Source organism: Panicum virgatum, chromosome 3K (genome assembly GCF_016808335.1).
Source record: "Panicum virgatum strain AP13 chromosome 3K, P.virgatum_v5, whole genome shotgun sequence".
Taxonomy (NCBI): domain Eukaryota; kingdom Viridiplantae; phylum Streptophyta; class Magnoliopsida; order Poales; family Poaceae; genus Panicum; species Panicum virgatum.
This window is the reverse complement of record NC_053138.1, coordinates 1348455-1465034: the sequence shown is the minus strand read 5'-3', so window position 1 is coordinate 1465034 and position 116580 is coordinate 1348455. Positions and strand designations below refer to the sequence as shown.

Below are 116580 nucleotides of genomic sequence, written 5' to 3'. Positions count from 1 at the left end.
GCTCCACCCCCCCCTCTCTCTGCTCCCGGGCACCACCACAGCCTCTCCCGAGCGTCGCCCGCACGGACCCCCTTCCTCTCTCGCCCGGCTCGCCACCACGCCGTCCCGTGCTCACGCCTTCCCCTCGGGCCGCACGCAAGCCCGACCCCGAGCGCCGCTCGCCACGCGCGCGCTCACCCCGCCCGCCCGTGCGCGCGCGCACACAAACGCGGCGCGCCGCGCCACGGCGTCGCCCGACCGCCTCCACGCGCGCACGACCACGCGCCGAGCTCCACCACGGCCTGCCCTGCCCCGCTCCCCCTCGTGCGCGCGCCCACGCTCGGCCCCAGCTCGCTTCGCGCACACGCCGCGACGCGACACGCCACCGGCCGACAGCCGTTGACGCCGCACGGCGCCGGCGACCCCGGAACAGCGTCGCCTGCGCGTGGTCGCCGCCTCCTCGACGCGTCACGTCCTGCCTCGCCGCGCACGCCATCGTCTGTACACGTACGACGCCGGTGACCCAAGCACAGCGCTGCCGTTGACGCCGCCGCCGCCCTGCTCCCCGTTCCACCGCCTCACTTGCCCTATAAAGGGGACCCCCGCGTCGCCCTCAAGCTTCACATCCCCAACCCGCAAACACCACCGCCGCCGCTTCCCTAACCTCCTAGCGCCACCGCCCGCCATAGCCGCCTTGCACTCGGAGCCGGCCACCGCGGAGCTCCTCCCCTCGCTGCGCCCCAGCCCGAACTAAGGTGGGGATGGGGTTCATGCCGCTCTCCTCTCCGTTTTCCCCTAGCCCCGGCCGCCATTGGATCCCCGCAGCGCCGCCGCCGCGCACGCCGGCCGCAGACCGCCGCTGGCTGCCATGGCGCCGCCATTGCGAGCCCCTCCTCTGAAATTGGGGAAGGGAATCGTATCCCAGCACCGCCCGGCCTGTTTTCCCCCTCCTCCCGTCCACCACCGCGGCCCAGGGTCGCCGGCCAGGCGCCGCCGAGCGCCGCCGCCCCAATTTTTTCCCCCTCCCCTGTTTCTTGCGGCGTGAGGAGGACGAAGACAGGGCGTTTTGCCCTTAAACCCCTCCATTCTTTTATATTCATTAAAGAATTCCTCCACCCTTTGGCATTTATGCAAAAACAACCCTACCCTTCACCTTATTCCCAAAACAAACCCCCCTCCACCTTATAAACTTAATTACAAATAAAACCCTGACCCTTTTAGATTAACCCAAGAAACTTTTAAAATATAAACCAAGCCCCTGCTTACTTAATCCTAATTACAATTAGGTCCCTGGACCCCTGTTTAGGGCCTAAACGTTCCCTTGACCTATCAGTTTATGTGCCAAACGACCCCAGATTAACCTAAAATTTTACCAGGCCTCTCGTAATCCAGTTTTGGCCCTACCATTCAGAAACCATTCGAAAATAATACTCTATGCTCTATATTTCATGTGTTCCCGTTTCGAGCTCGACGACAAATCTTTATTTTCTGTGTTTTGATTGAGTGCCTGTTTGTGTGCGCTGTAGACCACGGAGTGAACGAAGGAGAACCCGTTGGCGAGCAGTGCTGTGAGCAGGAGAACGAGGACCCGTTCCGCGACCCCGAGCCCGAAGGACAGGACTTCCCCGAAGGCTTTGAAGACGGCAAGTTCAATCCCATCCTTTGATGCATGTTTCTGTCCTAGTTTTTATAAACACAACCCAATGGCCTGTTTTATAAATTGCATATGTTTTGCTTGCATGAAAACACGGTTGGATAGCCACCCCTTGATTTGTGATGACCATTCCTTGACCACCTAGATTAATGTCTGATTTTGCTTGGACGTTAATCGATATTAGAACGCTCAGGACTTTACTCATAATATGCTTTATTTTATAAAGAAAATGTGTGCGTGTGGGAAGGGATAAAATGTGGATTTTTGAAAGATGAGTATGGGCGAGATGGACGGCATTTCTGTGTGAATTGCCGATTGGTGTGCTTATGCCTGTGTGGCAGGGCAAAGAAGGGAGTTATCCATCTTGTCGCATTTAAGGACCGAGTTGGTGTGTCATCTCACCTAACTCCACTATCGTGCAAACCACTCGACCGTTGTATGGGCAACGGCGTAGCATAAATCCCACTAGTTGGTGTGATAGCCATCAGGAGAGCTGAGAGCAACGGGTGACTAAGGAAAAAGGGATAAGCCCAGAGCGACTTATGCCCGGTTGTACCTAAGTGAACGGTCAATGACCCCTTGGTGCATCCCGTGATGGCTAATCAGGCTTAGCTATGGTGGGTAATGGCTATGTTGGGATCTACACCGACACGACGGTGTTCGAGTTGTGGTATCCTACTTGTGGGTAAAGTTGCACACCTCTGCAGAGTAAAGAATCTATTCGAATAGTCCGTGCCCACGGTATTGGGTGAGTTATGGTGTGGTCACATAACTAGTGTTTCTTTGGGATGGGCTGGTGTGAGTTGTTTTGGAATTGTGTCCGGCAGTTGTGCCGTGTGCTACGACGGACGGGGAGTCCGGTAGCAGTTTAAAATTTGAAACTCCGTGTTACCCCAGAAACTGATTTTCAAAAAGGCTTTCCTTAAAATAAACCCCTGCATAAAATATCGTGTTTCTGCAAATTAAACCGTAACCTTATCCTTGATTTACCTATGCATATTATTCTGTTGTAACCCCCTCCGTGGGTGTGGTTGAGCTTGCTGAGTACGTTTGTACTCACCCCACTCTTACTTTTTACAGAAGAAGATCCAGACTTCGTTCCAGACGACGCCGGGTAGGGTTATCGTTCTACACCCAACCTTGCCTGTGGTGCCGGCCCAGTTGAGATGCCTCCGCTGTCGCAGTACTCTGAGCCTGTGGTAGACCCTATGTGGTTTGCAGTCTGGTGCTATGTCGTAGCTTGGTTAGTTATTATCATCATCTGTATCGAGTGTCCGCCAAGGTTTGTAAGGTTTTGAACCATCTGATGTAATAAATGTGGCATCAGCCTCCTGGGACTGATGTTTTGTATCACATTTAAGTCTTCTCTTATGAGGGGACGCTTCACCAACCTAGTACAACACGCATTGAAGTCGACTTAATCCCAACCCCAATCCCAGCCCATGCCCGTGTGCGCCTCGTCCAGTAGATGGTGTAGTGCTAGCCTCGCCGTCGGTCGGGCCACCGTCGGTGGGAATGGCATGCCACGGCGCCGCGCCGGCCTCACTGGTGGCGCCGCGCGGTGTCAAAAGACAGGAGTCGCGGACAGTCCATCTAGGAGGGCCGGACAGTCCGCAGGTCAGGTTAGAAGTTGTACAGAGACGTTGTTGTTTCTGATGGTTTCACAGAATTGAACTGCGGACGGTCTGCTATTGGAGAGCAGACGGTCCTCTATTGGAGAGCGGACAGTCCACCGTAGAGTTCGAAATTTGTCCAGAGACGATGTTGTCTCTGGTGGGTTTTGCAGGAGTGAACTGTAGACGGTCCGCTATTGGAGAGCGGACAGTCCGCTGTAGAGTCTAGAATTTTGTCCAGAGATGTCGTCGTCTCTGGTGGATTGGCAGAGTGAACTGCGGACGGTCCGCCAAGGAGGGCCGGACGGTCCGCCGTAGAGATGAAAATTTGTCCAGAGGCGCGTCATTGCCTCTGGTGGTTTTGCGGAGTTGAACCGCGGACGGTCCGCTATTTTGGAGCGGACAGTCCACCCTATAGTTTTGAAGTTTGTCCAGAGACGTAGTTGGTTCTGGTGGGTCTACGGAATTGTACTGCGGACGGTCCGCCATTTGGGCGCGGACAGTCCGCAAGACATTGCTTTTTTTTAAAGTATAGTGATTGTATAGTTTGAGTTGCACTCAATTATTTCATATGCATTCGTGTAGCATCTGCAGTTGAGGGCACCGTGTATGAGGTGATTGCGGCATCGCAGGAGCAGCTGGTGCAAGCCCAGGAGGAGAGGCGTGAGAACCCGGCCCAAGGGCCGTCTGACCCTAGCTCTGAGCAGTAGCCCGAAGGCAAGCCCCGGTGCATGTCCTATTATTTTAAATTTATGACACCTATATATGTCTCTATTACTTGCGCATTAGGTTTAGGAATTGTTTGGAACCCTTGTTGCATGATTCTTAGGTTCCCTTGAGTTATACTAGTATGTATAGGACGGTAGAAATGCTATGCTTAATGGTTTTCGATAGAAGTCGAGTGATTTCTTGTCACTCGCGAGATATAGGATATTTAGAAGTTGAGTAATTTCCGGTTACTCGCGAGATATAAGATCTATTCGTATTCCAGTACATGAGTATTGAATTTGATATGGAACAAGTGGAAAATGTATAGGTATTAGCCCCGTCTATGTCGCTTAAGGACCGGTCGTTGTCGGCAGTGCTGATCGGGGATTGAATTGTACTAACCGCATGCCGGGAGTAGTAGGTAGTCGAAACCGGTAAGCTGAGTACTGCTTTGCTTCGAAAGTACAGGAACCCGCACCCAACTCCTGGGGTAGTCGAGTAGTCGCGGAGAAACGGGGTTGCATATGTTTACTTTTGGTGGTCTCATGTTGAGCTCGGCTGACCATATGTCGTTGGGCTGGTTCCTGTAGTTCGAGGCGGGGAGGGAAAAGTTCGGTGCGTGGGGTCTGACGGGGCTTTTGCGTGCCGTGTTGGTTAGGTCCACCTTGCAAGGTTAAATCGAATCGATTCGCCGTGTCTCGCGGTTATGAGGACCTTGATCTCTTTGCTGTATCGTAGTAAAATGTTAGAATGTGAGTTATATATATAATGTTGAACACATTGAATTATTATTGATTGCACCACCATGTTTGCTATAGTTGGCTCATGCAAATATTGGATTAGAGTCAATTTATATAGAATCTGGGGCTAAAATAATGAAAGTAAGGAATTACTTTAGTCGCTTTTTCTACAAAATAAATACCAGCCAAATGCCCTGTATGTCTAGATATATGGGCTAAGATATACCCACTGGTTGGGTAAGTCTTGCTGAGTATTAGTTGCTCAGGGCTTTTGTTGAATTATTATTTCAGGACACATAGACATAGACTTCTGTTCTTGCTGCGTTAAGTTCATCCGTCGGGACGCCGAGGGATGGGAGGTTGTGGAGCCAAATACTTAGTTAGGGGTCTCCTCGGTGTACACTCGTGGTAGATGTAGGCTTTCTTCCTCTATGCGAACATTAGTTTCGGCTTTATAAAGTTTGTAAATTATATATGTATTCAAACTTGGTTTGTAAAAATTTATGGCAGAGTTTTGCGGATATTGCTGTATTTTCAAATTTATGTCGTGCTTATATCATCTGCGCTCACCTTCGTGTGGAACTATTGGTGTTGTTTTGATCGAGAAGTGGGATGAGAAATGACTGTCAAATTAAACCATTAAGTTAATGCGTTTAATGTGTTCAAATGATGGCCATTACGTTTAATTGAGAGTTTTAATTAGACGGTTTCGTCACAAATCGTTTGACGATGTGATCTCACGCCGAGTCCAACAGGTGGGCGTATCGCTAAAGGATACCGCTGATCGGGTACTACTGGGCGGTCACAACATTGTCTGGCTTCAGGCGCGTCACGCTCCTGCTCCAGCCGATCAACGCTCTGTTGGCGACCCCGGTTTTTTTTCCCCTGATTCTGAGTAGACTATCAGTTGTTTCCTGCCAGCTCATGACTGTTGTGATGAGTATTTTTTGGGGCGTGGCAAACTGACTAGAACTGTAGGGGTAGTAGTTTGCACAGCTCTCAAATGTTTGGATGGTGTTAATGGATTTTAATTGATAGTAGGAGTATGTATCTTGTGCTATTTTCTCATTCTGTGCTAGGGTACAACTTGCAATTATGCCAAACGGGGCTCGTTGTTGTCACGGAAAGCTTTATCATGTTTTTTTTTCTTGATGAAACTAAAATTTATTATTCATGTTATCAAAGAAAAGAAAACTTTATTCTCATGATGAAAACTTGAAAATGATAATTTCAGGCTCATTTCTCCATGTTTAAGCGAAATCTCTATCCACGTCATGATGCACGTGCAGCAGTTCTCTTCACTCTGTATGGCGTATGCTTGTATGCTTCGAGTCTTGTTCAAACCTTCAGTCGATGGTGTAGGCGATGTCCCTGAGCGCCTCGGCGTGCTTGTGCCCAGTGGCGGAAGCAGCAGTGGGTCTAGGGGGCTCCAGCCCCCCTAGACCCAAAAACACCATGGAGCCCCCCTTCATTTTGGAGAAGAAAAGATGAGGAAGAAGGAGAGGAAGAAGAGAGAAAAGAAGAAATCAGCCCCCCCTTTAAGAATTTCTGGATTCGCCACTGCTTGTGCCAGTGGCGACACGAAGACGTCCACCCCTCCCGCCGCCTTCCCCAAGCCGGGGATGCCCGTCCAGCGGGGAATGCGCCGGCAGGATCCCGGCGAGCCGCCCGCCGCACCCCAAGTCCAGCCGGTGCAGCTCCAGGTGCAGCCAGCTGTCAGCCACCACGTCCGGCAGCAGCACGTTGTCCTCGTCCCCGAGCACGGGCTCCAGCTCCTCGCCGCCGTGCCCGGGCAGCGCCCCGAAGTCCACGAACGACTGGAAGTACCACCGGAGGTGCGCGGACACGGTCTCGAAGGTGGTGTACTTGTCGTGCGCGCGGGCCTTGAGGTCGCCCGTGAAGCGCAGCAGGAGGTTGGCGATCTCAGAAGGGTGGACGCGGGCAGGGGGCGGCCGCGGGGCCGGAACTCGGCGCCGCGGTGCTCGAACTCGCACCGCGTTGGTGGGGTTGGGCGGGGCGTAGGCGAAGAGGACGATGACGTGGTAGGCCGGCGCGACGAGGTCGAAGATGGTGGGCGGCACCTCCGCCGACGGCTCCGACGGCAGCGGCGGGACGGGATGACGAACGTCCGCTGCACCTGCACGTCCATGTTAAGCGTTTGTCCTTGTGTGATTTGAATCACGGCGCCCTTTTTTCGCAGAGGTGATCGTGCCGATGGATGCTGGTCTATATATAGAAGGAAAGATTCCACTGCACGCACGCCAGTGTCTCAACGTGTGTATATGTGTCTACACTTGCAATCGGTTTGGAGTGTGCATGCATCGTGTCAAGGTCGCCGGCCGTGCATCGATCTGTGGATACTCGTAAATGCGTGTGGGCATGCATGCAAGGAGGCGCAGTGCATGCACGCAATGGCTGACAAGTTGAGAGCTTGGTGTGTGTGAGAGGATGAGCATGCAAGCGTCACCTTGGAGCAGCTGGGCAAAGCAGTCTCATTTGCACGGGGGACAAAAGCAGAGGGCAGGGCACCAACCAACCAACCGCGGCATGGCTACGTTCAGAGGTTGAGCTTGACTGCTTGAGGCTTGAGCAGAGTCAGACTTGTGTTGGACATCATGCATGGCGTCGCTCCACGACCACCACTGACTTGTTGACTCTTCTCCGCCCATCGAGGGCCGCGTACTGCGTGCATGCTCGACGGGCTCCCTGTTGGGCTGGCGCAAACTAACGGACTCCCACCGTTGGTTGAATTGGGCCTAACAGAAGGGCGCACCTCCATCTCCGTCAGTCACGCCGCTCACTACTATCATCTCGGTCAGCCCCGCGCCGCGGCCTTTTTTTTTTCTCTCTCTCGAAAAAAGCATACTCCTATGCAGCAACTCCACCGGTAGGAGCAACTCCGGTGGACCTTCTGTCTAGCTCTCTATTCTAAATTTGAAGGATGATGAGATAAAAACAAATAAGGGAGGTCTCCAAATCTCCTTCCACACCCTAGGCCGGAGCCCTCCATCTGTGGACCCCACTCAACAGGTTTTTTTGCTGGATGGATGGATGGGGGCTGAAATATATAAGCTTTTGCCGGACATGGATGCATTATTTGGAGGCTGTGAGATGGGCCAACCCCTAAAAGCTATACAAGAGTTGTGGTTTGAGGGCCATTGCTGGAGATGCTCAAGCTGCACCTGAAGCGTGAATTTCACTCTTGTTTTGTTTTACCCGATAGAAAGAACATCATCATTAACCATTTGGATGAACATTACAACATCGGGGATGGTTCATTTTCGGAGCCTAAACTTTAGTCTATGTCACATCAAAGAAAATCTTAGTATTTAGAAGTATTAAATAAAAGTTATTTGCAAAACTAACTGCAGAATCCTAGGACTAAACTGCGAGACGAATCTAATGAGCTATATTAGGCTCATTAGATTCGTCTCGCGAATTAGCACTCAACTATCAACAAAATTTAAAAACAGATTTTATTTAATACTCCAAAATGATAAGATTCCTTTTGATGTGATATGGACTTAAAAAATGTCCTTGTAAACAAACAGCACTGTCGGTACCCCAGGACTGGGGTACCCCCTCTTGCTGTGTCTAGGCAAGGATCTTGTAGTTATCATTAACTACATCCAAACAGCCGGACCCCTGCGGTCCGGAGTCCTGTTCTCCCAGCAACGGCCCGGACCGTTCCACAGTTGGGAAAGGTCCGGAGACACCACGTGTCCCGGAAGAGGCAGGAACTCGTGCGCAAGCAGCCGGGGCTCCGGACCTCCCAAGGAGACCGGACCCCCGCAGGGTCCCGGACCCCTCATGGGGTCCCGGACCCCCTGTATAGTAACCGGACCCCTCACTAAGGGAAGAGATCGACGCCCCGCGTCGGGGTGATCCGGAGCCGCCACGTGTCTGCAAGACATGGCCGTTTGGGTTTCCATACCAACGTTCACCCACCATTGCAGTTATTGCGGTAGGTGAACGTCTGCATTGATATGACAGAAGCTGAGGCGTTTCATTGATCAGGGGATACTATTGATCGCGTATTACCAAGGCAGTGGAGCCGCTGGCGCCGCCCATACTGCGTCTGCCAGATGGATACGACGGCTCAGCTTCGCCCATTATGACGCTACATAATAGCCTCAGCAGGCCACGCCGCAAGCTACGCTACTCCAACGGGCGCCTAGTTGACGGGACAAGAAAAGACCCCCCTGAGTCAGGAGAGCAGCAGTGTGCATATCGGAGGAAAGATTCGCTACCACTGTAGCCACAGTCACGTTGGGCCCACCTGTCGGGGCACCAACGTCCTATGTATCCGCTCCCCCTTGATCTATAAAAAGGGGGGCGCCGCTAGAAAACCTCAGGCTGGGCAAGAGCCAAGGCCAGCAGAGGATAGGTTCATACACACCACCAAGAACAATACATCTCCCAGTGGACGTAGGGTATTACGCTCCGGCGGCCCGAACCACTCTAAATCGTGTGTTCTTGAGTCCCTTTCTCAGCGTAGATCCAGTCCCATCGCCTAGTACTTCCCCGAGTACTCCCTCACTGGGAATAGGCGGGTGCGTTCCGCCACCCGGCTGTGGGTACCCCTAGAGCCCCACAACAAGCACCGCATTGCCTGACTTTCACTCTCTAGCTAAAAGTCACCTGGGCTGTGTTTAGTTCCAAAAAACTCCCTCCCAATTCCAAATTTTTCATCACATCGACATCACATCGAAATATTAAATATAGCAAATGACGCATGCATGGAGCATTAAATGTAGGTAAATAAAAAAACTAATTGCATAGTTTTGATGTACACGACGAGAAGAATCTTTTAAGCCTAGTTAGGTCATGGTAGGACAACAATTACCACAAACAAACGAAAAGTGCTACAGTGTCCGATGTAACTTTTCGCATCCTCTTTTCCCTCCATCTAAACACAACCCTGTTAGCTATGTCACACTGCAGGCTGAAATGTGACCTGAGTTCATTCGAATAGTGTGTGGCTGACCAAGCTACCAAAGCCTGGTTTAGTTGCCTCCGTAAATTTTTTGAAATGAAATCTTTTCATATTTGAAGTATTAAACATAGATTAATCACAAAATTAATTTCAAAACTCTTTTGTAAACTACGAGATGAATTTATCAAGACTAATTAATCTATCATTAGCACATAGTTACTGTAGTAGTACTGTAGTAATTTAATGTCTAATCATGGTCTAATTAGACTCATTAGATTTGTCTCGTAATTTACAAGCAAAATATGCAATTAGTTTTTAATTTTGTTTAGATTTAATACTTCATACATGTAAGATTCTTGTTCGATGTGATAGATTTGGGATTTTGATTTTTGCAACTAAGAGGGTGTTTTGGAATAGAGACTTAAAAAAAGTCCCAGGGACTTTTTAGTATTTAGAAATATTAAATAAATGTTAATTATAAAACTAACTGCAGAACCCTGGGGCTAAACTGCGAGACGATCTAATGACGTTTTCTTAATCCATGATTAGCGAATGGTTACTGTAGCATCACTGTAGCAAATTATGAATTAATTAGGCTCATTAGATTCGTCTCGCGAAAAAGCACTCAGCTGTCAAAAAAACATTTGTAAACAGATTTTATTTAATACTATAAAATAGTAAGATTTCTTTTGATGTGATAGAGACTTCTGAAAAAAGTTGGGATCCAAACAGGGCTAAACAAGGCCCAAGACGATCCCTCTGTCCCCTCCATCATCAGAAGGTTCCGACCGAAACATTTCCTATCCTATCCTTATTTGGATTCTTAAAGAAACACCAAGTTGCCGTTCCTTGCCCTGCAATGCAAGGTCCTATCTTGATCGGCAAGCACAAACAACTTGCCATGTGACCACCATCCATGGACATGTCAGCTACACTCTTCAGAATACTTTAGCATCTTCTTCACTTCTTCAGCGTACAAGTCTGGGTTGGATGCTGCAACTTCCCCCTGCGAGATGCAGAGTATATATATATAAGCTAGCAGGCACACTCGTCCCTCTCATACACACAGGTCGACAGCAAAAGATACAAGATACAAAGTCAACGGCAATGGCCGTCCCAGAAATGCAAAGCTCTGCTGCACTCTCCCTGCTGATCCTACTGCTTCCCATACTACTGTACATCTCCTGCCACCTCGCAAGAACTCTGGCCAAGAAGAAACCCACCACGCATGGCCTCAAATCCCACCCTCTCCTCGGCCACCTCCCGGCGTTCCTCAAGAACCGCCACCGCTTCCTCGACTGGTCCACCGAGCTCATCGTCGTCAGCCCCGACCACCGGATGGGCTTCTGGATCCCCGGGATGCGGACGGGCATCGTCACCGCCAACCCCGCCGACGTCGAGCACCTCCTCCGCGCCAACTTCGCCAACTACCCCAAGGGCGACCACGCCACCTCCATGCTCCGGGACTTCCTCGGCCGCGGCCTCTTCAACTCCGACGGCGACCAGTGGCTCTGGCAGCGCAAGAACGCCAGCCTCCAGTTCGCCACACGCTCGCTCCGCAGGTTCGTCGTCGAAGTCGTGCAGGCCGAGGTCGCCAACCGGCTGCTCCCGCTGCTGCGGCGGAGTAACGCTGGCGGCGACGTCCTCGACCTGCAGGACGTGCTCGAACGGTTCGCGTTCGACGCCATCTGCATGGTGGCGTTCGGGCACGACCCGGGCTGCCTCGCCGACGGCGGCACCCTGGCCGAGGCGAGGTCCGACTTCATGCGCACGTTCGGCGAGGCGCAGGACCTCATCGTCGGCCGGTTCCTGGAGCCCATCGAGGTCTCATGGAAGGTCAAGAAGTGGCTCAACGTCGGCACCGAGCGCCGCCTGAAGAAGGCCATCGCCGACGTCCACGCGTTCGCCATGGACATCGTCCGCGCCCGGCGCCGGAGCGCGTCACCGGGCGCCCGGGACGACGACGTCCTGTCGCGGTTCGTGGCGAGCGACGACGGCACCCACAGCGACGACGACGAGGTGCTCCGGGACATCGTGCTCAGCTTCCTCATCGCCGGGCGCGAGACGACGTCGTCGGCGCTGACGTGGTTCTTCTGGCTCGTGTCGTCGCGGCCGGACGTGGTGGCGCGCATCGCCGCCGAGGTCCGCGCGGCGCGCGAGTCCGCCGGCACGCGCGCCGGCGAGCCGTTCGGGTTCGACGCCCTGCGCGGCATGCACTACCTGCACGCCGCGCTCACGGAGTCGATGCGGCTGTACCCGCCGGTGCCGATTGACTCGCAGTCGTGCGCCGCCGACGACACGCTGCCCGACGGCACGCACGTCGGCGGCGGCTGGTCCGTGACCTACAGCGCGTACGCCATGGGGAGGCTCGCGGCGATATGGGGCGACGACTGCGCCGAGTACAGGCCGGAGCGGTGGCTCGGCGAGGACGGCGCGTTCCGACCGGAGAGCCCGTTCCGGTACACGGTGTTCCATGCAGGGCCGAGGATGTGCCTGGGGAAGGAGATGGCGTACGTGCAGATGAAGTCGATCGTTGCGAGCGTGCTCGAAGAGTTTGTGGTCGACGTCAAGGAGGATGCCGCCGGCGGCGTGCCCGAGCACGTGCTCTCCGTGACGCTCAGAATGAAAGGGGGCTTGCCTGTGCAAGTAAGGAGGTGCTGAATGATCAAGAACGTCATCTGTTTCATACTTTCCTGTCTCATTGGGATTTGTAAATAGACTTTGTTATATTTATTTTACTCTTCTTTTTTGAGTTTCATCTCTTGTGACTGTTAGGATAAGTTCAACCAATAAAATGAATGCTTGATTACTTCTTAGGAGAAGTTACAAAGGAACATATTTCTCTCTAGCTGGGAAAGAAAAAGAAAAAAAAACAATGCACACATGTACAACTGAATAATGGCATCAAAATTCCACTGCACTACAGACACAGCCGCAAATGTTGCACATATGGTTAAATCAGCAATAAGTATTCAAGTTCTCAGAAACAGCCAGCACTTCCGAACAGGCCCAGAAGGCCAGAACTGTATAGATCAGTTTAACTGCCTTCTATCAGGTTCTTTTTGTCCCCAATAGACAGTTCTGTATCAAAAGAACTGGATTTGATCAATTGACATGCATGTCTCCTACTTCTAGTTATGATAAGGTGAAGAATAGTCTGTGTAGTGCTTCTCATATTAATATATGGTCAGTTACTCATTATGTTCATCATGGGTGAAGTATTTAGGCTAATGTCCTAAACTGCATGGGTGAAGTATCAACTGTCCTGCATGCCTAGCTCTGAGTGCTATGAGGAAGCAGACCGATTTTCTTACCTGCAGAACAATCCAAGAGTTACCAGTGAGTAGCTTCTAAAGAGAAAACTAAAGCAGGAAGCAGATGGGTCCATACCAAGAGCCTCATAAAATTGCTTGGAATTGGTTCATCAAGGCCCAACAATCTCGACCTTCAACACTTGCATACCTGATTACCTCTGGATCCATCAATCTATGACTTTACATTTCAATGTCTGTCACTATGCAGCAGATGAAAGTTTCTTTAGAACAATCAAACCTATTTACCAATTATAAGAGAGAGGGATTTTATTAATTGATCAGGAACCATAACTGAGAAACTAAGACAAGATTATTTTACCTTCCTAGAACATCTCAACTGGATAATTTGTCATGCTAATAACACTGGTGCTAGTCTTGAAATTCAGTGCTGGAGGAAATTGTCTGTCAGCAATATTGATACCCAGTTGCTGAAGTCAAATTCCAAATAACGGTCACACCTTGTTTCCAAAAGCCAGGCAAACCATAACTTCATGAGTCAAGAACAAACAATTCTCTGATCCGGTTGTTGTATGAACTGAAACTCCTTAGCATATAACTGCAAGACCCTATAGACCTCAAGGCTAACTGACTTAACTACATGCTGATCAAATAATGTCTTGTACCTAAAGATTATCTCGAATTCATCCTGCTGAAATTCATTTGGAAGGACGCCCCTCCAGTTGCTTGGTTTTCCAATAGAACAGAAGCCATAGAGTAGGGAGAGGAAGGTAACAGGGTCTGGGGCATAGCCTTTTTTAGCCATCTCATCTTTCAAGTTCAGTGCCTTCTCAAGCATATTATGTCTACATAGGCTAAAGATAATAGAATTGAGTGCTGAGATCCTTGGGTCCAATCCGTCAGAAACCATTCCCTTGAATGCATCTAAAAGGGCACTCCTGTTATGAACCTTAACAGTGCTATGGGAGGTTAGGTTGATTATACAAGGCATACTGTTTGTGAGCCCATTAACTAGATTGTCGGTACCCTGCAACTGGGGTACCCACTCCTACTGTGCCAAGACTCGCGTAGTTATCCGTAACTACGCCATAAGGAGCTGAGCAGCCGGACCCGTGGGGTCCGACTCCATCTCACCGGACCAACGGTCCCGGACCCGCTTCCCGCTCGGGGACGGGTCCGGTGTCACCACGTGTCCCAGAGGTGGAAATGCTCAGCACCTGTGGCCGCGGACCCGGACCCCCGCAGGTGGGTCCGGGACCTCCACGTGCCATCCGGACTCCCGCAGATAGGTCCGGGACCTCCACATGCCTATCCGGATCCCCGTGAGCTCTCGGCTCAGCTAGCTGCTCAGGAGGGGTCCGGAGCCACCACGTGTCACGCAGACGCGGGCGCGGGCGCAAGCCTTCCGCTGGAAGCTCCCTCACCCACCCGCATTAAGTGTGAGTGGTTGAGGCGGGCTCTGCTGCCGCTGGGCACGGGGCAGCTTTTGTCAGTCCACACTGTGGATCGCCAGTTACCGAGTCGGCTCGTCAGTTACCAAGGCAAACATTAAAGACTCAGCGCCGCGCGCATGGGCGACGAGTCATGATGACCAGCTACTGACTGGAGCAACAGTGCACACTGCTACAGTGGACTGAGTCAGTAGTTCGGCGCTTCATCATGATCTCGACGCGCGGCTGCAGAGGCTAGACTCTACTCTGACAGGACAGCTCAAGACCATCCCTGGTCAGAAGCTACGCACGGAAGCCGACGACAAGATCTCCGGATCTGAGGCATTGAAGGCCAAAGTGTAGTTTATAATACATCGCCGGGTCCACATGTCGGGGCCCCGCTCAGTGTACGTGCTCCCTTTGGACATATAAAAGGAAGAGCACGCCCGCTAGAACAAACATACACATAGGCCAAGGCCGAGACGCTCGAAGGCCAGGCAAAACATACACACAGGCCAAGGCCGAGACGCTCGAAGGCCAGGCAAAACATACACACGGGCCAAGACTCTCACAACACAAGCTCGGTTTCACTCCGAACCACCCTGCTCTCAACCTCTTGAAAGCGCAAGCAATACAACACACAGTGGACGTAGGGTATTACGCTCCGGCGGCCTGAACCACTCTAAACCTGCTGTGTTCATCGCGTTCTTCCACCGAGATTGGGCTAATCCTAACTAACCCCCGAGTACTCGCCCTCTGGGTTTAGGCGGGTGCACTACGCCACCCGGCTGTGGGTTTGCACACCACGACATAGATAATGGAATGTAGCATCATTAGGAGATCAATGATTAAGCAGCATGTTTTCAAAGTAGGCTGCAGCTTGGATTACTTTCTCTTTCTTGAACAGACTACCAATTAGAATTGTGTAGTGTACAACATTGGGAAATAGACCCTCAGACTGCATATTTGCAAATAAATCTTCTGCATTGTCTGTATCGCCTAACTTGCAGTATCCACATATTAGTGATGAGTATGTAACAATATTTGGGCTGCATCTCCGCTTCATCATATCACATGTAAACCTAAGGGCAGCACTTATATTACCTTGTTTAGCATAGCCATCGATAAGTGTAGTATATGTGAACTCATCTGGGGTGCACCCAGCCTTTCTCATGCTGCTCATGCACAGAATTACCTCGCCCATCATTCCAAACTTACAATATCCCTTTATCATAGCATTGTAGACAACTACATCAGGACAGACACCTTTTTGCTCCATGAATTCAAATATTTTCCTCGCATAATCAAGATTCTCACTCCTAATGAAACCGTCAATCAAAGTGGTATACACAAATTTATCGGGCTGGACATTCTGCTCGAGCATCTCTGCAACAAGGTTCTTAGCTGCAGGAAGCATCCGTTTCTTGCATAGACTTATATATGTTAGCATCAGGCATCACCTGTCTCTCTACCATCTTCTCGCAGACCATCAAGGCCTCATTCAGCTGCCCAGCAACAACAAGCCCATGAATTAATGCTCCAAATGTAACCACATCCGGAGTATGCCCTCTTCCCATCATTTCCACAAGCAAATCTGATGCAACCATCACTTCTCCACTGATGCAGAAGCCATGGATCAAAGAAGTATAGCTTAACTGATTCGGTTCCAACTCCCTCCTAATGGCCTCCCTCAAAAGCTGCACAGCCTGTCGAACATCGCCTGCCCGGCAGAATGCTGATATCAAAGTATTGAACGTGACCACATCCGGGTCACACCCACTTGCAAACATTAGCTTCAGAACAGCCATTGCCTGTGATGCTGACTGCCATTTGCACAGTGCATCAATCAGAGTGTTGTAAACCTGAACATTGGGGCACAACCCTTTCACCCTCATTTCCTGAAGTAAGCTCCCAATCTTCTCCAGATCACCTTTTCTCCCAAGCCAGTTGATAATAGCACCATATGTCACCACAGTTGGCAGGAATCCCTTCGTCTCCATATCGCCCAAAAGCAGCAACGCCCACCCAATGTCCCCCCGCCGGCAGTATCCATCGATCAGCACATTGTAGAACACGACGTGAGGAACGCACTCCGCGCCCCACCTCGCCTCAATCAGCTTCCTCCCCTCCAAGCACAGCCCCCGGACCATCACGCAGGTGCTGTAGTTATCCGCGCCGCCGTCCTCGGCGAGCATTTCGTCATACAGCCTCCGGGCGTCCTCCCAGCGCCGGCGCTCCACGAGCAGCCTGAGCAGGCGGTTGCAGTGCCTCGGCTCCGGGAGCGCGCCGTGCAGCTCCCTGGCGCGCGCGCACGTCTCGGCGGCCTTCCCGTCCATCCCGGCGTCGGCGTAGGCGACGGCGAGCGCACCGAGGGTGGCGCGGCGGGGGGCATGGAGCGGAGAGCGGCGTCGAAGCGGCGGGCGCGGGCGAGGAGGCGGAGCAGCGCGGAGTGGGCGAGCGGGGTCGGCGCGTCATGGAGGTGGGCCCGGTACCAGGAGAGGAGCGCGAGGGCGAGGTCGGGGTCGGCGAGGGAGGAGACGGCGGCGGCGAGGCGCGCGTCGGAGAGCGGGGGCGGGCGAGGAGGAGGGTGGAGGCAAAGCGCGGCGAGGCGGCACGAGTTGTTGACGCCCCAGACGCCTGACCTTCATCGTGGCCGTCCAATGGCGAGGCTGCGAGCCCTCACCACATAATCCCACCGTTCACGGGTGGCATACTTGATGCAAGCCCATCTAAAAGATTTGTAAAGCAGAGATCGTCACCAAACTTGGCCCATTGCTAGCACTTCACAGTTGCTAATTAAAATCCAGAAAATCAGTTTGATGCTTCCAACAACATAAAAAGTTCATTTGTACACAAAGAAGTGAGGTCCCACATATCAACGGACGACATGAACGACACTGATAAGTGTTGGGAATCCTACTGTGAGCCGAGCACATTGGATCGCCGTGCCTGCAGATCTCCTCTGTCACGGCCCCATGAGAGATCACAACCACCCGCTCACCTGTTAATGTAACAGGGTTAAAAATATTGGTTGAAATTTTGCGACATACCCAATATCTTGGTTTTATTAGTGGAGTCCAATTTTTTTACCAGCCGAAATTGATTTTTAAATATATTTTTTCATCAAAAAATAAAATAAAAAATCCTGAAATTCCCGATATTTCGTTATCGGCAGGGTCCGATATTTTTTTTACCGGAATTAAAAACCCTGAATGCAAGCTTTGACAGAGTTAGCAGTGCTAATAATGCGCAACTTCACCTCGACTTTTATCTGCTGCAATGAACTCAATATAGAGAGAAACAAGAGGGCGATCTGAACCTCAACATGTGAATCGGTCATCGGTGCTTACCCTTGTGCTTCCCGGCTATTGCCTTCAAGCAGGAAACGCTGCGCTCGGAAAGTTGATCAAGTCTCTTCCCACCGCCCTATCAGAAAGGAGACCGCTAGTTAGTAAAACAATCAACAGGGGAAAGGGCTTCCACAGATTCAGAAGGATGTAAGGTCGCTTTTTGCACAAATTTGCAATAAGCATGTGGCTGTGGCGAAATGGTAGATTTTTCCTAGTGTTTTACTGCAACAAAGACTAAGTACAATTTTGAGAGGAGAATGGAAGTTAGTTACAGGTATTCCTTGGCTTCTGTCACAGGATGAGAAAGCCTTGTAAGCTTCAGTTCTGAACTTCTGATGGCGTCGTCAATCTTCATACCTTGGAACAATCCCAATGTGCCTTCCTCTCAGTGCCCGATCAAGCACCACCTAAAACAAACAGTAGTTCGTTTATTCAGATAAAAATTTAGCACAGACTAATAGTAATTCAAGTTGTTCCAGAATATTCATACTTTAGATACACACCAAGCTGCTGCGATCGTTTGCGCAGTCTGGCAGCACGCTTCAACTTAGAGGAGAAGACCGCAGCTGGCTTGGCTTCTTCTTGCTGCGCCGATCGGACGGCTCAAAACACCGAATTACAATCCCGCAAATTATAGCATTACCATGGCAGCTTGCTGCCTACCAGTTTCTTTCAGCTCCGGATTCATCTGTCGTCCCTGTGGGTCTGGCGGATGGTAGCAGAGTGGTGCAAGAAACATGGCCCCATCTATATCATTGTTTGTGATTTTGGTGATTGAGTGACAATATAATTAATGAGACTAATAAGTTTGTAAGATCACATTTGTAGAAGTTTTTAGGTCCCATGGATATAATTCAAAATGTCCAAACTACCATCAAGACGCAATGTTCAATCCATCGTCGAGATGCCATGTCCAACCCACCATCAAAATGTCAAGTCCAATCCGGCGTAGAGGTGCCAAAGTATAGCAAAAATCTGATGGTTGCCGGATACACCAACGCCCTTGTATCGGTGCATTTGGTCGAGCATACTGAACTAAGTGAGGAAAACTCAGTAGCACCGGTTTAACCGACGGGTCACTTAGAGGCATCGGTGCATTCGACATACCATTGTCCAGAGACGATGTCAAGTGCGCAGCAGCCAGGCCTTCAGCACCGGAAGAATTGATGCCCACCGGAGTAACGCATCGGTGCAATGACGTCAGCAAGAATTGATCAAGTGCAACGGCTACGAGAAGATCTTGTATCACCGGAAGAACCGACGCTTAAGCATCGGTTTAACCGATGGTCCCAGGATTTGTTGCGGCTGTGTCAGAGAAGCCAACGGCTACTTCAGAGCTCGGTGTGACCGGAAGAATTGATGCCCTAGCACCGGAAGTTCCGATGCCTACGCAGAAAAGTGCCCAACAGCTCAAACGGCTACTTCGAGTTTGTTGGCTATATATATGGCATCTCCCGGTCATTTTGGTGTTGCTGGAGTTCCTAGAAGTCTCATACACATCCAAGAACACATCCAAGCCATCCAAGAGTAAATAGATCAAATTCTTAGGCTTAGCACATGCTTTGTGAGTGTTAGTGGTAGGATTAGCTCTTTAGAGAGTGTGAGAGCAAGGTGTTGTGCCTTGTGGCTGGTTCAAGTGTGAACCAACAAAGTATTTCGGGGCACCGTCCTCTTGGAGTATTTGGTGGCTCGCCGGCACGTCATCGACCCTCCGGCTTGGTGTGGAGCGACGACGACAACTTTGTACGGGGGACATGGAGACCCCCTCTCCTTTGTGGGCAAGTTTCTTAGTGGAAAGCGGGATCAAGGTGACCGTGATTGTGTTCACGGAAGAGACTTGATTGCCGGAAGCAATACTCTTCGTGAGTACTTCAACAACGTGGATGTAGGGGCGTCTTTGTGGCAATCCGAACCACGGGATAAATCTTCGTGTCGAGAGTTTGCTTTTTCGCATCCCTCCTTTAAGCTTCTACATTTCATATTGAATTTTTTGTGCCTTTACTTTTATAGAGTAGTATCTTGATAAGATTGGCTATAGGTTGCTAAACTCTTTTGGAATGAGGGTTTAACACTAGAAGAACCATAGTTGCACATCTAGATAGCATATTTTAGATTAAATTTTTGTGCAAACTAGTTGGAGCCATAGATTAAGATTTTTAAAATGCCTAATTCACCCCTCCTCCTCTTAGGTTAGAGCACCCGATCACTTTCAAGTGGATCGAGCTCGAGTTCCCCCTACGATGGTCGACGGCAAGCTTTGGTCCAAGGTCGTCGGAGCTTGTGGTGTGGCCACGGTCGACAGACAATCGGCGATGTCTTTTATCTCGTCCGTTCGGTTGAGTGTCTACTGCGGCTCTTCTTAAATCCTGGTGGTGATGGAGCTCCGGCTAATGTGGGGAAGACGACGAGCCGATGATGGAGTCCGGCGGTGTCCAATGGTGGCTGGTGAAATTGGGCTCCGGAGGATACGAGATATCGATGTTCCTAAAGACTTGATTGTAATTTTTTTTATTTAGGCTGTGTTTGGTTCATTCAAAAAAAAATTCACAAAAGAAATGTATTAAATGAAGTCTATTTGTAAAAATTTTTTACAGATAGGTGCAACTTTGCGAGCCGAATCTAATGAGCCTAATTAATCTATAATTAAATATAGTAATACTATAGTAACCATGCTCTAATCATCCTCTAATCGTACGGTCAAAGGCCTCAATAGCTGCAGTAACTGCCATAGTACCATGATTGTGGAGAGAGTATCGTAATTAGACTTTATGTAATACCTCTAATTACTGGTCAAAGTTGCGAAAAATTTTCGCGAATTTTTTTTCGCGTCCAACCAAACACGGTACAAGGGAGAGTCTGCAAAACAGCTATTTTTTGTATTCTTTCTAAACATATCTGTATTTGTATGGTGCATCAACTTTAATAAAAATATATGTTTTGATAAAAAAAGCGCTCATGCCTCGCTTGTCCCCTTCGTGGCACTCTCCCGATCGCGGCTAGAGTTTCACCGCCGGCACCCCTAACCGGTGGCGGCGGCTGCCCCCTCCGCCCTCTTCCTCCTTTGCACCTGCGCCCCTGGCCGGCGGCTCCCCGGCACCTGCGCCAGCTCCCTTGGCCCTCCTCCTCCCAAGAGATCTGTAAGTGACCCGAATCGATTCCCCCTTTCTCTTAGTGATCAAAATCAATTGGATTCTAGTAGTAATCATTAGATTTATGTTGCAATTGTCCATTTGTGTAGCAACTAGTGGTTGATGTGCCCGAGTGTCTATGGAGACCGAGAACACGCGTATTTGATGAAGTCAGATCGGTACATAAATGTTTAGCACGCTTGATTACTAAACAAAAATGAATGACAAATTGCTTGCTGCATGATTTGTCTGAATTGAATGAAATATTTGTTGGTGTGATGCCAATATGAAGCATCTTAGAAAAATAATTGTATTTAAGATTTCCTTTCTAAATTGATAGTTTGCGTGCAAATTAGTGAAAAAAATGATTTACAATCAATTTGAATATCAACAGTCCCTCGATACTTCAGGGGCATTACAGACATTTCCCGGCAAACCTACGGCTTCAGAGCTATTCCAACAAAGCGGTTTTCAACTTTCTCACAACAGCTTTTTTTCACACTCGCAACCCAACCAACCAAAACCCTTATTCACCAACAAAATAACACCACGTGTTGTACTCGTGCAGAAGAAAATAACATAGAGCGTGGTCCGAAGATGATTGTGCTTAGTGCATCTCCAATACTCATCGCGCCCGTTACACAGAGGCCCCGTCGCCCACAAATGAGTTCTCCCGAATGCCATTTCCATCAAGATGGATGACGTCTCCACACCTCTCGAGGATCCACCGCCCAGTGACGCCGGAGACACGGAAAACGTTCAATGAAGTGTTAGGAATGTTCCTATGAATGGAGCTGTTGGGTGGATAGGTGTGCCTGCACAGCTCCTGTATGGCTGCACTGTGGGAGACCACCACAACCCTCTCCCCTATCCATGCAATAGCAGCATAATTAGCGTAGAACCAAATGCTTGAGAACTGCCATGAGCATGCATCTACAAGCAGCAGGGCAGTGTGACATAAAAAGTTCAGATTTGTTTAACCTATTTCAAATTTTGGTGTAGTGTTGTTAGCTATAAGGAAATTTGGGAGATTGAAAAAGATTAAGAATGAGGCTTGCAGGTTACCGGTGTGTTCTTGGGCAATCTTATTTAAGTAAGAAACACATCGCTCATTTAACTGATTCGGGCTTTCTCCACCACCCTGAACATCAATACAAATGTTGATAAGTTCTTCAGAGTGAAGTTGAGAATTGCATGGGTTTATCGTCGGTGCAAGTAGGCAAGGAAAACTTGTCCTGTTTTCAACATCTTATTCAAAGTTGTTACTAGCAACAACAGGTTCAAAATATTTGTAGAAATATTCACATGGTGTCAATTCAAAATCTTAATAAATATAGACCAGCGGAGCGACCATTATTGTAATTTGTAAGTGAAATGGTTCCATAACATTATAGCAATACTTTAGAAGTTGCCGGTTACAATTTCAATATGGACTAATTAAGCTGTGAATTTACCGGTATTTCTTGATTTCTGCTCTCAGCAATTTTAGAAATGTCAAAGGCTCTGAAAACATCTGGATATTTCTTTACAGCATCATCCCATTTCAAGCCTTGGAGATATCCCATGTGCATTTCTCTCAGTGCCTCATTCAGCTCCAACTGAAAAAAAAAATGAGTAAAGGGACAGAATGCGCAACACACTTATTCAATTTTCGTTCAGAAAAAAGAACAGAATGCACTTACATTTGTTACACCACACACTTTTGCTATAATTTTTGCAGTCTCAGCAGCACGCTTCAAATCAGAAGAGTATATGGCAGCTGGTTTGGCTTCTTTTGACAGCCGATGAGCCACCTTGTCGCCAGATATTTTACCAACAAGAAAAACGTCAATGCTAGACATTGAACTGCAAACAATAATCAGTTCTTAATTGCATTTTGCGCAAATGAAGCATACCACAAGGGCTTGCTGTCTACCAATCTCATTTAGCTCTGGGTCCAATTGTCCCTGTTGAAGAATCTTGATTTCCATCAGTAAAACAATCTATCTTGATTTCCGTCAGTAAAATAATCTTCTTTTCCGTAAAAAAAAAAGACAGCTAATGGAAGAATGGCTACAAGTAGCTCCAAAATCTAGCATTTCCCGTAGTTGATATGAACATATTGCTGCAGTTTAATGCAAAAGATTTGGCATCATTTTCCAGCTTCAGAAAAATCACCCAGCCAATATTCAACATTCAAGAAACAAAAAATCTCACAGACTATATGCATGCCTGATTTACAAGGCCAAGGTAGTATCACTGGATTATCCATTCATCATCTTGTTGGTAAATATGGATGCTAGAGATATTGTTTCCTTATTAGGGACAGAAGTTCGATTAATATTTGAAGGATGGACAACTTGTCTGCAACCAATCATGTGTGCTTGTGCATTCAACAACTTCCCTCTTGTTCGAACTTCGAACAACAGCAGAGACTACAAAATCTAGCAGAACCTGCCATGTGCATTCAAAAAAAAGGACGGTGAAGAGAATCAGGAGGAGGACGACCGACCTGGAGGATGCGGGAGGTGTTCCCGGAGGTCTCCCCGTGCCGCACCACCACCACCTCCGTAAACTCCTCGGCGCCGCTGGGCGCCGACACCAGGGTGGGCGACATGCACGATGGGTGGCGGCAGTGTGACAGACCCATCGAGTTAAAGCGCTTAATTAAGCATAATCGTCATCATTTGAACACATCAGGCGTATTAGCTTAATTAAATATAATTTGACAGCGTATTAGCTTAATTAAATGTAATTTGACAGGCTGTTTCCAACCCACAGGCCGATCGAAACACACCAGAAATCTCAAACGAAGGCGAGCGCAGAAGGTACCAACATGATAAAATCTTACAAAAAATAGTAATTAAAACTAAGACTTTACAAAATAGTTTTAAATTTAAAATTTGCAAAAAAAATGATAGCACGGAAGAGAATCTAACTTACAGAGTATTTTTACTAGAGAATAAATAAAACAAACTAAATAATTCGAGAACTACCGAGACGTGAAGATAAGGCGCCACATCGAGCCCACCGATATGACACCTAGTTAGCTCCTAAATCTGAAATAGGATAAATAACAAATCCTGAGCAACTAATACTCAGCAAGACTTACCCGACCAGTGGGTATAACTTAGCCCACATATCTAGACATGCAAAGCTTTCTGGCTGGTGATTAATTTTGCATAGATTTATAAAACGATTTCACGCTAAAGTATCTCAATTTGCGTAAAATAGGTGAAGCTGTAGCTAAAATAAACCATGCCAAACAGTCCACCAGTTGCAATCCACAAAATCAATGTGATTCTAATTCCAACAACATAAAAAATTCACAACACGTTTATTATTGCCTGCAACATCATCGTGATCCTGTTTATTGTTTAAGATTAAAAGATAGTGACCTGCTAACAAAGAAACACGGGAAGACTAACAGCACGTTTGGTTCCAAGTGTACCAGCACTATGGGAAACTGGTAATTCGCCGTATGCCTAAGAGTTCGCCGTGCGCAAATCATTGGGCACACGGCGAAGAGAGCCTTTGCCGTGGGCCAAATACAAAACACACGGCCAAAATAAAGCACACGACGAAAGAAGACTTCGCCGTGTGCCCTAAGCTCAGCACACGACAAACCGAGAGCTTTGCCGTGTGCAACAGACCGGCACACGGCGAAGAGGGCGCCCGTCACTCGTGCAAATGGAAAATGGCCGGCTGCAAACGGCCGGTCGACGCCATCCACCTTTGCCGTGTGCTCTGCCGGGGCACACGGCAAAGTCTCCCTATTCACCGTGTGCCAAATCCACACACACGGCAAAGAGAGCGCCACGTGGCCCGACGTTCACGGCCGGTCGACGCCGGCATATTTTGCCGTGTGTCCCCGTTAGTCACACGGCGAACAAACCTCTTTGCCATGTGCCACATGGAGGCACACGGCAAAATATACAAGACGCTACGAACTTACTAACAATCGAACGCGTGGCTAAGAGTTTTATAAATTCCATAAAATCGAAACATAGTCTGAAAATTATGAAATTTGTCAAGCGGTCATAATATCATGCAAGGAGGCTATGGTAAAAATTTGATTGCATTTCTCATTTTTTGACAAACGTTGTTTAACAAACTCGAGTTTCTCCGAAAAAGATCTATATAGTTTCTAAGATTGCAGTTACGTCTGTACGCGTAATGATGTTCAAATTATAATTTGTGTTCCAAATTTTTTCTATAGACAATAAACCACATGAAGTAGTTCATGTTCAATTATGGCAATTTTTTGGACTTGTTTGCCATTTTTTGAATTTTTTAGTAATATTAGAATTTAGGTGAAAATAATGAAATTGAGCTATATATGCATAAAATAATGAAATTTTTTCAAAGAAGCATTTCATATGCAATGTTTAGTGAGTTTGGTAATATTTTTCAATATGCATTTCATTAAATTTAGTGAAACATGTTAAGCAAGTGCTGGCCATTAAATGGAAAAAGCCTCCAGCTGAATTCGTCCAGAAGAAGCACCAAAGGAAAGAAGTACTAGAATGGTTCCAAACTTTAATGTTCCCCGATGGGTATGCAGCGAATCTAAGGAGAGGGGTGAACTTATCTACTATGCGAATCAATGGGCTGAAGAGTCATGACTACCACATATGGATTGAGCGGTTTCTTCCGGTGATGGTTCGAGGCTATCTCCCTGACCATGTCTGGTAAGTGCCGGCGGAGTTAAGCAATTTCTTCCGCCAGCTATGTGCTAAGGAGTTGTCTCGGACTGTGGTTGAACAAATAGAAAAATTGGCCCCTATCTTGTTTTGTAAGTTGGAGAAAATATTTCCACCCGGCTTCTTCAATCCGATGCAGCATATGATTTTGCACTTCCCGTATGAGGCACGGATGGGGGGCCTATTCAGGGCCGTTGGTGCTACTCAATTGAGAGACAACAATAGATCCTTCGAACCCAATGTAAAAATAAATACAAAATAGAAGCTTCCATTGCAGAAGCATACACTCTGAATGAGGTCTCCAACTACACAACAAAATATTATGGTGAAACCCTTCCAAACGTGCATAATCCACCCACTCGTTACAATGAAGGAGAAAATGAAACGAACCTCAGCCTCCTCAAAGGCCAACTTGGAAGTACAAGTGGTGTGACTCGTAAGGCCTTGCTCAATGAAGTGTTGCGCACTATCATAATGTATGTGTTGACGAACCTAGTGGAAGTCGAGCCTTACATACAGTAAGTTCTCAACAAACTATTTCCTCGAGTATTAACTATTCTGCATCCAACTCCTTTACCTCTCGTTTATATAGGGAATTTACTCAACAATTCTGGTGTCGCCGAAGAGTTCCAACCCCGCAGAAAGTTGACGCCCTTCTTAAGTACGGTGCGGGACAAAGAGCCCCCGATTTCATTTCTTAGTTCAAGCACAAGGTATAACAAACCATCATGCTTGTTAGACATTTGAAGTTCCTTGTCTATGCGAATAGTATGACAAACCATCATGCTTCTACCTGCAGGCCCAAAATGATGCGTCTATGTGTCCCGAGTTGAGACAGGTTGAGAATGGTTGTGCCTATAGGGTCTTGTCATACTTCGGTTATGACATCAATGGATATCGCTTTCACACAAGAGCCACGAGCAGAGTCGGCCCAATCGAAGAACAACAAATTCTAGAGTTTGTGCGACAGCCCTTGATTGGGTCGAGTATTATGGTATAATTGAAGAAATCTATGAACTCATATTTTATGATTGCAAACCTCTTAAGCCTGACATATTCAAATGCCATTGGTTTGATCCTAACGAAGTGCGACGGACCCCTCATCTCGGCCTAGTCGAAATTCGCCAGTCATCAGTGTATCCAGGAGATGATGTCTATATTGTGGCTCAACAAGCCACGCAAGTTTATTATCTCTCATATCCGTGCAAAACTGATGATCGCCTTACGGGTTGGGACATTGTGTACAAGGTATCACCACACGGTAAAGTACCTATTCCAAACAATGAGGATTACAACATAGACCCAAACACATATGACGGGGAGTTCTTTCAAGAAGATGGGCTTGAAGGGCGTTTTGAGATAGACTTAACCGGAGTGATCGAAATGGAAGTACACGATGATGAAATGGTTGATGACGAGGACGCTGGTGAGGAGGTTCGTAATGTGAAGGACCTAGAATTACTTGAGCGATTACAATTAGGCGATGACAATGAGGATGAAATTCCACCTTTAGAGCACGGGCTTGAACTTCTCGACTTGCGTGATAGTGATGATGAGACATATGATCCAGCTAATCCCGATGAAGATGATTATTTCTAATACATGTATGATCCGTACTAATTGATTTATTAATGTTACTTTCTAATTATGTCGTATTTATTTTCTTTCTCTTTATAAGATCGTTTTGTATATATGTGCTGATTGGTTTACTATTTTTAATTACATGTGATTGAAGAAAGATGCCGGGCGGCGGACTTCAACGATCGGTCGCCTCACTGTACGGAAGAATGATGCCACACTCGGATGCTGGTGAGGGCTCTGATAGGAGTTCCGGGTTAGGGCGAGGCAAGGGTCCAGGGAAGGGTGGACCCAAGAGGGGTCGAGGGAAGGGTGGAGGCAGGAGGGGTCGAGAACCTTCGCCTGTACCGCCGTCTCATGAGGAGGAGGAGGAGGAGGAGGAGGAGGAGGAGGTGGTGGTGGTGGTGGTGGTGGTGGTGGTGGTGGTGGTGGTGGTGGTGGTGGTGGTGGTGGAGCCTGTCCAGGAGCAGGAGTAGGAGCGGGACGAGGAGGAGTGGCAGGCAGACGCGCAGGAGGAGGGGGGAGTCGTCTAGTGCTGAGGAGGAGGACACGGCCGAGGATACCTCTACGCTGGCTGTCTGGTTGCGAGGTCCCTCGCGACTCCCAGATAGGCCGATACCTGTTGTCTTGCGCCCGCTGATTCGACCGTGCGGGGATATGTAAGTAATTTGACATGTTATTACTACCTTTTCGTTTCCTAACTCGAAAATCACGGTACAAACTAATATTTTCTCCTAATCACTTTTGCAGGAGTTGGACTGTCCTCAGTGGTGGTGCTCACAAATGCAAAGTCAACGGCATCCTGGGTCTTTTGTGCAGGGAGCACTTCCCAGTCCTGGTCCACTATCAAGGACGGTACGAGCCGGCCTGGACGTGGGACCACTACATCGCCGCCAACAACGATCAATTGGATCGGAGCGGCAGAGCCTTTGAGAACAAGGCGGAGCGGGTAAAGGGCGAGCTCTGGGTAATTTTTCCCCGCCAAAAAATGGTGAATACATCACATTCATTGAATATTTTGTTAATGATGACATGATCCATCATTTTTATATGCAGGATTTTTACAGGTGTGATGAGGGATACGAGGAGTGGGCGGCGATTGTGGCTCACAATCGATGCGTTAAATTCGTCAAGGACATGCATTATGAGGCGCAAGTCCAGTGCATCATCAACTTTTGTGCACTTTTCCTTAAGTAGAAGATCGGGAAGCCTGAGGCGAGAGAGTTGAAGCTGACCCGAGAGCAATACTTACAGGTAAGTTCAAATTTATTATAAGATTAAATACATCGTTAAATGTCTCTCTTCTTACATGTCATGTATTTGATCACGTGTAGGTTCCTGCGTGGTGGTGTCGTAATGACACCGTGTGCTGGGAACGCATAGTGGACAAGTGGTTCGACCCCGAGTGGCAGGAGAAGCACGACGCTGGCCGGCAGTAGCGATTGCTGATGCCAGATCCAGCGCACCATCGAGGCAGTCTCAACAACGACGAGTACAGGGCTAGATGGGTACACACTACACAGACTCATTTCTCTAATCTAACGTTCAATTCAGCATAATTTGTAATCAACTTCTTCCTTTTTCGCAGTCGTCCTCACATGAAGGCCAGGAGTGCACCCCGTTCGTGGGATGGGCTCTGGCCCGCAAGGGCATCCAACGTCAACTACAACCCTGACGACCCCCCATCGACGTACAGCAACCCGTCCGTCCACAGTCGTATCTAGGCGTGCACAGAGATGGGAAGACAGCTCCATGGGCCAGACTGGGATCCGAGGACCTAGCCCCTTGATGGAGAAGTCATTATGAGGGTGGGAGGAGGCAAGAAGCATGGGCGCTACTATATTGGCGACGACCTCGTAGACACGTCCAGCACTCCCACCCTCTCCCAGATTCGAGCGAGGAGCACGGCCAATAGCCCGGCCATACGCCCACGGCTGTCCGCGTCGTAGCTCCAATTGCAGGAACTTCAGGTTATTTCTTATTTATTCATAGTTCGTTCATTTGGTACATATATTTGCTTTGCATCGTAACATTATCATGAAATATTGTAGAACCAAATACAAGCGCAACAGGTGGCGTACGAGGCGGCGCTAGCCGAAGAGAGGAGGATACGACAAGAGAACGGGCAGAAGCAGGCGGCAGAGATGGCCCAGATGTACAACTACATTCGAGGTCTTTCTGTCCAAATGGGTAATCCCATCCCACCCATGCTATTCCCTGTGGCTCCTGCTCCTACTACTCCTCCGGTGAGCAACTTGAAAACCTTTTAGTTTCTTTTCAAGTATTAGATACTTAGAGAACTTTAGATTTAGAAATTGTGACTTACATTACTCACTTAAGGATTTAGGGGATCTAGAGATTTAGACTTGCTTAGATATTAACTTGAGAATTTGATTTTTGTCTCACCTACAATCTACTGGCTTATATTTTTTGCAGAATCAATCGGCGGCATCGAATACGCCAGATTTGTCGCCGGGCATCTCACCGACACTACCCCCACACCAGTTGTTCCCACCTCAGCTCGGCGGCGCACCACTGTTCGACGACCCACTGCAGCCATAAACTTGTTGATTTGTGCACTTATGGACTTGTAGACTTTGCATCGGACTTGTGGATTTGCATGGAACTTGTAGACTGTGTATTGCATTTGTGGATTTGCATTAGACTTGTACTTGTACTTTGCATTGGACTTGTGAATTAGCGGCTTTATATATTGTGATGCTATGATGTTTGTTGTGATAAATAATGCCTTGAATGTTTGTTTGTGATATATGTATTGATATATGTTGGAGTGGGTCCTTTAAACCTAAAAAACAAAAAAACAGGGTTTCTTCGGTCACTTTGCCGTGTGCAGTGGCCATGGCACACGACAAAGTGACCATATAGGCCAGCCTGGAAGACTGCTTCGCCGTGTGCCACAACGCAGGCACACGGCGAAGTGACCATACTTCGCCGCGTGCCTGGGGTGGTACACGGCGAAGGCGCGGAGGTTCGCCGTGTGTCGGACGTCAGGACACACGGCAAACCCTACATTTTCGCCGTGTGTCTTGTGGCTTGGCCCACGGCGAAGATCGACCAACGCCGTCAACGGAACCTCACGTCGTTTGCTCACTTTATTTCACCGTGTGCCCGAGGAATGGCACACGGCAAACGCGGTCTTTGCCGTCCACGTGGCTACCGTCGGCGATTTGCCGTCGGCCACTGTCGGCGAAGACTTCGCCGTGTGCCAGGGGCACACGACGAATTATCAAATTCCGGTAGTGCAGCGTGCTGACGATTATTGGCTATTCAAATTCAACCGTGAAAAACAAAAGCAGCTGCAGAGTTGCCTTATTCACTGAGAAAATAACAATATATGGTGTTCAGGAGTCTAGAGCACACGCATAAGAATATAGCAATATAAAAAACATTGAAAACCATTCAGCTAACGTGTTCCTGAATCTTCAATAGCGATTGTGTTATACAGAGACCCGTCACTGCCGAATGAGTTCTCCAGAAAGCCATTTCCATCGAGATGGCTGACTTCTCCACACCTCTCAAGGATCCACCGCCCCGTGACGCCGGAGATATGGAAAACGTTCAACGAAGTGTTGGGAATGTTCCGACGGATGGAGCTGTTAGGTGGATCGGTGTGCCTGCACAACTCCAGTATGGCTGCAAGGTGGGTGACCACCACAACCCTCTCCCCTGATGAAATTTTATCCATCCTGAATGTAACTCAGTTGCATGTTGATGAATCTGTTAGGGAAATCCTCCTGTCCATGACATTATCACTATATTATCAACATTCTTGACGTAGTATAATGGCTGCCTATTTGTCTTTTTGTTGTCCCATGTTGATTGCATTTCATGTAACTGCAAACTACTCTACTCCCATTCGATAAGGTTTATTCAAATCATTGTCTGCTGATTTTTGTAATTTCTGTACCCTTGTGCTTGATTACTGTGGCAGTCAAATCCGACAGCCAAGGAACCTAGATTACAACGAAATAAACACTTTTTTTTGGAAATGTTCAGTTTTTCACCTGTTTTCATGAAAAAGAATCTGATAATGAAGATATAAATCTTTGCCAATATCTAAGAATGCACTTTTGATTCTGTGCCATCAGTGTTACAGTATAACCACTCCCTATCACCTCATAACTACAGCAGCGTGTAACTAGACCCCCTGGGATCGCCTGAACATCACAATGTCACAAAGCGTTCCACACTGAAATCACCCCACAAGAACTCCATACCACCTTATCCTCCCAAATTTGTGATGGGTCCCTTGAACCAGTGTCGCGCGCTGATGATCCATGACAATAGAATGAGGGTGAACAGCCCACCAACAGCGACCGGGGTGTAGTTGAGAGTGTCCTTGGTCACCGGGTATGAGACTGGCAACGAGAAGAGAACGGTGCTGGTTGCCACCCAGAGGACGGCGACCCAGCCGACAAGCACACTGTACCAGCCAAGGTTGAATGGGCCTGGCACGAAGCTCTTGCGCGCCAGCATCACACGGAAGAGGATTGGCAGTGCATAGGCAATGTAGATTGCAGTTGTCGCGACCGATGCCATCGCCTGGAACGCGACGAGGCTGCCTAGAGACTGCATTTAGATTGGAAAGAATGTGAATCTTGCATTGTTCAAGTGCTGAAATACTGCCAAAGCAGGAATAAACTGAAGGCTCATTTCTTAAGGGTAGCAGTGAAATGATCATGCGTTGATCAAATACTGAAAAAGTAGGAATGGACTGCAAGCTCATTCCCGAAGGTTAGAAGTAGAATGGTTTAGTTCAATTACCGGCAATGCCATGCAAAGGGAAATGAAAGCTGAGAGCCAGACAGCGTTTATCGGCACTTCGAGCTTGTTAACTTTATGCCAGAGGGACGAAAATGGCATTGCCCCATCTCTTGAGAACGCATAAGTCATCCTAAATATTCAAAAGAAGGACATCAGTGTACCATGATCACTCTACTATGGAGGTCAGACATCTCAATGACAAATAAGCAGAGGATCACCTCGAGTTGCTAGTCATTGCCACAGAAGTATATGGCGATGGCAACGATCCACAGGCAAATGATCCCTCCAACACCACTCCCATACCGGCTTTTGAAGGCAAGGTAGAACACTTGAGCAATCGCGTACCCTCCCGCATCATTGTCAGGGCTCAGGAGGTAGGGAATGTCCTTCACTGCAAACGTGATGCCAAGTATGTAGCCCCAGCCAACTATCGACGATCTGCCAATCGCGCTGATTATACCAATTGGGCCATTCCTGTCTGCATTTTTCGTTTCTTCTGTCTGCATGAAACAAATTTAGAATCAAAGTATTAGGACAGCGCTACGTACAATAGTAAGATTTCCTAATATGATTGAAGTTACTTGAGGACTTTTTCTGTACCATATGCGCAGATGCATCGTATCCTGACAATGTGTATTGGCTCATAAGGAGCCCCAGAACAAAAATATAGAGGTGACTGTGAATTCCAGCATTGTTATCGGTGTTGAAATGGGTGAACACAAACTTTGCACTGGCCCTCTCGGTGGCAACAACTGGTACAGCGATCATCAGGACAAAGACACCTGAAAAGGATGGGTATCCATGTATCATGCACATCCCAAGCAATTTTGTGAGCCTTCCATAATCAACAAAATAAATACTGCTATGTGTTTGATTGGTTCTGTAAGTGAAGAGATCCATATCTCTATCTCTAAAAAGAGGCTAAGGGTGACGTTTTTTGGTGTACATCCTTGCCTCTCCAAACTTTGGTTAAGCCTCCGACAGTCGTGATTCGTCCGTTTGAACTCACCTGCGATCCCTGTCCTCCGATTCAATCTCGCCCGCCCGCTCCATCCCGCCCGCCCGCACGCACGCCGCAGTCCGTGCACGCAGCGCCCCCCACGTAGCGCGCCCCCGCCCCCGCTCCCCGCATGCAGCGCTCCTCCGATCCGATCTCGTCCGCCCGACGCGCTCCCCGCACGCCGCCGCCGCCGCAGACTGCTCCCGATCCCTGTCCTCCTCCGATCCAATCTCGCCCGCACGCCGCAGTCCGCACCCGCTCCCGGCGGGCTGCCGCACTCCCGAACGCCGCCGCCAGCGCCGCCGTCGAGTTCGTCCGCGCGGGATCCGGGGACATCCGTCGTCGTCTCCCCCCGGGACCTCACCATCACCGTCGCCTTCGCCGTCATGTTCGTCCGCGCGGGCTCCGGGGGACATCCATCGTCGCCTCCCCCTCCCGAACGCCGCCGCCGAGTTCGTCCGTGCGGGATCCGGGGACATCCGTCGTCGCCTCCCCCCGGGACCTCGCCATCACCGTCGCCTTCGCCGTCACGTTCGTTCGCGCGGGCTCCGGGGGACATCCATCGTCGCCTCCCCCCGGGACCTCGCCATCACCGTCGCCTTTGCCGTCACGTTCGTTCGCGCGGGCTCCGGGGGACATCCGTCGTCGCCTCCCCCCGGGACCTCGCCATCACCGTCGCCTTCGCCGTCACGTTCGTCCGCGCGGGCTCCAGGGACATCCATCGTCGCCTCCCCCGGGACCTCGCTGTCGCCGTTGCCGTCGCCATCGCGTTCATCCGAAGCGGACCATGTAGAACAGGAAGCGGCGTGAGGCATACAAGAGAAAAAAGAGTAATGCAAACAAGGAAAATGAGCCAGGTTGAACCCTGTTGGATCCAAAGTGACAGTTTGGTCTTGTGCTCAACTGTTGTTTGCTGACCTTTTCCTCATCTCAATCTCCTTTTAAATCTATTGCAGGTTGTAATATACAGGATTTCAAGCCGAGTGATGCTGATACTAATATAGCCGAAGATGCAACGGGTATGATTTTTCATATGCTGGTCGGCGTTCTACATCTATGGATGACAAACTCATTCTACCTGTCTTTAGGAATTTGTGGGCTGCGACCAGAAAGTGATAGGACCCTGAGTGCCTTGAATTCAGATGATAAAGGAGGACTTGAAAGGAACAAGAAGAGTCGTGAAGCTTATCGGATGAAGAAAGACGTAAGCCAGGGAGGCGTAATAATTTCATCAGGTGCCTGTTTTGATTGGACCCATATTTGCACCATTATTTTCGGCATGTAATTATGTGACCATGTTCACTGATATTGCAGCAGTTGATGACCATGTAGAATGCATCTCTAGCACTGCTCCAACCATCGATCACCCCCCTACTGGTATGCTACGTAAACATCTTTCTTTGCTTTGTCATCTTACATTTAGCTTTGCTACTGATCTGTTCCTATTTCGTGTCTCACAAACTATATGTCTGATTACACTATGTGCCGTGCAGGTGAGATCAATGGAATATGAATATGACCGTGATGGATATTATTTAGCTATGAATGACTGTGTACACACCTGACACCTGAAACCTGTTAAAAAATGTATAGACACGAATGACAAAGTTGCATCCATCATTTTTCAGAAAGTGAAAACTCTCCTTTTTTTGTCATATCTTACAAGTTTTAGTTGCTTGCAGAAATATGGCTGCAATGTTACCAACCAATGTTATGGACGATGACATCAACAAGCTCTGCAGGTGCATCAATCTGGGGTTTGGGTTCAATCCATCCTCCCCTCCAACACCATTGCCATCACAAAGGTACGCATGCACCAGCCCCAACTTGATTGCGGTTTGTTTGGTGGGGAAGGCTAATTTTGTAGGCTGTTAGTGTCTCCACATCATTAGAATTCGATTGGTTAGGATCTGGCAATAGAGGTGTTTGGGACTTTTCTGGAGTGCATGCTATTCAAGGATAGCAAGCGGTGCTGGGCCTCATGGGGCATTGGGGCTCAAGGTACGTATCCATCCACATTCTGATCTTAGTATGTCCGAAATTCCACAGTGCTTCATATGAAAAGAATATCTCTGCGTCATCAAGGTACATATCCATCCACAATTCATTGGAGTTTCATAAAGCCTCAAGTGGCTGTGGGCTGTGGCAATAACCTGGTATACATGTCACCTACCTACATTGCAGAGAATATCCCTGTCTTTCTCCATGTGGTAAGCTAGCTTTCATAAGTCGATTCTGTTGGACAAACTTTGATTAATCGGTAATTTTGGTTTTACTGGGTCTGGATGTCCCGGGTACTTTCTAATAATATGTAAGCTAAGAGCCTAAAACTTGCTATGATGTTATCTCAAACTGACTCAACTATATTATTTTATTTGCAGGTCACTTAATAGCAACCATTTGATGGATAGATACCAGAATTTATTTGGATTATTTATGCAGCACATCAAACTCTCATTTTTTACAATGCATTGTAGCTTATTTTGCTCGGTTATGAGGGTAACCACATAATCTTGATCTGTCAAGTGATGGATTGCCATGACCGTGCGGCAATATGAACAAGGTATTTTGTTGCTTATTAATGTAGCAGTTTGTTTGGTTAACTGCTTACTGAAAATGTTCGGATGCAGATTTGATTTTCTTGTAGATATGTAACAGTTTCATGCATTGAACTATATATATAAGTGATATGTACTGTGATTTTAATTTTGAGGTGTTGTGGCATGTTTGAAAGTAGACTCATCTTGTTAAATGCTATTTGCAGGACACTAAGCATCTAGGAAAATATGATGAATTAAGAGGAAATTAAACATTGGTATCAGCTAGCAATTAGTCATTTACTTGAGTATACAGTACCGAAATGCGGTGCTACATATCTTAGTATGCATCACTCAATGTTTGAAACTACACCAACATGGCCTTATGGTACAACATGATACTTTCTGATTAGCTTCATCACAGGATGTTTGGAGTTGCATACATGGTCTTGGATAGAGTCAATGGAATTTTGATAGTTGAACATTTCTATCAGAAATACTATGGTTTTTTCCCATCAGTGTCTTATCCGGTGCAAATTTTTTTTATGAAATTTCATTTGTCACTGTTAAGTTGATTTGTTGTGTGTGTCATGTTTGGAAGTTGTACCGGTTGCTATTGCCAAAAGGTATGATCATGAAGATTTTGGAAAAGGAGGCATATTGTTGTTTTAAAAAACTCTAGAACTCTTCTCGTTCCTTGATAGGCTACAAATATATATACATAATACATGGGCCATTGGGCCTCCACACACGCATACATACAGTCCAACACTCCCCCTCAAGATGGGTGATAGATATCTATCATTCCCATCTTGTCACATGCAACATTACAATCTTTTCCTCCCAAGCCCTTAGTTAGACTATCCGCTATTTGACCTCTACAGTTTACATATCTTAATTCTATAGTTCCATCATCCAACTTTTCCTTGATGAAGAAACGATCTATCTCCACGTGCTTTGTTCTATCATGCTGAATTGGGTTATTTGCAATATTGATTGATGATATGTTATCACACCAAACTCTCAATGGACCTTTTCTCAACACATTCAACTCTGATAGAAGATTCTTTACCCACAACATCTCGCTTACCACAAGAGACATAGCTCTATACTCAGCTTCAGCTGTTGAACGAGACACAACTGATTGTTTTTTGCTCCTCCAGGACACCAAGTTTCCACCAACAAAGACAATAGCCAGAAGTCGGTCTCCTATCATCAAGACAGCTTGCCCAATCAGCATCACAATAACCTTCTATATTTAGATGACCATGGCTCTTGAACATAAGTCCCTTTCCAGGGCTACTCTTCAAATATCGTAGTATCCGATAAACCACATCCAAATGTCCACTTCTTGGATCATGCATATAACGGCTTACAACACTCACAGCATAAGAAATATCAGGTCTTGTATGACATAAGTAGATGAGTCTTCCCACAAGCCTTTGGTAGGTCTCTTTATTCACCGGATCACCAGATTCAGCACATAACTTGTGGTTTGGATCGATAGGTGTTGATAAAGGCCGACAACCAAGCATGCCAGTCTCACTAAGTAAATCTAATACATACTTTCTCTGTGAGAGGACTATACCTTTCGGAGAACGAGCAATCTCAATGCCAAGAAAGTACCTGAGTTGACCAAGATCCTTCACCTCAAATTCCTTACTCAAAATTTTCTTTAGGTGATTAATTTCTTTTTCATCATCACCTGTGATGATGATACCATCCACATATACATTCAGAACTACAATGCGCCGCCCAAAGTGTTGATAGAATACGGTGTGATCCCCATTACATTGTCTGTATCCCATTCCACACAAAGCACGTCTGAACCTATCGAACCATGCTCGTGGAGACTGCTTGAGGCCATACAAAGATTTCTTCAGTCTATAAACCTTCCCGACTGCCTCAGGTTTTGAAAAACCAGGAGGAATCTCCATATACACCTCCTCCTGAAGATCACCATGCAAGAAGGCATTCTTAACATCCAGTTGGTGCAATGGCCAATCAAAGTTTGCAGCACAAGAGATCAATGTTCTAACAGTGCTCATCTTTGCAACTGGTGCAAATGTCTCATCATAGTCAATTCCATATGTCTGACTATATCCTTTTGCAACTAACCTTGCTTTATATCTCTCCACCTTTCCTTCTGGGTTTTGCTTCACAGTGAAAACCCACTTGCAACTAACAGCTTTCTTCCCCTCGGGCAGTTTTACAAACTCCCATGTTTTATTCTTTTCAAGAGCTCTCAGCTCCTCCAACATAGCTTCTCGCCATTTAGGATCATGCTTTGCTTCTTTCCAGTCCTTAGGGATTACTACAGACTGTAATGACGCAACAAATGCTCTATATGCAGGGGACAATGACGCATAAGAGACATAGTTACTGATGTCATGCTCAAATCCATACCTTGGTGGAGGCATACCAGCCTTAGCTCGTGGTTCTTTCCGTAATGCAATGGGCAAATCATCCAAACCAGATTCTTCAATCTCAGTCGAAGAGGTTGATGACACATCAACAATCTCTTGAGGGGTTGCTGATTCAGGAGTTATTCCTGGAACTTCTTCTCGAGATGTACGCGTCCTCCTCTTATACACTCTCAATGGGCCCTTATATCGGGGATCCTCACCTACAGAACTGTCCTCTTGACAAGGAGTTGGATCCAAGTCACTCGTCATTGTCTCCATTCTTGGTTGAGGAGTAGAGCCAGTAATCACTGCTTCCATTCTCCTTTGATTTTGCTCAATTGGACTACTTATGACATCATGGTTCTCCCCCTCTCGATCATCCTGATTTATGCTCAGATCATCAAGTTCAAACAAGGAGCTTAAATCAGTCTTCTCACCATAATAAGGTTCTAATTCCCTAAATGTCACGTCCATACTTATAAATAGACGACGTTCAGTAGGACACCAACACTTATACCCCCTTTGACTTGATGAATAACCCACAAATATGCATTTCACTGCTCGAGGATCCAACTTACCCACCGAAGGTCTATGGTCCCGGACAAAGCAAGTGCACCCAAATACCTTAGGTGGAATAATGAACTCATTCACTCCTCTTAACATCTCATAAGGAGTTTTCCACCCAAGCAATCTCGAAGGCGTACGATTGATCAAATAAACTGTTGTCATCACTACTTCACTCCATAAAAACTTTGGCACATTCATAGTATACATGAGTGAGCGCGCAACCTCCAAGATATGGCGATTTTTCCTTTCAGCTACTCCATTTTGCGGAGGTGTATCAGGACATGTGGTTTGATGCAATATTCCCCGAGCTGATAGAAAACTTTCAAACTCATTGTTCACATACTCTGTTCCATTGTCTGTCCTTAGTACCTTAACCCGAGCATCAAATTGATTCCCAATAAGTGAGCAGAAATCACGAAAACATTTAAGAACCTCATTCTTCTGCTTCATAAGATATATCCAAGTCATACGAGAATAGCAATCAATAAATATTACGAAATACTTCATTCCACTAATTGAGATGACTGGGCATGTCCAAACATCAGAGTGGATAAGCATAAAAGGAGATATGCTCCGAAGCCCTTTGCTTACATATACTGATCTTGTATGCTTTCCATACTCACATGCATCGCAAACAAGTTTTCTTTTATCCACCTGGCACATGATCTCTGGGGATACTTTGGCCATGGTATCAAATGACAAATGTCCTAGTCGACAATGTTCTAGTATCACCTTAGCCCCATTTTCACCCATAGCAGCTGTCAAAGCAGTGCACGAGGTATCTTCTCTCCTATTCAGGAACCATAGACCATTACGTCTTACACCACTACCGAGCATTCTCCCCGTCTTTCTATCCTCAATTAAACAATTCTCTCGATCGAGAGTAACACGACAATCCATATGATCCACCAAAGCACTTAGGGATACTAGATTAACAGGAAAGGAGGGAACATATAGAACCGACGATAATGTAATTGACGGAGTGCATTGAACTGTGCCCACACCTTTAATAGGTTGAGCAATTCCATCGGCGGTTTGAATAGTTTCCTTTTGCATAGGAGCAAATGGATTATATGATGCAAATTCACTTAATGTACCCGTAACATGCTTGGATGCACCTGAATCTAGTATCCAATTTGCAAGAGATGTACCTTTTATCAGGATGAGCAAGGTTGACAAGGATTGTCTTGGTCGCTTTCAATTCCTTTGCATTTGATATTTGTTCTGAACTCGCCATACCTTGCTTGGTGCAGGATGGCATCTCCTCTGTCCGCATAATGAGCAGGCTGACCAATTTCTCTAGTCTAGCCAATTTCTCAAAAATTTGTTCAATTGTTTGATTTCCCCCCCCCCCCTTGCAGCAGGCATCTCCATCTTCATTTCATTGACAGCCGACTCCAATTCACGGCTATTTCCAGCAATGGCCGCCAAGAGCGCCACCTCTAGAGAACCGCCCTTTGCCTCCATATCCGTCTTCCTGGATTGCAGAGGCTTCAATTCGGCAATTGCAGCATCCAATCCGACCAACTGTTTAGATGCAGCCGCTTGCTTCTTATTCACCTCCATGCTGCTCTTTTCCACCGAGCTCTCCAGCTTCTCCACCTGCATCACGGACGCCTTGGCAGCCCTCTCCTTAGCCTCCACCTGCGCCCTGCTGCACGTCCCCACCGTTGCGCTCGACTGCAGTGCCTCGACCTGGGCGCACTCGCTGATGCACTTGGCCATCTCAGCCTGGCTCCACCCCTTGGCGACGCAGGCCTTCTGAAGCCGCTCCACAACCCTGGTCTCACGCGCCGCCTCTGCTCGGGGGCACCCAAGCGAACCCCGCGCACCACTCTGCTCTGCGGCGCCCGTCATCACCTCCGACGCCACGGGGCTCTCCTCCTCCACCGCCCTGGGGTCGAGCGCTCAGCGCCTTGGGACACGACGCCGCCTCCGCCGCGGGCGGAGCACCTCAGCCCGCGGGCTCGGCGTGCTCCGTCACCGTCTCCCACTCGCCCTCCGAATCCACGCCGTCCTCCTCTACCTGGCTCTCCAACAGCTCGATCTTCCGCGCCGCCTCCCCGCGCCGGCGCTCGGGCTCGTCCCGCGCCCGCGCCTCGCGTGCCGCCTCCGCCTCGGCGCGCCCGAGCGCCTCTCGCGCTGCCGCGAGGCGTACCCCCAGCGCCGCGCGCTCCTCCTTGGCGTCCCTGAGCGGCGGCGCGAGTGCCGCGAGCAGCACCCCGCGCTCCCCGCCGTCCCGCTCCGGCGCTGCCTCCGCCCGAATCGCCATCGGCTCTGACACCATGTTGTTTTGGAAAACTCTAGAACTCTTCTCGTTCCTTGATAGGCTACAAATATATATACATAATACATGGGCCATTGGGCCTCCACACACGCATACATACAGTCCAACACATATTGTGTTTTAGAAAATGAAATTTTGATATATGCCTTGATCAATAAGCATGGATTTCTAGCAATATGCTATTTTGATATATGCCTTGATCAAGAGATCAGGAATGAGCAAATCCTCTGTTGTACAATTGACAAGTTTGGTAATGGAATATAAGTTCAAAAATTTGATCTCTTGATTTTTTTTCATGTTATCTTTTTAGTTCAAAGCTGATGCTTGTGTTTTGGTTCAAAATAGCATATTGCTAGATTGTAATGCTTGATGATCATAAAACAATATATTTTTTATGCACCTCTTGTTTTGATAGAAAAAATTTTCAACTTCCGTAGCAACGCACGGGCATAGTCCTAGTACTTAATAAAGACATTACCTAGCATATTCCAAAGAGCAGCAAACTGCCCAAAGAAAGATAACCAAGTGATAGAGAGGCTGTTGATGACGGCATGGCTCAGCAGAATTACGGCATGGAAGGCAAAGACAACATACTTGGATGCCAGGTACCCCCCTCCATTGTTACCACCTGTGCTGAGCAGGACGATCACCTGAATCAGCTGCGCTTGCGAGAAGTCGATACTGGCCGTGCCTGCCCACTGCAAAATAAAGATGGGATTGTCAGCCCACTAATACTGAAAATTGAGGGGAGAAAGGGGGGCCTCAGAAAATTGTCTGGTTACCTGTTCTACAATGTTGAACCTGAAAGCAACGGAAGTGATCCAATAAACGGCAGAAAGAATTGAGGTCAGGAGGAGTTCGCGATCTCATAGTACTGAGCATGAAAACATGACTAGCAAATGGTGTCCTCATGAATTCACCAACCATTTCAGAATAGTGTTTATTGTCAGAAATCCTAGTCCCCGATGGAAAATTCGCTATGTATGCGATAGCAGCTATCATGTACATACTCAAGTCAACGCATGCAGAACAACTGAACAAGATGCTCCAGGCCTGAGGTAAACGCAAAATTGGTTATAAAAAAACGCACGATTTAGTAGAGTAGACCCACTGATACTATAAATTTTCAGTAAGCTACAGTCTGAAAAAAAATATTAGCAGTAGTACATTTTTCTTCCTTGCTCATAAAGATTAAAGCATGCACATTGACCGGGGGGTGAAGCATGATTGATTACGAAAAAAAGGTTTCATTTTTTTATATGTCCCGAGCAGCTAAAAGGAACAGAGAGTGAACAGAGACGGGGCACTGAATACTGATACGTGGTGGATTGGAAGATAGCAGTGCAAGTAAAATACCATCCGGTGATCCAGGAGGCGAATGGCGCCCACCGGTCGCCGGAGAGGCGCGCGCTCCAGTAGTAGAGTCCGCCGGAGGTGGGGAAGGCGGAGCAGATCTCGGCCATGGAGAGTCCGACGGCCATGGTGAAGGCCCCGTCGACGAACCAGCCGAGCGTCATGGTGGCGGGGCCGCCAAAGGCGAGGCCGGTGTTGTAGAGCGTGGTGACCCCCGTCAGCACCGAGATGACGGTGAAGCAGATGGAGAAGTTGGACACCACCCTGCGACCGCGGTCGACTGATCGAGTTCGAGTGAAGCAAGGAGCAGGAAATTAAAATGGTCGAACTGACAACGGAGAGACGGCGTGCGTACGAGAGGTGGCGCTTGAGCTCCTGCTTGTATCCGAGCTCGCGTAGGCGGCCATGATCGGTATCGAGGGCATCGGCGGCGGCGACGGTCGGGCGCTTGTTCCAGGTCATGGCGCCGCGCCGCGCCGTGTGTTCAGCGTACCGGCGCTGTTTGGAGGCGACTGGCGACGTGCCGGCGGGGAGGAAAAGTCGATGGGCGAGGGCGCGAGCGAGATGGTGACACGGGAAGGAAAGCCAAGTCAACTGGAGAGTGAGCCGGACGACTTTGGAGCCATTCTTATCACAGTCAGGGTTTTTTTTCCAACCGGACACCCCAAACCGGAGCACTCCGGTTCCGGTAAACCGGACCGGTATGACTGGTTACCGGTAGAAACCGGTCAAATTCAAATTTGAATTCAAAAAACTCAGTTTAACCGGTTCGTTCCGGTATACCGACTGGTTAGACCGGTTTACCGGCCGGTTTGACCGGTTTGAATTCAAATCCAAATTTAAAATCGCATGTGTAACTGGTTTGGACCGGTATACCGGTCGGTTAGACTGGTTTACTGGCGGTTTGACCGGTTTATCAAGTGGGCCTTAATGGGTCGTCTCATTTTTTTCTTTTCTTTTTTGTTTTAACTTTAAATGCCCGAAAAATTTGTTAAACGAACGAATTTTGGAGAAAATTTGACACCATTAAATTCGTCGCACCTTTAAGTATTTTTAGAAATTTTTCATTTTTTTGAATTAAAATTTGAATTTTAAATTTGGGCCGGTTTGCTACCGGCCCAAACCGGAACCGGACCGATTTGACCGGTAACCGGTCAAACCGGACCGGTTCCCACCGGTAAGGGAACCTGATCACAGTATCATGCTTGGGTGCGAAGAACCTCTGAATCTTGCTTGGATTAGTTTTCCCGGATGTCTCCGTCGAGACTGTTTACCAAGAAGCAGCAATGACTGAAAGGGTCCTAAACCAGATTTATATAACTAAAGTCCTGAATCCTTTTCGGACAGGCCTCTCGTCGAGACACACATGGGCACGTTGGGCACGTTGATGCTCCTACACTACAGTATGCATTACTGTACTGTTCCCAGTAGCAACGCCTAGCCGTTTAGGTACTGTACTGTAGGTGGGATAGTCCAAGCCTGCTGCTGCTGCACAGCAGCTGCCGTGACGAACTAGCAGTGGTCATCACGCACGGCAGCTCCCATCCCCATCCGTCGGTCGCTCGCGTACGAGTACAACGCTACACGCACAGGCGCAGTGCCGAAGAGTGCAGGGCAAGGTAGTACGGAACTCCGCGACTGCGAGCTGCTAGAACCGTTTCTCCGCGACTGTCAAGAGAGATTTTGTTCACTAATAACTGTCAAGAGAGAGTGATTGATCTCCTGATGATTGTCTCACTCACACTCCACTGTGCTAGTGTTGGAGGTGGCCGAGCAAGGCGCCAAAAGTCCAAGGCTGCATCTGCTTAAGGCCCTGTTTAGATGCGAAAATGTTTGAGCGTAAAGTATTTGTGGGAGATGCGAAAATGCTTAAGGCCCTGTTTAGATGCGAAAATATTTTGAAGACAACTAAACAAGCCTAAAATGATCTCTGTCTTTGTGGGAGAGATTCTTGAGCTACGGTAGCCCACTGCTGCTACTGCAAGAGAATTTCTAACTCGCTAGTCCACCCTCGCTCTCGGCTCGGCCTCCCCTCTCTCCAGTCTCCACGGGCCACGGCCAGTCGGTCAGGGCCGAGCCCGTCAGTCACCGTCGTCCCGTTCGTCACCACCACACGCAGACGCAGCTCCCGATGCCCGGCTTTCTTGTCTGCCATTACGCCAACCGGTAGCGTACCTCCCTCTCTGCCTTTGCGCCGCGCGCGCAGACCTACCGCGCGCGCTCCCCTCTCTCCCCCATGCTCCTACTCCTACCACCTCTGCACCTGCTGCAAGGCAGCCGTTGTTGCACACTGCTGCAGGCCTGCAAAAGTCTCTTGTACAATGCCATGCTTCCTCTGCATTTCCTCCCCTCTCTGACCACCTTGCCTCATCTGTGTCCCCCCTCTCCTCCTTCACCTTGAGAGCAAGTATTATGAATGACATGGAGCCGGCTGAATCCGACGTGGGAGAGAGAAATCATGAGAGAGACAGAAACGGGCGTTTCGCGGTACGCCGGCTAGGAACGGGCGCAACGATCTCCTATTGGCTACACTGGTCACGCGCTCGCCATTTATTGGCTGCTGGCCATGCACCACTTGCCGCGGCTGCCGCTGCAGCATTAACTACGGGCCACGCCAGCTTCCATTTCGCCCGCTGCCGCCCAGGGTTCAAAATTTCGGTGAAATTTCGGCGAAATTTCGGTATTTTTTTCGTTTTCGGTAGTTACCGGGAAGTGGAATTTCGGTAAATTTCGTTTCAAAATTCAAAAATTCAAAAAAATTTGTAAAAAAATATGTAAAAAATATGATAAAAAACTAGGTGTTTTTCTAAGCAAATAGGACTAGAACACACTCAAATCTAAGATCATTTGCTAGGCTAAAATTAACATTTGAAACCGTAATTTGAATGACTCGTCATTTCATGTGCAAAAATTTGTTTTCTCCCCTCGACTTCAACTAGACTTTGGTTTATCATGATATTGGTGAGGTACCTATTCAATTTCATATGCATACCTACAACTAGGATGATGATCCATCGGCCGGCCCGGGTGGACTATACTCTCATCAGTAGACTAGTAGATCTGGTTTCCTCGTGCTGTCCAATTAGGCTCGTCGTCAATCTTGCTTCGCTTTTGCCTTTTGCATCTGCTTTTATATTATCATCTAGCAGCTCTTTTCTTTTGTATGTAGCGGTGAGATCGAATGAGATGGCAGCTAAAGCCCTCTGTCTGCTGTAGTCTATTATTCTTAACCAGGCCCTCGATCTGGCTCTTCTTCTAGCTTTGTAGCCGGTAACTGTGGAGACTTGGGAGTTTTTTTTTTTTGAAGTTGTGGCCATTGCTGATACGTGTTAAATTCCATTGGCAATTCTTCTCCATTGGCAACTGCAGATTAAGTCAGTTGTGGCCTTTGATCTGCCCCCACTTCGTGGAAGAAAGCTTTGCATTGCAATAGTAGGTCGGTGACTGTAACCTTATTCCAGTGAATTTCCTCCGACGCCATTCCAGTCCCGAGGATAAGAAGAGAAGGTCAAATTCTTGCATCCACAGCATGCATGTGACCAAAATCTTAGGCCACAAGAGAATTGTCACCATCTATAGAGCAGGGAAAAACTTTCCGTTGGAAAACTGCCGGAAAACACACCTTTCAGAATGCTTTAACAATTCTCTATACAAATTGAATCAAACAAAAAATTCAAACACTGTCACATGAATTGATAACCAATTCAAATCATGTTTGTCCTGGATTTAAAACAACTTTCAATTGGATCAACTAATGTCCCTAAAAATTTATAGGAATATCCGCCATAACAAGAATAATAAAAGTCCAGTTGAGGCCTAAGAGAGAAAATGAAAGTTGTCACATGAAATGACAAGACTTTTAATTGGTAGTTTTTGAAATAATTAAATAACTTTCAAACCATTGCTCAAATGAAAAAGTTTCTGAAACAAAAGTTGTAGATCTCGAAAAACTGAACAAAGTTGGTATTCAAAAGTTTTTCATTTGACCTCGGGAACAGTACGAAAATCACAACGGACATCATTTTCCGGTCGAAATCACCGAAATTTCGGTCGAAATCACCGAAATTTCGGTCGGAATTCACCGAAATTTCGTTTTTTGAATTTGAATTCTCTTTCCGTTCGGAATTAGCGAAATTCGGCGAAATTTCGGCCGAAATTTCGTTTCCGGCAAATGGCGGGATTCGAAAAAAACGAAAAGGTAAACCCTGCTGCCGCCGCAACCATAAGTCTTGCTCTGATGAGCCTTCTCCTCCTCCTCCTCCCTGTCGAGACCAGAGGACATCCCAGTACACCACCTCCATTGACTTTCCAGGGTGCTCTTCTTCTTGGTTTCTTGCTTTCCTCCATTACTAGTACTTTCTTCCTCTCCACTCTCCGGCCGGCCGGCCATGTCCTAACTCCTAGCCAGCCACAAGCCTCACACAGGCACCCACATTGCTCACCACCGCAGCAACAGAGCAGCAAAGAGGCGAGCCATGATCACGGCGGTGGACCTGTACCACGTCCTCACGGCCGTGGTGCCGCTGTACGTGGCCATGACGCTCGCCTACGGCTCCGTCCGCTGGTGGCGCATCTTCACCCCGGACCAGTGCTCCGGCATCAACCGCTTCGTCGCGCTCTTCGCCGTCCCGCTCCTCTCCTTCCACTTCATCTCCACCAACAACCCCTACGCCATGAACCTCCGCTTCCTCGCCGCCGACACGCTCCAGAAGCTCGTCGTCCTCGCGCTCCTCGCCCTCGCCTCCCGCTGCTGGTCCCTCCTCACCCTCGACTGGGCCATCACGCTCTTCTCCCTCTCCACGCTCCCCAACACGCTCGTCATGGGCATCCCGCTGCTCCGGGGCATGTACGGCCCCGACGCCGCCGGCACGCTCATGGTCCAGGTCGTCGTCCTCCAGTGCATCATCTGGTACACGCTCATGCTCTTCCTCTTCGAGTACCGCGCCGCGCGCGCCCTCGTCGTCGACCACTTCCCCGACGGCGCCGCCGCCTCTATCGTCTCCTTCCGCGTCGACTCCGACGTCGTCTCGCTCGCCAAGGGGGACCTCGAGGCCGACGCCCAGCTCGCCGGCGACGGCCGCCTGCGGGTCACCGTGCGCAAGTCCACCAGTTCGCGCTCCGAGGCCGCCGGCTCCCACTCCCACTCGCACTCGCACTCCATGTCCATGCAGCAGCAGCCGCGGGTCTCCAACCTCTCCGGGGTGGAGATCTACTCGCTGCAGTCGTCGCGCAACCCCACGCCGCGCGGCTCCAGCTTCAACCACGCCGAATTCTTCAACGTCGCCGCCGGCGCCAAGGGGTCGGCAGCACCAGACGAGGAGAAGGGCGGCCTCTCGCCGCAGCCGCACGCGCAGGCGCCCAAGAGGAAGGACCTGCACATGTTCGTCTGGAGCTCCAGCGCCTCACCGGTCTCGGAGCGCGCCGGCGGCGGGGCCGTGCATGTCTTCGGCGCCGGCGCCAACCACGGCGACGCCCTTGCCAAAGGTAACCTTTTTGCCCCCCAGTGACTAGGACACTCCTGGTTGGCTGCCTCCTCCGATCCTAGCGATTCTTGTCGTTGTGCTGCTGACCATCCGACCAAACCATTGACTATTCAGAAACTGAATTTTCTTGAATAAATACCAAAAAAATTGTTTAGCATCTTTTGCTTTTAATAACTATGCTAAATGCTTTGCTTACATCAGTGAATTGGAGTACGGCCGTGAACCAAAATTTCATTTTCGATTGTGTTTTGCCTGCACAGGAACCCAGGCCTACGATGAGTACGGCCGTGACGATTTGAGCAGGACCAAGAGCGGGAACGGCGCAGACAAGGGCGGCCCGACCCTGTCCAAGCTCGGGTCCAACTCGACAGCGCAGCTCTACCCCAAGGGCGACGGCGAGGGGAGGCCGGCCGCCATGCCGCCGGCGAGCGTGATGACGAGGCTCATCCTGATCATGGTCTGGAGGAAGCTGATCAGGAATCCCAACACCTACTCCAGCCTCATTGGCGTCATCTGGTCCCTGGTCTCATACAGGTCGGCCAATCGATGTCAATTTATCATATTCAGCATTAGTCATCTCTGCATTTCTGTTGTCTCTTATGTCTTATGTGGTCTGAGCTCTATAATCTAGGTGGGGGATTGAAATGCCCGCGATCATCGCCCGGTCAATCTCAATCCTGTCGGACGCAGGGCTTGGGATGGCAATGTTCAGTCTAGGTGTGTGGAATGTCGATATCTGATATTGCATTGCTCTATGTTTCTGTAATTCTATTCCTCCTGTATGGCTTAATAGCTGCAGGCACTTAACTGTGTATTCTTTCAGGCTTGTTCATGGCATTGCAGCCGCGAATCATTGCCTGCGGGAACAAACTCGCTGCATTCGCGATGGCTATTCGGTTCCTCATGGGTCCAGCGGTCATGGCTGCTGCCTCCATAGCTGTCGGGCTGCGCGGAGTTCTTCTGCACATAGCCATTGTTCAGGTATATTGCAATCTTGTGTCACAAATTGGCATACTGCACATAACTGGGAAAAAGGGTCCAGAATTTTGAATTGCCACTCAATTTTATTTCAGGCTGCTCTACCTCAAGGAATCGTGCCTTTTGTGTTTGCCAAGGAGTACAACGTTCATCCTGACATATTGAGCACAGCGTAAGATCATCTCCTGACATTCCATAGTTCTCTCAGTTCCAGCTTCCAATTTCCCAACGATCAACCTGTATATTGATGCTTATTTTTTGGGGGTCTTTCCATGAGGATTCTCTAACCATGTTTCCTGCTTTCCTTTTTAAATTAGATAATCGCAAATCAGCATTTTAAAAAAGAATGACAAAAAGAAATTATCACCCACCAAATTTCCAATCATTCCTAATGATAATGTTTGAGAAGTGCCTCGTGCAGTCAAAAAGTAATAATAAAGCCAACCATCAAGCCAGGACAGAATCAGCATGATTGCTCCTAACATGTTGCATTTCACACTACTTGTTTACTCATGGACGCATACCATGCCACGATGACAATGATCATTCATAATTCTCTCCTTGCTGCAGTGTCATCTTCGGAATGCTGATTGCTCTACCCATCACCCTGGTCTACTACATCCTGCTGGGGCTCTGAGCTCTCTTACCTCTCAAGTCTGCAAAAGCTTGATGCTACTGACGGTCTTGTTTAGGATCCATGACTGTTGAGCTGCCTTTTTGTTTGGGTAATCCCTGCTAGCCGCTAGGATGGTAGGTCATTAGTGGGTAACCCTACCACTGATAGTAATAGCATCTCTGATGTCTAGTCTAGCCGTCTAGGTGGCTTCGTGGACAGCAACTCTTCCAGAATGAATCATTAGAATTCTGATGAGCAGTAGAATTTAAAAGCAAGGAGGGTATTTGTGATGATAATCATCTAATCTGTGAGACATTGTTGTTGGTCGACTTCTTTGATCAGATGTCTGTCTATAGCAGTGCTTTCTGAGGAGCTGTAGTTAAGGTGCCGTGATGACTTGCACTGCTGAAAATTGAAATGTAGCATGATCTGGACGAATTTCTCTGTCTTTTCTAATGAGCATTCATCACATTTTATGGGAAAAAGATTCAAGTGTTACCTTTTCTAAGAATAAACAGGGCAAAGTTGTCCAGTTTCACGAGAACCAGTAGCATTTTCTTCGGGGTTGATACAAAGGGTGGACCAAAAGGTGACGGCTTCAGCAAATGGGGCCGCAGAATGATGTTGTCGGGACTTGGGAGTCAGTCTAAAGTTTTGGCTTTTGGCAAGCGCACTTGAAGCAGCCATGATGAATTGGGAAAATCAATCATAGTACGACAAGGCAATCACGTCAAAAAAAAAATCTAAATTACTCCCCTCAACTATAGCTAAAGTCTGAATAATCTCCTATACTATCGTTTGGTTTATTTCACCCCTCAAACTATGCATTTTGATTCAAATTACTTCCTAATAAAATTTGTCTTTTTCATTTCTTTATGTATAGGTGGAGTTTTAAGTTGAAATTTTACAAAATAACAGTACACAACATAAAGCATGTTAGAAAAAAATATTATATTTTTTATCAATATTTTGATAGGTTAGAATATTTAATAATAAATTAATATTAGAGTTCAAAATTATATTAAAACTAATGGTAAAAAATTATATTTTTTTTCTAAATATTCATTGTGATGCCCACCACTACCTTGCAAAATTTGAAATTAAAATTCAACTTGTATATGGAGTAACAAAAAAGACAAATTATATTATGGGGTAAAATGAACTAAATGATATAGTTTAGGGGGTAAATTGAACCAAGTTACAGTTTAAGGGATTATCCAGACTTTAGTTATAGTTGAGGGGAGTAAATTGTACTTTTTTTCAAAAAAAAAGCTTGCAAATAGCCATGAACTGAACTAAAAAAATGCAAGCTCTATATACTGATGCTAAACAATGAAATTAGCCTAGGTATGGCACCAGAGAACAAGTACCTTCTTGGAATTAAGCAGGTGGTGCTTCTCCTAGCCCATAGCAAATAACAATGAGCTACTTTTTTTTGTGAGAAAGAGATGCATTTTATATTAAAACACTGCAAGAAGCACAGTACATCTCAATCTTACAGGAAAGACCCTGAGAAAACTAGAAACTGCAACGAAGCCCCAACTGTTTATCTTCTTCCTCCGGTAGAGGAAACGCAGCTCCTTCTGAGCTCGCACGCCGCCGCCCGGGAACTTCAAACCTTCCATCTCACCGATGCAAATCGACGGGCGGACCCCAAACATTGGAAAACCGCAAGAAATACTCGAGAAGAGAGCATCGGCCGTCGGCCCCAACGATTTGTCCCCAAATCCTCCACCTTCCACAGATCCAGAAGCTCCAGAGCACAGGACAAGCAACCACAGGAAGCAACCACGAACAGCAACCGCAGAGAAGAAGGGGCAGCCTAGGAGATCCATTCGAGAACCCAACGGACCTCCACCAACCTCACAGGGCGAACCAAAGAACCGAAGCTCAGCTGGATCGACCTGGATGACCAAAATCCACTCCGCCTCGACGCCGGCGACGACGACAGCAAGCAGAGGGAACAGTAGCCGCAGAAGAAGAAAGCCCACCTCTTTCGTCCACCGACGAACGAAATCGATGACAGCTCCTCCCCAGCACACCATAGCTGCACCGCCGGATCCCAACGGCCAGCAAACCCTATCTCTAGGTAAGCCCCTACCTAAGATATATACATCCGAGCGTCGATTCCGCAGCTCCCCATCCTCTCCGCCGCTAGAGCGGTCGCCGGAGAAGGAAGGCCCCTGAAAATGACCATTCATGCCAGGCCCCCGCAGAGAGAATCAAGGTTAGATGTGTCATCAATTCACCATGATGAATAGGCCAAACGTTGTTGCTACACACCATCAATCCCTCCTTCACGTGAGAGCTTACTGAACGACGCTACGATCTCATGATCTTCCAACAGCAACATCTGCCGTGGGGCAACTTCGCAAGATGACCCTTTCCTCATCTTGATCTGCTCTAGCCTGGCTGCCAGTGAGCCCATCCAGTTTCGCCAAGCACACGGCGTGCTGCTCCAATTGCTTCATAGGGCACATCACAATCCAGTTCCAGCCACATTTGTTGCGAGCTACGCCAAGTTCGAAGTTCCATCCTGAAAATATAAATTGCTGATCAGTTTCCAAATGTTCCACAGATGCAGTCATAAAACTGTATCTGAATCAAACTAACACACAACACAAGGCCACAGATACGGTCTGTATCTGAATCACATTAAGGATCTATTTAAAAAATCTAGGGGGTTCAACGTAAATAATCAGATTGTGATTACTAATCGCGATCCAAATTAGGGGTTATGTGTAAGAGGTATTTTCTTAAAAAAAAGAGTAAATTTCACCAGCGGTCCCTAAACTTGTCCTGAATTCTCATCCCGGTCCCGGTACTCTCAAAATGCACGTCTAGATCCATGAACTTGTCCCGAGTTCTCATCCCGGTCCCGGTACTCTCAAAATGCACGTCTAGGTCCCTGAACTTGTCCCGAGTTCTCATCCCGGTCCATGAACTTGCTAATATGTTTCATATAGGTCCAAACCTCCATAACATGCGCTCCAAACAGTACGATTAAGTGAACTGATAGGTGGGGCCCATATGTCAGTCACACCTCTCCCTTCTCCCTCCTCTCTTGCTCCCAACGTCGCCGCCCATGGCCATGGCCATCTTCAACCTTGAGAATGGGGAAGGGGGCAGGCTCGGGCGAGGGGGTCGCCGGCTCGCCGGCGGGGGCGGCGCTGTGCGGGCCCGCGGGCGCTGGACCGGGACCAGGACCAGAGCGGGGCTCGCCCGCCAGGGCGCGCCGGCGGTGGTGGCCATGGAGGGCGCTGCCCTCGGGGTGGCACGACATCCACAGGGAGCGGGGTAACCGAGGGTCGCGTGGGACGACAGCCTTGACGGCAGCGCGGCTGGGTAGGGAGGGCGTGGGGCCGGTGGAGGGGCGGCGGGGATGCGGGGTCCGCCGTCGGCGTGGCCAAGCGGTGGTTGGGGCATCAACGAGGACCGGGGCGCGCGCGGAGCTGAGGTCCATCGTGGCAGCTCAGGCGCACGGGTGGCGACAGACGCTAGGGGTGGGGTCCGGCGGCGCCCATACAGAGGGAGGAGGGAGAAGGGAGAGGTGTGACTGCCATATGGGCTCTACCTATCAGTTCACTTAATCGTACTATTTGGAGCGCATGTTACGGAGATTTGGACCTATATGAAACAGATTAGCAAGTTCATGGACCGGGATGAGAACTCGGGACAAGTTCAGGGACCTAGACGTGCATTTTGAGAGTACCGGGACCGGGATGAGAACTCGGGACAAGTTCAGGGACCTAGACGTGCATTTTGAGAGTACCGGGACCGGGACGAGAACTCGGGACAAGTTCAGAGACCGCTGCTGAAATTTACTTAAAAAAAAACAGGTCTTCCTCCACCCGCCGGCTGGTCCTCACCCCGTCACCCGTCTCTTCCGCCGCCGCCGCCGCCGCCGCCATGCCGCACCTCGTTCGCGAGCGGCTCTACTTCGGCGACATCAAAGACGCCATCGCCGCCCTCACGGAGTCCTCCTCCACCCCGACCTTTACCCACGTCCTCTCGGTCGTCAGCTCCGCCTCCATCTCCTTCATCACCGACTGCCGCCCGGGCCTCGCAATCCCGACGGAGGAGATCCGCCGTGTCGTCGCCGGCGAGGAGGGCGCGCCACCTACAGCTGCGGTGCCCCCCGGGACGCTGATGCGGGTGGTGGAGCACGCTGGGGACGGTCTGCGGATCACGCGGATGGCCGTGCCGCTGCGGGACACGGAGGCGGAGAACCTGCTCGACCACCTCGAGCTTTGCCTTCATTTCGTCGATGAGGGAAGGAAGGTCGGGAACGTCCTCGTTCATTGCTTTGCCGGGGTATCCAGGAGGTAGGAGTCTGAAGCCGTTTTCATTTTGTCGGTAGCTAGAATCTCCTGGTGGTTGTTAAAGAACCGGACTGTTACAACATAACATTAGTTTTACCTGACCAATTAGCGGCGCATGTAAACTGAATGTATTTGACACTAATCACTTGCAGCATTGTGCTGGTTCACAGTTGCAAATTTGCATTAAAACTTACCCACATAATTATTTGATAAAGGAAATTCATTAGCCTGACTGCCTGAGCCTGATCACTTTCCATACTACCAGCTCCCTTTATCATCTGTATATATGCATTCACATTTACTTTCAAACTTATCGCAGTGCTTCCATCATTGTTGCTTATCTTATGAGATCAGAGCAGAAATCTCTGGAAGGTCTGAACTCTCTTTTCCTGGAAAGAGAACATGTATCTTTTCATCTACTCTAGTTCAATTTTACTCATGTGGCCTTGCTTGTTATTTTCTTCCAGAAGCATTACAATCTTTAAAGGAAGTTTCTGAGTCGGCATGCCCGAATGATGGTTTTCTTGACCAGGTGAGATTTGTTCATAATCTGTTGGCAGTGTATGAACTCCTGGAGTGTTTGTTGCTTAGTTGAACATTCTGTGTTGTGCAGTTGAAATTGTTTGAGGAAATGGGCTTCAAAGTTGATACTTCAAGTCCCTTGTACAAGAGATTCCGCTTAAAATTATTAGGTTAGTCTTGATCCATCTTTGTTAAAGTGGGGCATTCTCCATAAAAATTCGAGTCAAAGAGGCCTTCTCCATTTTTTGTGGGGTATTCTCTATGCTTTATTTTTTGAGTCTCCCTTTGACTGCTCTCACTGAAAATAGCACCGGTTAGTTGGCCATGTGTAGTTTAGGTAGACCAATAAGCTAGGGGCGAAGCCAGCCGATCAAGTCACTGGGGTCGGCTCTATGGGCACAGCGGGGTCAAATACAGTAGTGAACAGTGTTTTACACTGAGTTTTGCAAAATTCATCGGGGTCCGGCGACCCGTTCTGTTTGTGTTCTGATATCGCTAGATTGAAAGCAGATGATTGCGGCCAATAGATTTCTGTTTCATTTTCCAGAGTGTTTCAATATTTTTTCCTTGATAATTTATTTTGTGATGTATTCCTGCCTGTACTTATGTATACATTTTAAGTGCTGTATGGTTAGAAACTTAGAATCTGCAGCTGCACCTGAAATAAACAAAAATGTGTTTCATCATTTTTTTTCCTCTCAAAGTAGTCAAATTGTTGATAGATCAGTTCTAATATGGCAGAAGGTTGAGCATTCAACAATACTATCGGTTTATCCAATAGAATTTGGTCATTACTACTCGTAATTACTAATCCTTGTTTGAGTTGAAGCAGTTGTATTTTTTCTGCATTTCTGTCATGTGGTTTTGTGACTGCATAAGGTCCATAGAATTAGAGAGATTCTTGCTTCAGTGTCACTAACATTGTCATTCCTTTACATCTAGTATGAGAACATTTACCATCTTTAAACAGCTAACCTTCATTCAATACAATTGCCTATTTGCCTTTTGATTTCAACAAACATGTGTTCTGTACTTCTGTAACCTAGCCTGTGTTTCCTCCTACAGGTCAATCCTACAAATTTGGGGAGAAAATAGGCAGCTATATGTTTGAAGATGACCCTGGCCTTTCTCCACAATCTGGCTCTTGTCAAGATTCTTCAAAGACAGAGCAACACAAAACAGCTTACCGCTGCAGGAAATGCAGGAGAATTATTGCTGTGGAGGACAATGTTATAAGTCATGTTCCTGGTGAGGGTGAATCTTGCTTTGATTGGAACAGTAGGAAGAGTGGTCGTCCATACAGCAACAAGGAACAAGATTGCTCGTCTTTATTTGTTGAGCCTCTGAAATGGATGACTCCAGGTAGTCTGATGTTACTACCTATTTTTTGAGGACTATGTTACTACCTATTTGTGTTGTGCAAAGGAAAATTCATACAAATCTTGCACTGTTGCACATACGGTTGGTTCCCTCTGAATCTATATATGCTTTATTTTTTATAATGTGATGTATAGGTCATCTTAGATCTGAAACCTGACGTTTGAGCATTTTTACACCTGCTTTCATTATGGATCTTAGTAGAGCGATGTTATCGCCCCACCTTCTGCTGCTTCTTTTTTAACTAACACTTGCATTGTTTCACTTGTGCCTTTGTTCACCTAGCAGTAGAAGATGGTGCTTTGGAGGGGAAGCTATCGTGCATCCACTGTGGAGCGAGGTTAGGATACTTCAACTGGTCAGGAATACAGTGCAACTGCTTCAGTTGGGTTACCCCTGCCTTCCAAATTGTTAAGAGCAAAGTTGATATAAGCACCATCTAAACCTTGGGAATAGTCTGCAGTGAGCAAACCATTGGAGAAGCTAAGAGATTAGGAGTGTGACAGTGAAGCAAGAGCATATTGTATGTTTTGCCATTGCTGATCAGGGGCTGTGTGCAGCAAATATCCTACAGAATGACACATTTGCTGGTGTAACAGATTTGATGTGAGGTCAGCCGTCCGTAGGGCTCGAAATGGATGGAATACAAATTGAGCAGGCACACTAGTATTTATATTGTTTCAGGGAATTGAAATGCCTGAATTACTCTTTTCCAATTTTTTTTCCCAAGGCACACGGTATATTCCAAGATTCAACTTTGTGACGTGCGATCATTTTTTTCTTTTGGCCGGGGAGTACAGAATTGGTTTCACTGGGTTCATTCCTGAATGCACTTTGTTATGATCATGCGTTTATTTCATGAACATGTATGAAATTTGAAACCTGTCCAGCTAGTAAGGCACACTGGAAATTTGAAAAAAGAAAAACGAAACTGAATAGCGTAGTGGGCTGCCAAATTGGTAGCGAAATCAGGCCCTGCCATCCCAGCACCGTTGGATCGCGGGTGTAGGGGCCATCTCAACCGTCCGGATTAGCTTCTTTCCCGAATCTTCGCCGCTCTCCTACCTTTCCGCTTGGCGACCGCCGGCGCGACCCCTTTCTTCCCTCCCGCCGCGCGCGCCTCTCCGACCACCCGCCTCCGCCTTCCTTCCCCGCCGTCCGCCGGCACCAGTTTCAATGAACTAGCGTCGCCTCTCTTCACCCAATACCCGCCCGCTTCCCCCTGCCCTTCTCTCCCGGCTTGGATGCCCATGGAGGCCAGCGGCGCGGCGGCGGCGACCGGTGAGGTCGGCTGGTACGTGCTCGGCCCAAATCAGGAGACTGTTGGCCCCTACGCGCTTACCGAGCTGCGAGGTGAGCATTTGCCGCTTGCTCATAGCAATTAAGTGCATTTTAAGCTTAGAATTTTCTCGCTGAGGTCGGGCTTAGGGTTTAGTCTACGCTGATAATCTCGTGCAGGAAGTTTCCTTTCCACGCTCTTGAACTTGAAGATTTTCGCTTCTTATCCCGCAAATTGTTCCCTTTGAATAGAACATCTTGCAGATGGGTATCTCAACGAGAGCACAATGCTCTGGGCAGAAGGGAGGACTGAATGGATGCCACTCTCTTCCATCCCTGAGTTACACTCTGCTGTCACAACAAAGGATCAACCTGAACAAGGTTAATGTTTTTGCCTTGCCCTGTACCTTTAAGGAAGATTTTGTAAGGTCCTCTTCTCTCACTCATAGAATTTGTTTCCAGCTGCTCCGGATGCCGAAGATGATTTTGAGAAATTTCAGAAAGAGGTTACAGAAGCCGAAGCTGAGGTTGAGGCCTTGAAAGGCAGTGCTGAAGATGCCGATGAGCGGCCAGCAACCCCGCCGGATGGAGAGGAGGAGTTTACTGATGATGATGGCACCATTTACAAATGGGACCGTACTCTGAGGGCATGGGTTCCTCAAGTAAGTATTGCTCATCTGTTCTCAAGTAAGAATTTTTACAATTCATGATGGTATCCTGTCTTTAGAGATTTTGATGTCCTGTACTTTCTTTTTTAATGATCAGCATTTAATGAAAACTCATGTTGGTATATCATTTAGGTGATTGATATGTAATTACATTGTATTAAGGACCAACCAGCGGAAGGTACCAGTCAATCAGCCATCACTTAATAGTCTTAAAAATTCTTGTGAGGCTATTTGCTTCATTGTTAGGATTCTACTAGCTTGTTAATTAATGCTTGTTGCGCCTTTTGTCTTCTGATTCAAAGTTCAAGAGATTTAATTGGTTTGCGCCTGAGTTATTTTTTTTTCACTTTTGATTGATCATTGTTTATAGTTTTCATTAGTTAGCTGGTGCAAGATTTCAGTTTATGTTTCTGAAACAACAGGCCTGGTCCATCAGGACAGAAGCCAGGTTCATTTTTTTTTAAAAAAAAATCTTATATTTCACATTAGCAACTTTAGGGGAAGTTGGGAAACTCATTTCTCCATATGAATCAATGTTTCTTTGTACAGCCAACTTTCTCACCAGTTTCTTTCCCCTGACCATGTTCCTTCTTGCTTTTCTTGTTTGCTGAAGCAGAAGTTTGTTATTTAGTTTTCAATTTGTCTTTAAGTTTTATTTCAAGGACTAAAAACCTTTGTTTTCTTCAAGCAAATACTGGTATGATTTGCGGTTTGATTATAGTTCAATAAGTATCCTTAGCTCCTCCTATCGCTTTATGTTGCCAATAATCCTTGAGTATAAAAACCTCCCCTTCATCTTGTATAATATTCCCATTTGCCATTTTTTCAATTATTCTGAATTTTCTTATGCCTTTGTAGAATGATGCATCAGGTAAAAAGGATGATTATGCTATGGATGAGATGACTTTTGCACTTGAGGAAGAAGTATTTCAAGCACCAGATATCCCTGGTCCTGCTGCTTTAGAAGAAATCAACACCCTGGCTGAAAACAAAAACAAAGAATCAGAAAAAGCAGAAAATAGAGGGGAGAAGAAGCGAAAATCTTCTGAGAAGCCAGCTGAAAAAAAGGTTTATTTTCCAAATCATTCTGGGGGTTCCTGATAAGTTCGACAGGTTTACTTCTAGTTTTCTACTAACCTGCTGGACTTCTGTGGTAGGAAGCTAACAAACCTCCGGACAGTTGGTTTGATCTCAAAGTCAATACACATGTCTATGTGAATGGATTGCCTGATGACGTCACGGTGGAGGAGGTAAATTACTTGCTCCAGCTAATTGTGTAGACACATTTCATTTCTCTTAGGGAGATCATTTTGATGACCATTCAACACATTCTTAATCAGTTGGTTATTCTAAAAGTACCTATTCTGAACTTCTGATGCTGGATTTCTTTTGCAGATTGTGGAGGTATTTTCCAAGTGTGGAATAATAAAGGAGGTATGCTTTTAATCTGCTGTGTTCCAGAGACAAAAACTGATGGATCTGTGTTATTCACTCTTTATGATGTTTTGTTTTTCTCACTTGTGTAAGGACTTGGTTTTGTCAGTACTTGGACTAGTATATAAGTTGCCATCTGAGAATGTAACTAATTTGGTGTACTGGCAAAGGAACTTTGTAGTTTGACTTATCAGAGTTTTGGGACCTTCAATACATATCAAGGCTGTTCATTTTTGCAAACTGCTCAACTCAGAGATTTCTATATTTATTGTCAAATTGAACACCTAGCAAATTTCAGCTGTCTAAACCTGCAGCATGCATTATGTTACTGTATATTGGCACAGTGCACATAGTTTATATTTAGATGGATATGATATTAATCTGTGAGGTGATGTGGGTGCCTTAGATAAACTGAAAAAATATCACAATATTTATTTGACATTACTTTGTTTCAAATAGCTATTGTTGTTTCGCTTATTAATAAAAAAAAACTCGACCTGCGAGGGGCTAGCCGCCCCCCGAGCATTCTTATAAGAAGGAGGCCTTCTAACGCAGGCCGAGAAACCCCCCGAACCCCGGCTCTTTCTGACCTTGGGTCTGGTGCCATTTCCTGGAACCGTTACCCGGGCCGGGACCGTTACCCACTGGGCCGGGAAACCGTGACGCTAGGCCGGGCCAGGCTGACTACACAGCCCAAGCTATCAGGAGCACAGCGAGGGGTTTTTTTTCCCCACAGGCAGGGAAATTCGCCCCGGTGGGGGTTCGAACCCCCCACCTGTGGAGTGCCGCCGGTTGCTTCGCACCACTCGGGCTAACAATCATAGGCTAAAAACGAGACGGGAGTGGCAGACAGCCACCCCGCATTGCACTAAGAAGAAGGCAGCGAGACTCGAACCCGGGCTGGCTGCTTGAGAGCACGCTCTGCTAGCCGCTTAGCCCGCGAGAGCCTCGCCCCTTATTAATAATAGTTTTGGATCCAAAACTATTCCAAAGCTTATTAATAATAGTTTTGGAAGTATAATATGGCTGTGATGTGGCATTTATATCTCCTTCCTGAACATGTGTAAATGTTGATAATTGATACTATAGGATCCAGAGACTAAAAAGCCTCGGGTGAAGGTCTATACTGACAAGGAAACTGGCAGGAAAAAGGGTGATGCCTTGGTGACATATCTCAAGGTATCTTGTTGTTGAACTGCTCAGATTATTTGGAATCGCTATGCATTTATTTTTACATGCCTTTCCCTTTCCACTATTCAGGAGCCGTCTGTAGCTTTAGCAGTGCAGTTGTTGGATGGGACATCATTCCGACCTGGTGGTAAGACTCTGATGTCTGTAAGTCCGGCCAAATTTGAGCAGAAAGGTATTACTCATGGTCATATCAAAACTAAATACTCTGTGTACCAACAAAACTTACTAATGATGCGGTCACATTTGTTTCAGGTGATGTTTTCATTGCAAAGAAAACTGATAAACAAAAGAAAAGGAAAACCAAGAAGGTTGAAGACAAAATGCTTGGATGGGGTAAGTTTGATTGTTGGTTTTTTGGTATTAATTTTAATCATAGCTAATTTAAACTTGGAATATAAAGTCATTTTTTTTTCTTATTAATTTTCTGTAACTAGGTGGGCATGATGATAAGAAGGTGATGATTCCTACTACCATTATTTTGCGGTACATGTTCACTCCGGCTGAGTTGAGAGTAAGTAGCTGAGTCTCCCACAATTTTGCACTTTTGATTTGGGATTGGGCGTATTTGTACTTGCTTACACATTTTATCATTTCATATTGCTCTTGTGAGGTTCATGCTTCGTAGCAACTTTATTTTTGGATTAACCAAAGAATATCCTGAACTTGCAGGCTGATGAAGAGCTTCTTCCTGAGCTTGAGGAAGATGTTAAAGAGGAATGTGCCAAGTTTGGTCCAGTGGATAATGTGAAGGTACACCTACCCCTAGATATGGAGCTTTTTTGAACTTAACTGAAAAACAGATATTACCAATTCTTTTTACAAAGCAATTTTCACCATTTCAATATTAATAATAGCAAGATGCATATTTTATGCAAATAAGAATCATTCGAAAGGAAGCTAAGCTGGCATTTATCAGCCATAACTCACCAAATTGTTGCTATTACATCTGACTCCTTTTTCCACAAAACCACTGTTGCTAAATTGACATGTTTCTGCATCCAGGTTTGTGAAAATCATCCACAGGGTGTCGTATTGGTGAAATTCAAAGACCGGAAAGATGGCGCCAAATGCATAGAGAAGATGAATGGCAGATGGTAAGTCAACACAAACAAATTATCTCCCCTTTGTTTCTGATCTGGTGATGTTAGTGGAATGCTGAAATGGAAATTTGGCCTGCCTCCTCGTGTTTGGTTCCCTCACGAACCTTTAGTATATCATTTATTCATTGATTTTTGCCTGAAATGCTGTTGAAAATTTCGCCACCATTTCTCGTTCATTTTAGTCTGAAAAGTTTTGCCATTAGATTAAAAATACAACTCTTGTAATTGCTCATGTCTGCTTGCCTCAGACTAGAAGATTATAAAAAAGAAATTCTGAGCAACATTCGTGCTCCTGGGTTGATCTGTCCTGATACCTTTTTTTCTTTTTTCTTACCTTGCAGGTTTGGTGGGCGGCAAATCCATGCTAGCGAAGATGATGGCTCCGTTAACCATGCTCTGATCCGTGATTACGATGCAGAGGTGTCAAGGCTGGATCGATTCGGAGAAGAGTTGGAAGAGTCCGCGTAGAGGATAACTGGGATTGCATTCTCTTGTACGATAAGATAGCATGGGGATAGGAAGTTTTGCGTTTCACCTCGTCCATATTCTTGGCCTTTTTATGTGCCTGGTGGTTAACCAATGAAAAGAAATTATGTTAGCCATGATCACTTGGTTTGTTACTGGAACGTTAGAGATGCACAATTCAGTGCTAACATGTAACACTCACTTGAATTAAAAAAAAACATGTAACACTCGGTAGTAATCAACTCGTAATGCCTGTGATGTGGTGGCTACCAACCGAAGCACACTTGCTTCCAGTAATTTTATTTGCAGGCATATTTTTTTATAACTTGTTTTTTAGGGGTATTTTTTAGTATAACTTTTTGCAGGCATATGATCGGAGGCCCAATGGCGTGTGTTTTTGGTCGTTGCCGTTATGGCCCGTTCAGCCTCGGAAGGCCCAGCAGCTTGCTACTACTACTACGCGGGACACCTTCAGCCGTCGGATCAGAGGTGTGCGGCTCTCCGTCCCTGGCGTCCCCGAGCGTCCGGCGGGGCCGCCCTTCTCGCCTCGTGTGGGTCCTTGAGCTGCTCACCGCTCGCCGACGAGTAGCCGCCCCTCGTCTGGTGTCGGCCGAGGAAGGTCAGGTGGCGGCGACGGGGAAAGAGGGAGCGAGATGCCGCACCGAGCGCGGCCGATGACGGGGCTGCTGGTGTTCATGGGCATCAACCTCGTCCTCGTCAACACCATCTCCCCCCTCTACGACTTCGTCTGCTTCCACCCCTACTGGGAACGAAGGGTACGGTACACGCCTCATGCTTGGTGCCGCGGCGTTAATTCCCTGCGCTCCGATCGCTGCTGTCTGGAGCGTGCGCATGGCGCGTAACTGTTTGCGGAAATGCCTGTGTGGCCACCTTGCGGTTCTTAATTGCAAGCTAAGATTGTTTCCCGTTCCATATGTGTGCACGAACTATTTGTGGAAATGCCTGGCTGGGATGGAACATATGTCGGGACCTGTAGTTTGCACGTTGTTGTGAAATTGTAGCTTCATCTTTGGTCATCTTTTGGAGTAGCTTTCAATAACGTGCTTCTGGAGTTCCCACACAATTGCGCATCACAACAATACCCACGCTGTTCGGCTGGCTGCTGCGGCTGCCGTTCACAGCATGCAGGTCTACGGCAAAGCGGCGGCAGCAGTGGCAGCCGCAGCTGCTAACCATTTTTGTGGACATCTTTAGTCTTCTGTGCATTCTTTTCTTGATTCCATCTATTTGTTATGATACGAGTTATACAAAACCCAAACATTGATGTATCATTTAACTTCGGATCCTACTTTATAGAGAGAACGCCACCGAAGGGAACGTGAAGCTGTGCAACTGAAGGGGTCTGTAGAATCTACTAATTGAACTCTCCTAGGTAAGAACAGGCTTCCCAATTCCTCTGTTTCACATTTTTACTCGTTCTGTCGCATGCAATGCAAGAAACAACTTTCTGTCAAATAATTGAACTAGAACCTCTTGACAGCATATCGATTCTCCGCATCAGTGTCTGTCTCAATTACCAAACTGCTTCTTGTACAATCCGAGGAATTTTTAACAGCCATTTTGTTTACACAAGGGAAAATTCACCTATTATATCTTGTTCTTTTGATGATGTGAGATCTGTTTGGACCACAGTAGTGCCCTCACTTTGATTGATGAACTGGCATCATTGTGTAAATTGAAATTTCAAAACCTTTCAATATCTGTCGGTCTTTTTTCGTGATGCTCCCTCAAATGTATCATCTGTTCTTTTTGCAAGGATGAATGAGAAGAATAGATGACATGAGTAGTCTGAAAATGCACTTTCTGATCTACCGTCGTATTCTTCTGCATCTAGCAGCACTACATCAAAATTTCTGTTCGGTTCAAGACTTCTGGAGCTGAAAGCATGCATTGACGCTCAATAGCACAATGTACAGAGCCATTCATGAACTGAATCAAAAAAGTAACTCCATTGCATTTGTATACAGTTGTGCAAATTTGCTTGTTTGAGCTGCTATACACAATACACACTTGCTGCTTCACTATAGGACTACGTCTCGCCTCTTCTTGTTGTTCAGTGGCTCAGCACCAGCTGTCCCTTTCCTCATCATTGCCACAAACTCTGAATAATCTATCCTTCCATCCTACATGTGCAAAAGTAAATTTAGTCTCTTGACTTAAGAAAATAAAAACATATGCAATCAATACGAGGAACCATTAAATTTTCATAGTATATGTTCCTTACATTGTCAGAGTCGGCATCTGAGATGACCTCTTTGATTTTATCGGCATCGTACAACCCTTGCTCTTTCAAGGCTTGCTCAAGCTCCTCTCTTGTAATGTACCTGTTAGATAAAAAGAAGCAAATGTGTTTTAAGGTATCTCTAGTCCAGAATTCAGGTATCTCAGCTGTGTCATTTTAACATTCAACTTACCCGCTGTTGTCCTTGTCGAAATACTGGAATGCTGTGTAAAGGTGCTCCTCTCTGTCCAGTTTGTTCATGTGCACTGTTGCAGTGACGAACTCGTCGTAGTCAATTAACCCGTTGCCGTCAGCATCAGCCTGGAATTATATTAAAAAGGTTTCAAAAGGGGGTATTTTCATATCACCTTTCTGATTCTGAATAGAACCATTGTATTTTAATTTTGAACACTGGAAACTCACTGCTTCCATCAGCTGCTGAATTTCACCGTCTGACAGCTTGGTTCCATGCTTGGCCAACCCGTTTTTGAGCTCATCGAGCGTGATGGTCCCACTGTTATCTTTGTCGATGTTCTTGAACATCTCCTTGAGCCCGGTGATCTCCTCTTCAGATAGGCACCCAGCTATGATCTACGTACATTATTAGGTTGAGGGCATATTTAACATCTGTCTTGTAAGCAGTGTTGTTCAGCAGTTTGGTATGTGGTGTACATTTCAGAATTCAGATACGTACCCTCAATGCCGCTTTCTTGAACTGGTTCATTGCCCTGAACTGCTTGAGCCTGTTGAGAACAACGTTGTCAAGTGGCGTGTCAGGTGCGTCTCCATCCTCTTTGATCCATGGGTGATCTACAAGCAAGTTGAAATAATCCACGTCAATTTGTTGGTTGTGTCAATAATTAATGTCACACAATATAATTGCTAGCTAGTACAGAAGATTGAACAACATGGTTGTACTACTTACTGAGGACCTGGAACGCCGTGAGGCGGTCCTTGGGGTTGATGTTGAGCATCTTCCTGACGAGATCCTTGGCTCCCGGCGAGATGTGCGGCCACGGCTCGCTGGCGAGGTCGAGCTGGCCGCGGAGGATGGCGGTGAAGATGCCGCTCTCGTTCTCCGCCCAGAAGGGGGGCACGCCGGCGAGGAAGATGTAGAGCATGACGCCGACGCTCCAGATGTCGGCCTCCGGGCCGTACCTCCTCTTGAGCACCTCGGGGGCGATGTAGTAGGCGCTGCCGACGATGTCGCGGAGCACCTCGCCCTCCTTGAAGAAGACGGAGAGGCCGAAGTCGGTGGCCTTGAGCGGCGCGTCCTCGTCCTTGCTGAGCAGCAGGAAGTTCTCGGGCTTGATGTCCCGGTGCATGACCCCCATGGAGTGGCAGCTGTGCACGATCTGCACGATGGTGCGCAGCAGGTCGGCGGCGGCGCGCTCCGTGTACTGGCCCCTGGCGATGATGCGGTCGAAGAGCTCGCCGCCGGCGCAGAGCTCCATGACGAGGTGGACGTTGTGCTTGTCCTCGTAGGCGCCCCTGAGGCCGACCACGTTGGGCTGCCCGCAGAGGTGGTGCATGATCTGGACCTCGCGCCGCACGTCGTCGATGTCCTCCTTGGCCACCAGCTTCCGCTTGGCGATGCTCTTGCACGCCAGCTTCTCCCCCGTCGCGCGGTGCGTGCACAGGTGCGTCACGCCGAACTGCCCCCGCCCCAGCTCCTTGCCCATCGAGTAGGTCGCGCGCACGTCCTCCATCGGCCGCCCCAGCACCCCGCCCATCGGCGCCGCCGGCTTGCTGCTCGTGCTCGCCCTGCCGCCTGTCCCGCTCGGCGACGACGTGCCAGGCTTCGTCGTCGTACCAGGCGCCGCCGCCTCCGCCGCCCCATGGTCCACCTCCGCCTTGGGGCCGTCCGCGTCGGCGTCGTCGGCGCCCTTCCCGGCGCCCTTGGCGCAGCACTGGCCCATGGCTGCGGGGAACGCGCGGTGCTGCCTGCTCCGGCGGAGGGCAGGCAGCCACAGACATGAACGGACGAGAGATGAAAGTTCTTTTTTTTTTGCTTAATTAGTTTGGAGACGGACTTGTTTGTGAAAATTTTGCATTTCAGAACGAGAAATTGTTTAGCAGTTAAAACACAGGTAGGGAGGGAATGGCGGGAAGGAGGAGAGGTAGTTATCCTTCCCGTCCCTTGTGTAGGTGTCTCGTGACAGATATAGCCTGCTTGCTGTTTCTGGCAAAACTGATAACTAACTGCACTTCTTCCAAACTGCAGGTGCCAGCAATACAACAACTTCGAGTATTTGCAAACATCCCAACTAGGAGTCAAGCAGAGGTTACTGCTTCAATTCTAATTTCCAAATTCCTTTTAAATAGTGCCAACCTTGCCTGCAGTTCGATCGACATGTGATTTCAAGAATGCCTGATACCTGTTACTCCAGTGATTGTGTAAGCTGTTACACTGTCCAGAAAGTGAAAGCTTCTTCTGGACTTTCTAGTGTAGAACGTAATTGCTCCTCCGCAACGATTGCATTGGACAATGTTTCCTTGTAGCTGCTTACAGCATCCTCTGGATGCCCTTTTGCTATTGATGCCTGCAATTTCAAATAATTGAGGGTTAGTATATAAGCAGCCACAAGAATGGAACTGGATGGATCGTATGCATTCTCTATACTTGAAATATACTGCTAGAACAGTAGGACTGGATTCCTGTGTATGTGAAGTAGATGGTACAAACGGGCCATACATACATACCATATGCATTTCATCAAGCTTGAAAATCCAGAATCTCCATTTCTTAGACAGTTCTCCATCAACATGGATAGAAATATTAGTCCAATGTTCGTGGTGGAATTCCAGTCTATGCAACCCAAATCCAACGCCAGCACCTATTGCTTTAACAAAAGCTTCTTTGAGGCACCAGTACCTATTGAAGAACAGAGTACTCAATTAGTCAATTTACATACTGAATTTGAGGTAACAATGCACATTATCATTAACATCGGCATGATTTTTTCCGAGTACTCTGACATGATTTCGACTTAATAACTTAATAATCTCAAGCAAAAACAGGAACTGCATCATGCTTAGCACTAAAACTGAAAGTACAGGGCACACTTTTGTGTGAACAGAGACCTACTCTGTTTTAAAGAGAGAGAAAATTCCCTTGAGCTTTTCTGATGTAGTTCAGCTAACTGAAAGAGGAACTGTGAGAGAGGTCCACTTTATTGGCAAAACCGCAGATTGCTATATGAAATCTTAAACTTGAATCCACATGCAGCTCAACTGATTTCAAAAGAAATAAAATGATGTACCTGTAGAACTCTGTCAGCACTTCAGTGGGAGTGCCAGCGCGAACGATGCAGCTCCACTCATGGTCAGTGAGGTATGAAGAGAAGTTGCTGATGAACTCGGTGGTGGTTTCTCCCTGGGGCTTGGAGACTGAAACGATGTCCAGGCCAACAAGGCAAAGCGGCTCAGACGCTATGCCGACGTAGTCTCCCTGATGCGAAGTGTTGAAGTTGAAGTTTGGGAAAGTTGAACAATTTTTCTGCTGCGAGATAAATCAATCCAGCAGTGATCAATGGCTGGATGCAACCGACCAGATAGACAGACAGACAGAAAGGTTTGATGCTTATTGGATGCAGCTGAACTGAAAAAGAGAAGGATGATGATTGTAGGAATGATAATTTTTTGGACAGAGTGTCACATACCAGGTACGGTTTCCCCTCAGGCGTGCGGCATATGCTGATTTGGCGAAACGGAATGTGGAGGACGTGGCGCACGAGCGAGTACTGCAGCAGGCGACTGAAGAGAGCCCGCTTCCTGTCGTCTTCTTTCACAAACCTGAATGCAGGGGATTAACAAGGGAGGAGGAGGAGGAGCAAGTGGCGTTACAGTGCTGTGATTGTAGCTGTGGCCAAGGGGCAAAGAATCAAGCATCTGTTGGGCAGTATCTGGGTGGTGGGATCAGCAGCCGTACCTGTAGATGGCAGGGCGGTCGTGCGGCGGAAGGAGGGCGGCTGCAGCATCGAATTGGGCGGGGGAGGGGCGCCAGCGGGCGATGTCGACGAGCCACCGCCGCACCCCGCTAGTCTCCTCCGTCATCGCCCAGCCAACAAATCCTCTCCTGGGTCCGCTGCCTGCCGGCGGCCACTCCCTCGGCCGGCGGCGTTGTCATCGGCCACTTGCTGGAGAGAGCGTTTTTTTATTTTTATATTTTTCAAAATCGTTTTTACAGATATATATTTTCAGTTTCATAATTTACAGATTTATACCCCTACCGTCCGGCTGCTGGGCGGCCGGCCCCCTGCCACCCTTCTACCGGGCGGTAGGGACATTAATATAAATAAAATTTATTTTTAATCGTATTTTGGTCCCTGGGGGAGGCTGCCGCCCGGCAGGTACCCGCCGCCCGGTGGCGGGGCGGTAGGCCTACCCGCCGCCCGGCAGGGGGGGCGGCAGGCCCCTCCCGCAGGACCGGCAATGCGGCTGTCGGTACCCTAGGATTGGGGTACCCCTCTTGCTGTGCCTAGACAAGAGACTCGTAGTTATCCTTAACTACGCCTCGATAGGCTAGGCGGCCGGACCCATGTAGTCCGGAGCCCTACTCTCCCGGCAAACGGACCCGGACCCGCTCCCCGCTTGAGAAGGGTCCGGAGATGCCACGTGTCCCGGAGAAGGGAGTGCTCGGCTAGGGGGCCGGACCTCCCACCAGGTCCCGGACCCCCAAATACTATCTGGACCCCTTAGCGGGGAGAGAACAGACACCCCGCTTGGGGGGTCCGGAGCCGCCACGTGTCTACAGGCGCAGGTACGCGCGCACGGCTGCCAAACTTCCACGGGAAGACTTGCCCACCTACCGCATCCAATGCAGGAGACGTTAAGTGCGCTCTGCCACAGCAGAGCCCGAGGAGACTTTAACCAGGCTGTACTGTTGGTCGCGCGTTACCAAGGTGCGCAGTACAGCCGCTGGCACCGCTCGCGCCACGCGCGTTAGTCTGCCACACCAGTTAGACACGACAACTCGGCAACAGAGTATCATAACTCCTACGCGGTAGACCCAACAGTCTACACCGCAACCTACACTACCTCAACGGGCGCCTCATCGATGGGACAGGAGAAGACCCCCCTCGGTCAAAGAGTCTACAGGACGATGAAGTGTATCCGGCAAGAGATTCTCCATCACTGTAACACAATTAGTGACTATTTAGTATAGTATACATCCTTGTTGGGCCCACCTGTCAGGGTCCAACGTCCGTGTACGCGTCCTCCTTGCTCTATAAAAGGGAGACGCCCGTTAGAGAAAGACTCAGGTCCAACAGGGGACTGAAGGCAGAGGATAGACTCTTCCACAGGTACAAGAGCAATAGAACTCTCAGTGGACGTAGGGTATTACGCTCCGGCGGCCCGAACCACTCTAAATCGCCGTGTGTTCCTATGTTCTTGCTCCTGAGTAGATCTGAGATATCGCTTGCACTCCCCGAGTAACTACCCTCAGGGATTAGGCGGGTGCTCTACGCCACCCGGCTGTGGCCCTCCTCCTAGAGCCACGACAGCGGCATTAGATGTGGTTTTAAATATTTTGGATAGAAATAAAAACCGTTAGTAAAGTAGATGAATATGAAAAGTATAACTTAGCAATTCATACACATACGCAGCTGAGAACGAAATAGGTGATGCATGAGAACGAAATAGGTATAACATGACGACATGTCCATAACAAAAATACAAAAACAACTAGAAGCACCTCCTAACCACCCCGGCCTCCTCCTCCTCAACGAGATGAATGAATGTATGATAGACTCTCATTTTTTTAAAAAGCATGATATACTAGGTTGCAATATAGTATATGCATGAATATAATTTCATTGCCCACACACTGCGGTCAGGCGTCTGCAGGAACCGAGGCCATCGACTGCTCATATCTAAATTTTAGTTATCTTTTATTTAGTAAAATAAATGTTCCCTCCGTTCCGAACTGTAGGTCGTTTTAGCAAATATAGATACATAGATTTTTTTGTACATCTAGATTTGCCAAAACAATCTATAATTTGGAACAGAGAGAATAGTTGCTAATTGCATGAAAATCTCTAAGTGCATTTCTGACTTTGATTGCAACTCGGACGAGGTTTAGGTAAACATGTGAAATTAAGGCAAGCAAGTTCAGTTTCGAATTTTGGACTTGTTGCATGCATACTACTCGTATCAACAAGAGGCGGATCTGCTCCCAGCCCCTCCTACAGGTTTAGTTTTGAGGAGGAAGAAGAAGAATTGAGAGAATTTTGAGGACGGATAGGAGGGAGAAGGAAAGAAACGGGGGAGGGAGAAGGAAAGAAGAGCCCCCTAGCCCTCAATCCTGGCTCCGGCACTGCTCGTATACGTAGTAGCTCGCAAAGAGCCATGATTAATTTGCTCGCTCTCTCGGTTGATACACGTTTGTAGCATGAACGAGCGAGTAATAATTAATATATATAAGCAGTGTTTGAAAAGAAGAAGATAGCAATATTGAAGATTGGGAACCATACTTTCAGTAGTTATCCTGGATATATATGGCAACTATATATATATATATATATATATATATATATATATATATATATATATATATATATATATATATATATATATATATGAAACGGCCGTAGTGTTTGGGAGGGATACGAGATATGAGGAGATCTCCGATCCAGTACGCGCGATCGAATAATCCAGCGCAGCGCAGTAGTATAGTACTCCATCCAGTCCAGTCGACTTGTGGCCTTGTGCGTGGGAGAAGAGCAAGAGGAGTCCGATCTATCCGCGCCCTAAAAAAGACTGCTCATATCTGAATTTTAGTTCTCTTTTATTTTGTAAAATAAATGTTCCCTGAATTTTGAATTGTAGGTCATTTGAGTAAATCTAGATACATAGATTTTGTTGTACGTCTAGATTTGCCAAAAACAACCTATAATTTGGAACGGAGGGAGTAGTTGCTAATTGCATGCCGCACCAGAGAAAATAAAAAAAAATCTGAGTGCATTTCTGACTTTGATTGCAACTTCGACGACATTTAGGTAAACATGTGAAATTAAGACAACCAAGTTCAGTTTCGAATTTTGGACTCTTGTTGCATGCATACTAGTGGGGGGGGGGGGGGGGATCCGCTCTCTCAGCCCCTTAGTTTTGAGGAGGAAGAAGAAGCAATGAGAAAATCTTGAGGACGTACGGAGGAAGAAGGAAAGAGACAACGAGGAAGATGGAAAGAGGAGTCCGATCTATCCGCGCCCCACTCGACATTGCATTGCCTTGCTTGCCGCGCGCGCAATATAATCTCCCTCATCTCCTCCCTGCCGCCGCCATATAAGCCAGCGCAGTGCGGCCGCCGGTTCTTCCGATCGATCCGCTCTAGCTAAACCCTAGATAGCTACGTACCCACCCACCACTCGAACCCTCCCTACTCGCAATCTATCGATATCCCACTGCCCATGGCCGACTCTTCCTCCTCTTCTCTCCCTCCCCGCCGCCGCCTGCCCGATGACGATCATCACCTAGAGGAGGGTCAGTTCGTCCCCACCGGCGCCGCCTGCCAGCAATCCTCCCACACCGACCACCACGACGATGCCCACCCGCCGCACAGCCACTACCGCCGCCTCAGCCTGGACGAGCTCCTGTCTCTTGGCCGGGGCGACGCGCTGCCCTCCTGCGACTCGGACGGGACCATCAGCGACGACCGCGGCAACCCCAGCCCCGTATCCGTCTTCAGGGCTCAGCCCAACCGCCAGCCGACAGGGGGCAAGCTTTTCTCGGCGGCGTCCGGGCCTCTGATGGCCGCCCAATCCAGCCACTCCAACGTCTCTGTCTCTGGAGACAGCACCAGCAGCGCCCACGCAGCCGCCGCCGTCCACCGGCTGCCTCCGCCGGCAGCGCAGCCGCGATCCCGACACGTCGTCGTCCCCCGGCGCGCTGCTCATCGTCCTCAGCGGGAGTACACCTGCAAGTTCTGCGGCAAGTCGTACACGTCGCACCAGGCCCTCGGCGGCCACGTCGCCAAGCACAAGAGCATGCAGAGGGAGGCCGAGGCCGCTGCCGTCGCCGGGATGGCGATGCCCATCCAGGACGGCGCCGCGCTCCGCCGCGCGCGCAGGGCGGCGGAGGCGGCGCCGCACCACCAGTGCCGCAAGTGCCACAAGGTGTTCGCCACGGGGGTCGCGCTCGGCGGCCACATGAGGGTGCACTACACCGGCCCGCCCATCGTGCCGGCCAGGAACAAGAACAACAGCAAGAAGCAGGGTCTCGCGCCGCTACTGGCTGTGCAAGACGTTGCAGTTGCGGCGCTGCCACCGCCAACGGGCCTCTCGCTCGCGCTGTCGATCAAGGCGGAGGAGGCGCCGTCGGCCGCGCCGGCCGGAGCTGGTAGAGTAGTAGTGCGTCTCTTTGGCATCGACATCAGTCCGAAAGCGCAGGCGGCGCCATTGTTGGAGCAACAGTGCTCCGGCACGATTGAGGATTTCTCGGTCGCTGGTGCTCATCAACAGTAGTAGGCTGCCAACTGCCATTGTGCAAGGATTTTGTATGGGTGGGCTCTCCCGTTTGTTTGACAAGGTTTAAGGTTTTGTTAGGATAGTTTCTTCCGAGATTGTTTGATTTTGGATTCGGTAGAGATTGCATGAGAAATTATTGTACTACACATAGGAGTAGTGCTATATATTATATGGTTATTACGGGGCAGAGCTCAAACTCTGCACCAGGTCGTGTGAAAGGTATCTTAAATCAGTCAGTTTATCTGAAAAAGAGATCTAGTACGTCTTACTCTGGTCAGGAACTGACAGAAATCTTTGCTGTGCCATCCTTATACGTATACGTGGCACTTGCTATTCATTACTACTACGGAATTATATATATTGAATTAAACTTATCAGGATGCTGTACGAGTTACAATGCTAATTTCGAGATAGAATGGCTTTGTAGTTGTGTAAGTTCGTTGTTCCACTGTCCACAAAGTGGAAGCCTCTCTTCTGGGATCTCCAGTGTACTAGCTTGCAATTGTTTCTCCGCAACAGCAGCGGCGATACGATAGATGCCTGCAATTTCCAGAACTGAACTGTACTCGTGTTTATGGAAGGTAGATGATACTAACAATAATTGTTGCATTTCATCAAACTAGAAAAGCCAAATCTACACATCCAAGGCAAGACACCATTGATACGGATAGAAATATTAGTACAGTTTTAGTGTTGTAATTCCAATGCAAATCAAATCCAACGTCAGCACCTATGGCTTTAACAAATTATTCTTCAAGACACCCAAAAGAAATAGAACTGAACTGAACATGCATTGACATAATTTCAACTTCATAAGTCAATAATCCGAACCTAAAAATAATCACATTTCATAAAACGACGACATATATAGTTTTTTTACTGAAGATAGGCAGAAGAACTTCACCCTTCACCTTTTCCGATGTAAATTAACCAACTGAATGAGAAGTTGTGTGCCAGGCGTGCACTATTGGCAAATTATATTTGAGTTCAGGGTAAATTTGTGGACAATTACGTAGTCATGCTGGACATACAGATGCTTGGTCGGTATAGGTATCATGCCGATTATTCCCGGCATTATCAGAACTCAAGAATTCAAGCTGCTGATGAACCTCAGGGAAAAAAAAAACCACAGTACACACTCATAATGCTTTGGCATTTCTTCTCACATATACCATTAAAGTTTCGACTTTGAACAGAAATTGATGCAGCATGCTACAACAGGACTGCTGATTCTGAATGTGCCCATCATTTATCAAGAAACCCCTGTACCAAATATTGTACCTGTAGAACTAACTCTGTTAACACTTTACTGGCTGGGACTGCCAGCACGAACAATACAGCTCCACTCATGGTCTCTCAGATATGAAGAGAAGTTTCTGATGAACTCGGTGAAGTTTATTTCTCCCTTGGGGCATGGAGATGGATGCAGTGTCCATATTTTTTTTAAAAAAAATGCAATGCCCATGCCGACAAGGAAATTTGATATCAAGCATTAGCTAGAACTATCTCGGAACGACGTGGATGGAGCAGCAGGCATTGGTGAAAGTGAAACTCTTTCCTGCAGAGGTAAGCAGGCAACACACAATCGATCGGAAGGCCACGCATCAGTTACCGTACCGCCGCCGCGCCCAGTGGCCATTGGTAGGTGGGAGGAAGGGGGCGAGCATGGATGGAGGGAGGGGTGGCCGCCGCGACGGGCGCCAGAGGGTGACGTCGACGAGCCACCGCCGCACCCCGCTCTCCTTCGGGCACCGCTAATTTGTGGTTAACCGTAGGAAATGGATCTGTGCGGTCGATTTACCGACATGGCATATTTCCATATCTGGAATGGAGCCCTGCCGCATGATGGGAATACTACTGCGTTTTCTTTTTTTCTTTTTCCAGTAACTTTTTTGTCATTTTTTATAAAAGTTTTTCTGAAAATTTTTTCGAAGAAATAAATTGAGACGAAAAAAACTTACGAGAAAAATTTTGAAGAAAAAATTTTAAGAAACAAAATTAGAAAAATTGATGAGAAAATTTTTACAGTCAAGACAAAAAAAGGCTCGGATAATTTTTTTTTGCATCCGAAACAAAAGAAAGTTTCAGGTGAAACATTTTTTGCATATAGTTTTGAAGACAAAAAATTGTGAGAGAAAATAAAAATGCAAAAAAAACTGACGAGATCCAGCGGGATCCGCCGGGAGGCCACCACAGCACCGCCGCTCGCTGTAGCCCACGTCTGCGCCGCCGCTCCTCCGTGGGCGGCCAGCTCGCCGGCGAGGTCGCAGCCCGTGTCCGCGCCATCCCTCCCCGTGGGTGGCCAGCTCGTCGGGGCGTCCTACTTGCCGCAGCACACTGGGAGGCGGGCCACCCTCGTCGTCGTCGGGGATGACCTCCCCTGAGCCGCGCAGCTCCTGAGGGGAGAGCTCGCCTCCATGCCTCCGGCAGCCCAATTCAGATCTAGAGCACAGAAAAAGAGAGAGAGGGAGAGGAAGGAGACTGGGAAATGAATCTCACGGAGCCACGGAGGGGCACCAGCCGCAGAAAAGAGGAGTCACGTGGGTGGGCGTAGGACCCACCATGGGAGTCGACCACGAGTTGTCTTGGTTCCGGTCACCCGTAGAATCAAGATTGCGCTCTCCTTCCCCTCCTCCATGGATCCACTCGATCCAGCCACAGACTCAGATCAGATGTGGTAGCGACATGGCCGATTTTGGTGGGCTTCACGTGGAAGGCCCGCGTGGAGAAACGATTGGAGTCGCAGGCCTGGGCCAGATTCAAGTCGTTCCAGCGGGCTGCTTGTTTTGATCCATTATATATTTAGAGATACTATTAGCAAGACGTATAGCCTGTACTAAGTAGTATGCGTAGTAGCAACCAGCAACAAAGCAGGCCAAAAAAAGAAATGAAATTCCGTGTTGTTTAGACAAAATTGAAAAAACTTGAGTTTATATTGTCCTCTTCACTTGTTTCAATTCAGGTCTGGTTTAGATGCGAAATTCAAAATTTCAAAACTATCACATTCAATATATGCGGCACATACATGCATAATACATGGAGTATTTAATCTAGAAAAAAATAAAAAATTAATTGCATAGTTTGCTTGTAATTACGAGACGAATCTAATGAGCCTAATTAGGCCATGATTAGACAATAAATTGCTATAGTAAAACTACCGTAAACATGTGCTAATGACAGATTAATTAGTTTTAATAAAGTTGTCTTCTAATTTACAGACGAGTTCTATAGTTAGTTTTGTGATTAGTCTATGTTTAATACTTTAAATGTGAAAAGATTTTTTTAAAAAAAATTACACGAAGCAACTAAACAAGGCCTCAGTTGTCTTCTTGAGTATACTCTAGCTAGCTAGTATTGTGGCATTTATTTTATTTGCAGATGAGACACCAGCAAAAGCAAAAAACTACCGCTGCAAAAATTCCAGCCATTCGTCCATTTCTCTGTCCGTGGGGATGACGGAAGGCGTGACGGAGTTGCTCTGGCGCGGCGTGCCGTTTGGCTTTCCTTGCTCCTCTCTATTGTCCGCTTCTTTCTCTTGGCCTCCTCGACACGGCTCAGTTGTTCTATGCCGGGATGACACAATTTGAGTGCCAAAGGATGGGGACACCTTTGTTTTATCAATGGAAAACGCTTTGGAGCAGCCCAATTTTGAGCATCTTGGCCCCTGGTCTTCCTTGATCCGGTCCAACAAATTAAAAGGCGGTTCATTCTCACCATCGTCACCATTGGAGCTCTGCTCCTCTTATTGTTCTCTGAGCTTTTAGGGTCTACCAAACACCCTGTGACAGTCGGGGAATGGAGGAGCAGAGCACTCTGCCATTGCTGCAGAAGGAGTACCACCTTGGCTGCCCTGGTTGTGATTATGACCGGAAGAGGGACCTCCAAGAGGGTCTGCCTTACAAGGAGTTCTCGTATATCTGGATGATCTGCCTTGCTGCTGGTATGTATGAATTCTGCCCTCCCAACCTTTGTTTATATCTTGATATTATAGGAAAGATTTTATTTTTTTCTTTCCTCCTTTTTAAAAGCTGCAAGGGCTTTACCAGACATATATAAATATAGAAGAAGAGATTTTATTTTCTCTTTTGCATGTCCTCAGAACTTTTGAGGAAATTGGGTGGTTAGATATTTAGATAATATATCAAGAGAAGGTTATCATGCATAGTCCTTAAAGTTGCCAATATAAGAAACGATGTAGGTGATCAAACATTTATCAAGGGAACAATTCTGTTTATCTGTTATGTATTTTTTTTTCCACAAGTCAGAATTTCATCATAGCGTATGGAATTAACCAGGCCCCCCACCAGAACAGCACATCTCCATACTAGCAACTACAGCAAAATGCGTGATATCTGAAGAGATATAACTGGGTTTTTTACTTGTTCCCTCATCATTTTTTAATCAAGGAGTCACTCCACCCCTTGTGTTTTTCCTGAGCAGTGTTATACATTACTTTTGTTCTACCAATAGTTCTTTTGTTTTTGTTACAGCAGTGGAGCGTCAATTTCTACATCATATCTTGGGCACAAAGGGCCAACTGATTTCTAGAGAAATCATGCACAAACACTCTAAAGTCCGAGAAACACTTAAATACCAAAATCTAGATAATACTATTTCCAAATTAGTTTGATTCTACATCAAATAGGCTATTGTGTAATAATTGCTTACCATCCCTTTCCTTATCAGCATATTCTATATGTCATTGCTGCATTTTTCATTTTTTTCTGATTATGCTAATGAATGATGACTACTAAATATCTTTCTACTTGTCCCTAATTATCATTACGAAATTAAATAAATGTAGCCATCAACATATACTGATTTAAAACATTATTGGTAGTTTAGAATATTATGAATGTTAACACATATTTTTCCGTGCTCTTTTTTTGCATAAATTCCACTGTTCACTTATTCGTACTTCTATTATTCTTTCCTTTTCAGCTTTACCGGTGTCATCGCTATTCCCATTTTTGTATTTCATGGTATGTATGTCTTTGGTTCCTCTTACCCTGATTACTAAGGATATCTTTTTTTTGCTCCATAATAATTATCAATAAATAGAAATAGCACTCATAATTTTTGAAGATTCAGTCCATATCTTTTTTTAATGCACACGTAGACTGTAGATCGATGTGCATATTTGAATACTTTTAGCTAACAATTATCTCTTATTACACAGACAAGAGACTTGCATGTTGCAGAAAGAACAGAAGATATAGGGTTCTATGCAGGATTTGTGGGTTATTCCTCATAAGTTGTTGATTCACATTTGAGGTGGTTGAATATGATGTTTTCTACTTTTTGTTTGATATTTTCAGGCGCTTCATTTATGCTTGGTAGATGCTTGATTTCAACTGTTTGGGGGAATAGCAGCAGATCGCATTGGGAGAAAACCAATTGTCACGTTTGGCATTTTCTCCGTGTTAGTAATAGTTTTGCTTCCACTAGTATTAATTAAATCATTATTTTATTTATTCATGTTTTATATTTATTTATTTTATAAGGTAATCTCTAACTTAATTGTTGATAATATCTCAGGGTCGTATTTAATATTTTGTTTGGGCTTAGTACTAGTTATTGGATGGCAATAGCTACAAGATTTCTCCTTGGCGCTCTAAATGGTTTGCTTGGGCCAATTAAGGTACAATGAACTTGAATGTTGTTCAATGCAATATGTAGTAGTATAAGCTCATATACTAGACGCCTGGTCCATTTGGGAGCACCGTAATCATTGTATATATCTTCAATAGCAGTACTCCTAGCCAGACCAGGGTCGTCTCGGATTCTAGAGAAGAAGCACAGTAATGGTCTGTAGCTTGGGCTTGAGGAGTTTCTTATCTTCTTTCCCTAGCTCATAATACCACTTTTAGTCTAGTCTCATATTTCTGGTCCTCCTTTAGTGTTTAAGAAGAGACATCTTGGAGTGATTCTAGAGTATGTTACAGACCCTGTAACCTTTTGCGTACTAGGGGCTCTTTACCCTATTTTTCTTCTTCTTACGGGTTGATTGGTTGGGTGCATATCAGGCTCAGCCAGGCTCTCTGGATGCAGCCTGTAGGTGTTTGGTTGCTTGGAGATCGAGTTGAGAGTTGAGACTGGCCCCGCACATGCAAGAAGCACCAGCAAGCCTGACTTGTGTGAAACTAGAATGAAGTCTATTTCTCACGGGCCAGGCTCCCTAGATGCAGTGCCCACTAGCTAATGATGGTATTAAGAAGGTGATTAGTATATATTAACTAATATTAGTATTTTAAAAATCATTAATGTTTAATAATGTAAACTATGAACTATCAAAATATAACCATATAAAATAAACATCACAATGATACTTGCTTATAATATTTTATCTCATATGACATGTCTTGTGCGACAAATAATATCTCTATTCGTGGTTTGACTGGATAAATACAGGTAACCAAACAAAAATGTTATTGTATCACCCCAAATACGAGCCAGGCTAGGGAAACTAATAACCCCCGTAATATTTTGATGTGCAATTCTCCCGCGCATTCGAGAAAAAAAGTAGTATATCTCATGCTTTATGTGTAAATTTTGCAGGCTTATGCTACCGAAGTTTGCAGAACTGAACATCAAGCTCTGGGCCTATCACTTGTAAAATTAAAAATACCACAATGATCAAATCTTAACTTTAATTTCTTGTTTTGGTTATTTTTATTCTGAAGTTCAATTCCTATAACTCTAGGTCAGCACGGCTTGGGGAATAGGTTTGATCATTGGTCCTGCTCTTGGTGGTTACCTTGCACTGGTACAGTAGACATCCAACATTTTTATGCTGGAGTTAATCAGAAATGGTAACCTAATTCTATTATGCCAGCCTGCAGAAAAATTTCCAAACGTGTTTTCACCTGACTCATTCTTTGGAAGGTATTCTTTCTTCAATCAAATCTAGATTATTTAAGATAATTTCTGGAATACTTACATTGGATGGAACCCTTATAGGTTCCCGTATTTGTTGCCATGCTTATGCTCATCGCTCTTTGCTGTTGTTGTTCTTGTGAGCTGCATATGGATGCCGGTACGCGAGATTGCATTGGTGTTATATTTTACTTGCAAAAAGCTTTGTTATGCTCCTTTAATTTATTTGCTTCTCTAGAAACTACATGGCACAAAGATTGAAGCAAAGCTGGGTGTTGAGGAGATACTTTTCCAACTTTCTTGGATTTTGTTGTAAAAATATTCTGATGTTGTAAGATAAATAAAATTTCAATATTCTTAAATTATGTTCAATCTCTCTAGTTAAAATTTGTACTTTTTGGTAAATCCAGTAGGCAATATTTATAAAATGAAGCACTTTTGAGAAATTCATGCACCATTCATTCACAGTTCAGAATTGATCTTTTGGATTGACTTAATATTCCACAATTCTACCCATTTTTTGCATATTGTAGATGGAGGGAGTTTGGTGATAATATAAATATTTAAGTATTTGAACCTCCTTTATGCAATGTCAAGTCTAAGCATAAACTTTGTTTTCTGTAACACTGAGATGTGCCTCTTTTTACTTACATAAAAGGTCTTGAGTATCAAAATTAATTAGTCTTCTTGGAAGGATAATGGTGTCTAGAAAATTTTCTTCCCCATCCTCACAATCACATTGTTTGGAAGATTTCACACTAAGTACATCCATTTATTTAATAAAAGGTACAATATTGGTGTAAAGCAGGAGACATTAAGGAAATATGTATTTTAAATTATTTCATTTCTAAGACATCTAAATATTTTCTCCCTCAAATTTATTCTTCCTCATTCTATAGTAAAGTATATTGAAATGCATTTTAGGAGACGTTACACATGCATAATGTATGTGAAAATGAAAATAAAAATGTTGAAGCTTTGGAGGCCCACCTGAATGGCTACGAAGAGAAGTTTGAACAAACTTCTAGTTTCGATGACAGGAAGAGTTTATTCAAGAATTGGCCCTTGGTGTCATCCATAGCCAATGTGGCTTGCAATACAAGAAGGTGTACATGCCCGACATGGGCCGCCCAATATGGGCCTCAAGTATACGCACACAGCTATACATTCTATCACCCACCCTCAGTCGAAACATCAGGATTCCGGATGCAAAGGCTGGACCGAAAATCTTGAAATAGCTACACAGGAAGCCCCTTCGGCATGATATCAGCGAACTGATATTGGGACGGCACATGAAGAACACGAACTTCGCTGAGAGCCACCTTCTCGCGAATGAAGTGGATGTCGATCTCAATGTGCTTGGTACGGCGGTGGTGGACCGGATTGGCAGTCATGTAGACGGTGCTGACGTTGTCGCAGTAGACCACGGTAGCTACCTTCAGCGGGACATGAAGTTCCTGAAGGAGTTGGCGCAGCCAGCAACACTCGGCGACCACATGAGCAACAACCCGGTACTCGGCCTCCGCACTGGACCGGGACACTGTGGTTTGTCGCTTGGACGACCAAGACACCAAGCTGTCGCCAAGAAAGACGCAGAAGCCTGATGTAGAGCGGCGGGAGTCGGGGCAGCCTGCCCAGTCGGCGTCGGAGTAGGCGATCAGCTTGTCAACCGGCCCAGTGCCGATGTGGAGGCCGGCTGACAGGGAGCCCTTCACATAGCGAAGGATGCGCTTGATCAGCGCAAGGTGAGGCTCCCGGGGGTCATGCATGAACAGACAGACTTGCTGTACTGCATATGCAAGATTCGGACATGTCAGGGTCAGGTACTGGAGAGCGCCGGCGAGGCTCCGGTACTCAGAGGGGTCGGCGACATTAGGACCCTCGGTAGCCGAGAGCTTGGCATGAGTGTCAATAGGTGTCGACGTCGAGTGACACTCAGCCATGCCTGCCCGCTGGAGAAGATCCAACACGTACTGGCGCTGGCTGAGGAACAGCCCGTCGGAGGAGCGCGTGACGGAGATCCCAAGGAAGTGGTGCAGCTCTACGAGGTCCGTCATGGTGAACTCGGAGTGAAGGCGAGCTGTGATTCGCCGGAGCAAGTCCGACGAAGAAGCCGTGAGGATGATGTCGTCGACGTACACCAGCAAGTAGGCGGTGGCGCCTCCCTCTTGAAGAACAAAGAGGGAGGTGTCAGTGGCAGAGGCGACAAAACCCAGGTGGCGAAGGTAGGTAGCAAAACGCTGGTACCACGCCCGCGGAGCCTGCTTCAGACCATAAAGAGCGCGCTGCAGCAAGCAAACATGGTCAGGATGAGCAGGGTCGACGAAGCCAGGAGGCTGCTGACTGTAGACGATCTCTTCCAGGCGTCCGTGAAGGAAGGCATTCTTCACATCGAACTGGTGTATCGGCCAGTGTCGTGAAGTAGCAATGCTGAGGACGACCCAGATCGTGGCAGGCTTGACGACGGGGCTGAACGTCTCGCCGTAGTCGACGCCGTGTCGCTGGGTGAAGCCGCGAACAACCCAGCGAGCCTTGTGACGGGCAAGTGTGTCGTCGGAGTGGTATTTATGTTTATAAATCCACTTGCCCGTCACAATATTGGCACCAGGAGGCTTGGGAACGAGCCGCCAAGTGTCATTGTCGACGAGCGCCTGGTACTCCTCAGCCATGGCAGCCCGCCACTGTGGATCCACCAGGGCAGTCCTGTAGTTCCCGGGATCGGGGAGATGGCAGTGGCGGCGAAGGCCATCTGAGTCGTAGGAGCCGGAGGCAGTGGTGGTGGAGGGAAGCCATAGCGGTCAACAGGCCGCAGGGAGCCTGTCTGAGACCGCGTCACAGGCCGGCTGACTGAAGCCAGCGGTGGAGGAGGCGGTGGAGGGGCCGCCACAGGAGGCGCAGCTGGTCCAATAGCAGCGGGTGCAGGTGCCGGTGCAGCTGCAGGAACCCTCGGTGCCCGACGCCGAGTGTACACCCGGAGTGGAGGAGGGGCAACCGGAGCTGGGGGAGGGCCGGCCGGAGCTGGGGCCGGCACGTGGCCGACAACGGGCCCAACCTGGAGGACAGCAGGGTCCTCGAAGAGCTCCTCCAGGTGAGCACAGGGGCGCGGCTGCTCGACGTCGACAAGCGACGGAGCGACCGCAGTAGGGGCCGCTGCTGCAGTGCGAGGCACTGGTGCGGCGTGACCTGAAAGAAGAAAGTCCAAAGAGCTCGGAGGCACACTGGATGGGTCAGCACTGAACGGAAAACAAGTCTCGTCGAACACAACATGGCGAGAGATGACGATCCGCCGAGTAGTGGCGAGGTCGAGACAGCGGTACCCCTTGTGGGAGGACGGATAACCGAGGAAGACACAAGCTGTGGAACGAGGAGCAAGCTTGTGTTTGGCAGTGGCAGTCATGTTGGGATAGCACAGACAGCCGAAAACGCGAAGATGAGCAGTAGTCGGGTGGCTGACGGTGTAGCAGCTCATAGGGAACACTGTTCTGAACAGCAGAGGAGGGGCGCCGGTTTAGGAGGTAGGTCGCCGTAGCGAGGGCCTCGGCCCAATACTTGGGCGGCATGCTAGCATGAATGAGCAGGGTGCGAATGCTATTGTTGAGGGTTCGAAGAACGCGCTCGGCTTTGCCATTCTGCTGGGAGGTGTAAGGGCACGAGAGACATAAGTGAATGCCGCAGGATGCAAAGAAGGTGGCGAGAGCATTGTTAACAAACTCAATGCCGTTATCAGCCTGAACAGCTCTAACGGGAAGGCCGAACTGTGTCTGGGCAAAGCTGCAGAAGTTGGTTAGATGACCAGCAACCTCGGACTTGTGAACAAGAGGAAAAGTCCAGCAAAAATGAGTAAAATCATCAAGAACGACGAGGTAATACTGAGCACCCGAAATACTCGCTACAGGAGAGGTCCAGACATCACAGTGAACTAGTTCGAAAGGCATAGTGCTGATAGAACTAGAGGTACTAAACGGCAGACACACATGCTTGCCAAGTTGACATGAATGACAAAAAGGATACCTAGATTTATTACACTGGATGAAAGCATTATTTCTAAGCAACTCTATGGTGGCGACCCCAGGATGACCAAGACGCTGATGCCAGAGATTGGTGGAGATGGCGAGACTGGCGTGTGGAGCTGCAGGGCTGGCGGGGATGGTGTACAGGCCGTCGGAGCTATTGCAGCGAAGAATCACGCGATTGGTCGGGATATCCTTAACAGAAAAACCAAGGGCGTCAAATTCAATAGTGCAATTGTTGTCTTTGGTGAACTGAAAGTAAGTTGCGCACTAGAGAAGGGACAACAAGAACATTATGAAGAGAAAAATTTGACGCGTGGGTGGGTAGGTATGAGCTGCCATGACTGGAAACCGGGATGGTCTGACCATTGCCCACGGTGATGAAAGGATGGGAGGGGGGTGGCGGGAAAGAAGTATACCATCCGACGAGTGCATGTGGGAGGTCGCGCCAGAGTCCATGACCCAGGAGTTGGAGTTCTGGAGCACCATCTGGTTCAGGGCGGCAATGAGGCCGGCCTGATCCCACATATGAGGGGTGGAGACTTGCGCCGGGGCGAACGCGGTGTGCGCTTGGGGGTTGGCGCCAAGGAGGCCGGGCGTGCGCCCGCCCTGCCACCCGCCGTGGCCGCTGGACCACCCGCCCAGGCCGCCTTGCCAGGAGCCGCCGGCTTGCTGACCCGTGGGACCCTGGGGGGCGTACGGGTTGAAGCAGACCCAGGGTCCCATCGGACGGTATTGTCCCCCCTGTGGGGCGCCCTGCAGGACGCCGGTCTGCGGGCCGCCGGTGCCCTTGCCTCCTTGGCCACCAGATCGGCGACCCTTGCCACCGCCTTTGCCGCCCTTCTGCTTGGGCGCGCCGCTGCCTCCGCTGTCCTCGCCCTTGCTGCTACCGCCCGTAGCGACCCCCGCGAAGGAGGAGCGGCAAGAGGGGCTGGTACAGCAGGCGGTGGTGGAGGCGACGAGGGCAGTGGCCGCCGTGTTCTTCGCGTTGTTGGCGAGGCGCAGCTCTTTGAGGGAGAGCAGCTCGTGGGCATGCGTGAAGGGCGGAAGAACCGTTGCGTTGGCGATGTCGTCGGCGGTGGAGTTGAAGCGAGGGTTGAGGCTGCGCAGAAGGCTGAGGACGAGCTGGGAGTCGGTGATGGGGTTGCCGACCTGTTGAAGGGCAGCAGCCTTCGACTTGAGGCGCTGGCAGTACTCGTCGATGGTGGAGTCGCCCTGCTTGAGGGTGTGGAACTCCTCGAGCAGGAAGACAGCGCGGGAGGCTGTGTTGGTGCGGAACAGGGCCTCGATCGCGACCCAGAGTTGGCGCACGGTCTGGTTCTCGTCGGTGATGGCGAGGTCGAGGACGGAGTTGTCGATGGTGCCGAAGATCCAGCTGCGCACGCAGCACTCCGCGATGTCCCAATCTGGGTTGTCGGGCTGCGCTGCAGTGCCGTTGATGTGGCGGCGGAGGCTGAACTTGCCGCACAACGCCGTGAAGAACGACGCCCACTTGGAGTAGTTGCCACTCTTCATGTCTAGGGTCACGGGAACGTGAGCCTTGACATTGACGGTGGTGTAGGGGTGGACGACGATGGCCTGTGTTGGTGCGGTAGGGAGCACAGGCGCGGAGTCGTCCGATTTGGCGCCGGAGGAGGAGGAGATGCTCATGACGGCGGCTCTAGATCAGATTGATCCAGGGGCGGCGGCCTGCTAGTGGGCGCGACGCGAGGGGATCGCGGCGCGAGGGAAGGAGCGGCACCCTAGGGTAGGGCGCGCAGGGAGGGGAGGGCTGCGCCCTAGGGTAGGGCACAGAGAAGGGAGAGATGCGGCGCCAGGAGGCGACGCCCTAGGGCAGAGAGGTGGGGCGTAAGGGGGGAACCCTAGCGTAGGGGGGAGCGGAAGCGGAAGGCCGATCGTTGCCTGCTCTTGATACCATGTAGAAAGATAGAGGGAACAGGGAAACACCGCACGCCCTATGGGGGGGGGTGACCTCTCATTATATAGCCAATGTGGCTTGCAATACAAGAAGGTGTACATGCCCGACATGGGCCGCCCAATATGAGCCTACACGCCCAATATGGGCCTCAAGTATATGCACACAGCTATACATTCTATCAACTATCTCCAATTTCTTATTGTTTTGGAGTACTCAAATATGATGCCTAATTATGCAGTCACCAAACATGCATGTCCAAGATGTATATTATAATTAGTATACAATTTTGATACAACCTATAAACTTACCTGATAGAGATAGGGATGGACTGAGAATATAATGTCCTCTTAATAGTACAATTATTATTGGATTGTTACTATCTATTTGGATATAAATAGCTAGTTCTGTGATGGTTCTAGAATTAATTGACTTTTGAATCTACTACATTTTGGCAGACATGAAATATGATGTTTTCAACACAAAATGGAACACAATATATATTACTTGCAATATAAGAAATGAGCGATCTAAGTAGGAAACAATTTTCAGGTAATAGAGAATATATGTCCTAATATGCAACTGCTACATGTCACAACACAATATATTACCTCAAATACTTGTAGCAATCCGAAAACTCAAATTATGGTATCCAGTGATAAATCTACTATGTTAATACTACACTACCTATGATAAGCAAGCTTAAGGTTTTATCAGTACTTGAGTATGTACTAATGCATTTGAAATCAACACCAGGTGTTCTCTTTATGGGCTGAAAGTGACAAGAAGTATGGTGGCCTTAGTTTATCATCTGAGGATGTAGGTCAAGTGCTTTCAGTTACAGGTAAGACCTCTTTTGGTATTGTCACCAGCGTTGTTGCTAGTGCAGTGTATGCACTGACCATTCTGTCACACTTAACTATATTTCCAAGAAGCATTTTAAAATCACTGCTACTATAAATTTTAATGATTGTATCTGGTCATGATCAATGACAAAGTGGAAATGAATTGTTAACTTTTACCTCAGAAGCTAGACAGAGTATTCAAGGCCTTGCCTTAATCTAACTGTATTTTTCTTCTAAATATTATTTACACTTGAATTTTTCTATTTATTTGTTATATCAATATTGAAAAATGGCAGTATTTTTCCCTCTTGCATTTCCAGGTATCAGTCTTCTTGTATATCAACTCTTTGTATATCCTCATATTAATAAGATTCTCGGACCTCTCAATTCTTCTCGAATTGCAGCTGTGAGTAAAAACTAATGTTTAACTGCTGATATGCTTTCTAATCTAGCTAAATATCTAAGTGGTTCCCTGATCTTGCAGATTTTGTGTATACCTATTCTATTTGCCTATCCCTATATGACATATCTGTCAGGAATTGGACTATCGATCATTTTGAATATTGCATCAGTGCTAAAAAATAACCTTGGTGTGAGTATTTTCTTTTCCAATTACCTTGATGTTTAGAACAAATTCTCTCCATATATCTGCTGTTACCATGAGTGGTAGCTTTATAATGGACTTACTGTTCCCATATGAACTTGAGGCCACTTAAGACTTGTATACACTTCATGTTAATATTTTAATTGATGATACTGTGTCAGATTACAATCATTACAAGCAGTTTCATCCTCCAAAATAATGCTGTGGTATGTCCCAATTAAATCAGCTAATTTAAACACCATTTTATGAAATGTCTCCTGCAAGTCTACAATTCATTGATGAACATGGAATTATTAACAGCATCAAGACCAAAGAGGAGCTGCAATGTCCTTATTCAAATCAGTCGCTCCTGCAGGGGCAAGCATTGTGTGAGACATCATGAGCTTTGAGTTAAAATAAACTTACAATTCAAATTTCTAATTTTACTACTATATTATAAATGTGGCTGAAGTTTCAAATTTCTGCATAGAGATCAGTGTGTGTCATGTGTATTCTAAGTTGAATTTATAGTAGTTAATCACTACTACTTCCATGTAACTAAAAACTATTGCACCAAAGTTCGTTCTAAGCATTATGGGGTTCCTCAAGACTTGCTAATCATTTACAACTGCAGGTTTTCTTGGGCACAAAAACGCCATCATGCTTTCTTCTTTCCAGGTCAATTTTTATCTATTTGACAAATACCACCCTATATTCATATGTTATTCTTTTTTGGAAAGGATTAATCTGCTATTAAGGTTTTATGTATCTTTGCCTACACATTTTTTGTTTGTTTCATTCGGATATGCATTGCCTCTATTTTTGACTGGTGGACCTAATCATTTCCTAATTAGGTTATTAATCGAAACAATGGAAATTAGTAAAGCTATATAAATCAAATTTTCTCATTTTTGTTGCATCCAAACTGGAAATTTATAAATCTTGGGCATATAAGGCCAAGACATGTTTCCTATTTTTAATTTTTGAACTTTTCGCAACTACAAAAATGGATTTGTAGAAATGCCTCGACTTTTTTTTAGAAACGGACCAAAATTTTACCCGTTCCTACAAATGGTGCTCGGTCACTGTAGCAACCGACCCGCCTCTAAGCCTTGAGTATATAGTGATAATGAGTGTGTAAACCACAAACTAAGCCTTAAGTTGTATAAGATATTGGAGTGAGCGACTTATATATTATGATTTCACACTCTTAACCATCATATACGCTGAAATATGGTTTTAATATTTTTTTCTAGTTCTATAGATCACAAGATGCTTATGCTAAAAAATTTCACTTTTTATTATTTGTTTCCTATTTTTTTGAAATACAAAAATTTTCTAAAAAAATAAAATTATTTGTAAGGGCAGGTGAAGGCGTCGCCCGCCCCTAAAAATGCATTTGTAGGGGCGAGTTAGTAGGATACTACAGAGTATCCAGACATATACCCAGAGTATCCAGGTATTCGAACGGATGTCCAAACATATGTCTGAAGTATCCAGACGTATAGCTGGAGTACCCGGGTATTCAGTCGGATATCCGTCCGGAGAATCCGGATGTATACAGAGTATCCGGATATTTTCTTCAAACTAAATCGATTTTTAGAGTAAATTAGGAAATCCATCGTAGGGGCAGGTGAATAAATTAGGAAATCCATTGTAGGGGCGAGTGGGGGCCTCACCCGCCCCTACAAATAATTTTTCAACTTCTTTCAAAAATTCATTTAAGTCGAGAAAAATAGCAAAACACATAAAAAAGTGAAATTTTTACCATATACCTATTTTAATCTATAGAACAAGAAAAAAAATCAAAAGTATATTTCAGTGTATATAATGATTTTGAGTGTAGAAAGCACAAAATAAGTGAGTTATAAATTATGATTTCACACTCTTAATCAATACATACGTTGAAATATAGATTTGATATTATTTTAAATTTCTACATGTCACGATAGGCTTATGGTCAAAATTTTATTTTTTTGGATATGTTTTCATTTAAACAAAATTTTATAATTTTAAAAAAAAAATAGATACGGGTGAGGGAGTGACCCGCTCCTAAAAAATATCATTTTTAGGAGCAGGTGAAATAGAGCTATGGATCCACTTGATGGGCAGGACTACAAACTATTGGCTGAATCAAGTGACCCAAGATCAACCGTCCAACTCTCCCCATCATCTCTCCGCCCCCCTCTTATTCCTTATCTATTCCGTGTCCCACGTATCTTCACACTACTCTCTCTCTCTGGTGGCGGCATGAGCGCGCGGCGGCGGCGCGAGCGCCCGATGACAATGAAGCATGCGGTCACGGTGTGCGGTGGCGGCTACAAGCGCCGGCGCCAGCGCCCGGCACGGGAGCAACGCGCGGCGGCGGCTACGAGCACGGGGCCGCGACGGCGGCGTGAGTGCTCAGCGCGGGAGCGGCACGGTGGCGCGGCATGGGAGCGGCGTTGGCGGCGCGACGCGGCGACGAGGCTCGGCAACGTCAGTGCGCGGTAGCAGCGCGGTGCAGTAGCGGGCTGCTGCCGTTTTGATTTTTTTTTATTTTTTTATTCAATCTGTAGGGGCGGGGCGGGTCGGTTGAGGGCATGACCTGGCCCTAGAAATGAGGTTTTAGAGGCGGGCCAGTTACCCATCCCTATAAAATGTATATGTAGCAGCGAAAACTAGGGGCAGATTTTGTGCCCATTTCCTAAAAATACGTTTTTACCCATCCCTAAAAACTGTTTCTTTAGTAGTGTTTTTAACTACTAGACCTTTTTTAAAAAATTACTAGAGGCCATGGAATATTTTATTCTTGTGTAATGTATCTTCTCATTATATACAGGTGATCAGATGGTGTTCCTTCTGCTGAATGTCATCGAGTTTCTTGGCCTTATCCTTACATTCAAACCCTTTATGGCCATATCAGAACAACAACGTGGAAGGGATTAGTATTAGTTACAAAAACAGTGGGTCATTCGGATGGTGGGTCAAGAGTGTTTACTAGACGATGGCTGGGTTATAATCAACAACAAATGGTGGCATAATTGAGTGCTTATATTTGTATCACTATAATTGTGTGTCACAACATTTTCACAAAGGAATTATTATTGTTTCTACGTTTGTTGGGCGTTGCCATGGAAAGTTGATATTAATTATTGGTATTAGAGTATATCACAAAGATCCGAGAATCTAGGTTATGATATGGTATAATTAGGCGAACGTATCTGGTGTTACCGGGCCTTTAGGTGTTACCGTGTTACAAAATGTAATTACACCTAAATTTTTGCATAAAAAGTTTATCCAAAAATATGAATGGATAGAGCACATAAGTATCTACCATCATTCAAAGTTTGAGGTTGAACAAAAACTTGTGCAAGAAGAAACAAAAAAAGATAGAGAGAAATTTGCATATGAATAGTTGCGGATTGCGGATCATCCATGAACAGTTAAACCCACAACTATTCAAGTGCAAATTTGCTGATGTAGCACGAAATTCAAAGCCCATGACACTTCCAATGAGATTAAGAGCATCTCTAAGAGACTAGCAATAGCATTAGCTAAATTTAGAGATTGAGAGCTAAGTACAAAATAAAAAGCTTCCCAAACTGTTAAGCTTTCTAACAGACTCCATATGCCACAGGGTCATTGGGCCCCACGTGTCATACTCCTCTCTTATCTTCTTCCTTTCTACACACACACACCTCCTCTCCTCCTACCCCCAACGGTGTCCCGACGCCGGCCAAGCCATCTGCCGGTGGCCGTCCCTCCTGTCTTTGCCATCACGAGCCCTCTCCGCCGCCGAATTGCCCCCTCTCCACCGCCACGCGTCCTCTCTCCAGCTCCCCTCCGCCGCGTCGGCGACCTTCCCTCCCTTCTCTGCGAGCTCCGGAAGCTGCGTGGGAGGGCGCCAGGGACTGCGGGAGGGAATGGCGAGCCGCGTCCGCTCGGCAAACAAAGTTAGCGGAGGGGGCAGGGTGGTGAGTTGGATATAGCGAGGACTGGGTTTTGGAGAGACTTTTGTCTGGGTGGGGGTGGGGGGGGGGGGGGTTGCATCTTTGGCGTGCAGCAACACCCAACTCTAGCTTGATCAGCTCAGATAGCGAATTGATAATAAAGACGTGTGCGACCATTAAGAAGCCACATCACGCATATTGTGAAGACAGAAGCTTGAGTTCTGAATAAGATGTGAGGTTATAGTTGCATAATATGTTAAGTCCCCGACTCCCCGGGCTAATTCCATACAAAGGTACGGTGCAGTGCGGGATCCCGGGCGTTTACGGATAGTTTAGGACAGAAAAAGTCTACTCCATCTTAAAGTCTTCGATTTCCCTACATACTTATTATTATTTAATTTCAGCGTGCGTGCTTATAGAAGGATTAGCGGAGACTCTCACTTAGAGTAACTGAGTCAGCCTCACCAAGCAGACATTATTAATTAATTCCATTCAGCACATGATCACGTCCTGCATGATCTAGCAAATATATATAATTCTTCCTTCTGACTTTTGGTTTCCCATCCCAATCGATCTCAGAAGGTACTGAACCAGCAGTTGCACAAGCTAAGAAAGACAGACGAAGGTATGGCCGGCGGCGAGGGAAAGGCAGCGGTGCCATTGCTGGAGAAGAAGACCGAGGTGTACTTCGATGGCTGCCCCGGCTGCGCCATGGACCGCAGGAAGGCGGAGAACCCGGGGATCCCGTACGACCTATTCTTCCATATTTGGGTCATCAACCTTGTCACCTGTAAGTGCTCCTTCTACTCTGCATTCAGAGCCTGGTTCCGGCTCCAGCTCAACCTTTCTCATTTGGTGATTATGGGTCCGTTTGGTTTGTTGAACAACTCTAGCCTGGATTTGAGCTTTGCCAGTACTCATCATTTATCAGTCTAGCGCAAATGTCGTTTACAAGAACATAAGAATTTACTTAATACTGGTTCTCATGAAAACCCATCATTTACTTATAATAGTTAATACCGTAAGGTCTGGAAAGGTCTCATAATTTTGACATCTGCTCCGCAGCATCAGTTGCAAGCTTAAGTGTTTCATCTTTTTCTTGAGGAAATTTCTTATTTACCATCAGAAGTCACCTTTATTTTCCATCAAAAGCTTTTTGTTCCTTCGGTTGGAAATTACATCACCTAAGTGCCACAGAAGTCTCTATTCGGATGCATAACGAATTGGCCTCTTGCTGTAGTATGGTACGGGTACCGCTCACGGTGCATAGCTTCTCGCTCACTTCCTCGATCCAATGACACAGCACCTCACTCGGCCCCACCTGTCACACTCACAACCTGATTGCACGATACCACAACCACGCTGCTCCTAGCTCCACTCGAGACCGTGGCACCATCTCCAACCGCGTAGCTGACACAAGTGGAGAACAAGGATAGGGCAGATAGGAGAGGAGTCGAAGTATATGTGGGAAGGTGCATCCTAGTGCCCACCCGTCACAATTAATATTAGGGATACCCAGAGATGATGATTAGCAGTTAAGCAACTCGGTTAAGCTAAAGGACAACCGCGCTAAACGGCCTGGTCCGACCTCTGTGGAGGGGCTCTGCCTCGCCTGACCCACGTAGGAGTGCTCTGCCTCACCCGACCAATGTGTAGGGCTCTACCTCGTCCGACCTTTGACCTAGCGCTGGGAGTTCGCCCGACTAACGAGAGGGCCCACAACGGCCCACGCCACACGAAGACCGATAATGGTGTGGGCGGACAGACGACAAGACACGCTCTAACACAACAAATAGTGAAACGCACCCCTGTCATGGCTTATGACGGTGTAGGTCACAGGGTAGGGGTATGCCGCACCTCTATGGAGGCATCTCCATGTTCTCTGCTTCATAGACAATGCAACAAGACAGAACCGGCCGCAGAGGAGGAGGACGGCAATGGTGGGCCCGGAGGAGCCCACGACGACTAAAGGACGGAGCATCAACGGGGAAGCGGGTCCCCCAGATCCAGCAACACGAAGGAGGATCCACCCTTGCGCAAGACACAAGACTCTCCTCTCTCTCTCTATTGTATTTTGTCCTCTCTCCTGTCATGTAAAAGGGAGAGGATAGGCCCCCGCGAGGAATGACTCTCCAGAAGCTCACAGTACAACGGCTCCAACCGGACAACAACACAGGACTCCCTAGCTCCACATAGAGACAGCTCGGGTGCTCAAACCTCCCCCCCCCCCCGGGTGGAGGACTATGAGCAAGAACACTCACGCACACCACAGTAGAGACGTGAGGCACCCGTCTCTCTCTCAACCGTTTGTACACCCATACTGCAAACTAATGCAAGATACGCGAGCTGCAGCGAACTGGACATAGGGTATTTGGCCCGAACCAGTATAATCCTTATGTCTTCTTGCATACCATCCATACCTAAACCATGAGAATCACTAGGCGGTGGTAAAAAAACACTGACACCACCCATTTGGGGAGACTTGCTATCTCTCAGTCGAGGGTTAGATAGACAATGGTTAAGGAAAGAAGAAGGTTATTACTTGGAGGACTGAAAAGGTCCTAGAATTTTGCCATCTACTCAGCAGCATCAGTAGCTAGATTAGGTTCATCATTTTTATCTATGTTTAATTTCTGTGAGAAGTTAGAGTGCGTCCTTATTTGCTACTGAACAACAACAACAACAACAACAACAACGTAGCCTTTTTTCCCAAGCAAGTTGGGGTAGGCTAGAGATGAAACCCGAAAGAAATAAGTTCAAGGTTCAGGCACATTGATAGCTAGTCTCCAAGCGCTCCTATCCAAAGCTATCTCTTTACAAATATTCCAATCCTTAAGGTCTCTCTTAACCGACTCATCCCACGTCAGTTTAGGTCTACCTCTACCCCTCTGTACATTATCGACCCGCTCAAGAACCCCATTACGCACCGGCGCCTCAGGAGGCCTTCGTTGGACATGTCCAAACCATCTCAGCCGATGCTGGGTAAGTTTCTCCTCAATTGGTGCCACCCCGACCCTATCCCGAATAACTTCATTCCGGACTCTATCCCTCCTTGCTACTGAAAAACCTTTATTTTCTTATTAGCCACCAACTGAAACTTATATCCATTACGTGCCACTAGTGTATATTTGGATGCATAAAAAATTGGCCTCTTACCACTATATGGTACCTTCACGCCGTGCGTCTATTGTGTTGCATTTCTCGCTTGGTTCCTTGGTCCAATGTGGCAACACATTGCTCACACCCACCAGCGACACTCACGTCCGGATCACAGTGCCTTGCTCTACCACAGTTGTGCTGCTCACAGCTCCACTCGTGACTGGTGATGCCTCCGGCTATGCTGCTCACGCCAGTGGAGAACAAGGATGGGGCCGAGAGGAGCAGAGGAGAGGCAACACCTGTGGGAAGGTGCAGAGCTCATACATTTGGGGAGGCTTGTTATTTCTCAATCTAGAGTTGGAGAGGCAACGTTTGGGGCAAAGGAGTTCGGGCGGCAAGACAGGGAAAGAAGACGTCATTACCTTCTTAAGAAGTCCGATTGCTTAAGGATAGTATGGACATCACACAAAAAAGTCTTGACTCATATGCCCCCATCGATGTGTGTAGATTGGATTGGTGTGCAGGTGATAAAATTTCAGAGAAAGTTAAATAATATTGAAAAAGTTTTTCAATGGCAAACAAGACAATACTTTAACTTTCAACATAAATAAGGGTTTTTCTTCTTTATCTTCTACTTCCTGATATGCTACTCTGATTCTCAAGTGAAGCAAACGAGGAAAGGAACTCCCTTAATATAATACCAAGGTAGCTTTGTTTATATTTTATAAATAATAAATATATTGTTAAAATTATTTGATGTCAATTTATTAGAGATTGTTGTATAGTCCAAAAATATACAAAAAAAGTTGATAGGTCTTATAAACATTAAATAGTTTCTGCATAGGGTTATTCCAGAGCAGTTGCCAATTTGAGGGGTTGTAAATGTTGGTCAATAATAAATTTATGTTTATAGCCATCAAAGCTTGGGTACCATAAACAGGGATGATGCTTTTCCATAATCACCAAACTCAGCCCACAATGCAACAAAGTAATAAATAGGATACCATTTTTCTAATTGCAATATATTTGATGACGAGCAATGATAGATGACATTTTAATCTTTATGGTTGTTCTTGTTTCTTCTACCAATCATTTTTGTATTCCTATGCATGTTGTGGACACTCTTGTTTTATTTATATAATTATATATACATTTTATTTTTGTATACAAGGGCATCTCTAACTTCTTGTGCTCTTTATTTTAGGTATGCCACTATCGTCATTATTTCCATACTTATATTTCATGGTATGATGATCTAATCCCATAAGGCTAACATTTCCAACAATACCATGCTACTAGCTAGTTATCTAATTTTCTATCATCATATGACTGGATGTTAGTAGTTCCATACCGTTTGGGTTTATTATAGATTTTTTTTAAATACATGGTGCTAAACTATTGTGTGATATGCTTCATAACAATAGATAAGGGATTTGCACATTGCAAAAAGAGTAGAAGATATTGGATTCTATGCTGGATTCGTAGGTAAGAACTTTTCAACCAATTAAAACTTTTATTTCCAAAATATTTATATTAGAAAAATTTATTACTACAATTTTTTAACTTTTCTAGGTGTTGCATATATGTTGGGTAGAACTTTGACTTCAATAATTTGGGGAATTTTAGCGGATCACATTGGTCGGAAGCCAGTTATTGTGATTACGATTTTCTCAATGTAAGTAGGTTCCATATCAAATCATACTGAATTAAGCAACCAATGGGACTTGTAGTTTATTTGCCTTTTCATTCTTTTTTGTTCGTAATTCAGGCTCGTGTTCAACACCCTATTTGGACTCAGCATGCACTACTGGATGGCAATAGCTACCCGATTTTTCCTTGGTTTCTTACATGGTTCACTTGGCACAATAAGAGTATGATGATTAAGTAATCTAAAGTTGTGAATTATTCAAGTCCACTACTGTCATTAATTTGGCAATTGATCCTTACAGGCTTATGCCGTTGAAGTATGTCGACCTGAGCATCATGCTGTTGGACTATCACTTGTATTACTGTAGAACTTATCACTATGTGGTTTCTCAATTCTTGGACACAATAGTTTGAATTGTTATAAGATATAAATACTTATTTTTGCATGACTATTGACTAGGTTAGCACATCATGGGCAGTAGCTCTTATTATTGGACCAGCCATTGGGGGATATCTTGCACAGGTATTTATTAAAGTTTTGGTTTTGTTATCTTTCCTATTAATATTTTAATGTTACTGATGTAATTTTCTTTCATTTGATAGCCAACAGAGAAATATCCAAAGTTATTTCCTATGAACTCATTCTTTGGAAGGTATTGTATATGCATATGTGCACCTAATAGTATCTTAATTAAAATCATCTCCCAAATTTACTAACTTTTTTCTTACTATTTTCAATAGGTTCCCATATTTCTTACCAAGTTTATGTATGTCCGTCTTATACTTTCTTATTCTCATAAGTTGCATATGGCTTCCGGTACATGCAATTTATATAGTGTTACTCATACTATTTATTGATGAAGATATTGTAGTTTACAATAAAAGTTTTATTTTGAATAAGAACCAAATATTATTATTTGGTGAGTAATTAATGTATCTATTTCTTATATGGCTTATAGAAATTTTGATGATCCAAATTCATAGTATAGTTTTGGCCTAAGTTGCATAGGCATTAGCGCGATGAGATTATATAGTCCCTGATAATAGAGTTTCTATAGCTTGGGCCATATTATAACACTTTGGGCCTTTTTGGAAGCACTATGCTCCATGAAATCTATCTCCGCTCCACCAACTCCAGCATGGAACAACTCTACCTCTTGGCTTCAGAAAAAACGTGCAGCTGACGAACCTATTTGGCTGATAATGCAGTTCCAGCTCCTGTAATAGTAGGGTATGGTGGGAATAGTCTATTTTACCCATGTTGGATAGATGGGCACTACTATAGCAATCGTGAAAAAAACAATGCTGCTGCGGGCGCTATACTGCATGTGAAAAGAAAATTGATGCTGCAAGTGTAGTACGAGATGTGGCATCCATGCATGCTAGGTTAATACTTTTGATATGAAGTTTGGAACAAGTTCAAGGTTGTATAAATACGTGGACCTATCTTGATTGTTATAGACAAATTTAGCTTTCATATGTTGTAGATTTACAGTGGTGAATGTTAAGATGGTTGATGGTCTGAATCATTCACATAGAAATTGAATAAGTTCTTAGAAAGAAATTAAGGAAGTTCCATGTCTAAGAACAATTTATCTATAACATATTAACCATAATGTGTAGTAGTAGCAAAGCATAAATAAAACAAAATCATAAGAAGAATGTGTCATCCCATAATATTATCAGCTACTTATGTCCAATAAGTATATCTTCTCATTCATTGATGATGAATTTTTGAATGATATATTCTTGCTAGGCTGAATTTTTTTATAGAAAGTGAGTTGCATAAATTTTTCAGGAGACATTGCATATGCACAGACTTGAAAAAGAGAAGATCAAGCAACTGATTTACTAATGGCACATTTATCTAATTCTGAAGATTTTGTTAAGAAACACAATACTTCAACTTGGAGCTTATTCAAAAATTGGCCATTGATGTCATCTATTATTCTCTTTTGTATTACCTGCTTTGATGATATGGCTTATTCAGAGGTATATTGTAATATTTAAATTATTGTTCATTTTCTTTTCTATTAATTAAGTATTGATGATTGACTAATCAAAATAATATATATGAATAACATTTCTACCCTTCCTATCAATTAGAAATTGTACGAATAAAATCCTATCATGTTGTCATACTATCTACTAATTATTTGTATTAACAAAATATTATTTTATTCCACTCCGTCTAAATCAAAATTTGATAAACATAAACAGTTTTATATCATTTTTGGTTTCTTTGAAAGCATTAATTCCCTATATGACCACTAAATTTAAAATTTCTTTATTGTATACTACTAAATGACTAAAAAAAGAGTTTTGTAGAATATTGTATATATTGTAATTTAGAGAAAATATTAAGTACACATATTTTAGATTGAAATTGCTATATTCTAGCATTTAGTGCAACTTAAAAATTAAGGTATCTACAATTTTATTTATGGAATACTAATCCTTACTTGTTAAGATGGTTAATCTGACATAATGCATAATATTAGTTTTTTTGTCATCATGGTTGCACTTGATAATTTCTCTTTTCTCACAACTTTCTATGCTTAGGGGAAAATAGATTATCCAAAGCTCAATCTATTTTTGTTTCTTTGATGATAAATTTATCTATTTTTCTAGAGTATTAGCCTCTATATCTAAGTCAACTTTTGATATATCAAATTGCGAATTAGATATTTCCTTTATGGGCGGAAAACAACAAAAAATATGGAGGACTAGGCTTCTCAACTGAAGATGTTGGTAATGTACTTTTGGTGACAGGTATCAACTTCCTAGTCCGCCAAACCAATTTATCAATTGTATTGTTATTCTTATGGTCTATGATCGAGGTGTGACATTGGTTCCCTATTCAAGATATGTGGCTTTTAACAAACCTTGCTAGATATCTTATTTGATGGTGAAAGAGACATGAGCTTAGTATGGATTTTCATATGTGCACAAAACATTGAACTCACAAATATTCTACATATGTTGTGTATGCTACTAATATGGAAATTTTTTGTGTAATGCAAGATTTAGGATAAAATCAGATCATGACATTAGTTCAAGAACTTTTGACATGACCTCACTACAATATATAAAAGAAAATTAATTGAAAATTAATTTATTTTGATTTGAAACCTTTCTTTAACCTCATTCTTCTACAATTTGTCATAATAATTATAACATGATTTAATCTATTATTTTGCAGGTTCTGGTGTACTTTTGTATCAAACTTTTGTTTATCCTTGTATGATAAAAGTTCTTGGATTGATCAATACTTCTCGTGTTGCGGCTGTGAGTACAAGTTATCATTATTTTTAAATGTTAGTTTCAATACTTTATTTTTAAAATGTGACAATCAACGTTGCAGATTCTATCTATGATGCTTCTTCTTACTTATCCACCTATGGCGAATTTGTCAAAACCATGGTTATATTGCACAATGAATATTGCATCACTGCTGAAAAACAATTGTGTCGTAAGTACCCTTGGGACTTTAAGTTCAATGTATGGGCACCTAAAGCATTTATTAATATTCCAATATTTCCATTTGGTTATTTTCTTCATATAGACCAAGATAAAACTCCAATTAAAATAGAAGAGTTATTTATTGTAGTCCAAGATCAAAATTAAATAAGGTAGTCCATGACTAGGGATCTAAAGTTTTCTACAATAAAAATAGCTTATTTACAAAAAGTATCTTATACGTAACGCACTAGCATAAAAAATTGTAGATGTCTTTTTTACATTTATAGGAAACAATTGAGTCTAATTGAATGTTATTATTAAGTATATATTCTTCAGTACCATATTAACATTATCCTTCTATTTATTAGGCTACAATTGTAACATGCTCCTTCATTCTTCAGAATAGCTCTGTGGTATGTGCATTTACAATCTATTTTCATTAAACCTACTTTCCTAAGTAAACTTTATAGATCTTGTTTAACTTACAGCCTCAAGATCAAAGAGCAACTGCAAATGGAATAGCAACTACTTTGATGTCCTTTTCTAAGACATTTGCTCCAGCGGGAGCTGGTATCATGTAAGTAAAAGTTTAGTTGCTAAAGTTTGCCAAGAATAAAATCTTGAATTCTATTAGGAATCTTAGAAGAAATCTTCCAATTTATTATTTTAACAATTTAATTTATGATCCTTTCAAAATACTATTTTGTAAAAAATAATCAGAATCTTATAGCTTTTTCAATTGTGTAGGAATAGTTGGCATGCTCATATTTTTTCCATATAACATCTTTTTCCCATTATTTAGTGCTATATAGGAAGCTAATACTAAGATATTAGTATATATGGTTCTATAGATATAATAAATGAGTAAATTTATGTAAAACATCATGCTCGTATTTTTATGTTAAGGTGAGCTGAATACACTTGCTAACAAAAAGAACTTTATTATCTAGTAAATACATGGTATTTATTAATTGAGAAATGTTTCTTAAACTGACTGTATATATTACTACCACACATGCTATGCTTCAATCATATCTTGTTGACATATCACCTTACTCTATCAATGTAGGTTCTCATGGGCACAAAAACACCAACATGCTTTCTTTATTCCAGGTAAATGTGTAAAGAATTATTAAGATCAGATTGTTTTACATGCTTTTGGCATCTAATAAATCATCATAAGATCTATCAAGAGTTATTTGGATTGGACCGAACCAAAATAACCATGAACCAACATAGCTTCTCTAGGTTTTTGTCAGTAGAATATGGCTAGCAAAGGAACCATGGAAAACTAGTCAAAAATTGCAGTTTAACTCTTGAATCGGGTGGTTTTCCTGCATTAGTATACTAGAAACAAAAGAAACATGAAAGGGAGGCCAATTGAGGTCTGAACCCACACCCCAGTCTTGGGAGGGAAGGATTTCCACCACCAATATATGTTTTTATTGTGATTTAGGCATAGTATATCTGAACCGGCACCCAACTGTGGTCGTCTCCAACAAATCGTGTACCGTGAGGTAAATAGTTACTTGAGTCTCAATAACTATCAACATATCCTAATTAATAAATACCTTATGTTGTTTAATTTAGTCGGATTAAAGAACTCCAGTAGGATAGTATTGTGTGCATAGGGGATTGTTGGATAGCCCTTTCTACTAGGAACCATATCTTGATTCTCCACCATGGCAAGTAATGTATTTGATATTTTAATGCGTTAAGAAACTCACATATGTGATGTCTACTACCTTCCCATTCTTTAAAAAAAAGAGTTTACTTTGTTCCAAATTACATGCCTATATATGCCTAATGTTGTCCACATTTCACCCATCCCCTTACAATATAAATGGAAGACTAATAACTTACCCTAATCTATCAATTATGAGCTTTTTGTATCTATTTGACCTTTTTATTGCATTACTTGGTTTTGTAGGTGACCAAATATTGTTCTTCCTTTTAGCCATGGTCATATTTGTGGAATTTATATGCACGTTCAAGCCCTTTCTAGCCATGACAAAGGAATCTTCTTCTGGTTCATGCCATTGAAAAGTTGTGTCCTGTTTTATTATGACATCTCATGTCTACAATCATCTATACAGATGTCATTTTGAAAGCTTGCAATAACCCTGCTAGTAGTATTAGAAATAAATATCTGGTGACCTTCTTTGGTTTCCACTAGCTTATTTATGTGTTGTATGTAATCTTGGATGCTTATCAACGCACCATGTTTATATATGAAAACATCGTAACAACTTTTTACTGGTTCAGAAATCATATTGTGACCTAATTTAAATATTAAGCTTAAGAGATGCTTGGATCAAGCCTTTGATAAAATGATACGCAAACAAATTAAAACAAATGTAGAGACTGCTCCGTAAAAGGGTGATATCATGGATTTTAGCAATTACCATAAGATTCATTGCTATTGAATTATTTGTATTATATAGATACAAGAAAGTTGTTTTTAAGCAACATGCTTTGTCTGTACTAATAAAATATATTAAGGGGAACATGGTGATCGAAGTGATCAAAGAAGAAATCCAATTGATTCCGAAATGGATATTCTACTGTATGAAGATGAGCATATATACTGCAACGGATTTTCTTTTGCATTAAGCCTCGTCGGCTATTTACACAGAGTATGTGGTGGTTTGGATGTAGAGTAAGAGCATCTTTAGCAGTCCTTAACCGGGGGATATCTCCATACCACTCACCACTCTTATTAGGCTTATTGGGAGATGTTGAATCACTTCCCCAATAAACTCGCCAACATGCCCATCATCCTCTCCATTCATCATTTGCTTACTAGAGACGCAGCTTAATCAAACGCTCGTGTGTGTGTGTGTGTGTGTGTGTGTGTGTGTGTGTGTGTGTGTGTGTGTGTGTGTGTGTGTGTGTGTGTGAGAGGTTGATGAGCATGTATTGACCAATGAAATATGGAGAAGTACGAGAATCTGCTAAGGATCATCAGCAACGCTCCTTGGCCTTGTTACATATATACTATGTTTACATAAAAACACGACAAAGCTAGACGTCTATATCGCTCTGATCATTCTTATTTCGCGAATCAAATTAGTGAATGCACCTGAGCATCTGAATTTGTTGGAGGCGAGCTTGGTTCTTTCCTTTCTGTTGATATGAATAGTGCACGAACTAGTGCCAGAGATATATAAGCAGAAGCACGGAAGCAAGTTCTTCCTGGAAAAAAAAAACAAGAAGCAGCAGCTAGAAGCATGCAAGTTGGTTTTCAACTTTTCCTCCTCATGTGGGATGACTCGCGTTCAATTATTGGGGAGAAAGAAACAAAAAGGATGAGGAGCAACAAACTGATATCCCTGACGCATGAGCTGATGCCACGCCTTACTGGCATTTAATTAAGTTTGCGCGGCGGACAAGTAGCAATTGGCCGGCAATTCGGTTTGGCTTTCCTATTGCTTGCTTTTGGACATGACACGACTCGAGCTGGAGACCGGAGAGTGTAGAAAAAAAATGACTTAGTACTTAACATTTTCATGATATAACACCTAATCAACATGAGCGCAACCCAAAAGAAATGACAAGTTGTATATCTAGACCGGAAAGAAGTGGCATCGCAGACGTAGCAGATGTTCCAGCCATTATGGTTGGGGATGAGAGCGACGTAGGGGCTGTAGTCGTTCCCGTAGTTGTACCCGACGTAGTAGAAGGAGTTTGTTGTGGGTACCGCCTCCCTTCGGGTGGCCACCGGCACTGTCCAGGGACGGCGGCTGCGGATTGGCGACGGCCTTCAGGAGGCTCCAGCGCCGCCACTGATCGGACAGTTGTAGTGGGGCGCCTAGAATTTGGACTCAATTAGACTGACTTTTCAAAGGCTGGGCCCCACTATTTATTATGGCGCTGGACGACCTGGGGCCGCAACCACGTGTATGGTTGCGCCTCCGATCAAGCACAGAACGGGATCTAACAGCGTTCTTATCCTCTTTTTTCCGTTTTCTTATTTTCTGGAATTTCGGCGTTTTTGACCACCAAAAAATCCAACAGAGGAGTAGTACTAGTAGATGAATCGAATCAGCTTAGGGTACTGATAGCAGCTTGACCACCACGGAAGCAGCTAGCCACCAAAAAACAGCACGTGGTCATTGATTCCATCTCTTCTGTGGTAGGTAGGGGTCGCGGCAAGAAGAAGAAGAAGAAGGAGGAAGGGCCGGGCGTGTTCGATCAATATGCATGTGCAATTGTGCAGAGATCATCAGACAGAGGTCCAATCAACTCCTACATATATAGTCGCCCTTGTCAGCCATTCGTTGGAATACATTCATCATATTAGTCATATATAGATAGGGATCGGAGTAGAACAGCCGATGGATCGCGCGCCAGGAGGGAGCTAGGACAAGAGAATCGAAGACAGCTAGCGAATCGAGATCTTCCAACTAACCAAGAGGCAACGTACAATAATGGAGGAGGAGGGGCAGTCGTCGGCGCCGTTGCTGGAGGAGAAGCAGCCGCAGACCGCCGGGTGCCCCGGGTGCGCCGTGGACAGGAGGAAGGCGGCCAACCCGGGCATCCCCTACGGCAGCTTCATCTACGTCTGGATCGTCACCCTCTGCACAGGTACCATCCTCCGATCCATCATATCGAAATTAATTATCGCCTGCTTCCTAATAATATAAGTTGCCAATTACTCCTACTAGTACTAATAATAAGCTGCTGTTACGGCTGCTAGCACGTATCGATTCTGGGTGTTGCTCGTTCATTCCAATTCCAACCTACGCGCCAAATCATGCATCATACGTGTGGATGTGCTTGATTAGCTAGCCTTCATGTACACCCCATCTTATTAATATAATATTGTGTTTTTCTTTAGCTGATGATGATGATGTGGAGTTGCCATCTCGATCAATAATATGCTGCATGCTGTCACCACTGCATTATTCCTTCTCTTTTCTTTTTGACAAAAGACGCACGCATGCTTAAAAAAAAGGAAAAAGTCCGGTTTACAACCTCCAACTATCGCAAAAGTCTGATTTTCAACCTTCAACTACAAAACCAGACAACATAGATCATCCAACTATCAAAACCGGGCAAATTTGGCCCTTGGAGTGGTTTTGAAGGTGGTTTTGTAGTTGAAGGTTAAAAATCGAATTTTTGCGATAGTTCGAGGATGAAAATTGGGCTTTTTCCAAAAAAAAAGAATATGGAGAGGCGCTGCTGTTGATGAAGAAGACAGGGAAAAATAGAAAATCAGGTTCAACATGAAATGGGTCCAGAATCCTATTTAATTATATAGGCCTAGCCCATAGAAGAATCAGGTTGATAGAAGAAATTAATGAATAGGCTTGCTCAACCGTGTTAGCAGGCTGGGCTTTGGGCCTGTTTCCCATCCGATCCATTTGGTCTGGCGGCCCGGTTTACGCGACTCCTTGCGTCTTTTTTATTTTTATATTTTTAAAAATATTTTTTACAGAAATATATTTTCAATTTCACAATTTACAGTTTTATAACTCTACCGCCCGGCAGGGGGCCTGCCGCCCAGCAGAAGGACAGCAGGGACTTATATATAAATAAAAAAAATTATTTGCGCGGAGGCCCTTGGCGGGAACCTGCCGCCCGGCAGGCCCCCTGCCGCCACTCCACTGGGCGGCAGGCTCCCCCTCCCCGCAAAATTGCAGCAGTGGGCTATTAGATGTGGTTTTAGATATTTTGGATACAAATAAAAATTATTAGTAAAGTACATGAATATGAAAAGTATAAATTAGCAATTCATACACATGTGCAAATGAGAACGAAATAGGTGATGCATGAGAACGAAATAAGTATAACATGACGACATGTCAATAATAAAAATACAAAAACAGCTAGAAGTACCTCCTAACCACCCCGGTCACCCCGGCCATGTCGACCTCTTTTACGCTGAGCGTTTACGTGGTCTGTAGAGTAGGTGTGTTGCTCTGGAGGCTCTACGTCTCTACCTGGACGTCCGGTGGCCACAGGTGTCTGGAAGGTAGGATCGGCCTGCTGGTTAGGTGTAAAAAATAACCGACTCCAATCTTCGAAGTTCGCCTCAAAGGTATCCTGTGTGGGCCCTATACAGTAGCAATTAAAATATATTAATCATCGTCTTATAAGTCATATATTTGGGTACATATTCATCACACGTACCTGTTGGTGGTGGATACGAAGAAGGACCCATATCATGAAGCTGGTGGTGCGTTCCGGTTAAAGTTGAGAAATTATTTAAAATATTCATAGAAATAAGAAGAACATGACAAATTCGGGCTACGGATTAGGTATTTACCTTGCGTTCCTTCTGCTGTCGCCGTAGGGTAATACGAAGAAGGTCCCGCATCATATAACTGTTGTGATCCTATATATAAATACAAAAGGAATTAGACTTCATACCACAATTAATTGAAATTAAAATATGAACTATATGTTTACCGAAAGGTCGTGGTGGTGCCTGTGTTTGTTGAAATAACATCCCTGCAGTTGGTGACATGGTACTAAACTGAGTCCCTCCGTGAGGTTGATAAGGTGGGTGTGCATCACATGTATGGACTGAGAATTAATTGTTGGCTTCAAAGTAGGAAGTTAGTAAGTATCCTCACGTACCTGGATAATGCTGTTGAGACCAATAAAGTGCTTGGGAAGACTGCTGCTGTGTGGGACCACAAGGAAACGAGGTCGAGGCTTGAGACGAACCGTACGAGTCATCGTACGATGTCCGGCTATCAAAGGCTTCAAGCATGGAATGGGCTCTTTGTGAAACTCGGGTCCAGGCCGACTCTTTTTCATTCCTATCCATCATAGATCCCGCTCGAATCCTCATCAAATTCGCCCATGGCATCTACGTCCATCAACCTGCACATTTCAAACTGCAAGTAAGAAAAAAAAAAGACATTAACACTGTAATCCAAAGTATTTGAAAAGCGATGATAACTTTGACTCACCGCCCCAGCTAATGCCTCATCCCTATATCAAGCGGCAACGAGTCTGAGGCTGGTACCAGCTCAGGTACGCCCTGTACGAAGCCTCCGTGTGTGCAGGGGTCGCAAGCGCCACGTTCTCCTCTGCCTGGTCCCAGCCATCGACCCAAGGCTGCACCCTTGTCACCCACATGTTGGAGAAGAGTTGCCCAGTCCTCGATAAACTAAATATTGAAAACAATTTAGTCAAATATGATTAGTTAACTATACAATGCATAGTCACTGAAGTAGTATATGAATTATTACCTATGGTCATGGCGTTCGACCCGATCCAATGCTGACGGCACAAGATACAACTGCCTTTGACCGAACTGTCTCCTGACTCTGTCCGGGCAGTGAGCATCAATGTAAACGTCGTACACCAACGCTTGTAGTTGTCATCCAAAAGGCCTGGTCCTGAAAGCAAACCGAAGATATCCTGATCGGTGCAAAACGCTCTTCTAGATCGTCCAACCACGTAGGCGGGACGACGCGAGGCCCTACGGCATCCCCACTGATAGGAAGACCCAGCAGCATCGCAACGTCCTGTAGGGTCAGTGTCATCTCCCCACAAGGGAGGTGGAAAGTGTTTGTCTCAGGCCTCCATCTATCAACCAGAGCCGTCAGTAGGGACCTGTCCAGCTTTACTGAACCACTCTCAGCAAGACGACATATAGTAAGAAGACCAGCCTCACTCATCCTGAAAAATAGAACGATCAAAGGTAAGTACATTATGTACGAAACGTATACGAAACAAACGTATTCTTAGAACCATAATCCGACGACATATCACCTGGGCACCCATCGTGGGTCAACAGGAATAAACTCCGCTGGTGGACGTGGACGCAGCACGTTAAGTTTCACGCGCTGAACCACTGCAAAAAAAATTAGATCGAGAAAGTTGAGAAATATTTATTACCTGCGGTTAGGATCCAAAATCCGGCAGGACTTCGCCGTTACAACTCCCTCCCACACCCCTCCTCTCTCCCTCCCGCTCTCTGGATGTCGTGGGAAGCAAATGAGGGGGGAGAGGGGAGAGAAGCTTTATACAGTGTGGGGGAGCCTGCCGCCCGCCCCCTGCCGCCCGGCAGGGGGGCGGCAGACTCCCGCCAAAGACCTCCGCGCAAATAATTTTTTTATTTACATATAAGTCCCTGCCGCCCTCCTGCTGGGCGGCAGGCCCCCTGCCGCACCCCTGCCGGGCGGTAGGGTATAAAACTGTAAATTGTGAAATTAAAAATATATTTTTATAAAAAATATTTTTGAAAAATATAAAAATAAAAAAGACGCCGACTCCCTCTGCCGCGAACCTTTCTTCTCCGAGACTCGAGAGGCTGCAGCCATCCACCTCCCACACTCTTCCGTGTACCCGTGAAGGTCGAGAACTCGAGATGCAACGCATTGCGATGCGCCGCCGCCAATGCCGTGATTGGATTGGATCCCATTCCGTTTGGCGCCACCCCCGATGTGGACTGACGACGAGGTCGTGTTGCCTTCGTCTTCCTCGTCCTGTTGGCCCGCGGACGCCTCAAACATTGCAACACGCCCCTCGCATTGGCCAATAATTGCCCCCACCATTAGGGCAGAGCGAAAGGAAGCATCTTTGGCGATTCCCGTGGCCGACGGGACCGGCCGATTTTATTGGCCATCTGCCACCGCTGGAAGGATTGGTTTTTGCCTTCCTTGATTCGATTCTCCTGGCCAAGAGGAGAGGAGGAGGCATTGATTGCGCGCCCCCTGCTCCCATCTCTGCCTTCGGGCCTCCATCCAATTGCTGTTCTGAGCATTGAGGGGGGCGAGCAAGGAACTCGCTGCCCGGCCGGCCGGCGATGGGGGAGGAGGGCACTTGGCCGTTGCTCAAGGAGGAGTACCACTACCACCCGGGGTGCCCCGGCTGCGCTTACGACCGGAGGAAGGACCTCCTCAGGGGAATGCCGTACAAGGAGTTCCTCTATGTCTGGATGGTTTCTCTCACGGCCGGTACACACTTCTCTTCCTTACACCGCCCTCTTTTCCAGCTCCTCCTCCTGTCGGGTGACTTTTCTCTTGAGCTCGTAACTTTGGATAATTTGAATGACCACATGTTACAACTAGCAGAATATGCTATAGCAGGTCATAACTTGAGGTTGGCAGGACAGAAAATCTTTGTGCTTGTTGTTGGTAGGTCTATGGTCCAGTATGCTAACTACAACTTTTATTCATTGGGGGATTACTGTACGGGGAAAATGTGGATACCATATAATTCTCTGCTACTGTGTCATAGCAGCTAAAGTTCAATCCTTGACAAAACTTTTCCTGCTGTAGCGATGTAGGTACTGCTGATTTTCTTCATAATTTTAGGTTGTTTTGCACTTGCAGTCATTGCGGTGTCTCCCTACCTCTACTATATAACACCTCCCTCACTTTCTGAAGATGTACTGACAGAGATACCATGCACCTCCCGTTGGATTTTTATTTGTGAGAAGTTGCAACATCACTCCAATTAGGCGGCATATATAGGACATAAGAGTTAAAACTTTTATACTTATGAGACTTAGTTCATCATATTACAACTCCAATTATGCTTTTTTTATTTAAGGTTGATTTTTCTGAGTGCACGACCACTTTTCTCAAGTCTTATTAAGCAGTTCCTCAGTTTCTATTATTGAACTAACATGATAGATGTCAGCATCTGCACTTTTTGACCTACAGAACATAACTGGGGTTTTTTCCTGTATTGCTAATATTTACTGTTTCTAATTTTCTTCTCTCCTTTTCAGCTTTACCAATATCATCATTGTTCCCCTTCTTGTATTTTATGGTATGTACACAATTTCGTACTCTTTTCTCTGGCTACTCAGGGTTTTGTGTTATATGACCAATATGTAGCTCGTACGTCAATTATGTTTTTTGATACCTTGACTGCCTATAGTTCTTTTTCATCTATACCATGCATCTGTTAAGTTGCTTCATCTGACAAAGGTTCATATTGTTTCTTGTACTACACAGATAAGAGACTTGAATGTTGCTAAAAGAACAGAAGATATCGGCTTCTATGCCGGTTTTGTAGGTTAGTTTTTTATGAATTTCTCCCTCATATTATGCTTAGCTTTTCAGTATTCATAAGTAGTGAAAAATTTGTGATTGATCAGTTACATGCTCCGGATTTCTTCAGGTGCTTCATTTATGTTTGGTAGATGCTTGACTTCAACAGCTTGGGGAATAGCGGCAGACCGTATTGGGAGGAAACCAGTTGTCATGTTTGGCATTTTCTCCGTGTTAGTAACATTTCGCCTCCATTTATATGAAGGAGTAGTGATTCAGCGTGGAAATGAAACTCAAACTTAGTTCTTATAAATTTCTCAGGGTTGTGTTCAATACTTTGTTTGGGCTAAGTGTCAACTATTGGATGGCAATTGCTACTCGATTTTTGCTGGGTGCTTTAAATGGTCTACTTGGACCAATTAAGGTATGGTGAATTTGCAAGCCCTTTTTATGTTACAATGTGATGCAGTCAATAGCATCTTGCTTGAATTTTACAGGCTTATGCCATTGAAGTTTGCCGACCAGAACATGAAGCCCTAGCATTATCACTTGTAAGATACAAATTTCATGCTGATGTATTACTAATATTTCATATTCCAATGATTTTGATACTGGAACTCACCTTCATATAATTTTAGGTCAGCACAGCATGGGGAATAGGTCTCATCATTGGTCCCGCTCTAGGAGGCTACCTTGCACTGGTACAGCATCAGAGGCAATTTAGCAATGTTAAAGCATATCTAATTGTCAATGCTAACCTGGTTACCTTTATGGCAGCCTGCAGAAAATTTTCCAAATATCTTTTCACCTGACTCGTTCTTTGGAAGGTATCTCTTTTCAACATAGCACAAAACATAGTCTCGAATAATCATTTTAGTGAATACTTACTTTCGGCCTAAACTTGTCAGGTTTCCATATTTCTTACCATGCTTATGCACATCAGTCTTTGCTGTTGTTGTTCTCATAAGCTGCATATGGATGCCGGTATGTGAGATTCCTCTGAATTCATTTCACATTCACCACCAATTGCACAATTTTGATTATTCCGTACTCACCATAATGCATCTTAAAATATTTTCTAGGAGACTTTGCACAAGCATAAAGTTAGTGAAAATGAAAACCAGAGCATTGAAGCTTTGGAGGCTCATCTGATTGATCCAAAAGAAAAGGTTGAAGAAAGTGGAAGTTTGGGTACCAAGAAGAAGAGCTTATTCAAGAATTGGCCATTGATGTCATCAATAATTATCTATTGCATCTTCTCCTTCCATGACATGGCTTACACAGAGGTATTTGTTTATTACCACTTGTGGGATGTTTATTTATGATTTTAGGAAAAACTATGCATGTTATGAACGTACCTAGTACCAATATATAACTTTTGTATTTCCATGCTTATTTGAAAATGATCTAGATGTATGATGTGTAGTTGCTTTTACCTAGAGGACATAGTCTTTTTTCCTTGAATACTCTAGAGAACTTTTCAGCATGTCATAGAGCACTAACCAAAACTAATTCCAGGTGTTCTCTCTATGGGCTGAAAGTGACAAGAAGTATGGTGGACTCAGTTTATCGTCCGAGGATGTAGGTCAAGTCCTGGCAGTTACAGGTGAATTTTTCTCATTATTGTTAGTGTTATTAACTTGGAAAACCCCCATTGTAGTCTAAAGTGGTTCATGCACTACGAAATATTAATTAGATGATGGTAAGTACCAAATTTTTTGATGGAAGGTAAGTACCCAATTAGAACCTGTCATATGGATACAACAACAACAACAATATGGATGTGGAAAAAAAAAAGATTACTCAATCATTTCACTCACGCCGTACAGAATCTGCAAATCCTCTCTTCCATCTGGTTGCATGATTGTGGTTCTCAATATTTTGTAACCAACTTTTTGTTATTTGTGGTACCGCCATTTACATTATTTTACCTCTTCCATTTCAGGTGCCAGTCTTCTTGTATATCAACTGTTCCTGTACCCTCGTATCAATAAAGTTCTTGGGCCTACAAATTCTTCTCGAATTGCAGCAGTTAGTAAAAGCTTATGTTATTTAGTTCATGCAGTCTTTTTTCTCTTCTTTCTGCACATATGAACTATTTTACTCAATCTTGCAGATCCTGTGCATACCTATCCTCTTTGCCTACCCTTATATGACATACCTTTCAGAACCTGGATTATCAATCGTTCTCAATATTGCATCGGTGATAAAGAATAATCTTTCTGTGAGTATCTCTGCATCCCATTATATGACCATTTATTTGATCTTTTGGGACCAAATAACTACATGAATAGCAGTTTTGATACATTTACAAAGTCTTCAGTAATCTGCTCAGAAAATGGAAAAGAAAAATTAAAAGAAAATAGTTCCTAGTGATGGTTGGCAATATCAAACATATGAATCTTGTATATTTACCCACCACTTAGCAGTCTGTGCCCTTTTTCTATTGAATATTTAGATTGTACGTATTATTTATTTTTTTGTTATAATTTATTTCATTTCAATGACATACTATATCAGGTTACCATCATTACAGGCACTTTCATCCTTCAAAACAATGCCGTGGTATGCACACATGTGTTCAGCTCAATTTTTATATTATTAAGGATCTGCTCCTAATCTGTAACTGACCGATTACAATACTTGCTAACAGCCTCAGGATCAAAGAGGAGCTGCAAATGGATTGTCTATGACAGGAATGTCGTTTTTCAAGGCAGTTGCTCCAGCAGGAGCAGGCATTGTGTGAGTATAATTTGCTCCTTGTACCTTCTTAGAAGAAGTTTCATAAAAAAAAAACTTCTTAGAAGAAATTTTTTTAGTTCTAAGTTGAAATAAACTTGCAATATGCACCGTTGCCTTCATAGTATATTTAAATGAAATGTTCTTGAAGCTTCAATAATAGGAAGGCTGAGCTATAGTCTACTTTGAATTTTTCTACTGTGCTGCTAAATTTAATTTTCAAGTAGCAAAGCTGAGATATATACTGTATATTGGATCTACTACTGCCCTCCTGGCTACTGCTTGTAAATTTATCTGCAAATGTATCTGCTCCACGCGAAGCATGTACTGCTGCTAATTTTTCCTGGGGTATTTATTCAGGTTCTCGTGGGCACAGAAAAGGCAGCATGGTTTTTTCTTTCCAGGTAAAATTACTTTCCTTTTTGAGGAAATTTCAGATGCCTTTTCTTTTTCTCTTTGGCAGCATATAATTAATTCTTCTAATTCCACCCGTGCAGGTGATCAGATGGTGTTCTTTCTTCTGAATGTGATTGAGTTGCTTGGACTCATCCTCACATTCAAACCCTTTTTGGCTGTGCCTGAGCAATATAATAGAAATTAGAACTCAAATTGTAGAAGCTTAGGGATATTCAAATAGAGTCTTGCACCGTAGAGGTAGAGGGCATAATGCCCATCCACAAGGAGGAACCTGAAAGAGGGAGATTGAGTAGTTGTTGCGTGTAACTGCAAGTGTTGTATGTAATTGCAGCAATTCAGTAGAGGAAATGTATAGTTGGTAAATGGCAGCCAATCGATTGCTTGCTTTTGATTAGGCAGGCATTTTGTGCCGAGTTGCTGCACTGTAAAGTAGAAATAATGTGAGGAACAGGAGCTCGAAATTATTTGTTCGACGTGAAATTCGTAGACATTTCTATCCTAAATACTTGTCTAGTTTTATTTATTCTGCTGATTGGCTCATCCTTCTGCGTCGAGTAAAAAACATGGCATCCTGACGAAAAAGTTGAAGCAAAACTGCGGAGTACATGCATTTTTTTTGTCAGCAAAAATGAATGCCCACGTATTCGGTGGCTCAATGAGGTTGAAATCTTACTGGAGCGGACAAGTTCATTCTTATGCGTCGATCAAAGATCGAACGGCTTAGCATTGCCGTGCGAGGTGCATATATAGAGGAGCAGAGCTTGAGCAGCAGCATGCGTGCCTGCTGGCTGCTGTGGTGGTGACTTTGCAGCTAGCTAGGTGATCGAAGCGATCGTCGAGATGGGCAGCGAGGAAGCGCCGCTGCTGCTGCCGGCGCCGGTGGTGGAGGGTTGCCCCGGCTGCGCCATAGAGCGGCAGAAGGCGAGCAGCAAAGGGAGGATCCCCTACAGGGAGCTCTTCTTCGTCGGCGTCACCTCCTTCGCCTCATGTACGTATATAGCAAGCCTCCATCCATATCAATTACTGTTTGATCTCCATTAATGCTCTTGCATTGCATCTGGCCGGGGCAATGCCTTGCACGAGTGATGTGTTGATGTCCTTGCGCGGCAACAGGGTTCAGTTTTCAGACAATGCATTCAACTCGAGCTCTGGCCTGCACTGTGCCAACTCTGACTGTTGCTGGATTGTGCCTAGTTCGGTCGTCAGGGAATGCTTACATTATGCTCTAGTAGCGTCCGCCGCCGCTGCCTGCTCGCCGGCGATGAGCGTCGTCGGAGACATGCTGCCTGCTTGCCGGTGATGAGCGTCGCCGGAGACATGCTGCCTGGATCAAGTCAAGTGCAAGGTGTCTGGGCCAAACAATTGCAACATGTACGTATTACGGGTGTGTGTGTGTCCCTGCGCGATCGGCACTGCAGTCTCTGCAGGCACAGCGACGGCAGCGTCGCGCTGCTGCCGGCGCCTTCCTCTCCGGAGCCCCGGCCGGCTGGCCTCGGCAAGCACCGCCCTCCACCGCGTAAACGCCATCAAGGAGGACGTGCGGTGGGAGCGAGGAGCAGCAGCAGCAGCAGTACTGGACGCGGCCATGGTGGAGATGCCACTGACGGGAATGCAGATGGCGCTCGAGATGATGATGGACAAAAAGTGCTGCAACAAGCTGCTAGACCATGATCACCATCATATCATCATGGAGATGAGGGATCAGATACGCCTCGCCCTCCTCACGCCCAGCAGCAACAAGCAGCAGACTGCTGCTGCTGATGGTGGTGGTGCTTTTATCTCCAAGCCGCAGATCAGCAGTCTGTGCTTGCCAACAAGGAAAACGACGACGTCGCAGCAGCCCGAGCAGCTGGCTCCTTGGCTGTTCCTCTTCTCCCTCTATCAGCTCAGAGACGGCTTGTTGGTCGCCAACAATGCCAATGCCAGTGTCAACATGAAGGTCGCGCCGGCAGCCCAAGAATCCGAAGAAGAAGGGCGGCGGCAACAAGCAGCAGCAGCCACTGCAGACAACCCCTGCCGGTTCCGGTTCCGCCGGCGGCAGCTCTTGGCGGCTGCCAAGTGCGGCTTCTCGCTGGGCCTCGCCGTCCTGCTGGGCCTCCTCTTCAGCAACGACCACGGATTCTGGTGGGGCCTCATCGTCGCCACCACCTTCACCACGGCCCGCGAATCCACCTGGGCTGTGGCCGCTGTCGGGCGTCATCATCATGGGGCGCCGCTACGACGAGGCCGCCATGGCCTTCACGGTCGCCCGCCTCGTGGAGACCTTCATAGGCATCGCCTGCGCCCTTCTGGCTGACATCATCTTCCACCCTGGGGCGAGGCCAAGGGAGCAGCTCGCCCGCTGCATCGCCGCCGCGCTTGCAGCCGCCGCTGATGATCCATCATTGCAATCACAGTCACTGCTCATCAAGAGCCTGCACCAGCAGCTGGCCCTACTCATGAGACATGCAGTAATTTTTGATACTTGAATAATCTTGATTTTTATTTAATTTTCTCATTAATTCGGCAATTGATAATGTCTTTATGCTGCAATTTGTAGACACGATGAAGAGGTTCAGGACAATGAAATCATTTCTTTTTCCCTGCTCCTACTCCTGTAATTTCGCTTCCTACTGTTGATGAAGATTGTAGGCTCTGGTTCACTTCCAACTATTGATGAAGATATGATAGGCAGGGACGGGAATGAACCAAATCGACATTGGTTAGGTATATTACTTCTATGGTTTAAGTTTTCATTAATTTTGCTATACAATTAAACCTAGAATTGACATACAGTATGTACTCTAAATCATGCACTTTGCGTGCTTATATGGGCTGAATTCAATGGTTAGATGAGTCGCCCTAGGCGTGAAAATGCTCCAGCTCCGCCACTGCATGGATCGGACTCGGAGACAAGCAAACGCAATGGCCGCGAGTGTAGGGCGCTGCTGGCTGCTTGCATTGCTGGACCGCTAGCTGACAGTAACGTTTCAGGTCTGCTTGTCTGTAGTCTGTACTATGCATGTGTGGGCCTGCAGCCCTGGACGCTGGACCCCAATGCAAATGCAATGCATTTCCAACACTTGATGCATTTGAACTTGGATGTATCTTAAGCACTGCGTAAAAGTCCAGGCAACATGAGGAAAACGCAACATGATGAGCAAAATAGATGACGTCCTGGCAGAACGACAACCGACTGCTCATAAGTTAATATTTAGAGCCGTGCAAACTAAGCTCCTTCAGATTCGTATAGTCAAATTTCGCTCATACTCCATTGCATTAAAGGTTCATTATATACTTCTTTTGTTTCCAAATGTAAGTGGTTTGATTTTTTTAGTCCGAATTTGACCACTCGTTTTATTCAAAAAATTGGTTATGGCTTGCTTTATTAACTAAAGGTCTTTAAGAATGACTTAAATTTGACCATGTTTGCACCAATTTTTTGAATAAGACAAGTAGTCAAACTTGTAATCAAAAGTCAACAGTTGTGATCTGGAGGGAGTAAGAAACAAGTCTTCTTGTTTTGATTTCCTGTTGAAGGGAAGCTTGTGATTGGAGTAAAGTTCAGGCTGTGACTGACTTCGCAGCACTAGCCGTTTGACTTGAGATCACAAAATTAGACTTCATTTAATACTATAATTAATGGTCAAATTAGGGTGAAGTTTTTTTTCACCCACCAACGACTAGAGCAGTATCAAATGTGCTATCAAGGTGAACGGGTCCTCATTACTGAAAGTAAAAGAAAGGAAATGCAGCCTATAATTTCTCAGCATATGCCTCACGAAACTGCATATGGTAACTGCCATGAAAATCCAGATGAATGATAAAAAGAGAATACTATGTTGTTTTCATAGGAATGACACATGGTGGGATATTAGATTTGATTTTATTTGCTTTTCCCTTGGACCAAACTCATGTCTTTATGGGCTGACTGGACCCTTTTGGCCCAATGAGCCCCCGCCGCCACAAGCGCACCGACGACCGGACCCCACCTGTCGCCACCAAGCATGCCCCTCCGCTTTCCCCCTTCCTCTGTTCCCCTTCCTCCCCAAATCCGTCGCGGCTCCTCCCCTCATGCGAGCGCCCGACCACAGCACGTGGCCTGCCTCCTCGGCGGGGTTTTCTTCAGTGCCAAGAAGCCTAGGAACATTCCGGAAGGAAGCGGGAGGCCGCAGGATGGACGCCACGCGTCGCGCCTCGGCACGGACGCCGGGGATCCTCTCCACTCCCGAACTGCGAGCCCTAGGCGTGCGGCTACAAAAAAAAACCCCGACCACACTCCTTTCTGCAACCTAGCCGCCGCCGCCATGCCAGAGAGAGTAGGAGAAGGAGAGAGAGAGAGGAGAGACAGGAGCGTGAGATGTTTTCACTGTGCCTGGCGCGTGCCGCCGCCCGGCGCGGGGCGAGAGCCTGCCGCGGCGGCGCGGGAGCTGAGCAGGGCGCTGCTCCAGCGGGAGGGTCGCGCCCAGATCTAGATCCAGGAGGAGGCGCCCCGCGCACTCCAGTGCTTCGGGGAGGCGGGGCGGCTTGCGGAGTACCCAATTGGCCTGAGGGGCCTGCTCCGGGGGCTGCTCCGTCGCCGTTACGACATCGGACCGGCGCCGCCTCCCTCCTCCTCCGAATCCACCACCGGCGAGGAGACCGTCGACGACTCCATTGCCCGCGAGGAGGAGGAGGACGACGACTCCGACGTCGCCGACTCCGCTGCCCGCGAGGAGGACTCCGACGACTCCGACTGAGAGTTCGATGTTCAGGAGGACTTCCTCAAGTCCCACAGCTCCAGGGTTCATCCTTTGGCTCCCTCATGGAGTTGATTGGACATCCAGGGACGAGTCCGATGCCCTGAGGCGCAACGTCACGACCAAGCTGGACATCGGCAAGGATCACAAGGTGGTCATGACCTTGTGCTGGAAGGATGAGCACGACTTCTGGCTTTCCGGCTTCATCAGCCTTAGGGGTAGACCTG

The 116580-nt window shown here is 46.2% G+C and overlaps 10 protein-coding genes and 4 pseudogenes across 12 annotated transcripts; 7 read left to right on the top strand and 7 right to left on the bottom strand.

Moving 5' to 3' along the window:
* The first annotated feature begins 10687 nt into the window (after positions 1 to 10687).
* On the top strand, positions 10688 to 12382 carry LOC120696629 (cytochrome P450 94B3-like). Its single transcript, XM_039979596.1, has one exon. The coding sequence runs from the start codon at positions 10738 to 10740 to the stop codon at positions 12289 to 12291; it is 1554 nt and encodes a 517-aa protein (XP_039835530.1). The 5' UTR covers positions 10688 to 10737; the 3' UTR covers positions 12292 to 12382.
* Positions 12383 to 12559: 177 nt separating this feature from the next.
* LOC120700325 lies at positions 12560 to 18421 on the bottom strand (annotated as a pseudogene).
* A 3026-nt stretch (positions 18422 to 21447) lies between these two features.
* On the bottom strand, positions 21448 to 22375 carry LOC120700323. Its single transcript, XM_039984550.1, has 3 exons — positions 22265 to 22375; positions 21876 to 21951; positions 21448 to 21743 (listed from the first exon to the last, which is right to left on the bottom strand). Exons 1-3 carry the CDS (start codon positions 22373 to 22375, stop codon positions 21448 to 21450), a joined length of 483 nt encoding a protein of 160 aa, XP_039840484.1.
* LOC120696638 (phosphoglycerate mutase-like protein 4) lies at positions 22253 to 23419 on the bottom strand. Its single transcript, XM_039979606.1, has 3 exons — positions 23302 to 23419; positions 22706 to 22756; positions 22253 to 22603 (listed from the first exon to the last, which is right to left on the bottom strand). The coding sequence occupies exons 1-3, from the start codon at positions 23404 to 23406 to the stop codon at positions 22466 to 22468; spliced, it is 294 nt and encodes a 97-aa protein (XP_039835540.1). The 5' UTR covers positions 23407 to 23419; the 3' UTR covers positions 22253 to 22465.
* Positions 23420 to 31116: 7697 nt separating this feature from the next.
* Positions 31117 to 42545, bottom strand: LOC120696630 (annotated as a pseudogene).
* A 3700-nt stretch (positions 42546 to 46245) lies between these two features.
* LOC120696627 (probable auxin efflux carrier component 1b) lies at positions 46246 to 49447 on the top strand. Its single transcript, XM_039979593.1, has 6 exons — positions 46246 to 47488; positions 47748 to 48021; positions 48119 to 48204; positions 48311 to 48468; positions 48561 to 48637; positions 49036 to 49447. The coding sequence occupies exons 1-6, from the start codon at positions 46480 to 46482 to the stop codon at positions 49100 to 49102; spliced, it is 1671 nt and encodes a 556-aa protein (XP_039835527.1). The 5' UTR covers positions 46246 to 46479; the 3' UTR covers positions 49103 to 49447.
* A 3492-nt stretch (positions 49448 to 52939) lies between these two features.
* Positions 52940 to 56057, top strand: LOC120696635 (dual specificity protein phosphatase 12-like). Its single transcript, XM_039979604.1, has 6 exons — positions 52940 to 53406; positions 53723 to 53775; positions 53871 to 53935; positions 54017 to 54095; positions 54991 to 55287; positions 55591 to 56057. The coding sequence occupies exons 1-6, from the start codon at positions 52991 to 52993 to the stop codon at positions 55743 to 55745; spliced, it is 1065 nt and encodes a 354-aa protein (XP_039835538.1). The 5' UTR covers positions 52940 to 52990; the 3' UTR covers positions 55746 to 56057.
* A 301-nt stretch (positions 56058 to 56358) lies between these two features.
* On the top strand, positions 56359 to 61696 carry LOC120696633 (splicing factor U2AF-associated protein 2-like). Of its 2 annotated transcripts, none has more exons than XM_039979600.1 (13): positions 56359 to 56655; positions 56833 to 56961; positions 57043 to 57242; positions 58107 to 58316; positions 58406 to 58498; positions 58644 to 58682; positions 59772 to 59861; positions 59943 to 60045; positions 60126 to 60206; positions 60308 to 60384; positions 60543 to 60623; positions 60876 to 60967; positions 61315 to 61696. In XM_039979600.1, the coding sequence occupies exons 1-13, from the start codon at positions 56547 to 56549 to the stop codon at positions 61439 to 61441; spliced, it is 1431 nt and encodes a 476-aa protein (XP_039835534.1). In that variant the 5' UTR covers positions 56359 to 56546; the 3' UTR covers positions 61442 to 61696. The 2 variants fall into 2 exon arrangements, with proteins under 2 accessions (XP_039835534.1, XP_039835536.1); XM_039979602.1 differs by having other exon boundaries at positions 56845 to 56961; positions 61315 to 61682.
* A 1509-nt stretch (positions 61697 to 63205) lies between these two features.
* Positions 63206 to 65682, bottom strand: LOC120696628 (calcium-dependent protein kinase 25-like). Its single transcript, XM_039979595.1, has 6 exons — positions 64606 to 65682; positions 64375 to 64490; positions 64104 to 64271; positions 63874 to 64001; positions 63684 to 63783; positions 63206 to 63582 (listed from the first exon to the last, which is right to left on the bottom strand). The coding sequence occupies exons 1-6, from the start codon at positions 65597 to 65599 to the stop codon at positions 63481 to 63483; spliced, it is 1608 nt and encodes a 535-aa protein (XP_039835529.1). The 5' UTR covers positions 65600 to 65682; the 3' UTR covers positions 63206 to 63480.
* A 31-nt stretch (positions 65683 to 65713) lies between these two features.
* On the bottom strand, positions 65714 to 67783 carry LOC120696636 (L-aminoadipate-semialdehyde dehydrogenase-phosphopantetheinyl transferase-like). Its single transcript, XM_039979605.1, has 5 exons — positions 67612 to 67783; positions 67343 to 67475; positions 66944 to 67182; positions 66384 to 66555; positions 65714 to 66223 (listed from the first exon to the last, which is right to left on the bottom strand). Exons 1-5 carry the CDS (start codon positions 67734 to 67736, stop codon positions 66086 to 66088), a joined length of 807 nt encoding a protein of 268 aa, XP_039835539.1. The 5' UTR covers positions 67737 to 67783; the 3' UTR covers positions 65714 to 66085.
* Positions 67784 to 75696: 7913 nt separating this feature from the next.
* LOC120696637 lies at positions 75697 to 79481 on the top strand (annotated as a pseudogene).
* A 2375-nt stretch (positions 79482 to 81856) lies between these two features.
* Positions 81857 to 84684, bottom strand: LOC120700322. The gene is made up of 5 exons (XM_039984549.1): positions 83401 to 84684; positions 83049 to 83304; positions 82479 to 82913; positions 82290 to 82378; positions 81857 to 82207 (listed from the first exon to the last, which is right to left on the bottom strand). The coding sequence occupies exons 1-5, from the start codon at positions 84682 to 84684 to the stop codon at positions 81857 to 81859; spliced, it is 2415 nt and encodes an 804-aa protein (XP_039840483.1).
* A 193-nt stretch (positions 84685 to 84877) lies between these two features.
* LOC120696639 lies at positions 84878 to 100813 on the top strand (annotated as a pseudogene).
* A 1760-nt stretch (positions 100814 to 102573) lies between these two features.
* Positions 102574 to 112138, top strand: LOC120696631 (protein ZINC INDUCED FACILITATOR-LIKE 1-like). 2 transcript variants are annotated; one of them, XM_039979597.1, is made up of 17 exons: positions 102574 to 103104; positions 108215 to 108255; positions 108444 to 108504; positions 108610 to 108712; positions 108801 to 108903; positions 108977 to 109030; positions 109118 to 109180; positions 109257 to 109306; positions 109388 to 109463; positions 109562 to 109765; positions 109998 to 110085; positions 110425 to 110510; positions 110596 to 110703; positions 111000 to 111044; positions 111133 to 111221; positions 111579 to 111622; positions 111716 to 112138. In XM_039979597.1, the coding sequence occupies exons 1-17, from the start codon at positions 102948 to 102950 to the stop codon at positions 111817 to 111819; spliced, it is 1476 nt and encodes a 491-aa protein (XP_039835531.1). In that variant the 5' UTR covers positions 102574 to 102947; the 3' UTR covers positions 111820 to 112138. The 2 variants fall into 2 exon arrangements, with proteins under 2 accessions (XP_039835531.1, XP_039835532.1); XM_039979598.1 differs by lacking the exon at positions 102574 to 103104 and adding an exon at positions 106829 to 107435.
* Positions 112139 to 116580: the final 4442 nt, after the last annotated feature.

Bases quoted from the DNA above. Each gene is read 5' to 3' on its own strand.
- LOC120696629 (XM_039979596.1), top strand. From the start codon at position 10,738: ATGGCCGTCCCAGAAATGCAAAGCTCTGCTGCACTCTCCCTGCTGATC.
- LOC120700323 (XM_039984550.1), bottom strand. From the start codon at position 22,375: ATGGGATATCTCCAAGGCTTGAAATGGGATGATGCTGTAAAGAAATAT. The intron at 21,952-22,264 runs GTAAATTCACAG...ATTGATGTTCAG, and splicing joins GCAGAAATCAAGAAATACCG to GGTGGTGGAGAAAGCCCGAA. The intron at 21,744-21,875 runs GTAACCTGCAAG...TGCTGCTTGTAG, and splicing joins GATTGCCCAAGAACACACCG to ATGCATGCTCATGGCAGTTC.
- LOC120696638 (XM_039979606.1), bottom strand. From the start codon at position 23,406: ATGTCGCCCACCCTGGTGTCGGCGCCCAGCGGCGCCGAGGAGTTTACG. The intron at 22,757-23,301 runs GTCGGTCGTCCT...ATTCTTCAACAG, and splicing joins ACACCTCCCGCATCCTCCAG to GGACAATTGGACCCAGAGCT. The intron at 22,604-22,705 runs GTATGCTTCATT...TCTGGCGACAAG, and splicing joins GTAGACAGCAAGCCCTTGTG to GTGGCTCATCGGCTGTCAAA.
- LOC120696627 (XM_039979593.1), top strand. From the start codon at position 46,480: ATGATCACGGCGGTGGACCTGTACCACGTCCTCACGGCCGTGGTGCCG. The intron at 47,489-47,747 runs GTAACCTTTTTG...TTGCCTGCACAG, and splicing joins CGGCGACGCCCTTGCCAAAG to GAACCCAGGCCTACGATGAG. The intron at 48,638-49,035 runs GTAAGATCATCT...TCCTTGCTGCAG, and splicing joins CCTGACATATTGAGCACAGC to TGTCATCTTCGGAATGCTGA.
- LOC120696635 (XM_039979604.1), top strand. From the start codon at position 52,991: ATGCCGCACCTCGTTCGCGAGCGGCTCTACTTCGGCGACATCAAAGAC. The intron at 53,407-53,722 runs GTAGGAGTCTGA...AACTTATCGCAG, and splicing joins TTTGCCGGGGTATCCAGGAG to TGCTTCCATCATTGTTGCTT. The intron at 53,776-53,870 runs GTCTGAACTCTC...ATTTTCTTCCAG, and splicing joins AGAGCAGAAATCTCTGGAAG to AAGCATTACAATCTTTAAAG.
- LOC120696633 (XM_039979600.1), top strand. From the start codon at position 56,547: ATGCCCATGGAGGCCAGCGGCGCGGCGGCGGCGACCGGTGAGGTCGGC. The intron at 59,862-59,942 runs GTATCTTGTTGT...TCCACTATTCAG, and splicing joins CCTTGGTGACATATCTCAAG to GAGCCGTCTGTAGCTTTAGC. The intron at 60,624-60,875 runs GTACACCTACCC...TTCTGCATCCAG, and splicing joins GTCCAGTGGATAATGTGAAG to GTTTGTGAAAATCATCCACA.
- LOC120696628 (XM_039979595.1), bottom strand. From the start codon at position 65,599: ATGGGCCAGTGCTGCGCCAAGGGCGCCGGGAAGGGCGCCGACGACGCC. The intron at 64,491-64,605 runs GTAAGTAGTACA...ACTTGCTTGTAG, and splicing joins CACGGCGTTCCAGGTCCTCA to ATCACCCATGGATCAAAGAG. The intron at 63,784-63,873 runs GTAAGTTGAATG...TTTATCTAACAG, and splicing joins TTCGACAAGGACAACAGCGG to GTACATTACAAGAGAGGAGC.
- LOC120696636 (XM_039979605.1), bottom strand. From the start codon at position 67,736: ATGACGGAGGAGACTAGCGGGGTGCGGCGGTGGCTCGTCGACATCGCC. The intron at 67,476-67,611 runs GTACGGCTGCTG...CCCTGCATTCAG, and splicing joins GACCGCCCTGCCATCTACAG to GTTTGTGAAAGAAGACGACA. The intron at 66,556-66,943 runs GTACATCATTTT...GTTCTTCAATAG, and splicing joins GTGCTGACAGAGTTCTACAG to GTACTGGTGCCTCAAAGAAG.
- LOC120700322 (XM_039984549.1), bottom strand. From the start codon at position 84,684: ATGAGCATCTCCTCCTCCTCCGGCGCCAAATCGGACGACTCCGCGCCT. The intron at 83,305-83,400 runs GTCAGACCATCC...TCCCTTCTCTAG, and splicing joins TTTCATCACCGTGGGCAATG to TGCGCAACTTACTTTCAGTT. The intron at 82,914-83,048 runs GTAATAAATCTA...CCTCTCCTGTAG, and splicing joins AAATAATGCTTTCATCCAGT to CGAGTATTTCGGGTGCTCAG.
- LOC120696631 (XM_039979597.1), top strand. From the start codon at position 102,948: ATGGAGGAGGAGGGGCAGTCGTCGGCGCCGTTGCTGGAGGAGAAGCAG. The intron at 108,505-108,609 runs GTTAGTTTTTTA...GGATTTCTTCAG, and splicing joins CTTCTATGCCGGTTTTGTAG to GTGCTTCATTTATGTTTGGT. The intron at 109,031-109,117 runs GTAAGATACAAA...ATATAATTTTAG, and splicing joins AAGCCCTAGCATTATCACTT to GTCAGCACAGCATGGGGAAT.